This window comes from Aotus nancymaae, unplaced genomic scaffold (genome assembly GCF_030222135.1).
Source record: "Aotus nancymaae isolate 86718 unplaced genomic scaffold, 86718_ANA_hifiasm-v0.15.2.pri h1tg000064l_1, whole genome shotgun sequence".
Classification (NCBI taxonomy): Eukaryota; Metazoa; Chordata; class Mammalia; order Primates; family Aotidae; genus Aotus; species Aotus nancymaae.
In genome coordinates this window covers 8,074,695-8,218,873 of record NW_026988479.1, presented here as the reverse complement: position 1 = coordinate 8,218,873, position 144,179 = coordinate 8,074,695, and the positions used below count along the sequence as shown (strand labels likewise).

The window sequence follows — 144,179 nt, the reverse complement described above, 5'->3', positions numbered from 1 at the left end:
GTTTGAATATACATTGCAATACAGTTTCAACCTCACAAGAGTGACAGTAATTAATAAGTTCAATAACACCCAGTGTTGATGAGCACCTGGAAAAACAGGGTATCTTATACACTTCTAGTGGAGTGCAAACTGACACCACCACTTTGGAGAGCAATTTGGCAAAATCTAATTAAGTTAAAGACATGTAACACCTTGCAATCCAGCAGTTACATTTTTAAGTATATACCCTAGAGAAACTCTAGTACATTTGCACAAAGAAACATTTTTAGAAGGTTCACAATAACACTGTTTGTAACAGTGAAAAACTGGAAACAACCTAAATGATCATCACAAAAAACAGATAAATCATGATATGTTTACAGAAGGAAATACTTAATGAATAAATTAGATTTACATGTATTAATGGATAAATGTCAAGCAAGTTTAAAAATGAAATTAGACTGGGTGTCGTGGCTCACACGTGTAATCCTAATGCTTCAGCAGACTAAAGTAGGAGCATCACTTGAGGTCACGAATTTGAGGTTACAATGAACTATGATCATGCCACTGCACTACAGTCTGGGTGACAGAGCAAGACTCTGTCTAAAAAAAAAAAAACACCAAAGAAAAAAGAAATTATATAAAGATGTACACAATATGCAATGTATATAACGTTTTTAAATATGCAAAATATTACACTATGCATTTCACTACATTTATATGTAATAAAGTATACATGATGACAACCAAAGAATCCATATTAATGGTTACCTCAGGAGTGGAAGTAAAGAGAATAGGAGAAGGAAAGGATGTGAAATGAAATTCAACAGTATAAGACTTATTCTACTATTTTGTAATCTAAATAAAATTAATCTAAATAAATATGGCATTGACATTTGATAGAGCAGAGAGTAGCAGAGAGTAAGTGATGATTACACATCAGTATTTGCTATACACTCCTCTGTACTGTTCTATATAATGTACATAATTTTTAAGTTAAACCTAGGCTACAAACAATTCAAGAATCTTGAGAGAGTTCTTGCAAAAAGGTAGGTAAAAAGTTGAGAAGCCTGATACTGAAGAGAAGAAACATGAAGCCAAGAAGGCTGATGCCGGTGGCAAGGTGAAAAGGGGTAACCTCAAGGCCAAAGCTCCCAAGAAGGGGAAGTCCCACGACAGCTGAAATCCTGTCCTCATCAGAGGAACTGGCAGATATCGCCTATCTGCTATGTATTCCAGTACAAGAGGAACTACTCAGCCACTAAATCCAGGATTGAAAAGAAAAAGGAGAAGGTTCTTGCCACTGTCACAAAACAAAAAAACTGGTGTTGATGAGAATGGCAGTACCCAGGTAGGTAAGCTTTGCAAAATGGCTATAGATATTACCCTACTGAAGATGTGCCTTTAAAGTTGTCAGGTCATGGCCAAAAAAAAAACCCTTCAATCAGCATTCAAGAAAACAGTGAGCCAGCATCACTCCCGGACCACCTGATTATCTTCACTGGGCACTACAGAGGCAAGAGGGCGGCTTTTCTGAAGCAGCTGAGCTACTTGTGACTAGACTTCTAGTCTTCAAGCAAGTTCCTCTTTATAGAACATACCAGAAATTATCATTGCCACCTCCACAAAAATTGATATCAGCAATGTGAAAAATCCCAAATAATCTCACTGATGCTTACTTCAAGAAGCAGCTGAGAAAGCCCAGAAACCAAAAAGGTGAGATCTTTGACACAGATAAAGAGAAATATGGGATTACAAAGCAGTGCAGGGTTGATCACAAAGCTGTGGACTTACAAATTTTATCAAAAATCAAAGCTGTTTCTCATCTCCAGGGCTACTCACAAGTATTTTTTTTTCCTCTATTTGCCCTGAGGAAAGGAGCTTATCCTCACAAATCGGTATACCAAATGTCTTACCAAGAACCTAATTAAGTAACTGATACATTAAAAAAAAAAATCTTGTGAGAATTCAAACTTTTGTTTAGCTTCGTTTTTTGGGGTTTTTTGAGATGGATCCTCACTCTGTTGCCAGGCAGGAGCGCAGTGGCGCGATCTCAGCTCACTGCAACCTCCACCTCCCAGGTTCAAGTGATCCTCCTGCCTCAGCCTCCTGAGTAGCTGGGACTACAGACGTGTGCCACCATGCCCAGCTAATTTTTATATTTGTAGTAGAGGCAGGGTTTCACCATGTTGGCCAGGATGGTCTCGATCTCTTGACCTTGTGATCCTCCCACGTTGACCTCCCAAAGTGCTGGGATTACAGGCGTGAGCCACCACACCTGGCCAAGAATTCAACTTTTACACTTTACCATATTTTGCATTTTTAAACAACTTATTGCTATATTTCTTATGATTTAAAGTACAAATAAATAAGTACCTACCATACATTGTTATAATCTATTCATGCATACAAATGTAACTCGGGATGGTGGATATAATTTTCTAATTTTTTTAAATAAATAAAAATCCTTTTCAGTGGTCGGGCACAGTGGCTCACACATGTAATCTCAGCACTTTGGGAGGCCAGGGCAGGCAGATCACTTGAGGTCAGGAGTTCAAGACTAACCTGGACAATATGGTGAAACCCTGTCTCTACTAAAAGTACCATAATTAGCTTGGCGTGGTGTCAAGCACCTGTAATCCCAGCTACTCAGGAGGCTGAGACAGCAGAATCGCTTGAAGCTAGGAGATGGAGGTTGCAGTGAGCTGAGATTACACCACTGCACCCCAACCTGGGCAACAGAGTGAGACTCTGTCTCAAAAAAAAATTCTTTTCAGCCAGGCACAGTGGCTCACACCTCTAATTCCAGCACTTTGGGAGACCGAGGCAGGTGGACCACCTGAGGTCAGGAGTTCAAGACCAACCTAGCCAATATGGCGAGACCCATCTCTACTAAAAAGTACAAAAAATTAGCTGGGCTTGGTGGTGGGAGACTGTAATCCCAGCTACTTGGGTGGCTGATGCAGGAGAATCACTTGAACCCAGTAGGCAGAGGTTACAGTAAGCTTAGATCGTGTCACTGCACTCCAGCCGGGGCAACAGAGCAAGACTCCATCTGAAATAATAATAATAATAATAATAATAATAATAATATTTTCAGACATCCAAATTGAAAAGAAAGAAGCAAAATTCTCTCCATTCACAGATTATATGGTCTTATGTAGAAACCCCTAAAGATTCTACAAAAAGTTTTAGAACTAATAAATGAGTCAGCAAAGTAGCAGGATATTAAATCAATACACAAAAATCAGTTGCATTTCTATACACTGGCAATGAAATACCTGAACAGGAAATTAGGCAAACAATTCCATTTACAATAGCATGAAAAAGGATAAAAACTTAGGAACTTAACCAAGGAGGTGAAAGACTGAACAACAAAAACTATTATACAAAATGTTGCTGAGAGAAACTAAAGATAACATAAATAAATGGAAACACGTTCCATGTTCACAGATTGGAAGGCTTATATTGTTAAGATGTCAATATTACACAAAGCTACCTACAGATTCAATACAGTCCCTATTAAAATCCCAATGATATTTTTTGCAAAGATAGAAAAACACATCCTAAAATTTATGGAATCTCTAGAGAACTCAAACAGACAAAAGAATCTTGAGAAAGAAGAACAAAGTGGAAGGATTTACACTTCCTGATTTCAAAACATACTATAAAGCTGCAGTAGTCAGAACAGTTTGGTACTAACAGAAAGACAGACATAGAGACCAAAGAAATACAGAGCCCAGAAATAAACTTTCTCATAGTCAAATAAATGATTTTTGAAAGGATGTCAAGATCATTCAATGGGAAAAGAATAGTCTTTTTAAGAAATGGTACTGGGAAAACTGAATATCCACATGCAATAATGAAGTTGAACCCTTACCTAATGCCATAATAAAAATTAATTCAAAATAGATCAAAGACCTAAATGTAAGACTTAAAACCATAAAAGCCTCAGAAAAAAAACACAGGGCAAAAGCTTCACAGCACTGGAGTTAGCAATGATTTCCTGGATATGACACCAAAGACATAGGCAACAGAAGTAAAAACAGACAAGTTGGACTTTAAAATGTTTGTGCACCAGAAGACAATATCAACAAAGTAAAAAGGCAACTCACAAAATGGGAGAAAATATTTGCAAGTCACACATCTGATTAAGGGATTAATATCCAAAATAAAACAAAAAAAATAAAAAAGCTTATTCAAAAAGAAGCAAAGGATTTGAATAGACATTTCTCTAAAGACACACAAATGATCAATTAGCACATGAAAAGATGCTCAGCACCAGTAATCATTAGAGAAATGCAAATGAAAGCTACAATGAGCTATCACCTCATAGTCTTTAGGATGAGTACCATAAAAAAAAATAAAAAACAGAAAATAACCTGTTGGCAAGGATGTGGAGAAACTGGAACCTTGGTCCACTGCTGGTGGGAATGTAAAATGGTACAACCACTGTGGAAAACAGTACAGCACTTCCTTAAAAATTAAAAATAGAATTACCATGTGATCCAGCAATTCTATTTCTGGGGATACACACACACAAAAGAACTGAAAACAGGGTCTCAAAGAGATATGTGTACACCCATGTCGACAGCAGCATTATTCACCGTAGCTAAAATGTGGAAACAACTCAAGTGTTCATCAGTAAATGAATGGAGAAGTAAAACATGGTATACACATACTATTCAGCCATAAAAAGGTAAGAATGCCAGGCAGGGTAGCTCACACCTATAATCCCAGCACTCTAGGAGGCCGAGGCAAGAGGATCACTTGAGCCCATAGCAAGACCCAGTTTCTTCTAAAAAATAAAATTTTAAAATTAGCCAGGTGTAGTAGTCCCAGCTACTCCAGAGGCTGAGCTGAGAGGATTGCTCGAATTTGGGAGGTCGAGGAGTGAACCGTGATGGCACCACTGCACTCCAGCCTGGGTGACAGAGAGGCTCCAGCGAGGCTCTGTGTCAAAAACAACACAACAACAACAAAAAAGGTAAGAAATTCTGATATATGCTACAACTACAATGTGGATAAACCTTTAGGCCATTATGTTAAGTGAAATAAGTCAGTCACAAAAAGACAAATACTGTATGAGTCCACTTATATGAGGTCCTTAGAGTAGTGAAATTCATAGAAACAGAAAGTAGGATGGTGGCATCCAGGTACTGGAAGGAGGGCTAATGGGAAGTGGCTTAGTATCCAATTTCACTTTCACAAGATGAAAAGAATCTGGGAGAAAGATGGTGGTGATGTTTGCACAACATTACTAATGTATCTAATACCACTGAACTGTACATTTTACAATGGTTAAGGTGGCAAATTTTATGTTATGTATATTCCAACATATTCTTTTTAATTGGGAAAAATGTTAACCATGAATCCTGAAAAAAAAATTTCAAAATTTTAAAAAGGAAAGAAAAGAGAAAACACAATGAAGTTGCAGTTTCAAAATGATAAACTAAATCAAGGGTAATCTCTCACTCCTGCAGCAAATCTATTAAAATACTGGATGAAATTTTACCAATTACTATATACTCATGCTCAAAACAAGAAGGATTGCTCTGGCTGACTACAAAATGTGAGGAATCCCTGAAAGTCCAAAATAAAAAGTAGCAAAGGAATGCCATTGCCCAGGATAAGAGGAAAGGAGAGGAGAGGGGAGGGGAGGGGAGGGGAGGAGAAGGGAGGGGAGGGGAGGGGAGGGGAGGAGAGGGGAGGAGAAGGGAGGGGAGGGGAGGGGAGGGGAGGAGAAGGGAGGGGAAGGGAGGGGAGGGGAGGGGAAGGGAGGGGAAGGGGGAGAGGAGGGGGAGGGGAGGGGGAGGGGAAGGGGAGGAGTAGAGGAAGGGGAAGGGGAAGGAAAGGAAAAGGATGGTAAAACAGAAGATGTTTCATGCTCACAGCAGAAACCAAGAGCTAGAGAAGGCTTGGGTCAGAGGTGACTTAATAGGGCAATTATCATAACAGGCAGCACACAGGTGCTAAGGGATTCGCCACTAAAAGTAAGTGTGCAGTGTCAGATCTCCAGTTGAGGACTGTCTACACCACGAGGGAGAGACAAACTGACCAAATGGGAGAGTTCATTCAAAGGAAACAGAATCAATAGCACAACTGGAACAGAATCTTTTACCATAAGAATATTTTATATACTTAGAAAAATATGGGAGGATACCACAACCATTCAATAAAAAGAATAGGCCATGAAAAAAGAACCAGTCTTAATAAAAATTGAATGGTTGATATTAAGAAGATAATAAAAGTGCTGAGCTGCAGAATGAACACATCTAAAGAATGAATCAGAGGCCCAAAGCTCTTCTAGAACTGATCATCAAGGAATAGAAAGATAGAAACTACACAAGAAAATTAGCGAAGGAAAAGGAGAAAAAAGAAAAATAAACATCTCCCACAACAGAAGATAGCTATGTGTCTGCAGAATGAAAGGACCCACTGAGTGCCAAAATAAATAAATGACACACATCCAGCCCTACTAGGTATGAAAACTCATTAGAAGGCCTCCATGGTTAAGGCAGTACAGTACTGTGCATGACTAGACAGACCAATGAAACAGAAGAGAAAATCCAGAAATAAGAACGCTGAGTTTACATTAAGGCAGTATCTAAATCAGTGGGGAAAGATAGGCTTTAAGAATAAAATGGAGTTAGTGCACTAGGATAGTGACAGAGAAGAAAATAAAACTGGGTCCATCCTTTACATCAAACCCCAGGATAAATTCCAAACAGATTAGAGACCTAAAAGTCAAAAAATGAAACTATGCAAGTATTAGAAAAAAATACAGGTGAATATCCAACATGATGATTGTTAGAAAACTTTCCTTAATATAATTTAAAATCTGGAAGCTATTACAGCAAAAAAAGAAAAAAAAAACATAAATTTGACAACTATAATGAAGTCAAACTTCTATATAGCAAAAAATCAGTTGCTCCTATGTATTAGCACTAACCAGTTTTACAGTAGGAAAAGAAAGATATCAGTGCCATAAAGTGCCTTGGCATACACCTAATAAGAAAAGTGCAAGAAATAGTGTAACTGTAAGCTTAACTGAATAATAATTGAAAATGACCTGGAGAAAGAAACCATTTTTGAGAAAAGGAAGATTTTTTATAATAAAATTTTCAGCACCCTTCCAATAATCTAAACATTCAATGCAAACACGATCTCAGTACCAAAACAAGATTTGCAAGGACTTGCAAAAGGTGATTCTAAAATGCACATAAAAATGTAAATATGTGAAAGTAGTAAATAATTGTTTTGGAAAGAAGAAAGGAGAACTTGCCTTATCAAATATCAAAACATATTATGAAACTATAGAAAGTAATACTGTTTGATAGTAGAGTAAGGAGAGATGGATCAAAGAAATGAGAGCTCAGAAATGGGCTCATGTGTAGATTGCATTATTTCAAGTCAGTGAGAGAAAATTGAACCTGTTAATAATGGTATTGAGGCAATTGACTCTCTCTATTTTGGGATAAAATTATGTCCCTATACACTATTCTCAAAAATAAATTCCAGATAGATGAAAGAACCCAAATATTACAAAAAATCAAAGCTTTAGAAGACAATATAAAGTCTGAGAAAATCTTTTTTTTTTTTTTTTTTTTTTGAGACCAAGTCTTGCTCTGTTGCCAGGCTGGAGTGCAGTGATGTGATCTCAGCTCACTGCAACCTCCGCCTCCCAGGTTCAAGCGATTCTCCTGCCTCAGCCTCCCGAGTAGCTGGAGACCACAGGCACACGCCACCATGCCAGGCTAATTTTTTGTATTTTAGTAGAGTTGGGGTTTCACCATGTTGGCCAGGCTGGTCTCAATCTCCTGACCTCATGATCCTCCCTCCTCAGCCTCACAAAGTCCTGGAATCACAGGCATGAGTCATTGCACCCGGCCAAGAAAAAATCTTCTTAAATTACAAACAGCCCAAGTGTAGTGGCTCATATCTGTAATCCCAGTGCTTTGAGAGGCTGTGGCAGAGGATCACTCGAGGTCAGGAGTTCAAAACCAGCCTGGGCAACACAGTGGGACCCCTATCTCTATAGAAAACTTTAAAGATTAGGCTGGGTGCGATGACTCATGCCTGTAATCTCAGCACTTTGGGAGGCTGAGGCAGGTGGATCACTTGAGGTCAGGAGTCTGAGACCAGCCTGACCAACATGGTGAAACCCTGTCTCTACTGAAAATACAAAAATCAGTCAGGTGTGGTGGCACATACCTGTAATCCCTACTTCTCAGGAGGTTGAGAAAGGAAAATCACTCGAACCCAGGAGGCAGAGATTGCAGTGAGCTGAGATAGCACTCCAGCCTGGGTGACAGAGTAAGACTCCATCTCAAAAAAAAAAAATTAGCTAGTTGTGGTGGTGTGTGCCGATGGTCCTACCTCCTTCCGGGACTGAGTGAAAGGATCGCCTGAGACTAGGAGTTCAAGTTAGCCATGATCAGCCCGCTGCATTCCAGCCTGGGCAACAGAATGAGACCCTGTCTCTAGAAATATATATAATAATCACAAACAGATGTATATAAAGAAAAAAAATAAAGTTGACTAAATAAAAATGTAAATTTTTGGCAAAAAAAAACATAAGCAACACAAAAAGTCACGTTACCTCCTGGAAAATATGTATGTATCGTAACACATAACTAGGTATCCAGTCTATATGAAGATCTCCTAGGAAAAAAGACAACCCAATAGGAAAGTGGATAAACAGGTAATTCATTAAAGAGGAAAACCCCATAGACAATAATGTGAAAATATGTTCTATGTTCCTTGCCTCTTCCATCTCCTGGTGGTACTGGCATTCCTTGGCTTGTGACTCCATCATGACAACTTCTGCCTTTGTGGCTACACTGCCTTCTCCTCTTCTATGTGGTACCTCCCTCTGCCTCCCTCTCATGAGGATACTTATGATTACACTGGAGGCACACCCAAATAATTCAGGACAACTTCCCCACCTCAGGGTCCTTAATTTAATCACATATTTTGCCATATAAAGTCCATCCTTTAGTCATGCAAAGTAATACCACAGGTTCTAGGAATAAGGATGTGGTTATCTTTGGGGTGGTGCATTAGTTAACCTAGTACAAACTGGTTCACCCAGTTTTCTAGGTGTAGAGTAGGGTTAATAATAAAAACTATCCAAAAGAGTTATTGTGATCATTGAATTAGTTAATACACTCAGAACAGTGCCTGGCACATAGTAACTGTTCAAGAAATAGTAGCTGCTACTACTGGTAGTAATAGTAATGAATAATTTTTTAAACATGACACAAAAATCTCAAACCATTAAAAAAAATTAATTTTTAAAATTCAACTCCATTAAAACTCAAATTTTCTATACAATAAAGAACACTATTAACAAGGAAGTTAAACTTCAGAATGGAAGAAGATATGTGCAATATGCCAACAAAAGATTGGTGTCTATAATATATGAAGAATTTCTACAAATCAACAAGAAAAAGACAACCCTACAAAAATGGGGAAAAGATCTAAACAGATAATTTGCAGAAAGAAAACCTAAATTGCCAATAAATATGAAGCAATGTTTAACCTAACTAGTAATCAGAAAAGTAAATTTAAAATTGCAGTGAGATACCATTTCACATCTATCATGTTGGCAAATCACAAAAACATTGTAACGATAAACCAACTATTGGCAAGGATGGAAAGCAATGCTGAGAGTATAAATGGTTAAACTGTTCAGAAATCAGTCCAGGCAGAATATTCATTGAAGTTTGTCTCACATTTCATCAAACCTAAAGCAACACTGATTACAAGATGCATCATTATTCTATATACTAAGAATAAAACTTCCAAATACTTGCAAGATATCATAATAATATCAGAGACAATAAAATGAGGGGGAAAACTACTTCTCAGACTATATGAAATAAAGTAATGGTGAAAAAATTAGAACGAACTTAAATGTTCGTTCATCACAGAAATGGCTCAATAAAATGCACTATACATTTGTACAATGAAATTCTTAGAGCAGTTAAAAGAAATTTATCAAGGAAAAGATATTACTAAGTGGAAATAGCAAGATGCAGAACCATATACAGTTAATATTTATGTACACACACACCCAAGAAATCACACCAAACTTTAAATCACCATTTATGATAGATGGATTGCAGTAAAGCCTCCATTTTTCATATTTCCCTGAATCCATACCCTCTTGCAGTGCCTGCCCATACTAACACTGGGCTTAGCTATGTATTTGCTTTGGCCAATGGGCCAATAGAAAACTTGGCATAAGCAGAAGCTTGAATGAACACTTGGCATTGCCTTATAGTTCCTGTCCCTGAAAGCAGAGAACCTAGGAGTATTTTCTGACATGCCCAGAGTAGCAGTGGTTAAGTCTGAAAAAGATAAAGTTCTCAAAAAATTATGGGTGTGGCTTTTGACAAATGGCATTAAGTGCAATGAGAAGTCTAGCAAACCCACAATGCTTCTGAGGATGTTCCATTGTCATAAATGCTCCAGCCTGAGCAGAAATTATTCAAAATGCAAAAAGGTTTGTGGACAGGAAGAAGGCTGAGAAAGACATTGCCTAAAATGCATATTTTCTCCTCAGAAGTGGCCAAGGAGGATAATGGGAAAAGAAGGACATCTCAAAGGGTGAAGCCAAGGGCCTTGGAAAATAGTGGATTAGAAAACTTCATAGAAACTAGAAGCCCTCTTTCAAAAACAAAGAAGAAAGCCACTCTCAGTGAGCAGAATTGGATGTTAATCAAGGGATATTCACCACCCCTGTGGTAAGGGATACCTGGAAGTGAAGTCCTTCCCAATATAGGGGAACCTGGCAATGTTTTCCCAGCTGGATTATAGAATTGCTACCGCAGTGATGCAATGTTCCTCCCACTCTTTTAAAAGGGTGTATCTATTGCAATTTTCCTGTCCCTGTCATTTTATACTGGGAGGGGGAGGTAAATTATCTTTTTAGCTTATAAGTCCCCAGATCAAGAGAAATAGCATCCAAGGAGCTGCAAGCACAGCTGATAATGATAATGAGATCCTAGGCTTCAAACATAATGATGTGATTGGATAACCTTTTGGGGATCCTAGAAAGGGGGTGAGCATATTTTGCATATGGGAGGGATATGGTTAGTTGTGGCCAAAAGCGCACAGTGGTAGACTGATTACATTAGTGGCCCCAAAGTTTCATGCCTCCCTCCATCTGTGCCTTTTAGTAGCACACTAACTCTGTACTTAACCATGTGACTTGCTTTGGCCAATGGGACAAGGCAAAATTGACACAAGAAGGGTCTTCAAAAAGTGTCTGAATGTTTCTTGGACTCACATGATGAGAACATTCCCATAACACTCTAATGGAAGGATATGAAAGACAAACGGAGGATAGCAAAGTCATTCCTATCCAGGCCATCAGACCAGCTACACCACAGGCATCCAGATAGCTGACCAAGGTCATGAGGCATGAGCAAGGTCAGCCCAAATCAGTTGAACCACCCAGCCAACCTGTAGCCTCATGGACAAATGATTGTCATTTTAAGCAACTAAGTGTTGGGGTGATATGTTAAGAGACAGAAGGATATTAAAAGGGGACTTTAACCTTACCAGCAATTTTCTTTTTTTAAAAACATGATTAAGAATAATAAGACAAGCTGGGCACAGTGGCCCACACCTGTAATCCCAGCACTTTGGGAGGCCAAGCAGGTAGATCGCTTGAGCTCAGGAATTCGAGACCACCCTGGACAACATGACAAAACCCTGTTGTTAACAGTCTGTTCTCACACTGCTAATGAAGACATATTTGAGACTGCATAATTTATAAAGGAAAGAGAGTTAACTGACACGCAGTTTTGCATGGCTGGGGAGGCCTCAGGAAACTTACAATCATGGCAGAAAGTGAGAGAGAAGCAAAGCACCTTCTTCACAAAGCAGCAGGAAGGAGAAGTGTTGAGCAAAGTGGGGAAAGCCCCTTATAGAACCATCAGATCTCAAGAGAACTCACTCACTATCATGAGAACCGCATGGGGGTATCTGCCCCCATGATTCAACAACCTCCCACCAGGTCCCTCCCACGACATGTGGAGATTGTGGGAACTATAATTCAAGATGAGATTTAGGTGGGGACACAGCCAAACCGTATCACCCATCTCTACTAAAAAAACAAAAATTAGCTGGGCATGGAGGCACTGGCCTGTAATCCCAGCTACTCAGGAGGCTGAGGTGGGAGAATTCGCTTGAGCCTGGGAGGTGGAGGTTGCAACGAGCCAAGATGGTGCCACTGCACTCCAGCCTGGGCAACAGAGAAAGAGAGAGAGACTCTGTCTCAAAACACCTCAAAAAATAAATAAGACGTAAATTATTTGTGTAATTAAAGATTCATTTTTAAGTGGCAAACGCTACAAATGGATAATTTTTAGAGTAAATACAAATGCCCAAAGCATTATAAAAAGATGCTTATCCCTACTAGTATTCAATCAAATGCAGACTAAAATAGTTGGATCAATTGTGACTCATCAAATTAGGCAAAAATGAGTAAGGTTAATAACATTAAATATTTATGAAGGTATGTGGAAACAGGAACCCCCGAAAGTGCTAGAAGTATAAACTACTATAGTCGCTTTGTCCATGTCTGATTATTCAAAGACCAGAAATTTCAAAGCTTAGTATCCATTCAGCACTAAAAAGCACCAAAAAATATAGTGCTTCTACCACACCTCCCACCAGACTAATATGTAACTCTCAAAATAAAAAACAATAGACATGAGACATTTCACTGAAAAGAATATACAGATGGCAAATAAGCACATGAAAGATGTGTAACATCATTAGCCATTAGGGAAATGCAAATCAAGATGACAATGAGCTATCACTATAGCTGTTAGAGCAGCTAAAATAAACAGTGACAATGCCAACTGCTGACAAGGAGGTGGAGAAACTGTATCTCATTCACATTGCTGGTATAGCCACTCTGGAAAGCCACTTAGCAATTTCTTTAAAAATTAAATATACACTTATCATATGATTGGCAATTGCATCTGACCCAGAAATCAATGAGAAATAACATATCCATATGACACTTGTACATGATTATTCATAACAGCTTTATTTACAATAGCCAAAAGTTAGAAAGAATAAAAAACCTCCCTTAATACAATGAAGGTCAAACATGCATACTATGGAATACCACTCATCAATAAAAAGGAATGAACTATTCATATAGGCAACAACTTGGATGGAGCTCTAGGACATTATGCTAAGTGAAAAAAAGGCCATCTTAAAAGGTCACATACTATATGATTCAATCTACATGACATTCTCAAAATGACAAATTTATAGAGACAGAAAATAGATTAGTGGCTCCAGAGATTAGGAATGGCTGAGGAAGAGGGCTGGGTTTGACTCTAAAGGGGTAGAACCAGGGAGATCTTTACAGGATGGGACTAGTTCTGTATCTTGATTGCACCGATGTCTACAGGAATCCACACAACTGATAAAATGATATTAACCATACAACACATCACGTAAATGTTAGTTTCCTGGTTTTAATATTGTTCTATAATTATGTAAGATGTGGCCGGGCACGGTGGCTCATGCTTGTAATCCCAGGACTTTGGGAGACTGAGGTGGATCACCTGAGGTCAGGAGTTTCAGACCAGCCTGGCCAACATGGTGAAACCCCATCTCTACTGAAAATACAAAAGTTACCCAGGCGTGGTGGTGGGTGCCTATAATCCCAGCTACTTTGGAGGCTGAGGCAGGAGAATCACTTGAACTTGGGAGGCGGAGGTTACAATGAGCTGAGATTATGCCACTGCACTACAGCCTGGGTGACAGAGTGAGACTGCATCTCAAAAAAAAAAATTATGTAAGATGTAACCATTGGGGGAAATTGGATGAAGGGTACACAGGATTTCTATGTACTCTCTTTGTAACTTCTTGTGACTCCATATTTCCAAATAAAAAGTTTTCAAATTTAATAAAAGCAATACTAAATCATAACATAAAACAAATACACTGAAATAAAATCACTTATTTCTAAATTTTCTAATGGCAGAATTGTAGATTGTCATCAAAAATGAATCCTCATTTTTTGGTGTCCTACTGGGCTAAGTGGTGGTCAGATCACACGTTCACTTAGTTTACCACATAAGAGCCTAGCCAAGCAGCTTCTAGAGCAGAACTTTTCAAACTTTTGGTTGAAATCCATTCATAAACTGTGAAATAAAGTTAGTATCTGGCAATCAGCATTCGTTCTGAATAAAATAGAACAGAGTAGCCCAGAAAATAATCAGAATGTAACACAGGTAGTAAGGACCAGTATAGTTTCTTGAAGTTTTGTTTTATATGTGGGTGTGTCCACTGGATCACTACATAAAATGTATTTCTTACTGGAGATTACCAAAGATATTTTTAGAAAACCCTGTCCTAGAATAACACCTCCCCTTGTGCACAAGGAAGTGGGTACACTTCCTATAAAGTATTCCCATGAAGAAAATAAGGAATGTAAACATCCGTCATCAACAGGGGAATAGCTAAATAAACCATGGGAGATCACCCTACAGACCACCACTGTGGCCCTTTTCATTGCTGCCATGACAAATTACCAACTCAAAACAACACAAATTTATTTCTTTTCAGTTCTGGTAGTCAGAAGTCAGTGCATGTCTCCCCAGACTAAAATCAAGATGTCTACAGGCTGTGTTCCTTTCTGGAGGCTTGCAGGGAGAATTCATTTCCTACTGATTGGTTCTTTTTCTTGCTGGCTGCAAGATGAGAGCCATTCCCAGTTTCTAGAGGTTGCTGCACCACTTGGCTCATGGCCCAATACCCCATCCTCCAAACAGCAGGTCCTTCTCCCCTTGCCTTTCTGTGACCCACCCTCTGCCTCCCTCTTCCCCTCTGAATGCCACCATTGATTAGACTGGGCACACCTTCATAATCCAAAACAATCTCTTCCTCTCAAGGTCTTTACCTATAATAATCACATTTACAAAGTTTCTCTGCCATGGAAGGTAACATATTCACAAGTTCCAGGGGACATCTGGTGGGGATAGGTGGTGGGGTGGATTATTCTGCCTACCACAATCCTAAAGCTGTTTTTACAAAACAAGAGACCCTGGCTGGGACGGTGGCTCATGCCTGTAATCCCAGCACTTTGGGAGGCTGAGATGGGTGGATCATGAGGTTAGGAGTTTGAGAGCAGCCTGGCCAACATAGTGAAACCCCTTCTCTACTAAAATACAAAAAATAAAAAATAAAAATAAAAACAAGAGACCTTTAGATACTGATAACATGGCTGGATGGCCAAGAAATTTTGTCAAATGAAAAAAATCAAGTTTGTAGATTGATATCTATTACCTCTATTTTTTTCTTTTTCTTTTTTTCGAGATGGAGTCTTGCTCTGTTGCACAGGCTAGAGTGCAGTGGCGCAATCTCGGCTCACTGCTGCCTCCGCCTCCTGAGTTCAAGCAATTTTCCTGCCTCAGCCTCCCAAGTAGCTGGGATTTCAGGCACCTGCCACCACGCTGGCCTAATTTTTGTATTTTTAGTAGAGACAGGGTTTCACCATCTTGGCCAGGCTGGTCTCAAACTCCTGACCTCACAATCCACCCACCTCAGCCTCTGAAAGTGCTGGGATTACAGGGATGAGCCACTGCACCTGGCCTACCTCTCCTATTTTTAAACACACACGTAAACATACCCATAAATACTATGAATTTTCCAGGAGTACATTTGTATTTATGTAGATACGTAGAATAAATATACCATATACCTATAAATACCATATTTGTACTGTACCTTTTCTATGTTCAGATATGTTTATATACACAAATACTTAGGATTGTTTTACAAGTACCTACCATAATCAGCACAGTAACATGCTGTACAGTTTTGTAGCCTAGGAGCAACAGGCCATATCATATAGCCTGGGCATGCATTAGGCTGTACCATCTAGGTGTGTGCAACTACAATCTGTGATATTTGCACAATGATGAAATCGCCTAATGATGCATTTCTCAGAATGTATCCCCATCTTAAGTGGTGCATGACTGTATATATGTTTGGGAGAGGTGTTTTCTTGTTTTGTTTTTTGAGGTAGAGCCTTGCTCTGTCACCCAGACTGGAATGCAGTGGCATGATCTTGACTCCCTGCAACCTCTGCCTCCTGGGTTCAAGCAATTCTCCTGCCTCAGCCACCCAAGTAGCTGGGATTACAGGCCCATGCCCCCATGCCCAGCTAATTTTTGCATTTTAGTAGAGACAGGGTTTCACCATGTTGGCCAGACTGGTCTCGAACTCCTGACCTCAGGTGCTCCACCCACCTTGGCCTCCCAACGTGCAGGGATTATAGGCATGAATCACCTCGCCCAACCTGGGAGAGGTTTTAAAGGTAGAACTGACACCTACCAGCACCTGTTGGTTTCCTGATGCCTTTACTAGCCATGAGCTCTGTCCAATATATGAGAGCCTCCATCCCCTCCTAGTGTGGCAACTCCCAGGCTCTCATGGTTCCAACTCTCAGGCAGGACAGTCATTGCCTTGGACAACCTTGCCTGCAAAGGGTAAAAAGACCAAGAAAGAGCCCTCCAAAATGGTTCTGACCTGACCAAGTGCAGTCAAGAGTGAATTTCATTCCTCACACACTTCTTTCCGGGCTAAGAAAACTGATCTGCCACACTGTCTAGTGCCTGGGGTGTGAGCACAAAGATGACCCTTCCATCAAGATCCTCCACACAATCTCTTCCAGGCAAAGTTCCAGGGTCTGATCTGGAACTCAACATTTAAGGAACATCTTCTTCCTTGGGCTCCCTCTCCTCATCTTTGGTGAGTATGAAATTTGTGCTTGAGCCAGGCACAGTGGCTCACACCTGTAATCCCAGCACTTTGGGAGGTCAAGGTGAGTGGATCACCTGAGGTCAAGAGTTCCAGACCAGCCTGAACAACATGGTGAAACCCTGTCTCTACTAAAAATACAAAAATTAGCTAGGCATGGCGGTGTGTGCCTGTAATCCCAGCTACTTGGGAGGCTGAGGCAGGAGAATCACCTGAACCCTGGAGGCGGAGGTTGCAGTGAGCTGAAATTGTGCCACTGCACTCCAGCCTGGGCAACAGAGCGAGACTCCTTCTCCAAAAAAAAAGAAAAGGAAAAAAAAAAAATTGTGCATGAAATTCCAGTTCCTTTTGAAGACACTCTTCAGCTCCTGGGCATTTTCTTCACTCCAATTCCATGCTCCGATTGTGACACCTAAATTGATTTCTCTGGAAATTACAGGTATTAGCTGAATCTCTGTTGTACTCCCCTCCATCCGATGGTGCCACACTCCAGGCTGGAGAGACGTCCTGGTTCTGCTGCTCACAGGCCTGGCTACCCAGCCTACATGTGGCACTTTGATGAAATTTGATTATCAAATCTATATCTCCCACCTCAGACATGGGCCCCAAAGGACTTTGTCTTGATTATTTATGCTCCCCTTGTTTTCAGCTTCGGAGCTGTGAGAACATTTTCTTTCTACCCACAATTGTTTTACTGAGCTCCAAGAGAAAATCCCCCTCACTGGACCCAGTCCTCCAATATCCTCCACCTGGGCACCTTCGGTAACCCCTGGAAGGGGCCAGGCACCAGCACACAGGCCCAAGCTTTGTGGTTCACAGTCTGGAAGCAGTGACAGGGCACAGCAGAGATGCACACTGCAGGCAGTTTGTAACACAGCTTCCTCAGGAGGGGCCCTGGCAGCCCACCACAGAAGAGCCGGGTTAGGAACGCCCTTCCCTACAAGCCACCCTGCTCTGGACACTCCGGCCTCTGGTCAGGACTCAGGACCCAGGCCTTGCCACCCACAGACACTAAAGCAGGACAAGGACACCACGGGAAGCTGGGCCTTCCCACCTGGGTCAGTCAGTTTGTTATTATTTCCGTTCTTTTGCATTTGCTGAGGAGTGATTTATTTCCAATTATGTGGTCAATTTTAGAGTAGGTGTGATGTGGTGCTGAGAAGAATGTATATTCTGTAAATGTTATAAATGTTTACTGAAGCTCAGCCCCTTTGCACACAGAGACCTGCCTAAGGCACCAAAGAGCCACCAGAAAACTCCAAGAGAAAAATGTAAGGCTACCACAGCACAGATAGGACTGAGGGTTTTTGAGCCGGAGAAGCTGAGGAGCTGGCAAAGACCAACACAGAGCTAGAGAGGAGACAAGGGAGGGGCACCAAGAAGGAGAGGGACCCAACTGCTGAGGGCATCCTTTTAAGGGAGGCTGGCGAAGGAACTTCCGCGACACACAGCACCACCTCTGGCAATCACATTCCTGTAATCACCTTCTCTTCTCTGGGATTAGGGTTTGCAAGGAACTTGGACCAGCTAAACCCACGTCACTTTTCTTTTTTAATAGAGACAGGGTCCCACTCTGTCTTCCAGGCTAGAGTGCAGTGGTGTGACCATAACTCACTGCAGCCTCGAACTCCTGGGCTCAAGCGATCCTCCCACCTCAGGCTCCCAAGTAGCTGGGATTACAGGCACATGCCACCACACACAGCTTTTTATTATTATTATTTGAGACGAAGTCTCACTCTGCCACCCAGGCTGGAGTACAGTGGCACAATCTCGGCTCACTGCAACCTTCACCTCCTGTGTTCAAGTGATTCTCCTGCCTCAGCCTCCCAAGAGTAGCTAGGATTGCAGGTGTCCGCCACCATGCCCAGCCAATTTTTGTATTTTGAGTAGAGACGGGGTTTTACCATGTGGGCCAGGCTGGTCTCAAACTCCTCACCTCAAGTGATCCTCCTGCCTCGGCCTCCCAAAGTGCTGGGATTACAGGTGTGAGCCACCACACCCACCTGTCCCAGTTATTTTTTTTTAATTTTTGTAGAGATGAGGTCTTGCTATCTTGCTCAGGCTGCTCTTGAACTCCTGGGCTCTAGAAATCTTCCAGCCTCAGCCTCCCAAACTCCTGGGCTTTAATAATCCTCCTGCCCCCTCCCAAAGTATTGGGATTACAGGCATGAACCACCGCACCCACCTTGGCTCTTATAATGCCAGAATTTACTGAATCCCAGGGCCCAGGTCAAGCAACTCATACTTCAGGGCCCCAGGAAACACCTTCACTCCAGTGACTAAGTTCTTCTTTACAAGCCTGGTGAGGACTGCATCACTCTGAAACAAAGTGACAGTGTGACATGGGACAAAGTTCCCAGGCCCAGTATGGCTTTGGAGATTCTCCTCTCCAGTCCCAGGGCCCAGCCCTGCTCTTGGAGGAAGGAGCTGAACCACCAGCGTCCTCCAGCGCCATTGTCATAGCTATATGGATACTCCCTCACGGGGACAGGGGATGTCTTAACACAGAAAGAGCAGAGCTCTACGACGGCAAACACATATGCAAGTTGATGGGGATAGTGTTTCAGGGTAATGGGGTACTTTTTTGATGCCCTTGCAAACCCCACCACAAAGAGCCATGTTCCTCTATAGGCTTGAGTCAAGGTGAAAGAGGAAAGCTAGTGACTGGGTACAACTGCTTTCCAGCCCAACAACACTCTCTGAGTTTTAGCAAAGTGATCTGCTATGAGCCTGCACTCTCTGCCTTACAGGCCCACTCCTCACCCTACAGACCAAGACATGGCTCCTGACACCAGGAAGGGGGTTCTCACACAGGAGAATGGAAAGCTGGATGCAGACAGGTGCCACCAGCCCCTCGAGTCTGGGGCTATGCCTGAGGAAGCCCTCAAACATAGATACGGGCTTTACAGATGAGCAGTCACGCTTCTGTTGTGAGAGTCACTGTGAGGACCACTGCAGGCCCTGATGGATTCCATAACTGGAAATCCATCTGTTAACCAGTCAGGTGTTACACCAAAGAGTATCCCTGTGGCTACCGGGCAATTGAATTCTTGACCTTCAGTTCCACTTTACTAGAGCAAGTCACAGCACATTGATTTAATGTATGAATACATAAGGAAAAATAAGATGAAATATGGAAATATTAGTCAAGATAAATAAGATTTTGCAAAGCTAGACAAACTAGATGATGGTCTTACTTTGCAATATTTTTCCTACTTTGGCTCAATTTAACTTATTTTCTTTTTCTCATTTTTTCTTTTTCTTAAGAAAACTACCTACTAATGCTTTTGAAAAGAAACAACATACCAGACACACAATGGAAAAGACAAAAGAAAAAGACATTCTATGGCTAACTAGCAAACCAGGCTCCTGTGTCCTGAGGAGGAAGCACATTTGTTGGCATGATGGGCATTCCAGCTGCCTTTGCCACCATCCCTCAGACTTCTCCAGAACCCACTAAGAACAAAATACCCGTGAGAGATACCCCAGGAGGCAGAATACGAGGGGAGTCCGACAACCACTGTATCTTGTTTCCATTGGCAGTTACCTAACCCCAGAATCGCCAGGGCTGTGCGGCAGCCCTCTCAAGGGATCTATAGCCCTGGCTGTTTGGAAGATAAATGGAAAGATTTGGGAGCTTAGTATTAGCTAAGGAAATACTAACCATCCAATTGGTTAACAGATGGATTTCCAGTTATGGAATCCACCTTTCATCAAGCGTGGTGAGAACTGAGTGATCACCCATTCTCCTCCATGATACTAGAACTCTGCCTCTGAGGGGAGTAAGGAAATTTTCCATTACCTGTACTATAAGAGGTAGTGACATGGTCACAAGGCCAGGCCAGAGAAGCAAAATGGTCACACAGCAAACAAGCGGCAGAGCCTGACTTCCAGGCTCAACTCTTTCCCTCTGTCTTTCACCAGGGTTTTTGCTTATAAAAACTAACAGGACTGAGATAGAGTGGAGATGGAAGGATACCTTTAGACACTTAAAAAAAAGAAAAAAGAAGAAAAAGAACAACTTCTCCTAGATTTTGGGAGCTCTGAGAGCAACTTGAGACCCCGCAGGGCTGCTGCCCAGCCAATTCTCACACCATTATCTGATAAAATGTGTTCAATCGGTGGCAGATGACTGTCTCCAGGACTCTGGATTATCTGCCCATTAAATCAGATTGCTAATAAAAAGTTTTAATGTAGAGTATGAATCTTCAAGCAGTAACTGCTTCCCCAAGTTCTTGTACTAAATACTCCACAGTGACTCTCTAAGCAAAAGAACATCTGTCACAGCAGCAGCTTTAGTCAACATTAGACAGCTGGGCCAATCCCAGGCCCCCAGCAGGCACAGGGAGGCTTCCGTGGCCACTTACACACACATGCCCATGTGCGCACAGCCCTCCCCTGCTGAGGAGCTCACAACTGACCATATAGGGACACCAAGATGTGCCACAAGAAGTCCTTTGTCACCTGGCCCAGCCACACCAAACATTCCCCCTTCTTGGTTGTATTGCCAAACACCTCAAGCAGGAATAACCTGAGAGAGAAGAGTCTTTCCCCAGCAGGGAGGCACACAGCTGCCTGGAATACCCTCCTGAAGATCTTTCATTAGATCACAGAATAAATTAGTCTCAGGATAGGAATCATGGATGATTCTACTGTGGAAAGGGGAAAGAATACAGAAATCAGAGTCTGTCTGATAGCACATGGGAGACTACAGCCCAAATTCAATGTGTGTTTGCAATTCCACATCGTAATTGAACTAAAACTGTACCTGATACTTAACATTCGTGCTGTGCCAGGCCTACTGGTAGGCACTTGCTTTGTCTCATTTCATTTTCACAACCACTCTAGAAGGCTAGGATTGTCATCTCCAATGTACAGATGAGGAAACTGAGGCCCAAAGAGGTAAGTAACAAGCTATAAGTCACATAACTAATAAGTGATGGAACCTGAACCCATCTCAGCTCTGTCTTAATCATTCACTGCCTTGTAGCAATTACAAATTCATAGACACATGCCTCTATGATGCACCTTTGTGAGAGGACTCAGTAAAGGAAAGAGACGTGAGGGGCTTTGACTTTCCTAAGCTGCATGTCAGTCCTCTGTTCACACTGATGGACAGTGCTGGCCATGCTTCTTCCATGTCAAGACTTCACGATGGAGACTTGAACTCAGACCCTGCAACATCACCAAAGACTTTCCCTGGATGGCTGGCACCCTCTTGGTGCTTTTCATTGAGTTTCTTCTGGAAGATCCAGGCCTGACACATAGTATTTACATAATAATTTTCTCACCCACCACGCAAAACAGATAACAAGGCAGAAATAGGATATGTCTGTTTCATTTCAAACTGAAATAACATCCGTAGGTTTAGGAAAATTAAAATTCACTTTGCTCACAGTCCACCAGCAACCACAACAGGAAGCAAGTAAGACTGTGATGCTCACAACTCACACATGCAGCCAGGAATCCCAGCTGAGGAGCAAACGTTGGAAGACACAGAAACTGAGTCGTGACCTGAACTCACTAAATTTCAACAAATACCCATTTCTACACAACGCAATACATTTCCCTCTCAGGGAGCCGAAGTGCAGTCTTCCGAGCAAGGGTGATTGGCAGCCTCCTCCCCTTTCTGTCACTTCTCCATGGACCCTCCACACACATCTACTCCCACAAGTCCATGTGTTTGGGGGACCCTGTGAGCACAGGAACATGGGAACTCAGGCACATGCCAGTAAAAGCACGCAGAGAAGGGGCCACATACTGTGATTCTCTCCAGGGTACAGAGGCTATGGAGGGGATTCATCCCACTTACCAAATAGCAACTGTGTGCCAGGCATGGTGCCAACGATGGGGACTGCAGCCATGAATGGTATCTGGGACTGCCCGATACAACCCCTGAGCTAGGAGGATGGAGGGACAGGTGAGCAGATGCCGGCAGACCAGTGTGATCAGAGCTGGGGTGCAAGACATACAGAACACCCTGGGAGGATGCTGGACACCACAGCAGGCAGAGGAGGAGCACCCTGCAGAAGCAGCAAAGCTTCCTGGAAGAAATTCTCAGCCAAGACTTGAAGAATTAAGTTAGTTCTGCAAAGCAGAGGCAACAGTGAGGGGCCAGTGTTCTTGAAAGAAGCACCAACATGTCCAAATGCCTGGAAGCCAGCAAGACTGTGGCCCACTCACAAAACTAGAAGCAGCTACTGCAGCTGGTGTGCAACATGGGAGTATTTACCCTCCACATGCTCGCTCCATCCTGAGCCCTGACAGGATGAGGTGCGCAGCCAGTGGCCGGCAGGTGGCCTTCGCAGGGGAAGCAGGCCTACCGCAGCCTGATGGCAGGCGTCCAGCCTTCTCTGAGGATGACCTCCTTGTGATGCTGTTACCAGAAGCGGGTCCTGATCTAGATCCCAAGAGAGGGCTCTTGGATATAGCGCAAGAAAGAATTTGGGGTGAGTCCATAGAGCAAAGTGAAAGCAACTTTATTAGGAAAGTAAGGGAATAAAAGAATGGCTACTCCATAGGCAGAGCAGCCACAAGGGCTGCTGGCTGCCCATTTTTATGGTCATTTCTTGATGATGTGCTAAACAGGGGGTGGATTATTCATGCCTCCCCTTTTTAGACCATATAGGGTAACCTCCTGATGTTGCCATAGCATTTATAACCTGTCACGGTGCTGGTGGGAGTGTCGCAGTGAGGACAACCAGAGGTCACTCTTGTTGCCATCTTGGTTTTGGTAGAGTTTGGCCGACTTCTTTATTGCAACCTGTTTTATCAGCAAGGTCTTATAACCTGTATCTCATGCCGACCTCCTATATTATCCTGTGACTTAGGATGCCTCATGGTCTGGGAATGCAGCCCGGTAGGTCTCAGCCTTATTTTACCCCTTATTTTACCCAGCTCCTATTTAAGATGGAGTTGCTGTAGTTGAAATGCCTCTGACAACGTTCTGGGGGTCCAGAGGTGTTTCCAGCTAACCTGCCCAGCTCTGTATCCCGTGAGGGATCAGCACAGTGAGGACAGCAGACCTCGTCATGAATGAGCAGTTTGGGAGTCAGGGTGAAGTAGAGGTAACATTAGTGTTACCAGATTTGGCCCAGGCAAATTCATGGAGATGGAAAGAATAGCAAAGGCCACCAGCGAGTAGGGAAGGGGGACTGGAAATGTATTGTTTCATATTAATACGTACAGAGTCTGTTTGAAGTGATGAAAAGGACCTGGAAATGGTCGGTGGTGATGTTTGCACAGCACTGTAAATTTGCTTCATGCCACTGAATCTTACACTTCAAAATGATTAAAATGGTAAATTTTATGTCATTTGAGCATGACTTTTTCAATTGGCCAAAGCAAGGGACTGCCAATCCTTTGTGGTCTCAGAGAACAATCAGTGGCCTAAATGCTAATCAGATGTATAAAGGTTCAAGTCCATTTTCTGGCACATAGTAGGTGCCCAACACATGAGCATAATCATTGTTACTGTTACTGAATCCATGCGGCTTTTCTTGTGATCACTTAAGTTATGAATGAGTGTATCTGGTATTAATGTTCCTTAAGTGCTGCTAGAGAGTTTCTATTACAATTAAGTAATAATTAACTTAATGATCATCATAGAATCCCTTATACAATTCCACATCATGAGTTTTCCAATTCAAATTCAGCTTCTCCTTCCATTGCGTACTTTCATCTCCCACAATGAGCTGTTTACCCTTTCAATTATTTTCTTTCCAACCACTGTGATCACTGTACTTAAAATTCAATCAGGCTTCTAATTTTAAGCATCTTTTTTTGTGTATAGCGTCAACAATTGACAAGCGTCCTGAATTTAACATCTGTTCCCAGCAGTAAATGGTTTTAAATTTGAGAACCGAAAACATACATGAGGCAATTATGAGCAGTCCTCGCGCCGTGATTCATGGCTGTGCATCGGCAACAACTTCTGTGACAGCCACAGTTCTGATAGACGGGGCCAGCAGCAGCAGTGCTGGTGTGACAAGAAGGCCAGACGAGCTGCTCAGACATCCCACTTCCAGCAGAACGCCTTCGACGAGCAAAACACACCACCTACTGTGCACCACCAAGCAACCTGCGAAACATTTTTATAGGCTCTCTCCCATTTGATCCTCAAGTAAGATTTCTTCATAAATGTAAGTAAAAATGGGGTCTCTGGGGCAATATCTCATGAGGTCAAACAGCCCTCTCTGGGAGTCCTGTGGATGGCAGGGCCTCATTCCTGCCATAGCTGTCCGTGCCCGGGGCCTGCTGTTCAGAAGGATGGTGGCTGGGGAGAATCCAGCCAGAAGCTGTCTTGCATACTGGTCCTCAGCTGGGCTCGTGGATTCTGGTGTGAGCTTATGGAAAGAGTGGATGTGATTGGAGCAGAAGGTGCTTGTACTCAGATTTGGGACGTGACGTGCCAACTGAGACAACAGTGGAATTATTAAGTGTATAGAAAGAAAGCAGGAATTTGGCTTCAATCAGATGCTAATTATACTTACACTGACAAACTGTGAAGGAAAATAAGTATAACTATGATAAATACATTACGGATGTCTGAAGTGTCCTTTTTTTGAGACAAAGCCTCGCTCTGTCGCCCAGGCTTGAGTGCAGTAGCGTGATCTCAGCTCGCTGCAACCTCTGCCTCCAGGGTTCAAGTGATTCTCCTGCCTCAGCCTCCCAAGTAGGTGGGACTGCAGGCGTGTGCCACCATGCCTAGCTGGTTTGTTGTATTTTTAGTAGAGACAGGATTTCACCATTTGGCCTGGCTGGTCTCAAACTCCTGACCTCAAGTGATCCATCCACCTTGGCCTCCCAAAATGCGGGGATTACTGGCATGAGCCATCACGCCCAGCCTAAGATGTCTGAAATTTTCTATTAGTAAAAGGAAACTACTATTTTACTATTTTTACTATTTGTACCTCTGTAGGACAGGCTCTCTTAACATCCCAGCCTTACACTTGGCCTTCCAGAGCTGCAGCTCCACAACTTAAAAATCCTTCCATCTCACCAGCCTCTATTCAAAACCCTTCCATATCAACAGCCTCTACTCAAAACCCTTCCATATCACCAGCCTCTACTCAAAACCCTTCCATATCACCAGCCTCTACTCAAAACCCTTCCATATCACCAGCCTCTACTCAAAACCCTTCCATCACCAGCCTCTACTCAAAACCCTTCCATATCACCAGCCTCTACTCAAAACCCTTCCATATCACCAGCCTTTTCTCCTTCTCTGCCTTGAATGAAACCTGGCTCTCCACAGTGGATGCTCCTCCCCAGGGCCCCCAGGGATGGAAGTGGAATCCCTGTCCTCTCTGCTCTTACCTCATTAATTCCCCATTGCCAGGACCCTCCTCACTGTGTTTCCCAAGGATGGGCAACTCATCCGAGACTTGGGCACGTGGTGCCCACCTTCCCTCCACCCTCAGTCCTTCCTTCCTCTAGGCGACCAACATCTACATGGATGGCCTAACCTGCACCCTGACCTTCACTTCCTTTACCACCTGTATTAGTACATTTTCACACTGCTGAAAAAAACATACCCAAGGCTGGGCAATTTACAAAAAAAAAAGGTTTCATTGAACTTACAGTTCAACATGGCTGGGGAAGCCTCACAATCATGATGGAAAGCAAGGAGGAGCAATTCTCATCTTACATGGTTGGCAGCAAGCACAGAGAGAATGAGGAAGACGCAAAAGCAGAAACCTCTGATAAAACCATCACATCTCATGAGACTTCTTCACTACCATGAGAAGAGTATGGGGGAAACCACTCCCACGGTTCACTTATCTCTCAGCGGGTCCCTCCATGAAACGTGGGAATTATGGGAGCACAATTCAAGATGAGATTTGGGTGAGGACACAGAGCCCAACCGTATTCCCCCCTCCCTCCAGTGTCCTCGTTCACTCCATCTTGGCCACTCAGCATCCCATTTTGGACCTTGTCATCCACCAATAATACTCCCCCATCAACATCATTAATTCAAACCTCACGCTCTGACCATGCCTTCCCTTTCCAGCTTGTTAGACTACTGCCACACTGGACAATCACTGACCACTCCAGACCCTTCTTTGTCCTTTCTCTTTCTTCTCAGACCATCAGTGCAGGTACATAAGTCAATCAGACATATTTGTCTTTTTCCTCACTTAATTTGAATGCTTTTATTGTTTCATCAGCAAGTATAATACTGGCTTTGGCTTGGGGTATATGTGTAGATGATTTTTTTAACTCACCTTAAGAAATCATATCAGTCTACAGAGAGCTGGTGAGGGAAGGCCTTCGCTGACATGTGAGCAAAAATCTGAAAGGAAGTAAGAGCAGGAGCCACTGGCTTTCTGGAAAGAACTTTCCAGGCAGGAGGAATAGTAAGTTCCTAAGGCCTGGAGGCAGCAGCAGGCCTTCTAAGTCCAAAGGACCCCAAGGAGGCCAGCATAGCAGAAGCGGAGCAAGCAACGGAGAGATGAAGCCAAAGATGTGGAGCAGGACAGCAGGAGGACAGGGGCGTGGAGAGCCTCAAAGCCATGGGAGGGCTGAGCTTTAACTTTGATGGGAGGGGAGCCGTAAGAGAATTTGAGCAGAGAAGTGACATGATGCAGCTTGCATTTTGAAAGGCCCACTGCACCTGCTGGGTTCAGAACAGGCTATAGGGCAGGGCCAGGGCAGAAGCAGGGGTTCCAGGTAGGAGGCTATGATAATAGTCCAGATCAGTGAGAGAAGTGGTAAGATCTATTTTGAAGATCATATTTGGAAGACAGAACTGACTATACAAATAAATAGAAAGAGATAAAACAGAGATGAAAGAAATGTCAATGAGAGCTGGATCAATAGGCAATAGATTGAATAATGTAGGTGCATACATACATCTGAATGAACATCCACAATTTATTGAGTGAAAAAGCACATCAGAAAGCACTATGTATGATTCTACTGACATGTTTTCAATGTATATATATATTGCATAGGAAGATATTTTAAATGATACACACCCAACTGCTGACAGTGATTTCCTCTGAGGAACAGGATTAGCAGGGGCACAGGAGAAGCCATCATCTTTTACTTTATATGCATTTTTGCTTTAAACAATGGGCATATTCTAATCATGCTGTATGGGACATGTCACTGGCAGTGAGCACCACTTCACAAGAAGTGTTTAAGCCTGGGCTAGACGACCTTGTCATGGGTAAGTCACCAAAGGGAGCCAGACCAGGTGTAGTGACTCCCACCTGTAATCCTAGCACCTCGGGAGGGTTACTTGAGCCCAGAGTTGGATACCAATCTGAGTAATAGGCAAAACCCTGTCTCTACAAACAATTTTAAAATTAACTCTGAGTGGTGGCACAGGCTTGTGGTCCCAGCTACTTAGGAGGCTGAGGTGGGAGGATCACTCAAGACCAGGAGGTCAAAGCTGCAGTGAGCTTTGTTCACCACTGCATCCCAGCCTGGGTGACACAACAGACTCTGTCTCAAAAAAAGAACAAAAAGGGAGGGGAGGGGAGGAGTCGAACATCTGAGAGCATATGACATATTGAACCTAAAGATTCCCTCCAGTTGTAGCCTTCCTTCCCAAGCTTGCAGGATTCCTCTCATCTCTCTGAGCTTCCACCTCCTCCTTGGCCGCACGGGGATGACAGTACCTGCTCCAGCGAAGGCTGCCATCATGTGCATGAAGTGTGCAGCAGAGAGCCAGGAGCACATCGACACTCAGTAAGGAACAGCTTCCTTTCCCCTCCCCAACAAGGACTCCAAGGACGTCCAGGAGGAGAGGGGGCTCCAAAAGACTAGAGGTACCCTAGCGTTCCAGGGAGGCAGGAAGGTTGCTGGACTAAAAGTGTTCTAGCACATACCCCAAAAAGAGAATGTGTCTCAGAGGACAGAGCAGAGCTGCCTCCCCAGACCCACTCTAGAAGGCGGCAAAGAGTAATGTAGAATATGCCCACTCTGCCAGGAAGAGCACATATGGCTGGACTCCTGCCTGAAATTCTAAGTCAAGGTCAGAAGTACCTGATGATTTGTAATTTTCCTCTCTTGGCTTGCAAGAAGGCCATGGGGAAATGGAAAGAAGAGCTGAATGCTATTTATCTAAAATCACTAATACTTCTTGAGAAGCTATAAAATGTGCATGCTCTTGCCAAATGGATGTTGAAAGAGCTTTGATCTCCATTTTGGCCAGAAATGATGCGTTCCCTTCCTAAGGCAGATATATGGTTTCTGTGCCTGCACTCTGCCCAGTCAGAAGCACAGCACATTCTTAATTATTTTGAAATGATTTAAAATGGAACTATAAATCTACGCTTTGACATGACATGGTGATTTGACCCCCAGACATATCATAATGGGTTATTAACAATGCTTCCCAAATCTATTGAAACTTTTTTCCAAAGCTATTCACTAATTAATAGCTGTTCACACAATGATCATTTCTGAGTAATTATGGAACAGTGCCACATTATTTTGGAATGAGGACATAATTACGTCCATAAAAATTATTTGTATCATTTTTAACCTTCTGCCGGAAATAAATGAGGCTACTCTGAGGGTAACACAAACTTTGTGACAATACCTAGAGGTTATCTCCTTCATGACACTTACTTTCTAGCCCAGAAAGTCAGAATTCATCCTTCAGCTTTTCCAGAGCACCCAGGAGCAGACAGCACCAATAAAGTACCTGGGAGCACGTGCTCAGAACCTTCCTGCTTTGCAACTCCCACTCGACACCCTCAGGCTGCTCCCCTTGGCCTCTGGTTGCCTCCTGCCTGCCCCTCCTCCCCACCCCACCATCCAGCCCACCATCCTGATTGTGCCCCTCACCCCCAGGTTACATAAGCCCACCAGCCTGCCTAGACTCCTATTTATAGGGCCTGTGCCTCACTTGCTCTGACTGACTGTGGCTTGCTGGAAGGTAAGCACTCTTCACGCTCAGCTCTGTGTCCAGCAGAGCCTGTGAAGCTGGCCAGGAGGAGGGTGTAGGGAGTGTGCTTCATTGAACTTCCGTTTGAGAAGCAAGAGTGGACGAGGGAGGAGGGGTATTGCTCTTTTGCTGCTAAAGACTTCCCTTTTGCTGGGAATATCTCGGGGGGCGGGGAGGGATATGGGGAGGGTAGAGGACGGTGCCTTCCTGCCTTCCCAGTGAGAAGCCCCTCCCAGGTCCCGGGAGTTCTCTGCCTCAGAGCTGGTTAAATCAAGAGGTCCCAAATCGATGGGACAAACTCATACTTAAGAAATATCGCTCATCATTTATGTGAAATTCTTTTTTTTTTTTTTTTTTATTGCATTTTAGGTTTTGGGGTACATGTGAAAAACATGCAAAGTTGTTGCATAGATGCATTCATGGCAGTGTGATTTGCTGCCTCCCTCCCCCTCACCCATATCTGGCATTTCTCCCCATGCTATCCCTCCCCAACTCCCGCCCCCCGCTGTCCCCCCAACTCCCCCGCAACAGACCCCTGTGTATAGTGCTCCCCTCCCTGTGTCCATGTGTTCTCCTTGTTCAACACCCTCCTATGAGTGAGAACATGTGGTGTTTGGTTTTGTGTTCTTGTGTCAGTTTGCTGAGAATGATGGTTTCCAGGTTCATCCATGTCCCTACAAAGGACGCGAACTCCTCATTTTTAATGGCTGCATAATATTCCATGGTGTATAGGTGCCACATTTTTCCTGTCCAGTCTATCATCAATGGGCGTTTGGGTTGGTTCCAGGTCTTTGCTATTGTAAACTGTGCTGCAATGAACATTTGTGTGCATGTGTCCTTATAGTAGAATGATTTATAATCCTTTGGATATATGCCCAGTAATGGGATTGCTGGGTCAAATGGAATTTCTATTTCTAGGTCCTTGAGGAATCGCCACACTGTTTTCCACAGTGGTTGAACTAATTTACACTCCCACCAACAGTGTAAAAGTGTTCCTATTTCTCCACATCCTCTCCAGCATCTGTTTTCTCCAGATTTTTTAATGATCGCCATTCTAACTGGCGTGAGATGGTATCTCAATGTAGTTTTGATTTGCATTTCTCTAATGACCAGTGATGATGAGCATTTTTTCATATGTTTGTTGGCCTCTTGTATGTCTTCTTTTGTAAAGTATCTGTTCATATCCTTCGCCCATTTTTGAATGGGCTTGTTTGTTTTTTTCTTGTAAATCTTTTTTAGCTCGTTGTAAATTCTGGATATCAGCCCTTTGTCAGATGGGTAGGCTGCAAAAATTTTTTCCCATTCTGTTGGTTGCCGATTCACTCTATTGACTGTTTCTTTTGCCGTGCAGAAGCTGTGGAGTTTGATTAGGTCCCATTTGTCTATTTTGGCTTTTGTTGCCAATGCTTTTGGTGTTTTGGTCATAAATATGTGAAATTCTAATTTAACTGGGCATCCTGTATTTTATCTGGCAACTCCAGATGAAGATGAGGTGAAGGCAGGCCCCTCCTGACCAGCCCACAGGGCCTCCCCTATTCCTAAGGCAGAGTCTGATGCAGTCACCCTTATGGTCAGCAGCCACAGGCCAGGTATCCTTGGCTCAAGCTCAGAGCTTTCCAGACCAGAAGTTCAACCTTACCTAAAGTAACTGTCTTCTTACCTCAACCCCTGTCCCAAGACCTCCTCCATCCAGCCCCCTCCCAGTGACTCATCTCCTGCCCCAGCGGTCACCTCCATCCCCGGGAGCCCACCTGTCTCCCTACCGTCATGCTTCTGCCTGCACATCGCTGTGATCAGGAGGCCTCAATTCCCTAAGGACTCAGGCCTGGGAGAAGGGAGCTCCGAGGGGAGGGGACAGTCCTGTGCAGCAGTCACCACCAGCTCCAAGAAAGAATTCTCTTTGAACTGTGTGGCTGGTGGTGGTGGGTGGGTGAGGCATGGAGTGGCAGTAGCAAAAGTTCACCTTTGTAGACAGGAGAAGACCTGTCACTTACTTCCTTCTGCCCTTATGAGGTCTTCCCTGAAAAGGAAGCTTTTGGCAGCTTCTCACCTGTTTCCCCACAGTCATTTTTCCATTTGCCCAGTGAATAAGTATTGCATCCCTACTATGGCCAGGAAGTGTTCTAGATGCTCAGGAAACATCAGAGAGTAAAAGAACAAAGATGCTTGTCCCTTAGTATTTACTCACGGAACAACTCAGAAACACCGAAACTCAGCAGCAAAACAGTCACAGATCAAACTCAGAGCCCAATTCTCACTGCCTGTGAAAAAAAAAAAAAAAAAAAAAAGAAAAGAAAACCTAACACTGATTGGGTTGAAATCATTCGATGACTTCAATAATAACAGAGAGGAGCTAAGTAAATTAATTCAAAAATAGTCATAAAACAAGGGCTGGGCTTGGTGGCTCATGCCTGTAATCCCAGCATTTTGGGAGACTTAGGCAGGTTAATCACTTGAGGCCAGGAGTTAGAGACCAGCCTGGCCAACATGGTGAAATCTGTCTCTACTAAAAATATAAAAATTAGCCGGGCATCATGGTGCACACCTATAATCCTAGCTACTTGGGAGGCTGAGGCAGGAAAATCGCTTGAACCTAGGAGGCAGAGGTTGCAGTGAACTGAGATCACACCACTGCACTGCAGCCTGGGCAACAGAGCAAGACTCTCAAAATAAAATAAAAGTAAATAAATAAAACAAAGGGGAGACTTAAAAATTATGAGACACGTCACTATTATTTGCTAATGAATTTGAAGATCTCAATGACATGAATTTTTGTGAGAAAATATAAATTCTCAAAATTGACCCTGTAAGGCTTTTTAAGACCAACAATCAAGAAAAAAGTTAAAGAAGTTACCAAATATTTACTTCTGCAAAAGACCCTAGGTCCAGATGTTGAATTTGCTTTCAAGAACTGCTCATTTTTGTCATATAAACTGTTCTACCACATTAAAAGAGATGCAATCTAGTTTATGTGATGAAATGATCATAACTGTTACACCACAATCTGACAGGAATAGTAGGCAAAAAAAAAAAAAAAAAAAAAAAATGGATCCTCTTTACTTATGAAAATAGCTATAATAATCCTAAATAAAACACCAGAAGTAGAATTCAACAGACTATTAAAAGAATAATACATAGCAATAAAGTAGGGTTTATCCCAGGATTGCAAAAATGGCTTAGCATTAGGAAATTATTCATATCAGTACATCAGTCTTTCTAATGATAGCCTTATGCTTAGACTCTTGTTAAATTCAACATCCATTTCTCATAAAAATGCTAAAAACTGGTAATAGAATGATACTTGCTGAATATCATAAAGTATATACTGTATAAAGAATTTATCTGGCTGGGTGCAGTGGCTCATGCCTATAATCCCAACACTTTGGGAGGCTGAGGTGGGCAGATCACCTGAGGTCAGGAGTTCAAGACCAGCCTGGCCAACATGGTGAAACCCCATCTCTACTAAAAATACAAAAATTAGCAGGGCATGGTGGCAGGTGCCTTTAATCTAAGCTACTCAGAAGGCTGAGGCAGGAGAATCACTCGAACCCAGGAGGCAGAGGTTCCTGGGCCACACAGCGAGACTCCATCTCAGGAAAAAAAATAAAATCATCATCTGTGAGGATACTGCTTCCATCAAATGAGTATGTATTTAATTATGGAAGGAAAAATATTTATATATAATTTTTCCTTTAGTTATTCTAAGGTACATGTGTTTTACATTTACCATGATTGCAATAAGAGTATCTTCCAATCAATGTGTAAGGCTAATATTAGGTAGCTTCTATCCCCTCCCCACTCCACCCTCCAAAAGCTGTTAAGTTGGTTCATCTTACAAGTAATAGCTTAATTTGAGAAAACAAGACATATCTCAAACGCACAACTCACATCATACCTACCAAAACAACACTGTAGTTTTGACATTAAAATCAGGAACAAGACAAGGATATTCTTCATCACCACTATTATCTAACACTGTTCAGAAAGGCCTGATCAATATAATAAGATAAAAATAATACTTAAAATATATAACCATTAACAATGAGACTAAAATCATTTCCACTTACGCATTCATAGTAAGATTGTATTTCTATAAAATTCAAGATCATTTAATCTAAAAAAAAACTATCAGAACTACTAAGAATGGAGTTCAGTACCATGGCTATAAATAAATATGTGAAACTAGCTGGCAAGGATGTGGTAAAACATACAGACTCAAGCTGTTCATAAGAATTTAAGCTGGTACAGCCATTTTGGAGATAATTTGGCAACATGGATCAAGAGTCTTAAAACGTTCACACACAAAAAAGTTAATACCCCTAGTGGCAGGTACTACTACTTTCCCAAAAGCTGCTCGTTCCTACTAACAGAACCTAACATCTGAGGCCGGGCACAGCGGCTTAGACCTGTAATCCCAACACTTTGGGAGGCCAAGGTGGGAGGGTCACTTCAGCCCAAATGTCAGAGATCAGCCGAGGCAACATAGGGGAAAACTCATCTCTATAAAAATAAAAATTAAAAATAGCCAGACATGATGACATGTGCCCATGTTACCAGCTACTTGGGAGGCTGAGGCAGAAGAATTGATTGAGGAGTTTGAGGTTGCAGTGACCTATGATCACACCACTGCACTCCAGCCTGGGTGGCAATGTTCCCCAGCCTTGATGCAACCAGGGTAGTCCTATCACCTTTGCCAGAGATAGGTCTAGGAGTAGGTATTTGACTTAGACCATTATAGGAAAGTCTGTTTGAGAGTTTTTGTTTGTTTGTTTGTTTTTGAGACAGAGTCTCGCTCTGTCACCCAGGCTGGAGTGCAGTGGCACAATCTCGGCTGCCTGCAACCTCTACCTCCCTGGAGTCAAGCGATTCTCCTGCCTCTACCTCCTGAGTAGCTGGGATTACAGGTCCACGCCACCACATACAGCTAATTTTTGTTTTGTTTTGTTTTGTTTTTTTTGGTAGAGACAGGGTTTCATCATGTTGCTCAGGCTGGTCTCAAATGATCCACTTGCCTCAGCATCCCAAAGTGCTGGGATTACAGGCATGAGCCACCATGCCTGGCCCTGTTGGAAACTTTGATTCCTGGAAAGGGAGAGCTTCTAAGAATAAATCCCCTTTGTTCCTAAAACTTCCTTTCTTCCTTGGGATTCTACAAACAAGAATGTGATACTTGGCACTATGGCAGCCGTTTTGGGCCATGACGGGACACACTGTAAATGCACTGGAAGACAGAAAGCTCCTGAGCTTTTAACAATATCACTGAGCCCTTGCTCCAGCCTATATAGTTTTCCCTCTAAACTTACCTACCTCTGAACACACGGTAGGTATCCACCATTCATAGACAACTGGCATCTTTTTAATAACCCCTTGATATTTCAGCAGTGTGATGAGTCCTACCTTCCTGTACTACAAAGCCAAAGCCCATTTATCAGACATCCTTATTCTACACTGAGGACAGGTGTCCCAGGTTCTGCCAATCAGACCCATCCCTATGGATGGAAGTGGGACATGAACAGACAGCCACGTGCAAGCAGCTCAGGTTTCTGGTAGTACACTGTGGGAGAAAACTGGTCCTTTCAGAGAATCTATGGCAGAGCTTCTGAAGACCAGCCCTGGGGTCATTTGTGCCAGGCAGGCCACAGCAGCAGCGATATTTCACTGGAAAGTCCCATAACGGGCAGAGCGCTGATCCTAGCAATATCATTCCTGGCTGTCATATCCCAACCTTTGCACAACCACTCCATCCCCCAAAGTGGCTAAGTATCTTCTATAAAGACTCCTTTCTCCTTAAACATCTACATCTAGAGAAAGTGGAATCGTTCATTTGCAAATAAAAACCTTAATCTATAATTCCACCTCCAGCAATCTATTTCAAAGAAAATAATCCAAAACCTAGAAAGAGGCCTATACATAAAGATGACTACTGCTGTATTACCTGTAATGGTGGAAACAAAATTAAAACGTGTCCCACAATGAGATACTTATTAAGTAATTTGTAATAAAGCCACTTAAACTCTCTATTATAAAATGTTTGTAATAACATGGAAAACTGCTCAGACAATAGTGCAAAATCCTATGTAGTCTGATTAGCCACATTAACAGCAACGGGAGCCTCATAAGCATTTCCCCCACTTGGGTGACATAGTCCTCATATTTGTCACGTAAGTGCCTCCTGTGGGAAACACCTTAGCGGGATGACTCATCCAGCCCATGGGTCATCCCATCTTCCTGAGAACCGCCTTCCCACACCACAAGTGTGGGTCACAGCAGCCATGTGTGCACCTCAGAAGCACATCTCCCTGGCCAGAGTTGACAGGACCTGTTACCTGGGAAGATTACCTGTCCTAAGGTGGGTCAGTGAGAATCTTCTCCAGGTAGACTCAGTTATTAACTTCCTCGTGTGACTGGAACTGACAGCCAAGTAGAGCTCAAAGAGTGTGGAGTGGCCATCTTCCCCCTCACGGCCAGAGAAGGCTGGTCTACAGAGAACAAAGAAGGGAGGAGAGAGAAGAGAGGAAGGGGAAGAGGGGGAGGGAAACAGAAAAAGAAAGAAAGGGAGGAGAGGGCTGGAGCGAGGGAGAGAGCAAGGAAGGGAGCGAGGAAACTGACAACTTTCCAGGTTCTAGTCTAAGCCCATTCCCGAGTTCCAGCTCTCTTCCTGGTCTTAGGCTCTGAAACCAACTCCTATGTCTTTATAATAACTTTTTGCCATAAACTAGTTTGAGTGGGTTTCTATTACTCAAGGACAATTTTTCTAACACATTTCTAAAGGTGAAATCTCAGGATGCTAGGAGCACTCAGCATCCCTGACTTCTCTCCATCTCAGCCTTCACCTTCCAGAGGCTGCCCCTCATAGCTCAGCCTGCACAGCCAAGCTAGAATTATCCCAGGCACATTTGGTCAAACCAGCTTGGCGGGTTCCCTTCATCAGACCGATCAGAGTGAGAAAACAAAAGAGGAGAACAGGAATGAACCAGAGTCTAAATCAGCTGTATAAGAAAGACTTCCCTTTGCTGGAGGGAAAAGAAAACTTTGGAGCTGGGAGTTATTTAAAAGGTCTTGGCCAGAGCCAGAGAGAAGAAAGCCAGCCCAGAGACTGAGCATTTTGAAAAGAAAGCAGAGAGCTGAGCAGCTGCTAGAAAATCCAGACATCAAGGAGATAAATGGGTAAGAGAGAACATTTAGGAAATTTGCCGAGTAACTCCCCACTGGCAATCCCCCTAAGGAAACCTTCAGCAACACTGTTCATGACTCTCGAAAGGCTTCTGGTGCTGTGTGCATTTCCTTTGGATGCTTAATTGTACTGAGATTGTCTTAATAAAAGGAGGTCTAGTTTTCTTTCGATTATACAGTGGGGAAAGTGATTTGTGTCCTCTTAGAATATTAAGGATGAGACTTGGTGGTTGTAATCCTAAAAATAAGAGGAAAGGGAGCTAGAGAAAGGTTTGGACATCTCCTGAGAAAAATACTGCTGGCAACTACACATTCAGACTACTCCCCAGCATGCAGAACAAGCTGTGGTGTGCAGAAGGGCCCAGCCATCATCCTTCTGCACCATTTGCAGTGGAACCTCTCCAGGAAGCTTGTTTGAAATGTAATTCAATTAATGGTGATGAGTTGACTGCTGATCACAATGATTAAAGCCTTCGCTGATGCAGAAAATTCAGGTGCCCCCTCCCACTGTCCTGGGCAGTGATGCAGCCTGGCGAGCTGACAATGAATGACTGTTCTCCCCTCTGTGCTGTCAGGACCTGTCACTAAAGAGGCTAAGAGCTTCCCATCCAGCACCCACTCCTGCCACCTCCAAAGAAACAACTCAAATCCAGAAATGCCAGGCAGTACTTTCTTCTGAGACTCATTTTCTCCAAAGGAGACTTGCGCTTTCCATGTGGCCTTCTAGGACTGCTGAAAAAGGAGAACAAGCTATCAGAGAAAGGACTTTCTGGAAGGTCATGGTCATGTCTGTACATGTGAAGGCAGTTATTGTACTCCGACAAACGTCAGGAATAGTGTTGTAAAAAGAAACTCTATCTTCTCTCCCTTATTCTATTACTTCAGAATCCTTCAAGTCACTTTTCTCTTCTCTCTTCCTCTCTCACACTCTTGAGTCCTGGATTATTTGGAAAATCCTATGATGTTTGTATGAAACGATGATTGTCATAAAGAATTCCCTGCACAATCTAACAAACACATCATCTGCACACTCATACACATGTCCCAGCCTGCCAGCCTGCTCCCCAACCCCCGAAATGACAGAGGTGACCCACCAGGGAGCTGACAGTTCTAATTACGGGGAGAGACTTGATTAGCACAGCCATAGCAATATGAACTCTCCAGAGAATCCAGTGAAAGCCTGGAGAAGCTCCAGACATGTCTAGGCAAAACACAGTTAGGGAATTGTGCTGCATGCTGAGCAGAAGAGGTAATGTCCTCAGCAAACCTTGACCAATGCTTGTGTTGGGATGAGCCCCTTATTCATTCTTTTTCTGTCCTCCATTAACCCCCCATTCAATTATCTATCTGCCTAATCATCCATCTTCCTTTTCCTCATTCCATCTATTTACCCATCTATCCATCCATTCGTTTTCCTTTCATCTATCCACCCCGAGATTCACCATCCTCTATCTCCATCCACCCTTTCATTCATTTACCTTTTCACACAGCCATCCATCCGTCCATCTCTCTGAGCCTCATCCAGCCACCATTCATCCAGCTGCACTGTCTTTAGTCTCTCTGTTTCATTTGTGTCCTTAAAAAACCATCCTGCCACCTGTCCACCTATCCATCCAGTCAGCCTACTGTATGCAGGATCTGTACCAGGTTTTGTGGCTATAGGAATAAATATGAGCTGCTCCCCATCCAGAGGGACCTCTGTCTAATGAATAGGAGCCTTTATGAATAAAGGCCATGCAGTAACCTCCTCTCTGCAGGCCTGAATACGCTCTCTGTCTGGGATCCTCAACACTTTCTGGCCGTCCCAGCCCCATCACTGCCTGGCCCAGAGACTGTTTCCTAGCAGGTTCAGAAAGCAGGAGAAGGGAACAACCACCCATGTAGGGCTGCCATGAACTGAGTGCCCAGCCTCCCAGAGCAGCTGCCACTCACGTGCCCAGTCTAGGCAGGAGGAAGTCCTCTTTGGAGGTGCAAAGAGCTCTTTATCTACAATGCTTCTTCCCTTCAGCCTCTACACCAGTACTGTCCAATAGAAATATAGTACAAATCACATTTAATTTAAATTTTCTAGTAGCCGTGGTAAAAAGTAAAAAGAAACAGGTGAAATTATAAAACTTTGTGTGTGTGATGGAGTTTCACTCTGTCACCCAGGCTGGAGTGCAATGGTGTGATCTCGGCTCACTGCAATCTCCACCTCCTGGGTGCAAGCAATTCTCCTGCCTCAGATTCCTGAGTAGCTGGGATTATAGGTGCACACCACCATGCCCAGCTAATTTTTGTATTTTTATAGAGATGGGGTTTCACCATGTTGGTCAGGCTGGTCTCAAACTCCTGACCTTGTGATCCACCTGCCTTTGGCCTCCCAAAGTGTTAGGATTACAGGCATGAGCCACCACACCCAGCCTATAATACTGTATATTTCATTTCACTCAAACCAATATATCTAAACTATTATTTCACCATGTACTCAGCTTATATTTTTTGTACAAAGTCATCAAAATCCAGTGTGTATCTTTATGCTTACAGCACATCTTAATTCAGTCCAGGCACACTTCACATGCTCAATAGCCACATGTGGCTAATGCCTGCCACACCAGCCAGTGCAGCTCTAGACCCTACCACCATTATTTTAAGTCCAGACCAAGACATGAGGCCACTCTAACCATTTGGGACATTCTCAAACTGACATTTGCTAACTATTTTCTTGGCAGCTAGCCAGAGGAACAGCCAAGCACCCTGGCAAGGAAAGCAAAGGGTACAGAAGATGACTCACAAGCGCTCCTCCACTGTCCTGAGCAACTGAGGTCTAGCCCCAGATTTGCACACCCCTCTCAGCAAAGCCCAGGCCCCACAACTGCCAGGCTGGCCTCCTCCAAGCATTGTAGCCACGCTCTGTGTGCTGAACTTTGCCCCGCAGAAGGCTATCCTCCTCCCTAGAAGCCCCTCAAGGTCATCTGTCCCAGCCGTATGCAGAAAGAGCTGTTCTGTCACCGCAGCCTTCTCTCTCTTCTTGCACCATCCAAGCGGTGTTAGCGCCTCTCAGTGATGAGGCTCCAGGACGCCACCCAGCCAACCTGCTTCTTCACCAGCTTCACCACTGCTCAGGTGGAGCTCCTCTCTCAGGCGAACTTTTCTTCCCCAGGACCAGCAGAGAAAACACAGAGATACCTATCCCTGGGACAGAGACTGCCCCATTTTCTGTACCTGGGGCTCCTGTGACTTCACTGGGCCCTCCCAGCAGCCTGGGGGCCGGGAAGATTTGGGTTACTGTGGCATTCTAGAGATGAGGAAACTGAGGCTCAAAGGGGCTGAGTAAGTTACCCAAAGCCACGTAGGGTATCAGTAAAAGTGATGCAGTAGATGAGGCCCCAGGTTACCCACTGCCCACTCTGTGCCCCTTTCCTCTCTTTCCCATTGGCACCCCTCTAGATAGGGAATTAGGCTGAAGAGATGGGTCTCAGAGGGGCTCCTCCAAAATCCCAAAACCATTTCACCCCAAAGCCAGCCCACAAGGAGGAGTCCAGTCTGAGATCTCATTCAAGACCCCTCACCATCTGGTCCCACCCTCCTCCCACTCTCTCCGCTTCGAAAAGCACCCTCTGGAAATTGCACCTGCCCACTGCCTTCAACAACAGCAAGACTTCACACCTCTGCGCCCTTGCCATGATGTCCCTTCTCCCTGGACTGCCCTTCCTTCCCTTTTCTTCTCTGTTTGGAATAGTTCTTACAGCGTTCAAGGCTCAGCCAGACCTTAGCTCAACGAAGCATTCCTTGAGAGCCCCAGGCAGAATGGCCGCTGGCCCACATTCTGTCCTGTGAACAACATACTTGATGGTACTCCAGTCTCAGTGCCCCTCCACACTCTGAGCTCTGTAGAGGACAGACGTGTAACCTATTGCCCAGTAGTGTCCAACAAGCACATAGTAGACACTCAGAAAATGTGTATTAAATAGCCATGTGTGGCCAGGCGCGGTGGCTTATACCTGTAATCCCAGCACTTCTGGAGGCCAAGGAGGGCAGATGACCTGAGGTCAGGAGTTTGAGATGAGCCTGGCCAACATGGTGAAACCCCATCTCTACTAATAATAAAAAATTAGCCGGGCTTGGTGGCAGGTACCTGTACTCCCAGATACTTGGGAGGCAGAGGCAGGAGAATCACTTGAACCCAGGAGGCAGAGGTTGCAGTGAGCCAAGATCGCACCAGTGCACTCCAGCCTGGGTGACAGAGCAAGACTCTGTCTCAAAAAAATAAAACAAATAAACAGCCATGTGCTCACTGTGGCATCACATATACTAACGAGTCAGCTGGGAAGCTTGTGATGCACAAATAGCCTACATCGCCAGAGGGCTGGCTGGGCTCCCCGCTCTGAGACTCAGTCTCCTTGCATTTCTCTGGACTCCCAGGTGCCTGTGGATGTAGCCAAATTTGCCTCCCAGGCTTGGTGCAGCAATGCCATTGGGGAACTCCTGCACAGGTTTGCACACGCAGGAACCCCTTTCCAGTGACTCTCCACTGGGACCCAATTTCCATCTTTAATCCTCTGTCTCCTTTGCTGCAGAATTCCCATGAATCTCTAGCATCCTCCACAAACACCCACACGCTCCAAGTAGCATGTGCTTGGTTCCATATGGGAGAGATCAAATGTCACAGGTAATTTAGTTTGCTCAAGAGCATATTGGGAGATTATGTATCTGTGTTCTCTAGAAAATGAGGGCTGTAGTAGATCTCACTGACTATATTACCCCACAGAGAGGCAGAAATAATCCTGAAGGTGGCAAGTTAAATCACTACTTTGTAATTTACTAAAACAAAACTAATACCCAAAGAAATGTTTTCTCTGCCATTTTATAGCAATTTCACCATTAAGCTGTCTTGAATTGCAATTCATAACAATGAATAAAGCAAAGCAAATAGGATCTCTTCGGCCTGCCAAAGAACTTATTCTGAACATTAATGATTTTTCCCATAAGCAAAACACTGGGCGTCATTTCCAGAGTAGCCACAAGCCACCCAAAAGGGTGAGTGGGAGTGAACAGGGTCACACTGCATAAGTAAACCACCTCATCATTCCTGTTCCCCAAAGGATGCCCCAAGTCCTCTTGGCTGAGCCTGAGGCCTGGATGCAGGTGTTCTTTCTCATCCCTACCCACACACCCACCCCACCCTTCTTCCTCAATTAACTCAAGGTCATCTTTCAGGTTCTCAGCCTAAACATGCCTTCCCATGGTGGAAGGCTCCCCTCCTCACAGCATTTGTCAGCTTATACCAATGCTTTCACATGTGTGATTATTAAGTGTCTGTCCCCATGGCACTCCAGGGGCTTTAGCATCTATTTTGCTCATCATTCACTTTTAGTGAAAAATTATTGTATAAATAAATCATGAATAAGGACAAGATCAGGGTCCTAATGTCATAGGCCAAGCAGCCTTTCTCAAAGGAGGCACATGCTCTCCCTAGAAGTCAGCCCCAATGGCCAGAGACTGACCCTTGACACCAACCCCTCATTTATTCCTCCCTTGAGTAAGACTGAATGGCTGTGATGGTTGCTTTTACGTACCTGCTTGACTGATTAAGGGATACTCAGATGGTAAAGCATTATTTCTGGATACGTCTGTGAGGATGTTTCCATAAGAGACTGGCATTTGAATCAATGGACCCAACAAGGAAGATCTGCCCTCACTCAATGTGGGCAGGCACCATCCAAATGGCTGAGGGCCTGGATAGAACAAAAAGGCAGAGGAAAGAGGAGCTCGCCTCTCTCCCCACTGGAGCTGGGACATCCACCCTCTCCTGGCCTTGGACATCAGAACTCCGGTCTCTCTGGTCTCCTGACTGGGCCGTGCACCAGTGGCCTGCCAGTTTCTCAGGCCTTGCACCTCAGGCTTAGAGGTGCACCGTCAGCTCCCCTGGTCTGAGACTTTCAGATTCATACTGAGCCAAGCTACCAGCATTCCAGGGTCTCCAGCTTGCAGACAGCCTGGAGGGGAACTTGTCAGCCTCCATAATCATGCGAGCCAATCCCCCTAAAAATTCCCTCCCATATTTCTTTCTTCTTTCTGTCTCTCTTCATTATCTCCTACTAGTTCTGTCTTTCTGGAGAATCCTAATACAATGGCTCAGGGCCACTTATCCACATCCTCAGGGACATACATCCCAGTACTCTCCCAGGCACACTCTGGAGGCCCCTCTGAGGAACACCAGTGACCCTAGGACAATTAGCATTAGGGATTTCCTTGAAATCTGGGGTCCTATCCAAACGATTATAAATCGTTCTACTATAAGGACACATGCACACGAATGTTCATTGCAGCACTGTTTACAATAGCAAAGACCTGGAACCAACCCAAATGCCCATTGATGATAGACTGGACAGGGAATATGTGGCACATATACACCATGGAATACTATGCAGCCATCAAAAACGATGAGTTTGTGTCCTTTGTAGGGACATGGATGAACCTGGAAACCATCATTCTCAGCAAACTGACACAAGAACAGAAAATCAAACACTGTATGTTCTCACTCATAGGTGGGTGTTGAACAACGAGAACACATGGACACAGGGAGGGGAGCATCACACACTGGGGTCTGTCAGGGGGAAATAGGGGAGGGATGGGGGGTGGGGAGTTGGGGAGAGACAGCATGGGGAGAAATGCCAGATATAGGTGATGGGGAGGAAGGCAGCAAATCACACTGCCATGTGTGTACCTATGCAACAATCTTGCATGTTCTTCACATGTACCCCAAAATCTAAAATGTAATTTAAAAAAAAAGAAATCTGGGGTCCACCAAACCAGAACCACCTACCCACCCGTAGGCAGCACCATCTTCCCTTACCTGTCCCCACCCATACATGCAGCCCTCATCTTCAGGGCCCTCAACATTCTTCAGAGAAAAATATTATCCCTAAATAACCTCCCAAAGCCTAAAGTGTATGGACAGATGCTTCTGGGTGAGCCTGGCTGGGCTCATGAATGGCAGGCTTCACAGCCTGGAATGATGACCCACAGGTATCCACCTGCTGAGACATTGAGGCCTCTCCCAGGAGAGGACTTGTCCTGAGAGAAAAAGGGCCAGGCACGATGAAGCGGACCCAGAGACAAACCCAGCAGTAAAAAAGGAGGCATGGCCAACTCTGTTCCTGGTTATTCAACCCAGGTGCAAGAAAGGACAGAGCTAGCAATTGAAACCTTCAGTGCCAAAGGACCCCCAAAAGCCTGGCTGCAGGACCCCACAGTTGAATCAAATGCAGATAAGGAAGAGGTACCTTCTTCCTTCTGCATGAGCTCAGGGCCACATGGGTGAACCTGAAGTACTCTAGAAAGTAGCTCTAGGGAGAGATGACAGTGACCTTCAGAACCAGAGGGAGGGCCTAGCCAGAGTCAGCAGGGCCCAGGGGACCTGCCAGGACCCAGCGGACAGAACCTGGAGCAAGGGAAAATAACACAACTGAGATACCGCTATGGTCCCCAACTCAGCCTGACCATGAACATACAAGGGAATCACAAAATGTAGGGGGAAATCATGCTGGACACTGGCTCCTGATGCGGCTGAGTATCAGGGAGCAGGTGTGAATATGTTGAGCCAGGAAAGACTTTAGATCCCCGGTTACTTTAAACATTTTGTAAAATCAAAATGACCCCAAGAGACACAGGCCTTCCAAATCTAAGTCCAGGGAGACAGGTTTATGGATCATTATTAAACTGCTGAGAAAAGGTATAAACCAGTAGAATATTAAACATAAATCAAACAAATGAAGCTGCGGTCCCATTAGTAATGAGGAGCCTTGGATGTGAGCCAGCAGCCCCTAAGTCTTACAGACACCGAGTTCGGAATGGGGGAGAAGAGACAGGGAAGGGTGAGGGCCTGAGCTTCCCTCCCCCGTGCTCATAATGCAGATCTCCCCAAACCCTCTGCCACTGGACCTCAAGCTGAAGAAGCAGAAATGGGAGTCTTGTTCACAGCAGGTAGTGAGTACATGTTTGTGGAGTGAACGGAGTGTTCTAGTAGTTGCATGCTCTGACACTCCAGCCAGGCGGGGCGATAGGAAGACAAGGAGAGGACAGAAGGGGAAAGAGGAAGTGGGAGGGGGAGGCCCCTCCCCTGCAATGAACTGTTACTTGGCCAGCTTGATCTCCTGGTGAACAGAGTCAATGATGGTAGATGGGATTTTCCTGATTTGGAATTTGGGCTGAACCCCGAAACTCAGAATACTGAGAGGAAAGTCTCACTCTAAAAAGAGCACCTAGGCCACCTGAGCAGAATGTACTAAGATGTGGCCAGGTGGGCCCTTCGCCCATCCACCCTGTCACCCCTCCTGCCTGTAGAAGAGAGGCTGGAGGAGGCATTCTCCAGCCTTTTAACACTTATGCTATAAAGAGGGAATTCTTTTTTTTAAACCTCTGAACTTTTTATTGGCCTCTGCTCCCCAACCCTGCTTCTGCTGGCTTAACGTCTCAGAACTTTGGTGGTGTTGGTTTCAGACACCACTTTGCCATCTACTATCCAGTGAGTGGTGGTCTTTTGGATGGTTTGCATGGAGTTGCTGCTGTCCAGGGCATCACCAAGATTGAAGTCTTTGCCATCTTCCACAGGCAGTGGTAGGTGGCGATCTCCGCCTCCAGCTTGACCTTGATGTTCAGTAGGCTCTTGTACTCCTGGGACCGTCGCTGTCCCTCCACCCGGGGCTGTCCTAGCTCTGACTCCAGGTACAGCAGGATCCCGTTGTGCTGCTCCGTCTGCAGGGCATTGTGGGCCTCTACCTCCCTCAGGCTATCCTCCAAGCTGGCCTTCAGATTTTTCATGGAGTTCCAGTTGATCTCCAAGGACTGGACTGTACACCTCAGCTCCGTGAGCGTCATCTCAGCAGCTCCAACCTCGGCAGACTGTGGAGAACACCGTGGTGCTCTCCTCAATCTGCTGAGACCTAGTACTTGTCCAGCTCCTCTTGGTTCTTCTAAGCCATCTCTTCATATTGGGTCCAGATGTCTGCCGTGATCTTGGTGAGGTCCTGAGATCTGGGGGATCCACCTCCACAGTCAGTCACCCCAGAGCTGGCAATCTGGGCTTGTAGGCCTTTTACTTCCTTAAAGACGGAATTCTTAGGAAGAAGCAGGGTATTGCGGAGTGTCCCCTCCCAGAAGGGGGACAAGAAAAGGGGTGCAGCTCCCACACCTATGTGGGGGCTTCAGGCGTGCCGCTTGTGACGGGCAGGGGTGCCGCCAGGAGGGGAGACTCCAGCCCACCTAGTTAGATGGTTCCTGAACTGTGGAATCTCAGGTTTTGGTGCTGCTGCAGGCCTGAAAGTATGGCAGATAGAGCGGGGAGGAGATAATAAAACAGAATGTCTGTTTCCACACAAGACTGAGGCTCTCAAAGTTCACATGAACTGCCCAGGATGAGGCAGTCAAAGTGGGCTCAGCCAGCTGTCTCCCTGCTGCCTAGGAGGCAGATGACAGCACCTCTGAGTATTCTCCCCACATGGGCCAGGCACACCCTGAGGGCCACACTACCATCTCCTTCTCCCATTTGCCCCTCAGGAAAACCGGACACGGGCTCATTTTCCAAAGCACCTGCCATCCTTGCCCCAAGGTCCCCTCTCTACTCATCTCCCAGGGCCAGAGCACCAGGCTGGGCTGCAGTGGACACCAGGGGAAAGGCCAGGCCATTGTCCAGACCCCTGTGGGAATCGGAGCAGCAGAGGGCAGGGCAGATGAGTCAACAGTCCCCAGCACTCCCCACCTGCACACCAGGGGCGTCTCTTGCTATGGTAGTTAGCCTTTGTGAAGGGCAAGGGAAGGTCAGGCTGACTTCTGCCCCCTGCCCCATTGCACCTCCACCACCGTGACCAAGACACTTCTGCTGCAGCAGAGCTCGGTGTCAAGCCTGAGTGGGCAGGAGGGACACCGTTTTGTTTTATAAATGGTGTTCCTGAGGGAAAGCATTAAATTGAAGCAGAGGATTTGAGTTAAAACAGTTTGAAATGTTTTGACCTAGGGCTGTCAGTGTGGCATGAACAAAGTTCAGGCCCCAGAATAAGCTTCTCTGCACCTGAGGCCAGGCTCTGCTGGTCACTGTGATCAACTTGGCACCATTGGTTTATTCAGTTAGCATGTATTGAGTGCCCTTGATATCCTGGAGTAGAGCGATGAACAGGTTAGATGTGGTTCCTCCTGGAACTTACAGTCCGGCAGCTGCAATACCAGTAATGAAGTATCGGCTGTGATAATAATAGTTCTTACTTCCTGAACACTGACTCTTCTCAGCATTTTACACGCATTAACTCATTTAGTCCTTTAAGGGAAAGTCCTGTTATTATCTCCACATTACACACAAGGCACAGAGGGAGTGAGTAACCTGTCCAAGGTCACACAGCCAGTGAACCAGGAGAGCAAGAACAGACACCCAGGTGTGTCTAGTGAGACCTTTCTCTCAATCCCCCCACTCTGCGCCTTTTGTGATAAGAACTGTGAAAGAAATGGGGTGATAGAAAAGAGCCACTGGTGAGGCCACTCTTACAGAGGGACATCAAGGAAAGCCTCTCTGGGGAGAAGCAGAGACCTGAAGGAAGTGAGGAAGGGAGGTATGGGAGTGTCTGTGGGGAGCCCTCCAGGCAGTGAAAACTGCTACACAAAGCCCTGACTCAGAACCAAGCACACACACGTTCAAGGAACAAAAGGCAGGCTCCAGGGGAGGAGGAAGGCAGGGGTCGGGTGAGGCCAGACCCAGATCTCCTTGGTGAAGAGGGAGGGTTAGATTCAAAGTGCACAAGTAGCCACTGGGGAGCATGCTCCGATTCACTCGAGTGGAAGGGGAGTTCAGTCACTGTTCCCCACCTACTGCTGGGACCCCAGCCTGTCCCAGGGCCTTTGAGATCATGCAAGACAAAATCTTATTGCTGGTGGGAAACAGAGGCCTGGTGCACTTCCCTGGCTCTAACAGGAAGAAGCTGGCACCTTTCAGGGTAGTCACTCCCAGGGGTGTCCAAAGGCCGAGGGCAGTGCTGTGCTCACCCTGGGGTGACGGGTGGGACACATAGGTTTATGTCTTGGGTGAGACCAGAGCTCCAGCTGCCAGTGAGGATGGCTCTGAATCCAGTTGACAGACAACATGGCACAAGCTCTCTGCCAAGCTGGCCTCTCCTACCACTAATTTCCTATTTGGGGGAAAAATAAAATGTCTTTTCCCTCCTGGACCTGCAAGGACCCGAATGCGAATTACACCAGTTTCTGGCTTGCCTTGAGACTCAAGGCTTCCCTGGGCAGTTTGGAGTTGGGGTGAAAGGATACATTGATACATGCTGATCCCGGGGAAACTGTGGGCAAAGTTTTTGGTATCAGGGGATCCTCAGCTCTTACACCCAACACTGACAGGATTTGCCCCCACCTCCCCACCCCACCCCTCAGCCACATAGCTGAGCACCAGGCCAGGACATGTTGAGGTGGAGAAGCAGGTTCAAAAAACAAGCATGTTCCCCTGAATGTGAATAATACTATTAATAGCAACAAAACTTACATTTACTGAGTAAGATACTGTTTCATTTAATCTTCACAATAACTCTGTGAGCTAGGTCATACTCTTACGCTCACTTTACAGAGGAGGACACAGAGCCCCAGAACCCCAACGTCACACAGATGCAAGAGGCAGGATTTGAACCAAGCCCCACATGACTCAGGAGGCTGTGTTCTTCACTCTTCACCAACAAGCCCAGATTAGGTTTATCTCCCACTGAATGCCAACGCCTCATTTAACCTGATGAACGGGAGCAGCTAACACTGATTTAGTGCTTAGTAGGTGCCAGGTGTGGCACTAAGCATTTGCCACACATTAGCTTGTTTAATCGTCACAGGTGGATTCTATTATTACACCCCAGTTCACAAATGAAGACGCTGAAGTTTAGAGAGGTGAATTAGAGGCTTCAGGGCTGGATCACAGGGGAGTGGGGATTCAGACTCAGGGCTGTCCGAGCTACAGAGCCAGGCTGTGTGTTTGTTGATGGGAGCCCATTACCCTCAGGTGCTCTGGGGCCTCATCACCCCACCCAGGGAGGCCAGTTTGGAGCTTTTGGTCATGAATAGGAAAGCTGAGCCTGTCTCTGCTCCAGGCTGAGAGCAACCATCCTGGGACATGCACCACCCAGAGAAATTGCTCCAGCTTCAGCTCTTCCAGGCAGGTCAGCCAGCCAGCCAGGATGTGCCAAGGCCAATAAACCCAAAAAGAGAGGCCCCAAGCCAGGCAATCCGTCCACCCAAACCCTGAAGCTCAGGCAATCCCTCCACCCAAACCCTGAAGCTCAGGCCTGCAAACCAATTGGTTTCCCATTATCCTCCTGTCCTGTGAGTGCCGCACCATACAAATAAGTAAGCTGGGCCAGACCCCACCTCCAGCCCTCCTTAAGGAGGACCACCCACCCCTGGGAGACCCCTGGGAGTCCCCTGCAGCCAACCGCAGCCAACACCAGGCTTTGCTCAGCACCCCTGAAGGAGTGGAGGCAGGGTGGTGGGGTGGCAGGTGGACCAGGGGTCGGGCCACGGGCTGGGGGTACACCGGGACCACCTAAGGGCTAGAACGAGGACTGCAGAGCTAGCAGGGGCCGGGCAGTGCAGGGACACCACCCAATCTCCCAGCCCTGACATGGAGGTGCAATCAGCAACTTCCCACACCTGGAAGCCACTGGCGCTGTGGGTGAAGCAGCTCTGTCCGCCCCCCAGGACCCCCCCCCACAGTGCTCCTGCAGACAGCCGTCTGCTTCTCCAGCTATTTGGTTCAGCCCTCTGCTTTCACTTCCCGGGTATTCATACCCACTTGCCAGGTCTCTCCATGTGCCCAGACAGTGCTGAGCCCTCACACATGTTCTTGTTCATCTCTATGATCACCTCAGGAAAAAGGAGTATTATTATCTCCATTTTTACAGATATGGAAACTGAGGTACAGAAAACATCATCACCCTGCAAACCTGGTGAAGCCAGGATGAGGCCAGGCCTATCCCATTCCAAAGCCTTCCACCTCTGCCCGCCAGACACCTCTGCACTCAAGTCTCCCGAGACGGGCCCCCAGGGTGGGTCAGGCTGTGGGAACAAACCCTCAGCGCCTCCTTCCCGGGAAGCTGCTCCTTCTAGCTTCTCTCCGTCTCCCTTCTGCCCCGGGGCCTCTTGCAAAGTAGAGGTTCCCTGGGCTAGAAGCTCTTGACTGCCCAGGAAAGCACTGATGCAACTCAGACACCTCAAGCTCCCTGGCTGTGATGCAGCAGCATCCGGCTCCCCAAATGTTGTTTACTAATAAATCCCTGAGAATTTATAATAAAGTTGATGGGGCCTAACTGATGGGCCCAGGACAAAAGGGAGCCAATTACCCAACACTCTCTTCTATGATCTTAAAACAGATGTTTGAGTGTGTAAAATTATGGCTTGAGGTTGGGAACTGCAGATACAATCCCAACCTTCCCTTTTATTGCCGCTCATAAATGTTAAACGCGACAAGATCTACATCTGAAATTCAGTTGTTGCCATCTTGTCCCGCGTTTCTGAAGCCAAGGCTACATTTTAGAGTTGGTGTCCTCGTAAGTTACTCAACTCCTATGATCAACATGCAGAAAAGAACCAAATTCAGTCTCTTGCACGACACACAGCGGAGGACAGACATGCAGCAGAGGTCAGGCCCTCTGGGCTCAGCCCTGACTGTCCCGGTCCTGGGAGGAGAGGTAGAGGGGTCCCCAGACCCTGGCTTTCAGAATGTACACGTCAAGCAATGCAAATCTGGACCGGCAGGCCAGGCCCCTCCCACCCCTCCAGAACCCAGATCACCCTGATTCTGGGCATGTATATACAGGCCAGGTAGGAAGGTGGGCTCCTGCACATTTGGATGTGATTTGCATACAGGTGCTCCAGAACGTTCCCAGGACTCCAGTGGTGGAGACTCCAGGAAGGCAGTCATGCAACCAACTCTGCCCAGTCTCAAGCCTCCTCACACAACTGCCCATCGAGGAAGTCGTGGGGCATGGAGGTAGAGAGAACAGCGAAGAGCCTGGGAAGGCGGAGCTGCCCCGACAACTCTCAACAACAGTTCCTTGGCATCGTCCTCAAGCCCGGAGCCCTTCCTGGCAGGCCAGCTGCTGGCCCTGCTCCAAGGGCGATCCTAGAAACCCTCAGTCAACAGGACCCTGCCTGAGCATGTGTGCCCTGGAAGTCCCCAAGAAACCACAGGCAAAGGGGCCTGTAATGGTTTGTGTCCTTAAAAAAGATATGTTGAAGTGCTCACCTCCAGTACCTCAGAACAGCCCCTTATTTGGAACTAAGGTCTTTAGAGTTAAGTTAAAATGAAGTCATTAGGGTGGGCCCTCATCTGACTGGCGTCCTCATAAAAAGGGGAAGTCTGGACACAGGGACCTGTAGAGGGAAGACTATGTGAAGAGACACGGGAGATGGCTCTCCATCACCAAGGAATACCTGGGACTACTGGAAGCCGATTCTCTCACGGCCTGAGACGGAACCAGCCTGCTGGCCTCTGGATCTTAGACTTCCAGCCTCCAGAATGGTGAGAGAACAAACTCCTCTGTTTAAGCCTCCCAGGCTGGAGTCCTCTGTTACAGCGGCCCTGGGAAACTAGTGCACTCACGATCGCTGGGCCGCTTGCACTGCCCTCTGAGGTCCAGGGCAGAGGCGCATCCATCCTAACGTGCAGCTCCACCTCCAGGGCCCAGGAAGGGCCCTAACAAAGTGTCCACATGATTCCGTGGTTTTGGTGAAGTGTAAACTGGGCCATTTTAACACAAATAGGGCTGAAGAAAAGGGAAGTTTACTCACCACCAGGTCTGCCTATGAAATAATTCTAAAAAGGCCCAAAAAAACAGCATGAAGGGGCCAACCCCACAGCCTCTACAGAAACATTTAACACGCTGCCCAGTCTGTCCCCCAAGGGCCCAGTGTGAAAGGGAGGTAGGGATGTCAACCCACATTCTCATCAGAAGGAGAAAATGACCAATGATAGCACATGTAGGTCCACTAGGAACAGAGAGCATGCTAAGACACACAAGTGACTGGCCTGGAAGAGCAGCATCCATGTGTCCTTCTTTTTTTTTTTTGAGATGGAGTCTCGCTCTGTCGCCCAGGCTGGAGTTCAGTGGCACAATCTCAGCTCACCACAACCTCCACCTCCCAGGTTCAAACAATTCTCATGCCTCAGCCTGTGAGTAACTGGGATACAGGTGCGCACCATGACTCTCAGCTAATTTTTGCACTTTTAGTAGAGATAGGGTTTTACTATACTTGCCAGGCTGGTCTCAGACTCCTGACCTCAAGTGATCCAACCACCTCTGCCTCCCAAAGTACTGGGATTACATGTGTGAGCCACCACCGTCTTACCCACATGTCCTTCCTAAGAACAGCAGCCCTGCGATAGGGCCCTGACCCTGCTGGACTATATCCTCTGCCGTTGGGATGGGTGTATTCTTCTTTCCTACTTGCTTCAGAGAAAAGGTGAGGTCACGCATTGTCTGGGAACTTCCTTGATCACTGCTATTGTAAATGGGGTCAAACGCTTCCCGGGACGGCTCAGCCCCAAAGCTATTTTACAACAGAATGTGAGATATTAGACTGGTTGAACCCCCTAGTCCTGCCCTTACCCCAAACCACCTGCATCCTCACAAAAGCCACTCTTCCTGCAAACCCACCCAGTCCTTCCCCTTCACCCTCAACTCCCTGTCCCTTGAGGGCCAAGCATTGGAGGAGGAGGGCTGTGGAGACATTTCTCAAACTGATTATTCTGCTCATGGCTCCTGGAACCTCCACTCTAAACATAGCCCATGACTTTCTTAAGGTATAAAACCATGTTTTTCCTAAAAAGCAGATCCCACCCGGGCTTGGTCTCTCATGCCTATAATCCCAGCACCTTGGGAGACTGAAGCAGGCAGATCACTTGAGGTCAGGAGTTCAAGACCAGCCTGGTCAACATGGCAAAACCCATCTCTACTACAAATACAAAAATTAGCCAGGCATCATGGCTCACACCTGTAATCCCAGCTACTTGGGAGGCTGAGGCAGGAGAATCCCTTGAACCTGGGAGGTGGAGGTTTCAGTGATCCAAGATCACACCACTGCACTCCAGCCTGGGTGACAGAGCAAGACTGTTTCAAAAAACAAAAAACAAAAAAAGAAACCTGAGATCCCTCTGATTGTACTCATTTAACCACAGAAACCAGGCCACCCTCCTCCTCCACTCACTTACCAGTCAACCACCTCACCCACCATCACTCCCTCCTAAAGCTAAAAGCCCTCTGCTCCAGCCGCACAGTCAACCACCACCCGGCCCAGATCCTCACCAGCCTCCCTGCTGCCAGCCTGGCCACTCTCTCCCTCTGCACAAAACCAGCCAGATCGTTGTACAATGCAAAGCAGACTGCACTACGGTGTCTTAGCTTTAAAACTTGCCATGGATGTCCAGGCGTGGTGGCTCATGCCTGTAGTCCCAATTAGTGAGAAGGCTGAGGCAGGAAGATCACTTGAGCCCAGGAGTTTGAGGCTACACTGAGCTATGATCATGTCACTGTCCTCCAGCATAGGCAAAAGAGTGAGACCCTGCCTCCAAAAACAAACAAAAACTCACCATGCCTTACCAATACCCTCAGGAAAAAATCAAGGCCCTTCGTCTAGATACAAATGAAGCCCTCATTTGTCTCAGTACGAAAGACAGAAGTGTTCTGAGCCCCAGGAATTCCCTCCCCAAATATTTCAGGCCTCCCTGAGATGTTGCTCACTTGGATGACTTGGCTGCTGTGTCTGACAAGGGACACCAGGCATCAGCAAGTTCCACAGCCAGGCCCTGGAGCCACAAGCAGACCCAAGATGTGCTACACCTGCTGAACTCCCTGACCCGCTCTCCTGCCTATTCAAACGGGCCACACTTACGCAGCGGTGCCCCCAGCAAAGGCTCCTGGGCCTAAGGCACTGTGACTCGGGGGCCAGCTCTCTCCATGCACACACCCAGATGCCCTCGAGTTGCAGGGGCTGGGGTAAGGATGCCCTCCTCCCTCCTGTATCATAAGGGCAGATTCCTCCCTGCCAGGGACCCTTCGGCCTTTCCTAGAATCTGACTTTGCTCGTCACCACCCCATCTCTGATGGTGTTTCTCATCTTGAATTTCACAAGGCCCCCTTTCCAAGACCAGCATCCTTCCAACCCTAGATCAAGTAATTACTGCAAAAAAGAAGGTGGGGGAGCCTTTTATGTGGCTTCATATAAAGTGGGGTCCTGGAGTTTCACCCACTGACAGCATCTGCCCTGCGGGCCTTGGCCAGCGTCTTGTCAGCCCTATCTGTCTCCATTCTTCGCCCTGAGCTTTCCACCCCGACTACCGGTCACTTCCTGTCCGTCTGTAGTCCAGCTCTCCCTCCGCCTCCAGCTCCTCACCAGACCCTCTCTCCACTCACTTATGCAGCTGACACACACTCATCCTTTACCCCCACTCTTGGCTACCTCCCCAGGCTGCTCCCTAGCTCCTTGTTCTATCTCTTGTCACTACCTTGCACGCTGACTGTTAATTATCTATTGATTTGTAGGCCCCGCGAGACTGAGCTGGCCGCTCAGAGAACGGTTACGAAAGGGACAAACAAGCCAACAAGCGAAGCCAGGCTCCCCATTCGTTGTAGCCCCCGGGCCCCCTTGGTTGCCATAGCACTTGAGGCCAGAACGTCCTCGGCTCCCACGTGAAGTCCTCCACCGGCCTCCCATTCCTGGGGGGTGGGTGCCATGACAGCCATGCCAGATTGTCAGGAGCTACTTACTTTGTAAACTCAAATTAACAGGAAGCAATTTCATTAACAGATAGTGCTGCTTGATGAGTTAGCTCCAATTTAGGGCTTATTTTTAGTGTCCTTAAAAGCTGTGTGGAGCAAGCGGAAGCGCTGGATCTGATTTAATGGAAATTGCCTGACACGTGTATCTCACCCGGAACATCAGAGACCCCGAGGCCTTTCCCTTGGGCTGTGAGGGCCCCTCCAGGCCACAGAGCCATTCTCCAGTTTGAGGACAGGAGCAGAGGATAGGGGTGTGCACCTGCAACCCAGCTTGTGGGTGCCATTAGAGAAGGAACTTCAACCTGGCAAATGCCTCCCCCACCCTGGGGAAGCTTTCCACCTGGCCAGGAAAAAGACACATGCGGATAAAGAAGTCACACACTTGCCTGCCACCCAGCAAGGCCAGGGAGTCAGGAGCACCACGGAGTCAGGAGCGCCACAGAGACAAGCCAGTCGCCCGGAGAAGAGCCGTTCCGCATCCTAGCACTGGCCACAGTCAAGCTAGGGCCAAGCCCCATAGCCCACAAGACACAACATCCTGTGGTCAGAAACAGTTCCAGAGAAATTCCAAACTTTCCTTGGCATTTCTTCAGAGACGCTGTGCCTCTCCTTCTCCTACTCCTCACCATTGTACTCCGTCTTGCCCTTTCCACCTCCCGCCCACAACCCCCATCACCCGCAGCTGTTTGTGATGTGAATCAGCAGCCCCAGTTGTTCCTCCTTTACCCATCACCATCACTGGGCCTCTGTATCAGCAAAACAAAAACAGCAGGCTCACTTGGGAGCTTGTTAGAAAGGAAGCTCCAGGACCCCGCTGAAGACCTATGGAATCTGAAACTTGGAGGGTGGGCCCAGTAGTTTATGTAACAAGGCCCCCAGGGAATTCAGATGCACACTGGAGCCACTGCTATACCTCAGAGGAGGGCCTGGGGGCTGGTCCACAGTAAAATTCCTCCCACCTTTCTCCTCCACCTCTCCTGTGTTGTCACTTCTGCCCATTCCCCAGATTGGACATTACAGAAATCTGGAAAACAAGCTGGCCAAGACAGAATTTGTAGACAGTGACGAATGCCAAGAGGCAATCCCCTTTGAAGGAATGGGGGAACCCTCATACACCGGGAAATCTTATCTTTTTTTTTTTTTTTTTTAGACAGAATCTCGCTCTTTTGCCCAGGCTGGAGTGCAGTGGTGCAATCACGGCTCACTGCAACCCCCACCTCCTGGGTTCAAGCAATTCTTATGCCTTAGCCTCCCGAGTAGCTGGGATTACAGGTGTGCATCACCATACCTGGCTACTTTATATTTTTGGTAGAGAGGGGGTTTCACTGTGTTGACCAGGCTGGTCTCAAACTCCTGACCTCAGGCAATCTGCTCGCCTCAGCCTCCCAAGGTGCTAGGATAACAGGTGTGAGGCACCACGTCCGGCCTTCTTGTCTCTTTTTTTCTTTCTTTTTTTTTTTTTGAGACGGAGTTTCATTCTTGTTGCCCAGGCTGGAGTGCAGTGGCGCGATCTCGACTCACTGCAACCTCCCCCTCCTGGGTTCAAAGGATTCTCATGCCTTAGCCTCCAGAGAGCTGGGATTACAGGTGCCCACCACCATGCCAGGCTAATTTACTTTTAGTAGAGACGGGTTTCACCATGTTGGCCAGGCCAGTCTTGAACCCCTGACCTCAGGTGATCCACCCGCCTCAGCCTCCCAAAGTGTTGAGATTAAAGGCATGAGCCACCATGCCCAGCCTTGTCTCTTTTATCCCAGGCAGATTTGGCCTCTCCACCACAAGTTAAGGCAAGGAAACACATCTGGGCCTCAGGAGGCTCATACGGAACCCAGGCATTCTGAAGCTCTTCCTCGCTTCTCTGCAGCGGATGCCCAGGATTCAGAGGCCAATCGCTGCTTTCTAGGAGTCTCTATCCACAGCTACAGAACCCCACCTTGAACAAGGGTCACAGTGTGTTGTTTCTGCTCCTTTCTGAAGCTACTAATGGGTTCACACGAGGCTGAGTCCATCGGAGTGGCTCAAGTTAAAAAGAACAGAGGGACTTCTGTTCCTCCATCCAGGGGGACGGATTCATGGGTCACCCCAGGGGCAGGAAGCTGTACTCTCTCCTGGGGCTATGACCACGCCACACGGGAGGGCGGTACATCTCTGGTCCTTAGGTTGACTTTGTACCTTGTTCCTCTGGAGCCTAGGCTCCTGGTGGGGTAAGGACAAGAAAGGAGGCTGGGAGGCTCTGGTAACTCGGACTGTTGACGTCTGGGTCAGCTGCTCTGCACTTTAAAGGGCAAGTTACACACCTGTTGTGAGCAATACTTTTATTCTTTCTTCAATGCCTTCTATGTCCATCATCTCACGTACCAGACAGGTCTGGTGTTACCCCAGTTTTATAGATGAAGGAACTGGGGCTCCTATAGGTTGTCTTTCCCAGTCAAAGCACAGTCCATGATTGGCATCTCCTGGGAACTTGTTAGAAATGGACTCTTCAGCCCCACTCTGACCTGCTGAATCAGAATCTGCATTTTAGCAAGACCTCCAAGTACGCTGAGAAGCACTGGGCTGGGATCTACCCGAGGTCTGAGATCAGTGCAAGATTCTTCTTTTTTAACAGTGATGCCATAGTTTGGGTGGTAAGGACCTAAGAGGTTAGTAGCAAAAGGCCGACTTTCTTGCTTGAGCCCCAGTTTGCTAGCTTGAGGCCTCTGTTAAACCATATTTATTTTGCTTTTAGCTACCCAGAAGGAGAGGAAGTGGCTGGCTGTGTTCTCCAAACTTCTGGGAGTCCTCTCAAGGAGTGAAGTCTGATCTACCCGCGGAGCCAGCCACCACGGCAAAGGAAGAGCGATGGCGCCTCCATGTGGCAACACAAGCACTGCATTTTCACACAAGACCAAATCAGAATTGGCCCAAGGAGAACCTCAGATTCTTGGGGAATGTTATTCCAACCAATGTTATACTCAGGGCGAATTTTTGGAAGGCAAATCCCCATAGTCTAGCCGTACAACTTTCCAGAAAAGTAACACTCTTCAAAACAGCTGGCATCAGAATTCGTGGCTCTGCCATCCACCCATGCTGTGAGACACTCTTTCCTCATCCCCAAAAATGGAAGGTTGGATGACTTCAAGAAAAGTTCTACCATTTTTCCCCTCATTGAAAACAATAGAAAACAAGAAAATACTGCATTTCTGCCTTCAAGTATTCACTGACCACTTTCTCCATTGCGTGCTTCATGCCAGGCTACAGGGAGGCAGCTGTAACCCAGGCAGAGTCCTTCCTTCAGTTGTGGGATGCAGAAGACAAGGACAGGACCAGTCACAGAGGACAGACCTTCACCCATGCTGGAGCCTCCTTTACCTCCTTTACTAACCTCTCAACTTTCCTAACCCTCTCAAAGTTGAGGGGTCCTCTCAACTTTCCTAACCCACACAGCTCACACAGCTCACTGGCTCCTCACAGCAACCTCACGTGGGTCCTACAAACCTCCCCCCTGGTACTACTGAAAGATATCCTATAATTGAGACCATCCTTTCCTGGAATATATACTGGCCCAGCTCATCCTTAGAAACTATTTGCTGGGATTTACTTCCTGGAAGCTGGGCCTCTGAGTGGTCTTCCAAGACCATCTGTTTCCAGCTTTCTCTTCTGCAAGCATTAGCTAAGTCTAATTTAAATAACAGATATTTTAAAATACATTTTAAAGTTTATGTAGGAAAAAAAAAGGTGAGACCTCCAATATATGGTGGTAAGGGTCTGCTTACTTGTGTTAAGAAAAGTACTTGAAGTGCTTTCTCTCCCTCCACTGATCCAGGACTCCAAATCTAATAGTCCACCTGGCCCTTGAAGGATGTAAACCCAGACATGCTAGTGAACAGGCCTGATGAAAATAGTTTTCTGTATTCTTTACTGCGTTGTGTTTGAAGCTGACAAATGCCACTGAGGAAGCGGGAGTAAAGAGTCCCTCTATTCTTCCTGTCCTAATGACGTGTGCTAAAACTGGAAGAGTAAGGTCAGGATTAGCCTGGCACTTGTCCATGGGTATCAAGCAAATCTGGAAAGCAATGTGTATTTTTTTTCACAGCCTCTGAGGTCTTTCCCTCCCTGATCCTGTGTTGCTCCTACCTCAACTTGGCCGTCTTCCCTATTTGCCTCCTAGACTGAAGAAAGCTCAAGAAGTCACCTCCTTAGTTTCTACACTTCTTGCAGTATCTGCTCAAAATAGCAGCATCCATTTCACAAGGACAGTGACATTCCAGGTTACAGGGTCATGGCCCAGGGCTGCCCCAGCCAAAGCCAAGTACATCCAAGGAAGGTACTAGCAATTCCAAGACTCCCAATGGTCTCAACTGAGTAGTGGGAACCATTCCCATTTACACACAGGACTGTGGACACAGGACACTGCCCAACCTCCTTTCTTGCAGATTGATGCCTCCTTTTAGAGAGGCCAAGCTTCTTGACCGAGTACTCAGCACCTGGGGCCTCATCTCAAACCCCTAGAACCCACCCAGCCCCCACCCTCCTGAAGCATCTAACCCTGCTGGCCACTGCCACATCTCACATTAACCCCCTTCCTCCCAACATGCCTTATGCACTATAATTCCCCTCTGGCAGTTCCTTGTTTCTTTCAAGGCTTCCACTTTGTCTTCCTAACACACCTAAACACAAGCCTTCATTCCATCAACCAGGAACGCACCTCCAGCCCCAAAAAATTCCCTCCACACCCACCTGGAGCTTCAATGTCTCACCCTATCCAGGAAAACGTCTCAATCTTATCTGAACGCCCACATCTTGGATGACTCTAAATAAAGACTGGAAGTTCCACGTGTACAATTGTATCTTGTATTCTAGGTTTGAAACCTTGGAGCCAATTCTTCAATTTTCTTAACATTATAAAATTCCTAAATGCTTTTATTAAAGTGACAGGAGAGGGTAGGGGATGTCTCCCCGTGCTGCCCAGGCTGGTCTCGAACTCCTGGGCTCTAGAGATCCTCCCACCTTGGCTGTGATTACAGGCATGAGCCACCATGCGTGGCCCTAAATGCTTACTGTAGAAATCTTTGAAAACACAAGCAGCTGGGCATGGTGGCTTATACCTGTAATCCCAGCACTTTGGGAGGCTGAGGCAGGCGGATCACCTGAGGTTGGGGGTTCGAGACCAGCCTGACCAACATGGAGAAACTCCATCTCTACTAAAATAAAAAATAAAAAAATTAGCCGGGTGTGGTGGCCCATGCCTGTAATCCCAGCTACTCAGGAGGCTGAGGAAGAACCACTTGAGCCTGGGAGGCAGAGGTTGTGGTGAGCCGAGATTGCACCACTGCACTCTAGCTTGGGCAACAAGAGCAAAACTCTGTCTCAAAAAAGAAAAAAAAAAAATTTAAAGCAAAAATATGCAATCACCCACCCACAATCCCACCCTAAAAACACTTCATCTGGGAAAATCCTTCTGGTTTATTGCAAATCCATTCCATGTTCTTTCCAAACATGAAACTATGTAGTTCTATAACCTACATTCTTTGTGTAAAAATACACACCTATTAAAGACACTTAAGTTACTGAAATAGATCAAGTGTACCGATGAATGCACTATCAAACGTCAGATCAAGAAACAACCATCACCAAGCCCCTGAAGCCTGCCTCACATCATCCTGTCACTACTCCAGTAAGACTAACTACTATCCCAACTTCTAAAGCATGGTATTGAGCTGGAACCACGCTTACTTCTTCCCTCTTCCTGCAGGTACCAAAACCAGCCATTGTCCCCTTCATTTGGCTGTCCCCTCAAAGATGGACTAAAGTCCCACTACCTCTAACATCCCTCAATCCCCCTGTACCCCCCAAAACAGCTCCCTCTGCCCTACCATACATAGAACCCTGATCTCTCAGCCCCCCATTTTTTAATGGAGACAGGGTATCAGTTTATCACCCAGGCTGGAGTTGCAGTGGTGCAATCTCAGCTCACTGCAGCTTTGACCCCCTGGGCTCAAGTGATCCTCCCAGCTCAGCCCCCGCAAGTAGCCGGGATCACATGTGCTTATCACCGCACCCAGCTATCTCAGCGCTTTCTACCACATCTAACAATTCCCATACCCCATACAGAAACGACTTAGATGCTCAGGAGGAAATAAAACCTATTAAGAGACATGTTTCTTAGACATGTGGCTACAATAGGCCCTATTGGTAGGCCCTGGAAGGTAAGCTGCTCCTCGTACAGCCAGAGGACTAGGACTGTGTGACATGACACAGGTAATAAAACCTCTGGCCCCTCCTCATCTATACCCATGCCTTGTCCAATTAAGGTCTTTTTCACTGGCTTCATGCCCTTTCAACACCCATCACCACCGCACATATACATCAACACACATTCCACGCAGCCACACCACATATTCAGTGGCGGCACTGTTATAGCACACTCTGGGCCATGCTGTACTTTGGGAAAGTATCAGTCCTAGCACTTACCTTTATGCCATAACCCCCACCTTCTGCTAACAAAACCCTCAAAGTAAGGCCCAGTCACAGGAGCAAGACAAGGATCCTACACATCAAAGGAACTGGGCCAATACTGACTGGAGAGCAAGTACAGAAAAATTAGGCAACTTTTTGTCACCAAGTGGGCAGTGCTTCAGTTGTCATTCTTCAGACTGGAGGTCTTCAACAGATGTTAAGTGAAATTTAGGGTTCCTACTCCTAGACAGTTTTTACTGAAAACACCCCCCCCAACACACACACACACACAACCAGCCTTCATTATGGAATTAAGGAAACCATTCAAGTGTAAGACAGGTTTCTTTTATTAGTTTTTCCTAAAATTGTCTCATTTACTGAATGATTTTCTTAGTGTAAGAACGTGACCTGGAGCTTTAACAAATCAGTTTGGATAATGCAACCTGGATAAATGCTTGTCTGTACACAAGCCGTAAATTACCACTCTCTGGCCTGGCCTCTATGTAAATCCAATTGGTCTTATAGCCTGTCTAAGCAGAGAGCTAGCAGACCACATCATCTTGTTTCAACTTCAAATTCACCCCCATCCCAACACCCACACCCTTCCCCACACACACACCCCAAAAAAAAAAAAATTTTTTTTTTTTTTTTTTTAGAAGAAATGGCCATTAGGATTGGGCCAGTTGTACAAGGGTTGGCTTAATCCTGCAGCCAATACTTTAAAACAGCCATTGGCTTCACAGCAGGCCAGCTTGAACTCTTGAAGCATGACAGGTAGAGAACAGAGGATGCGCTAAGAACAGGGCCTTGTGGTGGTGCCGCGAGGCCTCCGAGCGTGCTTACAAACCAACATAAATATGCTTTTCCCTTCCTCCTCCTAAGCAATTGTTTTCCATAGCACTTTAGAGCCTTTAACACTCTAAAACTTTTCAATGTATCTAGAGATGGACAGAAGCTTAATTCTAACTATACAAGATATCATCTTATTTCTAACAACATAGGCCAAAAGTAACAGAGGCACTCTGTTATACAGAATATCAATTTTTACAAAGATCCAAAACATTACCAACAAGCCTTGTAACAGTTTCTTAAAGCAGGTACCAGCTCTGGCCTGGAACACAGGCTTCCCTTGGAGTTTTCAAAATGCCTCACTCCTATCAACACTGCCCCAAAAAGCAGTCAGAGGAATGCTTTGGTATACCTGACACTGGCCGCACAGTTAAGAATAAAGTGTTGTTATAACATCAGGCACCACACTTCTTGAACACTAATTTCAGACTCGTCCAGTACAATCCAGTGTATCTTGGTTTTGTTGTATCATCTGTCAGCTGCTTAACATGTACAAATTGGCAGGTTCATGACAGATATTAATACTTAACACACAAGTGATTTGTGAATGAGCTAAAAAGAACTTTTAACTCTTGTCCTAGCAGTTCAAGCTATACCTCAAAAATTTATACAGAACATCTCACACCTGAATAAACAGGCCAGGATCCAAATCTTTACACCAAAATTAACAAGGATTTAATTCCTCAGTTAAATTTACCATGGCTATTATATCCAACAGTACATCTACCCAATTCTAATATTTTGAAGATAAAATTATTTAGACCTTGACGCTTGGGGTATTCGTGAACACTTTCAGAAGAGCCTCCAGGTTTAAAACCCTCAGTTAACAACTTGCTCTAAGCAAGGGGGTCTATTTTCCCGAGAGCAGTACATGGCATTTACAATGGGAGCCCTTTTATTGGGAGAGAGGGAAGAGAACACAGGTGAGGGTGGAGGTGAAATAAGAAGCTCAGAACACACCCTTGTTCTTCTGCTGTGTTAATCCATGCCGTGCCATGCTCCAACCCTCACAAAGAGGGAGACCCCATCCCCACACCAGGCAGGGAGACTTTAGAGCAATCTCCACAACAGATTTTTAAAGCATAATTAGAGCTCCTGCCATGTAAGTCATAATGAAAAGTCTGCTGGATAGCTAGAGCTGTAGCTTTTGCTCAACTTTCCAAAACAAACTTATTCTTGTAGACACATGGTTAAACATAAAGGAGTGAAGCATAAGCTCAGTAAGACTAACTGGGCTTCTAAATAGTACCATTATGAAAAAGATACAATGCACTTAATTTCTGTATCTAACTATTTAGAAGTCAAAATGCTCCATACATTACCTATTTCCCCTCCCCCAAAATCCCCTAAAAACTGACTAAGAAATCTTCAGTATTCACTTGCTCTAGTTGATACTTAAAACAAAGCTGACAACTTAAAGCTTTATAATAGTCTGTTTTAATAGAAACATGTGTTGGAATCAATCAATGTCCATTTCAGGAAGCTTCTTGTCTGAATCCGAAGGCACAGCTGTGTCTGTACCCTGCTCAGCAGCCTGGGGGCCCGGGTTGTCTCCTTGTCCATCCACTGGTCCATTCTGCTCTGCATTTTTTTGTTCCTCTTTTGGAGGTTCCACTTTGGGTTTGGGCTTTGAAATTATAGGGCTACAAGTACTTGTCAGCTCCTGGAATGGGTAAGAGAGAAAACTGTGGTTTCTTAAAAAATTAACAAATTTTACAAGACATGCTAAACCCAAATCCATCCTCTCCCTCCACCCAACCCTCAACCTAGAAGCTAAGACACTGTAATAAAGTTCCCTCCTAAATGTCACTTGAGGACTATTAATAATAAAAAGGCTGTCAAGAAGCGACTACTAAATAAAGTCTTAAATTACCCTAATTTTAGCTTCAATCTCTTTTGACTTGACAACTGGATCCATGGTCAAACTCTGCTTGTTCTGCAGATTTAGCTTGTTATTCATCCACTCCATTGCCTCATTTGTGCTTTTTTCTACCTTTATCATGTCAGCAGCATCCAAATGATCATACTGGTCCTCCTGCACCCAGGAGACAGACAGACGAGTATTAAAAGGATGAAGCCCTCCCTCCCCAAATATTGTCTAGTTTCTGCCATTTTTCAAAAACTTATAACCTTTCAAACAATAAAGCATATTTAGCCTCACAATCTGAATAGACATTAAATATTCAAAAGAAACCTAACCCCAGTGTTTTAATATACTCAGGACAGATTTACATTTTAAAGGCCAAGAAAATCCATATGGTGTCAATTAAAAGGCTTCAACAAGATAAATAGCACCTGATTTATACAAAATCTTATGTAGGTAATTTCACAATGCAAAAAATTTACATTAGATATGAGAGTTGAGGATTTGGCATGCTAGTTCAGAACCAAAACTATAATGAATACTATTTTTAAAAGAAAGTCTTTCAGGCTGGGTGTGGTAGCTCACGTTTGTATTAGCATTTTGGGAGGCTGAGGCAGGAGGATCACTTAAGCCCACAACTTTAAGACCTGGGCAACATGATGAGCCCGTCTCTACAAAAAGTGCAAAAACTAGACAGACATGGGGGCCACGTGCCTGTAGTCCCAGCTACTCAGGAGACTGAGAGGCAGGAGGATCACTTGAGCCCAGGAGGTTAAGGATGCAGTGAGCTACAATCATACCACCATACTCCAGGGCAGGCAACAGACTGAGACCCTGTCTCACAACAAGAGGAGGAGGAGAAAAAAAAAAGGTGGGGCCAGATGGCTAATTCCTGTAATCCTAGCACTTTGGGAGGTCAAAGTGGGTGGATCACTTGAGCTCAGGAGTTCAAGACCAGCCTGGGTAACATGGTAAAACCCCCATCTCAAAAAAAAGACAACCCTAGTTGAGTGTAGTGGTGCATGCCTGTAATTCCAGCTACTTGGGAAGGCTGAGGCAGGAGAACTGCTTGAGCCAGAGAGATTGAGGGTGCAGTGAGCCGAGATTTCGCCACTGCACACCAGCCTGGGTAACAAAATGAGAACTTGTCCAAAAAAAACAACAACAAAAAAAGCTCATTTATCACTCAAAGTTTCTTGCAATGAAAATATGTCAAGAACCTGGGGTAAATGGAGGAACTTTATACTCCGAAGTCTGAATTTTAGAGTCAGACTTCTGGCCAAATGACAGTTCTCTCAATTTAGTGACCCTGAATGTAGTTTAAGGGAAGTGAGGCTTAAATAAGTTGGAATTTATCTATAAATGCTGATACCACCACCCACTTTATCAGGGTACTGTGTGGATTCAGTAAGATATTTATGGAGTATCATACAGTGCTCAAAAACAGTTTACCATTGAGATAGATAGTCCTACATCTCCATAACAAGCCAAATTACTGGCCTCAGGTGTTTTTAGAAAGACCAGTATAGAGCATGTTAAGTCAGATATTAATTGAAAAGGAAACTAAAAAACACTGCACAATTACAGATGCCACCTGTTAAAGAGATGTAGCAAATCCAATGGTTATTAAGATGCTATAAAACATTACACATTATATTAACATGCAAAATAAAAAGTACTATTAAACAAGTTAATGAAAACAAGAGAAAAAAAATGCTATGTAAATGCCTCAAAAGTTAACTTTATAGCCGGGTGCAGTGGCTCATGCCTGTGATACCAGCCAGCACTTTAGGAGTCCGAGGCTAGCAGATCACTTGAGTTCGAGACCAGCCTGGCCAACATGGAGAAACCCCATTTCTACTAAAAATACAAAAATAAGCTGGGAGTGATGGCACACGCCTGTAATCCCAGCTACTCGGAAGACTGAGGCAGGAGAATCGCTTGAACCTGGGAGGTGGAAGTTTGCAGTGAGCTGAGATTGCACCACTGCACTCCAGCCTACGCAACACAGTGAGACTCTGTCTCAGGAAAAAAAGTTAATTTTATTAAAGTAAGAGTAGGAAAAAGAAAAAAAGCTACCTTGTTTTTGAAAGCACTGATTATCTTCATATACTGCTGGATCTGTTTCCCTAGTTCTTCAAATAATTTTGGTCGTTCTTCAGATTCTTGGAATCGCATCTTAATAGGTTGACCTAGATTCTTAACAGAAGAACACACAAATTCTTCATATGGCAGTTCAACTATCCAGAGTTGTACTATTTCCACTAAGATTGGTGATAAAGTATACTTAATCTCCATGTGCTGTATATAAGAAGTCAGATATATTCCTCCAGCCCACTGGAAATAAGAAGCTACTTGAGGAGGGGTATGAGACTATATCTTCATTAACACTGTTCCATGCGGAGTCACTTCAATTTGTCACCTGAGCCCTCATTCTCAAAACATAGCAGGGAGACCACCAAAAATTAGGTGCCACCTAAGAGATACACAGCACTAAATATAAAGTATACTTGCCAAAAATAAAAAATGCTTTTAATTTAAAATCTAAAAAAAAAAAAAAAAAAAAAAAAAACCTGAATCTGATGGAGCCTCTAGATGTAACTATCAACTTTTTGTTAATTACTACCATGGAGGTGAAAATCAGCAAAATCCTAGTAGGGGAAAATTCTGCAGGACCAATACTCCAATTTCCTCATCAAATGAATAAGGAAAAGGTGACGGGGACACGGAAATAAGAGACGTCAATAAAATTTATGACCCTTACATGGATACTGATTTGAACAGAAAAAAATCATCTATAAAATAACTGGAACTTGAAAACTTAATACAACAGTGATATTAAGAAATATTTGGGCCAGGTGCAGTGGCTCACACCTGTAATCCCAGGACTTTAGGAGGCTGAGGCAGATTATTACCTGAGGTTGGGAGTTCAAGACCAGTCTGACCAACATGGAAAAACCCGTCTCTACTGAAAATACAAAAAACTAGCCGAGCGTGGTGGCCGGCGCCTGTAATCCCAGCTACTCGGGAGGCTGAGGCAGGAGATTTGCTTGAACCCAGAAGGCGGAGGTTGTAGTGAGCCAAGATCGCACCATTGCACTCCAGCCTGGGCAACAAGAACAAAACTCCATCTCAAAAATAAAAAAAGAAAAAAGAAATGTTTGGTCAGGTACAGTGGCTCACATCTGTAATCCCAGCACTTTGGAAGACCAAGGTAGAACTTCTTGATACAGGAGTTCCAACACCAGCCTGGACAACACAGGGAGACTCTTTCCCTACAAAAAAAATTAAAACAGCCAGGCACGATGGCACACAACTGTAGTCCCAGCTACTTGGGGGACTGAGGCAGAAGGACCCCCTGAGCCTGGCAGGTCAAGGCTGTAGTGAGCCGTGATCACACCACTGCACTCCAGCCTGGGTGACAGAGTGAGACTCGAAATGGCCCAGTTCCACAAGAAACCAAGTAATCCTGAGCTAAAATTAAAGGGAAATGTGAAAAGTTCATTCTTATGCATCTGCATCCTTTTCCAAACAAAAGGCCTCAATTTTATATAATTCTTTGCATTTTTAATCCTAATGTTAAAATATCAGATTTGGGGCATAAATAAATAAGATCAGATTCTTTAAATTCAGATGCTATGGCCAGGCATGGTGACTCACACCTATAATCCCAGCACTTTGGGAGGCCGGGGCATGCAGATCACTCTTGATGAGTTCGAGACAAACCTGGCCAACATGGTGAAACCCTGTCTCTACTAAAAATACAAAAATTAGCTGGGCGTGGTGGCGTGTGCCTGTAATCCCAGCTACTCTGCAGGGTGAAGCATGAGAATCACTTGAACCCAGAAGGCAGGGGCTGCAGTGAGCCAAGACTACGCCACTGCACTCCCCAGCCTGGGTGACAGAGCAAGATTCTGTCTCAAAAAAAAAAAAACCAGATCCTTTGCTTTTATTGAGAATAGAATCCAAACTCAAATAGAAACAGCCTTGCCCCAACTGCACTGCCCATGCCTTTAGGGCAGGTACTAAGTCTTGCTAGGCTTTGTATCTCGACACCAAGAATGCACTAAACGTCCAATTCAGTGAAGCATTACAAACCTAACTCAATTTTCAGAAAAATCATTGTTATTACAAGATTCTAAAAGTGAGAATGATAATGAGCCTAAGTCATAAAGGGTTTAGTTTATCAAACATTATTTTCAGTCTGTCTTCTTTACTTGAAAATTCCTCCCAACTTTGAGTACCTCAGAGAAAGCTTCAACAAGGGTTCTGGATACCTCTGCTCTCAAGAGTCACTTACTTTTAATTCAGCCAGCTTATCAACATAAACTTGCTTTGGCTGGTCTTCTCCATCCTCATACAACCAATTTTCAGTATCTTCTAGTTTTAAAGTAAAATTGTTACGATCCTAATGAAAAAGAAAATATTATAATAAGGTCAATCAAAAATCAGTTACATCCCCAATGCAGTCACAGGCACAGAATACAATGATGTGTATCTGGGATTTGCTTTAAAATACAGAGGGCAGTCAGGCACGGTGGCTCATGCCTATAATCCCAGCACTTTGGGAGGCCGAGGCAGGTGGATCACCTGAGGTCAGGAGTTGGAGAACAGCCTGGCCAACATGGTGAAACCCCATCTCCACTAAAAATACAAAAAAAAAAATTAGCCAGGCATGGTGGCAGACACCTGTAACCTCAGCTACTAGGAAGGCTGAGACAGGAGAATCACTTGAACCTGGGAGTGGAGGCTGCAGTGACCCAAGATGGAGCCACTGCAGTCCAGCCTGGGTGACAGAGCAAGACTCCGTTTCAAAAAAAAATAAAGTAAGATAAAATACAAGGGGAGTAGGGAGATTGGAGATACAGAAAACAAGGCTGGAAAACGTTGTTCCACTTGATAGGTATGGGGGGTTTTATTATATTATTCTCCCTGCCGTGGAGGACTTTGAGTATGTTCAAAAATTTCAGAATTAAAAACAGCATTTAAAAGCAAGTGCAGGCCAGGCACGGTGGCTCAAGCCTGTAATCTCAGCACTTTGGAAAGCCGAGGTGGGCAGATCACCTGATGTCAAGAGTTTGTTCGAGACCAGCCTAACCAACATGGAAAAACACTGTCTCTACTAAAAATACAAAATTAGCCAGGCATGGGGGTACATGCCTGCAATCCCAGCTACTCGGGAGGCTGAGGCAGGAGAACCCCTTGAACCTGGGAGGCGGAGGTTGCAGTGAGCCAAGATCGTGCCACTGCACTCCAGCCTGGACAATAAGAGCAAAACTCCCTCTCAAAAAAAAAAAAAAAAAAAAAAGTGTGCACTTGGTCACCGTAGCTCACACATGTAATCCCAGCACTTGGGGAGGTTGAGGTGGGTGGATCACCTGAGATCAGGAGTTCAAGACTAGCCTGGCCAATACAGTGAAAGCCCATCTATCTAAATACACAAAAATTAGCCGGGTGTGGTGAAGCAGGCCTGTAGTCCCAGCTACTAAGGAAGCGAGGCAGGAGAATCACTTGAATCAGCGAGGCAGAGGCTGCAGTGAGTCGAGATCATGCCACTGCACTCCAGCCTGGGTAACAAGAGCAAAACTCCATCTCCAAAAAATAAATAAATACAGGTGAGTTAAGTACCCATCAACCAATGAGTAGATAAAGAAAACATGGTATATACACACTATGGAACACTACTGAGACATAAAAAAGAACAAAATAATGTCTTTTGCAGCAACTGCAGGGAGCTGGAGGCCACTATTCTAAGTGAAGTAACTTGGAACTAGAAAACCAAATACTGTATGTTCTCAGTTATAAGCAGAAGCTAAGCTATGGGTACGCAGGGGCATACACAGTAATATAATGGACTTTGGATCCAGACTCAGAAGCAGGAGGACAGAAGAGGCGTGTGGGATAAAAAACTGTATCTTGGCCAGGCGAGGTGACTCATGCCTATAATCCCAGCACTTTGGGAGGCTAAGGCAGGCAGATCACGAGGTCAGGAGATTGAGACCATCCTGGCCAACATGGTGAAACCCCATCTCTACTAAAAATACAAAAATTAGCTAAGCATGGCGGTACGCGCCTGAAGTCCCAGCTTCTCGGGAAGCTGAGGCAGGAGAATCACTTGAACCGGGGAAGCGGAGGTTGCAGCGAGTTGAGATCTCGCCACTGCACTCCAGCCTGGTGACAGAATAAGACTCCACCTCAAAAAAAAAAAAAAAAAGGTCTTGGGTACGACATACAGGACATAGGTGACAGGTGCACCAAAATCTCAGAATTCACCACTATATAATTCATCCATCTAACCAAAAACCACTTGTACCCAAGAGCTACTTAAATTTTTTTTTTTTAAATCAAAAATTGTGAGTTAAAATGAACAGGAAAAAGTGAGCTTTTATAATTTAAAGAAAAATACAAGGTAAGTAACAGCATTCAAATGTGTCAAAAGTGATTTGTGAACATGATACACAAAGACTAAACTGTGCAAAACACTGTACTGAGAGAGAAATATATAAAATTGTGACCCCAACCAAAAAATACCCATTTTTAATAATTCTACTATACACATATAGATGCAGACTTCCCTTCTAACCCACTTAAAGATGTTTCCAGAAGACACACAGTAGTTAGGCATATTGCAGCAGACACTTACATCTTCACTCACAAACTTCTCATATTCACCACTAAGCTTGTCTCTCATTTCATACACATATTCCTCGACAGCATTCTTAGCATCATTCCGCTCCTTCTCCAGTTTATCTTGCATGATCATCTTACCCTGAGAATAAACATTATGTACAAATTAATTAGCCATTAGGACAACTGAGATCATTTCCTCTTAATACTAATATAATTATAAAAGTAGAGACTCTTTCTTCCCCAAATCCTTTTAGTTCTGCAAGTCACAAAACAAAGGCAAGTGGGGAGACTAATCTCAACAAACTTTGAATATCAAAAAGTTTTGTGGGTGGGATTTAAAAAAACAATAGAAATATCAAGGTGTAGATACTCAAAAGCAAAATTAAATAATTAAAGACAAGAGAACTTTAAAAAAACTATTGGTTCAATGTCACTGATATCCTCTGCTGAATTATTATGAGATATGAAGAAAAATCAAATTCACTCATGCACTATAAATGCTGAAGTTTCTGTAAGACAAAACTATTCTAAGATCCAGTGGAAACCTGGTAAGAAACCTCACGGACAAAAATTAATTCAATATATGTGCTCACAGATCCCAAATCATGCTTCACTCAGTAAGAGTTACTGTATCTACATACTGACTGGCAACGGAAAAGGAATAAGCAAAATACTACTACCATTAATGCTGTATTTCTCCTGCTGATCAACTTCCAGGACCACCACCTCAAATATCCCAATCTCTAGTGAACAAATATACCTACATATTCAAAAATTAACAATACCTCCCCTACACCAAAGACATTATATGTCAAATATTTCATAACAGAGCTTCTAGCAATACATATTAGTACCAATGTAAAAGTACCAATGTAAAATGCCATGGGATCTATTGCTTCAACTTGCCCTTACAATACCACACAAAAGTCTAAATTATTTTCCCCAAGTCCAAACAATCAAAAATGCATAGTTACTAGACACAGAGTCTGAACACCATGGTAACATTAATTTGTTAGCTCACTGTTCCAAAAGACTTTAAGTAACAACCTCATTTTCAATGTACAAGTTGAGCATCTCTCTGTCTATCTGCCATAATAGCTGATTCTCAATTGGCAGGTCCACAGTACTAGTCTTCACTTTTGCCTTCTTGGCTTGGGGTGGTTGGTCCATCTTTTTGTCCTTTGATCCAGCTTGAGAGGTCTAAAACAACAGAAATCATTAAAAACAAACATATATACAGACTACCTTAAACTTCAAAATGGGTCATGTTTGAAAAGCTGCTTTTACTTTTTTACTTTGTTCTTTGATGATGACCTAAGTAACTCTGGACTACCGTAACATCTAAGAAAATAAAAAATAAGTAAATAATGTTATGAGGTACCAAATTCATAAAAATGGAAGCAGAATGGTGACTGTCAGGGGTTGGGGAGGGGAATAATGGAAAGTTATTTATTGGGTATGGAGTTTCAGTTCTGCAAGATGAAGTTCTGAAGATTAGTTACACCACAATGTCTATACACTTAAAAACGGTTAAGATGGTAAATTTTATAAAATACTAACAATCTCCCATAATCCCTTATCAACATATAATCACTATTAAAAATTTTTCTCCTACTTTTATTTAAACATATAGACATGCAAATGAAGTTAGTGGGGAGGAGGGTATGAAATTTTTACTGATCAGCCAGATGCCTATAATCCCAGAACTTTGGGAGGCTGAGGCAGGTGGATCACCTGAGGTCAGGAGTTTGAGACCAGTCTGGCCAATATGGTGAGACCCTGTCTCTACTAAAAACACCAAAAATCAGCCGGGTTTAGTGGTGGGCACCTGTAATCTCAGCTACTCAGGAGGCTGAGACAGAAGAATTGCTTGAACCCAGGAAGTAGAAGCTGCAGTGAGCCGAGATCACACCACTGCACTCCAACCTGGGCAACAACAGCAAAACTCCGTCTCCCAAAAAAAAAAAGGAAATTTTTATGGATCAGTAACATATTGGTAATGTGATTTCAATAATATCTACAACTATTTACATTCTCACAAGGAGAAACCTCATTCTACTGCACCCAATCCACAAATGAGAATTCATTTAATGTCATCTCACTGTTACTTCAGTATGAGTTTCTTTTAACCTTTTTCAGACACTTACAAACCATACTTAACTACTTTCTCAAACTGCCTAATAATATTTTATCCACTGTTTTCTTAGGATTGCAGTGATTTTTCCACTCAAACAACTGACTCTAGTTTTTTTCTGACTGTATTGTTTGTCTATATATAAGTTTTTACTGTCAAATGTATCCATCTTTTGAGATTACTTATTTGTTTTCATACTTTGAAAGCCCTTCCTCAACCACAGATTAAAAAAATATTCACTTCAACCTTTTTCCTTTTCAACTTTCAACTTTGGAATTCATCTGGAATTCAATTTGTTCTATGATGAAGTAAAACTTTAATGTCATTTCTCCACCTCCTATCAAACTAACTTAAGTCAGCTGCTGAAATTTATCTATCATTTCTATTTCATTTGCCTTAGAAGCAATACTATGAAAAAGGCACTTTAGTTTTGAGCCATCCCAAGGAAGCCTAGATAACTAATACCTCTAGAACTTCCCACAGCTCAAGGGCATTGGGGAGGGGCTGTCACTTCTCCCTTCTCTCCACCCATGTTCCACAAACACATAAGAGAACAAGTACTTGTCTCTGCCACTGCTAGCCCCATCCCACCCAACAACATAAAGGGTTTTCCATCTTGAAAAAGGCCTGACCCAACTAAAGAATCTGTAAGCACAATTTCCTGTCCATTTTCTTAATATTACTTGCACAGCTAAAGGAAAGCAATTTATTTTTGTTAATTGACATAAAAATATAACAGACTTAAGCCACTTTAAGGTTCTTTCAAACTTTTTCTTTTTGAGACGGAGTCTTGCTATCTGTAGCCCAGGCTGGAGTGCAGTGGTGTGATCTCAGCTCATTGCAACCTCTGCTTCCCAGTTCCTGGTTAAAGCAATTCTCCTGCCTCAGCCTCCCAGGTAGCTGGGATCACAGCCGCACACCACCATGCCCAGCTTATTTTTGTATTTTTAGTAGAGACTGAGTTTCACCATGTTGGCCAGGCTGGTCTTGAACTCCTGATCTCGTGATCCACCCTCCTTGGCCTCCCAAAGTGCTGGGATTACAGATGTGAGCCACTGTGCCCAGCCTCTGTCAAACTTTTTTAAATGCCACTTTTAAATTAGAAAATTTTTTAAATCAGAAAATTTTTAAAATTAGAAACTTTTTTAAATTAGAAACTCCTAAGATGTGAGATTATACACTGCAATTTTATAACTTAAGTATTTTCAATGCTAAAAAAAATTTAAACATCATAACTCAAAATTAAAGAATTAGGTTGTAGGCCGGGCGCGGTGGCTCAAGCCTGTAATCCCAGCACTTTGGGAGGCCGAGGCGGGTGGATCACGAGGTCAAGAGATCGAGACCATCCCGGTCAACATGGTGAAACCCCGTCTCTACTAATACAAAAAATTAGCTGGGCATGGTGGCGCGTGCCTGTAATCCCAGCTACTCAGGAGGCTGAGGCAGGAGAATTGCCTAAACCCAGGAGGCGGAGGTTGCGGTGAGCCGAGATCGTACCATTGCACTCCAGCCTGGGTAATAAGAGTGAAACTCCGTCTCAAAAAAAAAAAAAAAAAAAAAAAAAGAATTAGGTTGTAAAGAATTCAAAAATGTTACTACTTATTTTGAAATAAATACGTTATTTACATTACTCACAAAATATATTTAAATCCATTATTCCAATATTTGAAATAACTTTTTTTTTAAGATGGAGTTTCGCTCTGTCACTCAGACTGGAGTGCAGTAGCACAATCTCAGCTCACATAACCTCTGCCTCCCAGGTTCAAGATACTCTCATGTCTCAGTCTCCCGGGTAGCTGGGACTGTAGGAGCGAACCACCCCACCCGGATAATTTTTGTTATTTTTAGTAGATAATGGGTTTCATTCATTGTACTGGCCAGGCTGGTCTCAAACTCCTGACCCCCAAGTGATCCACCCACCTCGGCCCGCCAAATTTCTGGGATTACAGGTGTGAGCCACCGTGCCAGGCCCATGTCTTTTTATTAAAAATATGTTATTTTGGATGGGTTTGGTGGCTTACACCTATAATCCCAGCACGTCGGGAGGCCGAGGCAGGTAGATTCACTTGGGGTCAGGAATTCAAGACCAGCCTTGCCAACATGATAAAACCTTGTCTCTACTAAAAATACAAAAATTATTCAGGCCTGGTGGTATACGCCTGTAGTCCCAGCTACCTGGGAGGCTGAGGCATGAGAATCACTTGAACCCAGGAGGCAGGCAGGGGCTGCAGTGAGTCAAGATCATGCCACTGTACTCTAGCCTGGGCAACAGAGTCAGAGTCCATCTCAAAAAAAATAAATGAATAAAAAATAGGCCGGGCACGGTGGCTCAAGCCTGTAATCCCAGCACTGGGAGGCTGAGGCGGGCGGATCACAAGGTCAAGAGATTCTAGAGACCATCCCGGCAAACATGGTGAAACCCCATCTCCACTAAAAATACAAAAATTAGCTAGATGTGGTGGCACATGCCTGTAGTCCCAGCTACTAGGGGACTGAAGCAGGAGAACTGCTCGAATCCGGGAGGCAGAGGTTGCAATGAGCCAAGATAGCGCTACTGCACTCCAGCCTGGTGACAGACCAAGATTCCATCTCAAAAAAATAAAAATAAAAATAAAAATATAAAGGCATGGATCAGAACACTGAAAATTTTGGAAAAAAATTCAGTTCCATTATTGTTTATCAGTAATGAATAAACTACGGGTAGAATGACTCAGTATAAGCCGTTCGAAAACTAGCATAAATAAATCACTAGCCTAGTAAAACTAGGATTCCTGAGTGCTTTCTTCCCATGCATCAACCAGAAGAGAGTTTAAAGGCCATCTTGCAAATGGCACACTACAAACCACTACAAAATTTTGCTAAAAAAAAAAAAACAGTTCAAATAAATTAAGCACTTCTAGTGTAACTATCTTTCAAGACACTGCCCTTCAGCCAAAACTACATACTTTAAAAAGACTGCAATGCATACTCTAAAACACAAACTCAGCTGGGTGTGGTGGCTAATCCCAGCACTTTGGGAGGCCTAAGCAGGTGGATCACCTGTGGTCAGGAGTTCAAGACTAGACTGACCAACATAGTGAAACCCCACCTGTACTAAAAAATACAAAAAAATTAGCTGGACGTGGTGGCAGGCACCTGTAATCCGGCAGAGGCAGGAGAATCACTTGAACCCAGGAGGCAGAGGTTGCAATGAGCCGAGATCACACCACTGCACTCCAGCCTGGGCAACAGAGCAAAACTCTGTCTCAAAAAGAAAAAAAAAAAAAAAACCATACACACACACCCCCCCCATACCTCCATTTCTTCAGACTCTGCCTTATTTTCTGCTGGTGTCTGCTGCTGTTGCTCTTCAATATGTGGTTCCTCCTGGTCCACTTGCATCTTCTGAAAAACAGGGCAAATTAAATCCTGCAATTAGGAAAGCCTACGCAACCTTCATTACACACTGACAAAGTCACATGGTACGAAATTCCTGCTGAATTACAAGGAATCAGAAGGCCTACACTTAAACTCCAGGTAGGCCACATTACCTAGAATACAGAAGTTTTCCTCTCTGGATCTCAGTTATCTGTAAAATGAGGGTAACACTTGCCCTCCCTACCCTTACATAAACAAAAATGACTGTGGAATTGCTTTGCGTACCATTAAGTACTCATAATTCACAATGTGGCATCATTTAATCATCAGAATACAACCTGAAGAGAGCATAAGCTTCTCCAAGGTTCCTCATAGGTATTTTCTCACAAAGGTTCCCACTTTTTCAAACAGTTCCTAAGTCAGCCTCTCTTTATCCTCAAAATCATGACCACTCCATTTGCTCTGGGAGGTGAACATGTTAAAATTACAAAGCCTAAGAATAATGAAGAAAGAAGAGGTTTGTGGAGAGCCTGAACCAGTGGTTCTCAATGCCTGCAACATATTAGAATGACCTGAGAAGCTTTTAAAACTACTGCTACCTGGGCCTCACCAGATCAACTCCAATAAAATCTATGGGGATGAAACCGAAGCATTTGTATTTTTTCTTTTTTATTTCCTCGACATAGGGTCACACTGTGTCACCTAGGCTAGAGTGCAGTGGCACAAACAGAACTCACTGCAGCCTCAACCTCCTAGGCTCAAGCAATCCTCCTGCCTCAGCCTCCCATATAGGTGGGACCACAGGTGCATGCCAATACACTCAGCTAATTTTTGACTTTTTGTAGAGATGGAGGTCTTACTATGTTGCCCAGACCAGCCTCAAACTTCTGGGCTCAAGTGATCTTCCCACCTCAGCCTCCCAAAATGCTGGGATCACAAGTAATTTGTAGTTTTATAAAGCTTTGATTCTGATGCACAAAGACAAGACCCAGTGCAGAATTCCAACAAATGAGTGTACAATCTATCCTACTTTTGAAAATAATTAACTGAGATGCAGAGCATTCTTCAATAACCAGAATCAAGAATAAGTTGAGAAGTGCATGAAAGGAGAAATCAACTGTGTTCCATTTCTATACACATTCTGCATAAAAATCTGTTGCCGGTTCACTTATATTGGAAGAAGAGGAAACATACAAATCCACTCTCACTCTGTCCCAATGTTCCTCCCTTGACACAAAGTCTACTTGCTATAATTTCTAGACAAGTCACCTCTGGGCCATCACAAATAGTATACAATGTCTACATTACCTCTTCCTCCTTTGTATTCTGATCTGTTTCCATTGGCTCCTCATTTTCCTCAGACTTGTGTACCTCCACTAAGGATGCACTGGACACACTAAAAATGCCATGGACATTGACTCGAACTTTAACTTTCACTTTTGAACTGGAGCCATCAGACTGAGGAGTGACTTTCTGAACTGAAAACTGAGCTAGGGACATACGAGAGACAAAAGAACACATAACCAAAGAGGATGAATTCAAGCAGGAATATATGCCTACATTGCTAGATTATGTCTACTTTTCAATGATGGGTCAGTAACATGATGCTTTAAATAAGCAAAATAGGTCCTCCTAAAATCTTATTAAAATCAGATTTCGCTTTCCTCTTTCACATATCTAACTCTTCATTATCTTGCCCCAATTAAGAACTCAAATATCTCCCAATTCTTTCATTTATTTCTATTTATCTTTATATGCTACTTTCAGATAAATTCCTAAAACAGATTTTTCACATTCTCCTCTATTGAAAACAAAACAAAACAAAAAATAATACATTTTCTTTATTTCCAGAACTCTGACAAGTATAAGTTATCAGTTATTCCTGGTTTTATAGATGGGGAAAACAGAACAGGTTAACTTTCCACAGCTTCTAAATGACATTCGGGATACTCCTAATACTTTACCCATATATTCTAGGTCTTTATAGTATAACTAGTTTCTCTCTCTTCTCAACTAGTATTATTTCCACATAAGAGTGTCCCAGAGTCTATAAAAACTAGATAACATGGTTCTAAAACTTAGGATGTTTTGAAACTGTATCACTGCACTTGTTCTTTTTACTATGCCAGCTCTCTGAGTAGGTAAGTTTTTTTTTTGTTTTGTTTTGTTTTTTAAATGGAGACAGGGTCTCACTGTGCTTCCTAGGCTGGTCTCAAACTCCTGGGCTCAAGTGATCCTCCCACATTAGCCTTCCAAAGTGTTGGGATTACAGGTGTGACCCACTGTGCCTGGTTTGTTGTTGTTGTTGTTGTTGTTGTTTTGCTTTTTTATTTTTTAATTTCCAATTCTTTACTTACCTATAGCAGGATCTGGATAGGGCAAATCTTGAGGAGAGCTGTAATAGGCCTCAAGAGTGAACGGTTCCTTTCTATAAAATGTAAGGACTTTAGAGAAAGGAGCAGCATGATTTTTGGAAAAGACTTCACAGTCACTGAATGGAGGAAAAAAACAAAAACACAACTTCAGGATATTCCTAATACTTTACCCATATATTCTAGGTTTGTAATTACTGTATAGTGATAGTTTCTCTCCCTTCTCAGTTGGCATTATTTCCAGATTATAAGAGTTCCCAAGAATCTTTATATATAAAATCAGTAAAAAAGGAATATACATCAATCAGCATATAAAAGGCACCGATGGTTTCAGCCTAATAGTGAATTAACTTTAGGTATATAAATGAGTAATAAACATGATACCTTGACCCTTCTTCAGCTGGAGAATTCCATCTCAGAGATATTGGATATGGCACTACATCTGTGATAGAAAATTCTCTGACTTTGAAAGCAGGCGATAAAATGGCACACTAAAAAATAATTTTCAAAAATTCCATTTAACAAATACAGACATTATAAACTGGTATCACTAAACCTACAAATGACTTCAGAAAATCAACGGTCTTTTTAAAATATTTACATTAATTAACAGTGTCTCAACAGTTTTACAAACTTCTATCATGTCAATTACCTAAATAATCTAGCTATTCCTTATTCTTCCATTAACCCCAACCCTTATTTAATTGATGTACACTATTTCATATAGATGTAGGCAAAAGCCCAAACTCTAGTCATACTTCAGGCTCAGACTTACCTGTTTCCAGTCAATTAATTCATCTTATGTGCCACAGAGGGCAATTACTTTTAAGAACATCACCTCTATCTATTTTAAAACAAAGGTTTTGGCATCTCAACACCTTGAGATCACCCTGAACTATAGATACATAAACCACTGCCATCTTGTTATAATTATTTATAAATGGTTACCTATAAAAGAAAGAAAATTCACCTGCAATGCACAACCTCGAGTGACAGCTTCATCAGCATTTAATGTTGTACTAAGTTCTTTACCAAAAAATTTGCTGATCTTCTCTTTTACCGCAGGGATTCGTGTAGCACCACCAACTATCTCCACTGCATAAATATCTTCTTTCTTTAACTCTATTTTTAAAGAATTAACATTTTTTTAATGAAATAAAAGAACAATAACATCTTATAATGATGAAATTACTCAGATGTGTAACAAAACTCCACTCCCTCACCCACCTCCACAATGCACATACACTCATGCCCACACTCACAGAGGCATGTGGCATCTGGAAACAAGTAGGCGCTTTGATTCTCAAAATAATGAGGGAAGTGTAGCATAACAGTGGGATTTAGGAGGTGAGGGCCAGGAATACTCAATGTCCTGCAGTGTACAGGTCCTGAATCTCTCATACAATCTCACACAAAGAAGTGTTAAAACATTAACAGACCAAACATTCAAGTATGCTAGCCATTATGAAAATAAGAGGGCCTCAAAACACTGAGTTATTCTGACCTGGCGTTAAAGAAAAAAAAAAAGGTACTGAGAATCATATCCAGCCACTCCAGTGTTCTAATCCAGAGCATAAATATACTCCACAATAATTAAAACACAGGTGGAGGCCGGGCACAGGGGCTCACACCTGTAATCCCAGTACTTTGGCAGGCTGGGGTGGGTAGATCATCGGAGGTCAGGAGTTAGAAAACAGCCTGGCCAACATGGTAAAACCCTGTCTCTACTAAAAATACAAAAATTAGCCAGACATGGTGGCACATGCCTGTAATCCCAGCTACTGAGGAGGCTCCAGTAGGAGAAATCGCTTGAACCCAGGAGGTGGAGGTTACAGTGAGCTGAGATCATGCCACTGCACTCCAGCCTGGGTGACAGAGCAAGATGCCATCTCAAAAAATAAAATTAAAACAAAATATAAAATAAAACACAGGTAAAGTTTCTTGAGGTCAGAAAGAAAGAAGGTGTGTATCAAAGATCTGCTGTTGTTCATAAAATACTTCTGAATATCACCTCATTTCCTGGTGACATTTTATCTAACAACCATTGATAATATCTTGAGAAGGGCTATTTAAAGAAATGGGCTTTTCCAGTGTGGAAATAAGCCCATTTGCCATCATCACTAATTAAAGAGGAAAGCCTGTGCCAAGCTGACAGCGTATCTCAAAAATCTGAAATAACAATCAACACAACAGTGAAGTCCAGGTAAACGCACTGTCAAACAAAGTTTTTAGGAAAATTAGTATATATTCCTGAATCAAACAGCCTTTTTAGCCTGAGACAAAATTAAAGCATCTTGTTAAATAAGTATGTGGTTATCATACCTTCCCTTTGCTGCAGCTCTCATCCAGCCAAGGAAGAAATTCACTGACAGAAAAGCTTACAAGACTACAGTATCGGCATAGCTAAAGACAATTTTTATTACCATGAAATAACTGTAAGGCTTACAACTTTCCATCTGAATTCAGTTTATTGATGAAACTTTTATTAGATTTCCCTAGACATTTCAAAAGATTACTTTGGGCAGGGGGAAGATGCAGATAAAAAGAAGCTTAATATATCACCACTGAATTACTTACTATAATAAAAATTTGTATCACTGTTTGCAAAAATAAGATAATAAATAACAATTTCCAAAGAGTCTGAGGTACAAAAATACTTACTGGCTTGTTCCAAAACACCTCGAAGTGGTGGCTCCACTCTAGCTAAGAGATCACTGCACATCTCCAGAAATTTGCCTCTATTAAAAAAAAAAAAAAAAAAATTAAATCACATTCCACTGTTATGTGGACTGCATGGCTGCAATAAAAAAACAGGTAACAACAAGTGCTGGCAAGATGTGGAGGCACTGGATCCCTCATACATTCCTAGGTAATAGAAAATTAAAATGGTGCAGCCACTTAAAGTGTTTGGCAGTTCTTCAAGATGTTAAACAGGGTTAGCATATGATTCAACAATTCCAATCTAGGTATATAGCCAAAAGAACAGAAAATACATGTTTACACACAAAACTGGTCTATCGATGTTCACAAGCAGCCATTGTGCTCCTAATAGCCAAAAATCAGAAACAACCCAGATGCCTATCAACTGTATGCAGCAATAAAAATAAATGAATATAATAAGAGGAACTGATACACATCACAACATATGAAAACACTATATGCTGGGTTAAAGAAGCCAGCCAAACAAGAAGACATATTTATGTAAAATATTCAGAATAGGTAAATCCAGAGAAAGGAGACTAGTGGCTACCAATGACTAAATGGAGGCAGAAGAGATAGGAAGGACAGCTAATGAGTACAGGGTCTCTCTCTCTCTCTCTGGAATGCAATGGCACGAGCTCAGCTCACTCTCACTGCAACCTCAGTGAGCTCCCAGGCTCAGGTGATTTTCCCACCTTAGCCTCCTAAGTAGCTGGGTCTAAGGCATGCACAACCATGTCTCTTTCTTTATATTAATATACATTTTCAGATCTTTCAGGTTTACAGAGAAAGGTTTAGTTTTTTTTGATAACGAGAATCCCCATATATCCCTTCCTCACCCCCAGCCCAGTTTCCCTATTAACATCTTACATTAGTATGGTACATTTGTTACAATTAATGAGTCAATGCTGATAGATATGATAGTTTCTATTACTGTTCTGAGTTTTGACAATGCCTAAGTATTCACCACTTCAGTAACATACAGAATAGTTTCACTGCCCAAAACTCCTCCTGTGCTCCAACTATTCATCCCTCCCTGCTCCAAACTCCGGGTAATTGACTGTTATATATTGTCTGCATAGTTTTTGTTACTGTTGCTGTTGTTATTGTTGTTTAAGACATGTAGCAGAGGAGGTCTTCTGGGGCTACTTGTCCCTAACAAGATGGAGTTTCCCTCTTGTTGCCAAGGCTGGAGTGCAATGGCACAATCCCAGCTCACTGCAACCTCCACTTCCCAGGTTCAAGTGATTCTCCTGCCTCAGACTCCCAAGTAGCTGGGATTACAGGTGTGCACCACCACACCTGGCTAATTTTGTATTTTTTTTAGTAGAGATAGGGTTTCATCATGTTGGTCAGGCTGGTCTACAACTCCTGACCTCAAGTAATCCACCTGCCTTGGCCTCCCAAAGTTCTGGGATTACAGGTGAGAGCCATCATGCCCAGCTGTCTGCAGTTTTGCCTTTTCCAAAATGTCACAGAGTTGGAATCCTATGGTATGCAGATTTTTCAAATTGGCTTCCTTCACTTGGCAATATACATTTAAGGTTCCTCCTTGTCTTCACAGCCTGATTGCTCATTCGTTTAGTGTTTCTTTAAGAAGTAGTGAAAATGTTCTAAATTTTAGTTGTGATGATGGCTGCCAAGTTCTACAAATATACTTTAAAAAAAAGTTTTAAATCATTGAATGATACATGTTAAAAGGGTGACTTCTGGATGGGTGCAGTGGCTCACGCCTGTAGTCCCAACACATCAGGAGACTGAGGCTTGAGCCCAGGAGTTCAAGACCAGACTGGACAACACAGCAAAACCCCATCTCTACAAAAAATATAAAAAATTAGCCAGTGGTAGCTTAGTAGGTCATATCTGTAGTCTCAGCTACCCAGGAAGCTGAAAAGCAGGAGGATCACCTGGGCCTGGGATGTCGAAGCTATAGTAAGCCATGATCAAGCCATTTCACTCCAGCTTGGGCAACAGAGATACTGTCCCAAAAAACAAGGGAAAGGAGGTTGACTTTATTAAATTACATCTCAATAAAAAGAATAGTAGGCCGAGCACAGTGAGCCACTGCGCCCGGCTGGCAGAAGTTCTTTGATAGTTTCTTTTTAAAAAGTTCTATTGCAATATGATTTACATGCCATAGAATTCACCCATTTAAAGTATATAATTCCAGTCCAGGTGAAGTGGCTCTCGCTTGTAATCCTAACACTTTGGGAAGCCGAGGAGGGTGGTTGAGCTCAGGAACTTGAGACCAGCCTGGGCAATATCGCAAAATCCTGTCTCTACAAAAAATACAAAAATTAGCCAGGCATGTCACTGCACACCTATAGTCCCAGCTACTTGGGGGACGGAGGTGGGAGGATCTTCTGAACCTGAGAGATTGAGGCTGCAGTGAGCCAAGATCGTACCACTGCACTCCAGACTGGATGATAAAGTGAGACCTTGCCTCAAAAAGAATTTTAAAAATTAAAAAGATAAAAATAAAGTATGTAATTCTTGACTTTTGGGCATGAGGTTTGGTACAAAAATATTTTTAAAGTATACAATTCAGTGACTTAATATGTTCAGAGTTGTGCAAGAATTGCCACAATCAATTTTAAAACATTTTCAGTCTAAAAAAGAACATTTTCATCACCCTTAACTGTTACTTTCCTCAATCCCCACAGCCCTAGGCAATCACTAAATCTACTTTCTGTCTCTATATAGATTTGCTGATTCTGGGCATTTCATATAAATGGAATCATACAAAATGTGGCCTTTTGTGACTGACTTCTTTCATTAGTATGAACTTTTCAAGGTTCACCCATGTTTTAGTATGTATTTGTATAAAATTTTTTTCAAGTGCCAAATAATATCCCATTGTATGGACTTAGCATGTTTTATTTACCCACTTACTTCTTCAATAAGTTCATGAACATTTGGGCTGTTTCCACTTTTTGGCCACTATGAGCAGTGTGATGAACATTCACATGAGTTTTTCTGCGGACATGTGTTTCCATTTCTCTTGAATATGTATCTAGAAATACAACTGCTGAGTAATGTGATAATTCTATGCAGATTTTTTTGGTTTCGTTTTTGAGAGGGTTTCCCTCTGTCACCCAGGCTGGAGCACAGTTGTACGATCATGGTACACTGCAACCTCCATCTCCTGGGCTTAAACAATCCTAAAACAAAACTAGGTAACAAAATATGCCCACAAACCTCAGAATACATATAGGCAGAGACAAACCACCCACAACTACAATTCCTGCTTAGTATCAGCTCTGTGCAAAATAAACAGAAAGAAACAAAAGGGTATATAATTGACCTGAAAACTCCAGAATAACCTAACTCAGAGGGCCAAACTGAAAACAGCAGCTGAAATCAGCAGGGCTTGGCATGCTACAAAACAAGAGTAAAAGGCCCTCAATAAGGTATTTTCAGGGACCATAGCAAACTGGGACCAACCTAAAGTTACCTTCAAAGGTACCTGACAAAAAAATCCAAACGAAGCAAGATAACACAGTAAACACAAAAGAAGGGCCGGGCGCGGTGGCTCAAGCCTGTAATCCCAGCACTTTGGGAGGCCGAGGCGGGTGGATCACGAGGTCGAGAGATCGAGACCATCCTGGTCAACATTGTGAAACCCCGTCTCTATTAATACAAAAAAAAATTAGCTGGGCACGGTGGCGCGTGCCTGTAATCCCAGCTACTCAGGAGGCTGAGGCAGGAGAATTGCCTGAACCCAGGAGGCGGAGGTTGCGGTGAGCCGAGATCGCGCCATTGCACTCCAGCCTGGGTAACAAGAGCGAGACTCCGTCTCAAAAAAAAAAAAAAAAAAAAAAAAAAAGAAGGTAAGAGGGAGGGAAAACATCTCAGAAAGCTAAGCCACATTTTAAAACTATTTCACAAAAAAAACAAAAGAAAGGCTCACACCTATAAACCCGGCACTTTGGGAGGCCAAGGCGGGTGGATCACTTGAGGTCAGGAGGTCAAGACCAGCCTGGCCAACATGGCAAAACCCCATCTCTACTAAAAATAAAAAAATTAGCTGGCCGTGGTAGCATGCGCCTGTAATTCCAGCTACTCAGGAGGTTCAGGCATTAGACTCATTTAAACCTGGGAGGTGGAGGTTGTAGCAAGCTGAGATCATGCCACTGCACTCCAACCTGTATGATCTACTGAGATTCTGCCTCAAAAACAACAACAAGCAAATCTATGGAGACAGAAAACATATTGGTAATTGCCTAGGGTATAAAGGGAAATGGAGAGTAAATGCTAATAGGTACGAGGTTTCTTTTTGGGGTGATAAAAACATTCTAGAATTAAATAGTGGTCACAGTTGCACAACCTTGGAATTATACACTTTAAAATAGTAACGTTTTATGGTATGTGATTATATCTCAATAAAAACTATACAGAAAATGAAAGAACAAATCAGAATTAGAAAAACCTAGAAAAGAATCAGAAATAAAAGAATAAATGTCAGGCCAGGCACAGTGGCTCACGCCTGTAATCCCAGCACTTTAGGAGGCCGAGGTGGGTGGATCATGAGGTCAGGAGATCGAGACCATCCTGGCTAACACAGTGAAACCCCGTCTCTACTAAAAATACAAAAAATAAGTTGGACGCGGTGGCACACACCTGTAATCCGGGCTACTCGGAAAGCTGAGGCAGGAGAATCACTTGAACCCAGGAGGCAGAGGTTGCAGTGATCATGTCACTGCACTCCAGCCTGGGTGACAGATCAAGACTCTGTCTCAAAAAAAAAGTAGCTATTTTTATTCCAAAAAGAAAAAAAGAAAAAAAAAGAATCAATGTCAGAAATGAAAACTAAACAGTACACAAGAGCAATGCCATGAAGGATTGGACCAAGAATGGCAAATATAGAAAATAGACAAACTAAAAAAAAAAAAAAAAAAAAAATAGAAAATAGGCAAGAGAGATCCAACATAATTATGTAAGAATTCCCCCCACCCAAAAAAAAAAAAACAGCACTAGAACAGAATACTAGACAATATAATTCAAGAAAACTTAAGAAAATTTAATTAAACTTAAATTTGTAATGTCAAACTATATAATGAAAAGCCACATTGCATACCTGGAATAAAACTGATGCAAAATATCCAACATCAAAACATATTGTAGTAAAATTATTGAGCTTTCTTTTTTTTTTTTCTGAGACAGGGTCACACACTCATCACCCTGCCTAAAGTGCAATGTGGTGTGATCATGGTTCGCTGCAGCCTCTACTTCCTGAGTCCAGGTGATCCTCCCAACCCCAACTCCCAAGTAGATGGGACTACAAGTGAATGCCACCACACCAGGCTATTTTTTTTTTTTTTGTATTTTTAGCAGAGACAAGGTTTTCCCATGGTCCGCAGGCTGGTCTCTAACTCCTGAGCTCAAGCCATTCGCTCGCCTCGAAGACCCAAAGTACTAGGATTTCAAGTGTGAGCCATCACACCCAGGTGGATTTCCAAGAAAAAAAAATATCAAAAACATTTGGGCATCTGAGCAAAAAGAACAAGTGACAAATATCTAAAAACTATGCTGTCACACTTTGACAGCAATGTTATACACCAAAAGAAAACAGAGGGTTACTGCATTTCAGATACTGAAGGAAAGAAAACATGAGCTAAGAATGTTCTATCCAGCTAAAGTGACTTTTAAGTATAAACATGGGATTCTCTCTTGTCACCGCCATGGAAGGAATGCTTTTCACCCTCTGCCATGATTCTGAGGCCTCCCCAGCCAAGTGGAACCACACGTGCATTGCCATTGCGATTTCTTGTCTCATGATACTGATATGTGCTATGGCTACTTATGGAGTATACAAGCAACACGCAGCCTGGATTATCCCATTCTTCTGTTACCAGATCTTTGATTTTGCCCTGAACACCGTGGTTGCAATCACTGTGCTTGTTTATCCAAACTCCATTCAGGAATACATACGACAACTGCCTCCTAATTTTCCCTACAGAGATGATGTCATGTCAGTGAATCCTACCTGTTTGGTCCTTATTATTCTTCTGTTTATTAGCATTATCTTGACTTTTAAGGGTTACTTGGTTAGCTGTGTTTGGAACTGCTACTGATACATCAATGGCAGGAACTCCTCCAATGTCCTGTTTACGTTACCAGCAATGACAATACAGTGCTGCTACCCCCGTATGATGATGCCACTGTGAATGGTGCTGTCAAGGAGCCACCGCCACCTTACATGTCTGCCTAAGCGGAGCTGAGGGCAGCAGCTTGACTTTTTTGACATCTGAGCAATGGTTCCGTTATTTCACTTTTGCGATGAGCTCTCTGCGCTTGTTTGTTGCTGAAATGCTACTTTTAAAAATTTAGATGTTAGGTTGAAACCTGTACTTTTCAGCATATGCTTTACCAGAACACTGTGACAGTTGAGCTGTAGAATTCTTTCTATAGGATTCGGGGTGTAATGGGCTTCACTAACCTTCCCTAGGCACTGAAACTTCCCCCAAATCTGATGGACCCAGAGTCAGAGAAGTTTGCTTTTGTACCTGCTGGGCTCCAAAGTTAGGCAGCAAAAGTTACACTTTTTCTCTCTACTCCCTCTATTTTGAAAGTGTAAAATAAAACCAAAAGTAGACAACTTTTTCTTAAACCATTCCAGTGTAGAGAACAAAATCTTATGAAAACAGGAATGCCAATTGTGTAATCATTGTTCTAATCAGGTAAATAGAAGTCCTTATATATGTATTACAAGAATTTGCCCCATAGCATCCCTTACGACAAACTGTTCAATGACAGTTTGCACTTGGTGATAAAGGATTTTTCTCGATGGCCTAAATCAAGACCATTAGAAAGCGCTAGGCCGTGGAGCAGTAACCATCTGATGACTGTTCTCATGCATCTGGGTCCAGGGACATGAGGCGACATGCCTCGTCTGTGTTAGAGGGTGGGACAAGTGTGTTTGGCGCTGCATGGGATCTGGTGCTCCTCTCCTGGATTTACATCCTGACCCAGGGCCCACTTTTACTAAGTGTTCTGCCCTAGCCTGGTTCAAGGAGGTCATCCAGCTGACTTTATCAAGCTGAATTGGGATATATTTGACATACATTTGCCTGACAACTTGGAAAAGGGTTTTCCTCCTCCTTTCCCTGCAAGGTACATTCTACTGCTTAGAACTTCCAAGTATACCTAGTGACCTTTTAAAATGTAAAACTTTTCAGAAAAATGAAGGTTGCTTTCCTTGTATGTGCTTATTATCTTGACTACCTGAACTGCAAGGGATTTTTATATATTCATATGTTCCAAACTCAGCAACTCTCCTGTTAGTTCATTACTGAATGTGCTATAAATCAAGTCTTCTGTAATTAAAAAGAGATTTGCTCACATCCAAAAAAAAAAGTATAAACATGGCAAACTGTCATCAACATGCAAGAACTTAAAGAAGACTATTCACATGTGCTATCCCTTAGGAATCTGCAGGAGAATGCCCTTCCAACAATTAAAATAATAAATTAACATAAAACTACTAGTAATCTACTAAAATAATCTAAAAAATTGAAAATCAATGCTGATAAAGATGTGGAGAACCTGAAACCCAGTACAGTGCTGGTGGAGTAATCGCTGGAGATTCCTCAAAAAGTTAAACATAGAACTGCTGTATGTGCCAGCAATTCCACTCCTAAGTATATATGTAAAAGACCTAAAAACAAGTATTTGTTCACAAATGTCCACAGCACTATTCACAATAGCTAAAAAGTAGAAACCCAAATATGTCCATCAGCAAATGAATGGATGAATAAAATGTGGTATATCATGCAAGAAAATAGTATCTGCCCCAAAAAAAGAAGCAATTAAGTACTGACAGATGACCAAAAAAACAATTAAGTACTGATACAGACTACGATGTGGATGAACCTCAAAAACATTACACTGGGAAGTCAGACACAAAATAAGCCAGACACATATTACATGATTCCATTTATATGATACACCCACAGAAACAGAAAACAGGCTGTTGATCACCAGGAGCCAGAGATAAGAGGAAACAGGAAATAATCACCTCCTGGGTATGAAGGTTTATTCTGGGGTGATAAAAATGTTTTTCCATTACATAGAGGTGGCCATTGCACAACCCTGTGAAAGTTTTAAATGTCAATGAACTGTTTACTTTAAAATGATTAATTTTATGGTATGTGAATGTCACCTCAAATTTTTTTTTTCTTTAACGAAGAAACCATTAATTAAAAGAAACATAATGTCAAATAATCTGGTTTCGGGCCAGATGCAGTGGCTCACACCTGTAATCCTAGCACTTTGGGAGACTGAGGCAGGCGGATCACCTGAGGTCAGGAGTTCGAGACCAGCCTAACCAACATAGAGAAACCCTATCTCTACTAAAAATACAGAATTAGCCAGGCATGATGTCGCATGCCTGTAATCCCAGCTACTCGGGAGAATGAGGCAGGAGAACTGCTTGAACCCAGGGGGCAGAGGTTGCGGTGAGCCGAGATCACGCCATTGCAATCCAGCCTGGGCAACAAGAGTGAAACTCCATCTCAAAAAAAAAAAAAAAAAAAATCTGGTTTCATTGATTTAAACAAAGGTGAGTGTTAAAGACTAAACGAAGGAGACCAGGCACGGTATCTCACACCTGTAATCCCAGCACTTTGGGAGGCTGAGGCAGGCAGATTACTTGAGTCCAGAAGTTCGAGACCAGCCTGGGCGACATGGAGAAACCCAGTCTCTACAAAAAATACAAAAATTAGCCAAGCATCGTGGCACATGCCTGTAGTCCCAGCTACTCCAGAGGCTGAGGTAGAAGGATCACCTGAGCCTGAGAAACAGAGTGCAGCAAGCCAAGATCACAGCACTGCACTCCAGTCTGGGTGACAGAATAAGACCCTATTTCAAAAATCCAACAACAACAAAAACACATACTAAATGAAGGCTATAATATAGAACACCTAAGAGCTATATATTCTAACGATACAGATACAGTATAACTTTTTCCTTTTTGTTGGATACAGAGTCTCACTTTGTTACCCAAGCTAGAGTACAGTGGCTCGATCTCAGCTCACTGCAACCTCCATCTCCCAAGTTCAAGCAATTCTCCTGCCTCAGCCTCCAGAGTAGCTGGGATTACAGGCGCCTGCCATCACACCCAGCTAGTTTTTGTATTTTTAGTAGAGACAGGGTTTCACCATGTTGGCTAGGCTGGTCTCAAACTCCTGACCTCAAGTGATCCGCGTGCCTCAGCCTCCCAAAGTGCTGGGATTACAGGAGTGAGCCACCACACCCTGCCACAGTATAACTATTTTTAAAAAAACACCACAGAGGCAAAGTCAGTTTTTAAAAAATTTAAACTACTTAACAAGTATCTACTTAGCTCTTACAAACACATAACATTTTACCAACAATTTCTGAAACATACTTGCTTACCTCCGGACTTCATGTAACACACATACACACACACACAACTGCTGCTTAATAAAAATGAAAGCTATCATTTGCAAGTAGGGAGAAAGATGACTAAAAATTTGGATCCAAGGCAAAAACAAACATCATTTCAATTTTTTTAAAGATAGCTCAGGTACATTTCTCCAAAGACACCATCAGTCTTGCCTGAATTCTACCAGTGGAGTTCACAACCAAAAGAACATCTTACTCCCATCATCCAAGCAAATGAACCAGGTAACAATAACACTCTGGATGTTTCTGAAGATCGCTCTGAAATGTCAATTACCCAGAATTCTTGCAGCACTATACAAAAAGAGCTGTCACCCCCAACTGAATTTGAATCTTTCAAAAATAACAACTTCAGGCTGGGCACAGTGGCTCACACCTGTAATCCTAGCACTTTGGGAGGCCAAGGCGGGTGGATCACCTGAGGTCAGGTATTCAAAACCAGCCTGGCAAACATGGCAAAACCCCATCCCTACTAAAAATAAAAAAATAATTAGCTAGGCATGGTGCCAGGCACTTATAATCCCAGCTACTCAGGAGGCTGAGGCAGGAGAATCGCTTGGAACAGAGTGGGGTTGGGGGGCAGGCAGAGGTTGCAGTGAACTGAGATCACGCCACCTTACTCCAGCCTGGTTGAAAGAGCAAAAAACTCCATCTCAAAAAAAAGAACAATTTCTCAATCACTGAGTAAATTAAATTCAATTTAATTCTGCATTACAGCACTTTGCCCTGATTTTACAGAAATCTCGTATATAACAAATGCATACGTAAAGAACTACCAATACGTTGGAATATTCACTTAATCAGAACAAAAACACTGGTCTACATTATTAGAATAACCAGACCCAACTTTACATAAAAAGCAGGGTCCTGAATGGCTTCCAACTTTTAAAATAGAACCGAAATTATCATATAACCCCCATGATGATTTTAACAATTAGCTAAAGGTTAATAAATGCGAAGAAAAATCACTATTCACTTTAACATTGAAATTGTAATACACTTACCTATTCATAGTTCCAGATACATCAACATCATTCATAAAACATTCAATGCTCAAGGGGAGATCTGAAGCATTTGCACTCATCAATTTCTTGAGTTTCTCACACTCCTGAGAGAGTCGTAATAATGCCCGGATTTTGGACTTTATGTCTAGCTTGTATTTCTTCCCAAATTCTTCACAGAAGTGATTTACTAACACTTCATCAAATTTTCTGCCTCCCAATGTTGTGTCAAATGCAGTGGCCAGAACCTTAGGGAAAAAATGAGAATTAATCTAACAATTAACCAATCAATTTTGAAATGGATGAGATACATTGACCTGGTAAGTTATTAAAAAAAAAAAAAAGAGGGAGGGTTACATTAAGGTTAAAACAAGGCAATGTATACATCATTTAATCCTTATTACAGCTACATTGTAAAAAGAGGCACTATAATCCCCAATTTACAGATAATGCTACAGACCTAGACAGATGAGATAAACCACTATTCACAAAGCTACTAAGTGGTAGAAGTGGGACTCAAAGCCAAACAAATCTCCTTAAATCCAAAGTCCATGCCCTCCCCACTACACCAATCTGACCCCCAATAGCAGTTACATGTCCAAGGTAAAATATACTAACATGTCATGTACACACTTCTAGTCTACTCACTAACACAGAACTGAGTAATACTAAAGGCTCAACTCTCTGCAGATTACTACCAACGGATTTGTTAAAGCCTTAGCTCACAGCAATGTGTTTTCATTTAACCTGGAAGTCTAATTAGCTTGGGTTATCCGTTCTCAAATCTCTAACAGATTAGAAGCGAACTAGATGTAATTAGATTCAGTAACAGAAGTTAGGCTAAATTAGTGATGACATCCTTATGAAGGAGTAAAACCAGTTTAAAAAAAAAAAAAAAAAAACTCTTCAAAGAATGTAAAACGTCATGGGGGAAATTTTCTTAGTATGTTAACTGAAAAAAAGAAAACAGGACACAGAGCTAAATATAGTGACTCCAATTCTGTTTTCTTAGAAAACCAGAATGAAATACACCAAACTGTAGAGAATGGTAAGATTATAAGTAACTTTTCTTTCTTTCTTTCTTTCTTTTTTTTTTTTTTTTGAGATACAGTCTCACTGTGTTGCCCAGTCTGGGGTGCAGTGGCATGATCTCAGCTCACTATAGCCTTGACCATCCAGGCTCAAGCAATCCTCCCACCTCAGCATCCCAAGTAGCTGGAACTACAGGCACACATCACCACATTCAGTTAATTTTTGTATTTTTTTGTAGTGAAGGGGTTTCACCATGTTACTCAGGCTGTTCTCAAACTCCGGGCTCAAGCAATCCCCCCACTTCAGCACTACACGCAGCTAACTTTTGTAGAGACAGGGTTTTGCCATGTTGCCCAGACTTTTCTTTACACATAAGTGTTTTCCAAATTTGGGGACGTTTTTATAATGAATATTTTTATCATTTAAAAGTAATCAAAAGGATTGGAAAAGTGAGAGGTGACAGCTGACAGTGAAGGACAATTTAGAAAAACAGAAGCAGATGGTCACTAATAGATATCACTCTGCTCCAAAGCCAGGCTAAATTATGACCAGAATCTTCTGTTTATAAAAAGATGAAAGCATAGCATAGATCTTATAAATAATTCTATTAGGATTAAAGTTTAAACACTGAAAATTACAATGGCCCACCATTTTTAGTTGTAAAAAAGCAAAATCACAAATCTTATTTCCCAATTATCTAAAAAATTTGCTTTGCTTTTCTTTTTTTTTGGAGACAGAGTTTTGCTCTTATTGCCCAGGCTGGAAATGGCACAATCTCGGCTCACCACAATCTCCACTTCCTGGGTTCAAGAGATTCTCCTGCCTCAGCCTCCCAAGCAGCTGGGATTACAGGCATGTGCCACCATGCTTGGCTAATTTTGCATTTTTAGTTGAGACAGGATTTCTCCATGTTGGTCAGGCTGGTCTCAAACTCCCGACCTCAGGTGATCTGCCCGCCTCGACCTTCCAAAGTGCTGGGGTTTACAGGTGAAAGCCACTGCACCTGGCTGCTTTTTTTTTTTTTTTTAACTACCTAGAAACAACATAAACCAGAAAATAAAATAGAGAAGTCTATTTTTCAAACAAACAGGACCATAACAAACAGAAGTCTCAAAATGCCTCCAAAATTACCAAATATTTAGTTTGGGGTAATCACTCTCCACCAATCTCCAATTAGCACAAGGTCAATTTAGACCTTGGCACCAAGAATTTTAATATACAATTCAAATAATTAAAGCAAACACCTGAAAAATCCTTGGTTCTTCACCAAATTGTAGATAAAATCATCTAGACAGAGAATTTTATATCCTACTGTGGAACTAGCATAAACTAGCAAACTCAAGTGTGACAGAGATCACCCTCTAGCCCCTCCTTGCCTTCTACACTTCTGTGTGTACAAAACTGCTTAAACTTAAGGCTTTCCAGGAATCTGTAACTCGGAGTCCAGTTGCTTTTGGAATCCAAAAGAAACCCCTTTTCCAGAACACTGAAAACCTCAAGAGCAAGAGGACAGAGCACCTGTACCCCCCTCTTAATCCCCAGTGTAAAATTCACTAAGGAATTACATGTTTAAAAAAATCCTCCTAGGGCCGGGCACGGTGGTTCACGCCTGTAATCCCAGCACTTTGGGAGGCCGAGGCGGGTGGATCACGAGGTCAAGAGATCGAGACCATCCTGGTCAACATGGTGAAACCCCGTCTCTACTAAAAATACAAAAAAAATTAGCTGGGCATGGTGGCACATGCCTGTAATCCCAGCTACTCAGGAGGCTGAGGCAGGAGAATTGCCCGAATCCAGGAGGCAGAGGTTGTGGTGAGCCGAGATCGCGCCATTGCACTCCAGCCTGGGCAACAAGAGCGAAACTCTGTCTCAAAAAAAAAAAAAAAAAAATCCTCCTAGGCCAGGTGAGGTGGCTCACGCCCCCAGCACTTTGGGAGGCCAAAGCAGGTAGATCACAAGGTCAAGAGATCAAGGCCATCCTGGCCAACATAGTGAAACCTGTATCTACTAAAAATACAAAAATTAAGTGGGCTTGGTGGTGCATGCCTATAATCCTAGCTACTCAGGAAGCTGAGGCAGGAGAATCACTTGAACCTGGGAGGCGGAGGTTGCAGTGAGCTGAGATTGCGCCACTATATTCCAGCCTGGCGACAGAGCAAGACTCGGTTTAAAAAAAAAAAATACAAAATTAGCTGGGCATGGTGGTGCATGCCTGTAGTCCAGGCTATGTAGGAGAATCAGTTGAACCAGGGAGGCAGAGGTTGCAGCAAGCCAAGACTGCGCCACTGCATTCCAGCCCTGGTGACAGAGGAAGACTCCATCTCAGAAAACAATAAAAAATAAAAAGTCCTAATAACCCTCTAAGTTATGCATTATTTTTCCCATATTATAGATGAGGAAAAAAATCATCATCTTTCAAAAATTGATAATTACCATACTAGTAACACAATCTTCTGGGGAAAAAAACCATATACTTACTTTCAGTTTTCCTCTATTAAATGCACATAGAGAAACTTGATAAGCAGAATGGCCCATGTCTACAAAAACTACATTTCTTGGTTTCTCTTCTAAGGCAGGAAGATCTTGCTTATAGATTCCATATGCAAGAGCAACTACAGAAGAAAAAAAGCAAAAATTAAACATAGTAGTATCATCTAAGTAGTAAATAAAATTCATTTAAGCAGGAAAAAAGTTTTATATATAATGAATGCAACTACATGTGTTATGTTTTAGAAACCAAATTCTTTATAAGTACTGTATAATTTATTCAAGAACAATATTATCTTCCAAGAGTTAAATACTGACATTCACTTAGACTTCCTTACAGTTACCAATGGAGGCCGGGCGTGGTGGCTCACGCCTATAATACCAGCATTTTGGGAGACTGAAGTGGGTGGATCACAAGATCAGGAGTTGGAGACCAGCCTGGCCAACATGGTGAAACCCTGTCTCTACTAAAAATATAAATATTAGCCAGAGTCCCATCTACTCGGGAGGCTGAGGCAGAATTCCTTGAACCCAGGAGGCAGAGGTTGCAGTGAGCCAAGGTGGCACTACTGCACTCCAGCCTGGGCGACAGCGACAGTCTGTCTCAAAGAAAAAAGAAAAAGGACTTCCTTACAGTTGCCAATGGACTTTGGCAATTTTCGCCAAACCATTTCCCCTTCTATCCAAATATATTTTCCTGGATTTCTTCTATGTCTATGCTATGTTAACATCCCCACATGTTCTGTCCATGAGATGCTGCTTAATGTCCCATTCCTCTGACTCTACCAGTCCACGTCTAAGAGAAGGTCAATCTTTAAACCAAAGCACTGCTCCACACACTAAGCGTGCTCCTTCCCCAACAAGCATGTCATTAAATACCAAAATGCATGCTATAAGGGTACACAAAAAGTACTAGTCAGATTAATTCTTCACAAGTAACACAGTATCCAAAAACACCATGACACGGGTGGTAAGCAAGGGTGGCAGCACTGAAAGCAAAATAAAGATCAAGAAGCCCAAGGGTTTTGAAATTTCACAACCTTCAAGATTAGTCCAAAAAGTAATAATCAGTCATTCTTACCCGCAGTAGTTTCATTCATTAATCGCAAGCAATTAAGACCAGCAATCTGTGTTGCATCCATCACCGATCGTCTTTCTGCATCAGTATAGAAACAAGGAACCTACAAAAAAAAAAAAAAAAAATGAATGTTTACTGTATTATAGATTCTAATTTTAGTTAGTAAAATCCAGGAACGCCATCAAATCCCTACAGAATTTATTCTGTATATGATCAAGAAAATATTTCAAACTAGTAGGAAAAATTTAGAATATTTAGAATATTTAGTAAGCACTGTTAGGATAACCGAACAGCCATACCATTACCTTACATACACACATTACATGGCAGACCAAAATACCAACAGCTAAAGTAGTGACCACAGAAAAGAGTTAATATGGAGGCCAAAAACTGCTATCCTTAGAAAATGCCTGCTTGTATGTCGGCCCTTGCCTAGCATCTAGGATCTTGATTCATAAACAGTTCACTAAATCAACAGAAAAAGTTTCCCTAAATGATTAAGAGTGACTCACTGTACCTAAACTGTTTACATAAAAATGTAGCTTGTGCTGACTGCCGGCCTTCCTTCTGGGAGTCTGGAATTTTGGTTCATGCTCGGTGTAGGATACCAATGTGACTGATCCCCCAATAAAAACCCTGGATTAGCCAGGCACGGTGGCTCGCGCCTATAATCTCAGCACTTTGGGAGGCCAGGGCAGGTGGATCACCTGATGTAGGAGTTTGAGACCAGCCTGGCCAACGATGTGAAATCCCACCTCTACAAAAAAATACAAAACAAACAAACAAACAAACAAACAAAAAAACCTAGCTGGGTCCGTGGTGGCACATGCCCCTAATCCCAGCTACTCCCGAGGCTGAGGCAGAAGAACTGCTTGAACCTGGGAGAGGTAGAGGCTCCAGTGAGCTGAGATCATGCCATTGTACTCCAGCCTGAGAAACAAGAGCGAAGTACCATCTCAAAAAAAAAAAGGAAAAACAACCTGGATCCACAGGCTCAGGCAGACAGGCAGAACTCCTGTGGAAGAGGATACTTCACACATGTTGTTATAACCTGTTGCTGGAGTTAAGCACATGCTGACTCTGGGAAGCTTGTGCCTGGTTTCCTCCAGACTCTGCCTCGTGTGCCTTTTCCCTTTGTTGATTATCTTTTGTATCCTTTCACTGTAATAAATCTTAGCATGAGAACAGCTATATGCTAGGGCCTGTGAACACTCCTAAGCAAATCACCAAAACTCAGTGTGATCCTGAGGCCCCACCCAAACATGCCTCAACACTAATCACCTATTAACTTGATCCTCAAAGCTGGAAAAGACACTTAGACATTCCAGTATTTTATATAAATTTTACTCCCACACAAAACATAATGCAGGATCAAAGCTAGGGGCAATAGACGAAGGAATGGAAACAAATCTGGGAGACCAATGGAGAGCTGAAGAAAGATAGGAAACATCTAAGAAATACAGTCTGCTGTATCAGCCACTGGGGAATCAAGGCCACTGAATCTGAGCTTTTTAAAGGAACATAGCATTTTTATTCTTCTATAAAGAATAAAGCCCATCCCCAGAATGGGGTACACAACTGTAATCCAATTCTTTCTGACAAATATCAATTCTACTTTACTATTTAACCAAGGACCAAGGAATCCACCAGGCAACAAACTCTGGGGTGAAAAAGCCACCTAACAGTCCTTGCTTTGCCAATCAATGCACCAACATTAAGACAAAAGAGGCCACAAAACTAAAGTATCAGGTTAACAACTGCAGAATGACGAGATTCAGTGGCAAAGTCAATGTTAACCACACACAGTTCAACAGTACCTAAGGATTCCACCATACTACAAGCACAAAGCTACAGGTAGCCAGGTTTCTATCTTAACAGGGGTATGCAAAATATAAGATAAACTGCTGTCATGTATTTATGTTTTTTTTGTAGAATTTTTTTGAGACAGGGTCTCACTCTGTTGTCTAGGCTGGAATGCAGTCGTGTGATCAAAGCTCACTGCAGCCTCAAACTCCTGGGCTCAAATGAGCTTCCCAAGTAGCTAGGACTAGAGGTGTGCACCACCATGCCCAGCTAATCTTTTTTCTTCTCTTTTTTTTTTGGCAGAGATGGGGGTCTCACTGTGTTGCACAGGCTGGTCTCAAACTCCCGGCCTCAAACAATCCTCCTGCCCTGGCCTCCCAAAGTGCTGGGATTAAACCACCATGCCCAGCCTTTGCCTTTGTGTTTAATGCTAGATACCAACAGCAAATACAAATAGAGAAGAAGTGCCACTTACAGTTGGGGTATTCAACTAATTCAACAAATGAGTGACTACCCTGTGCCAGGCACTATGCTAGGGGATGAAAAAAAATCCAGGAACAAATGGGCAGGCTGAGATAAATGCACCTTGAAGAACAGAATTTAAATAGGCAGAATATCAACGGAGGCCTGAGCAAAAGCTAAGCAGCAGAAAAGTGTATTTAAGATGAGGCCAGGGCGGTGGCTCACGCCTGTAATCCCAGCACTTTGGCAGCTGAGGCAGGTGGATCATGAGGTCAGGAGTTCAAGACCAGCCTGGCCAAGACGGTGAAACCCCGTCTCTACTAAAAATACAAAAAAAAAAAAAATTAGCCCGGCATGGTGGCGGGCACCTGTAATCCCAGCTACTAAGGAGGCTGAGGCAGGGAATTCCTTGAACCTGGGAGGTGGAGGTTGCAGTGACCCAAGATCATGTCACTGCACTCCAGCCTGGGTGACAGAGCAAGACTACATCTCAAAAAAAGATAAAGACTAGTTTCATAAATTTTTTAAATAACCATTACAACCTGAGGCAAAAACCAATTTTACTTGCAATCAGCAGCTTTCTTCTCTCTGCTTCTTCATGCAAACTCCCAATAATGTGTAGGGTATCAAACTCACCGAAACAACACAGTCAACTACAGGCTTCTTAAGAACACTTTCTGCTGTCTCCTTTAGTTTGGACAAAAGCATAGCAGTCACTTGCTCAGTGGTAAAATTTCGCTCTTCCTCCATATATGTCACCTGCAAGAAAACAACAAAAGGGCCTAGACTTATATTTCTTTCTTCATAAGCTAAAATGAACAATATCTCCCACTATTAATGGAACATTACTCAAGAGGGGTTTGGTTAAAAAAAAAAAAAAAAAAAGCTAGTTTTGGAAGTAATACCTTGAAGGTCATTACTTACAGCTTTTTTTTTTTGGAGGTAGGGTCTCTCTGTCACCCAAGCTGAAGTGCAGTGCTATGATCACAGCTCAATGGAGACCTAAATTCTTGGGCTTAAGCGATCCTCCTGCCTCAGCCACCCAAGTAGCAGGGAGCAAAAGCGTATGTCACCGCACCTAGCTAATTTTTTATTTTTTAAATATGTTGTAGAGATGGAGTTCTTGCTTTGTTGCCAATGCTGGTCTCAAAACTCTTGACTTCAAGCAATCCTCTTTCCCCAGTCTCCCAAAGTGCTAGGATTATAGGCATGAGCCACCAAACCTAGCCTATTTTAGCTTTCAACAGACTTTCCAAACACTATACTTGGAGACGAAGCACCACAATGCGAAATGACAAATCTTGAGAAAAGTTTCTTTGCAAAGGCAAATCAGCGTAGCTCACCATGACCCACACTGTCCCTCCATAAAGAGGCTGCTGGTAGAAACTATTTTACTATCTGACATACTATGTGTATTTTAATGTATTTACTGTTTATTATCCATCTCCCCAATTAGGATTTCAATCTAATCAGAGGACATGGATGTCTGATTGTTCACTGCCATACTCCCAGCACCTAGGACAGGACATGGCACAATAAATACTGGTTGAATTAAATAATAAAAGATGGAGGGACATGGATGAACCTGGAAACCATCATTCTCAGCAAAATGACACAAGAATAGAAAATCAAACACCGCACGTTCTCACTCATGGGTGGGTGTTGAACAATGAGAACATGTGGACACAGGGAAGGGAGCATCACACACTGGGGTCTGTTGGTGGGGGGAAATAGGGGAGGGACAACGAGGAGTGGGGAGTTGGGGAGAGATAGCATGGGGAGAAATGCCAGATATAGGTGATGGGGAGGAAGGCAGCAAATCACACTGCCATGTGTGTACGTATGCAACAATCTTGCATGTTCTTCACATGTACCCCAAAACCTAAAATGCAATTAAAAATAATAATAATAATAATAATAATAATAAAAGATGGGCTGGGTACAGTGGCTCACACCTATAATCCCAGCACTTTGGGAGGCCAAGGCAGACAAATCACTTGAGGTCAGGAGTTAAAGACCACCCTGGCCAACATGGTAAAACCCCATCTCTACTAAAAACACAAAAAATTAGCTGGGCCTGGTGGTCCATGCCTTGTAATCCTAGCTACTTGAGAGACTGAAGCACAAGAATTACTTGAACCCAGGAGGCAGAGGTTGCAGTGAGCAGAGATCACACCACTGCTCTAGCCTGGGCAACAACAGCAAAACTTTGTCTCCAAAAAAAAAAGATTGCCGGGCGCAGTGGCTTACACCTGTAATCCCAGTACTTTGGGAGGCTGAGGCAGGTGGATCACAAAGTTAGGAGTTCGAGATCAGCCTGGCCAATATGATGAAACCCCGTCTCTACTAAAAACACAAAAAAAATTAGCCAGGTGTGGTGGTGTCTGTCTGTAATCCCAACTACTCGGGAGGCTGAAGTAGGAGAAGTGCTTGAACCTGGGAGGCAGAAGTTGCAGTGAGCCAAGATCACGCCACTGCACTCCAGCCTGGCGACTCTCAAAAAAAAAAAGATTGCCTAAAATAATCCCATCCCATCTCACATGCCCATATTCCCCAATTACAATCCAGAATAGAACACTTTTCTTTTAGTTAGGGCAGTTAGCTGCTGCCCTAACTCAGCTTGTGTGCCACCTTCTCACTCCCCAGCCCAACCACAATTTATTATGGTTTAGAATTGAACAGTTCTTACCTTATTGCATGCTAAAGATGGGGCAGTACCCCTCCTAGTGCCCTTTCTAAATTATCCCTTTCTTCCCTGCTATTTGCCTAATTCTGATGTCAATCCCTCCACTTTCAGACTTGGATCTACTCGTTCCCCAGGTCTTCTTCCTAATCTTTTTCTACTTTGGTTCTTGCAATGCTTATAACTAAATCTGCCGATACTTATCCTATTTCTATTATAACTAATAAGTACTACCCATTGAGTCACCTTCCTTTTTAATCCCTTTCTCTCTCCTGTGCTTTAGCTTCATCTTTTACCATGTCATTCAAACTGTCCTTAGATAATTACCACAGATATTTTAGGTAAGCCCAGTCATCTCTTTAGTTATCAGAATTTTTCACTTCTAAATACAACTACATTCTGGGCTACAGTGGAATAGCAGACTGTCTTTTATCACAGTTCTCACCATCTCTTGGCCTTCCAGCCTGTTCTCCATGATTCTTGGTCTCCAAAACCAAATCTGTCCACAAATTCACCTGCCTGGAAAGCCAACCCTGTCCCCACCCAGCCTTGTGAATTCCAATTACCTCTGAGTGCAAGAAAGGCAGATGTGTCCACCGTAACTATCTCCCAGCCTCTTACCTCTTTTCTGCGATCAGTTCACTGCACACTTCACAGAGTCTCCTCTAGATGTACCAGAGATAAAGACTAAACTCACCTTACCCCAAAAGAACATCTCTTTCCAAATTAAGTCCTATTGCCAAGAGTATGTCCACTTATCTGCTAGTGACTTAAAACTGTGATTCCTGCCGGGCATGGTAGCTCACGTCTGTAATCCCAACACTTTGGGAGGTCAAGACAGGTTGATCACGAGGTCAGGGGTTCAAGACCAATCTGGCCAACATGGCCATGTATCTACTAAAGATACTAAACGTATCTACTAAAGATAGAAAAAATTAGCCGGGCGTGATGGCACGTGCCTGTAATCCCAGCTACTCGGGAGGCTAAGGCAGGAGAATCACTCGAACCCAGGAGACGGAGGTTGCAGTGAGCCGAAATCATGCCATTGCACTCCAGCCAGGGCAACAGGGCGAGATGCCATCTCAAAAAAAAAAAAAAAAAAAAAAATACACACACACACACACAAAAACTGTGATTCCTTTACCTCCTCTTCCAGAAATCACTCCCTAAAATCATGCTAAAAAGGTCATTTGCATCAGTGAGCCAAACAAGCAGCAATGGCAGTGTTAACTTCAAACCATCACTACCCAGGCTTCCACCAACCCATATTAAGAGTACCACCCACAGCTTCCAACCAAAGTCCAGATCATTCAAAAATGTCAAAAATCTTTACCAGCAAAAAGCTTCTCCTAAGCATTTGTAAGCATTTTCATTACAATCTGACATCAGAAAAGTAAAGATATATATTGAACAGATAAAGAAAATAATACTGCATTTTAATCATAAGGCATTAACTTGACAACCTTACCTTTATACCTGTTAATCCTGTGGGCAACTGCTCAATATCATATGCAAGGTTAGATTTTTCTGCCTCCACAAATGGATCAGAGAATGCTCGGCCATGGAATCTTTTAAATCCTTGGACTGTGTTCTTTGCATTAGAAATGACCTAAGAGAAAGAATATCAAAGAGTGGAAAGACTACTAATAATTTTTTTTTTTTAACTTCAACAGCCTCAGATAAAATTAGCATCATTTTAAATTTATAGAGTTTCCTTCTTGGTTTCAGTTTCTATAGACACTAAACTTTTCTTATTTTTTTTTTCTTTTTTTGAGATAGAGTCTCACTCTGTGGCCAGACTGGAGTGCAGTGGCACAATCTCGGCTCCCTGCAACCTCCGCCTCTCGGGTTCAAGTGATTCTCCTGTCTCAGTCTCCCAAATAGCTGGGATTACAGGCATCTGCCACCATCCCCGGCTAATTTCTGCATTTTTAGTAGACACGAGGTTTCACCATGTTGGCCAGGATGGTATCAATTTCCCGACCTCAGGTGATCTGTCCACCTAGGCCTCCCAAAGTGCTGGGATTACAGGCATGAGCCACCACACCCAGCCCAGACACTAAACTTTTCTAAATGGTGCTTACTAGGATTCAAAGTGAGGGGATAAGGGGCTTGCACAGGTCTCACAGTGGGAGGGCTAAAAATAGAGCCCTGCTCTTCCTATATCCCATGAAGTTAGGTCATCGTAGAAGTATTTTCTGTTCTTAAACTTCTAATAAACATTTACATAAAGTAACTTTTAGCCTTTAAAAACTGTCCATAGTTTATGGTTTAACACTTCCAGGAACCAATTCAGCTATACATAAATTGATTCAGAAATTCTAGTTAAAGCCAGATGTGGCAGCTCACTCCTGTAATCCCAGCAATTTGAGAGGCCAAGGCCTCATCTGAGGTCAGGAGTTCAAGACCAGCCTGACCAACATGGTAAAATGCTGTCTCTAATAAAAATACAAAAAATTAGCCAGGCGTGGTGGCACACACCTGTAATCCCAGCTACTCAGGGGGCTGAGGCACGAGAATCACTTGAACCTGGGAGGTGAAGGTTGCATTGAGCTGAGATAGGGCCACTGCTGGAGTGCACTCCAGCCTCGGCTACAAAGCAAGACTCTGTCTCTCAAAAAAAAAAGAAAATTCCAGTTAAATAAAAATCAAACTAAGTGCACAAAAATGAACACAAAAGGATATTGAGAGAGTGTTATTTGTAATAGCAGACACCTAAAAACAGCCTAAATGGTTAATAACAGGAAAATGCTTAAATAAACTATGGTAAATCCAGACAATGAAATACCATACAATAGGTAAAAGTTTTTAAAAGTGGTAAGACAAATGTCTATATGATTTTTGGATAAAGCCTGAACAAATGACTTTCAAATTCCTTACACTTTTATATCTATGTTACCTAATTCCTCTAGAATAAACTATCACAACTTATGAGGGGAAAATGCTGTCAAAAAGATTCAAAAAATTCCAGAATGACCTTCTGCTTAGGATTTATAGCCTCCTCTTCCCAGTGCAGGAGATGTAATAAGCTCCTGTATCAACTAGATGAAAAGGCACACACCGAAGTCCTTTTGTAAAACAGATGAAGGCTCCCAAATCAGGCCCTCCTTGAGTAAGCTGCCAAACAGAAACTCTGTAACACAGTAACTGTATCAACCTAGAACTGGGCAGCCAGTTTAGTACAGTAACTCTCAATCATGAAAAGCAGCTTTAAAAAACTGGAGCAATTCGCTCAAATTTTAGAAGGAAAAATATTTCAAAATGGCCCTATATTTTCTACCTTCTATCTCCTACGAGATCTTGAACACTGTGAAAATGAACTATAAAACACCCAACTTAATGAAAAACCAATTAGCCAAGCACCACTTTAGACTATAAATTTTAGACCCTGCTCCATTCAAAAACAGTTTTACCCTATAGGGTTGCTCTAGACTGAACCATAAGAAGGTCAAACTTTTTTTTTTACTTGATTTTACAGATATCTCAGACACTTAGAATAACAGAACTTTTGGGGTTCTGCTGCTCTGGTTATTCAGAAATCAGCAATTACGTCAGGTTCCTGGTTTACAGAGTAAACTAACAGCAAGTCCTTTAATGTACTTCTAGATGTATGCTTTCCTTCCTTGAGAATCTTGACTAATAAGATCAACGCTTACCTTATATATGAATAAGATGAAAGGCCCAACAAGACAGACTTTAAGGAGCATGTAAAATATCAAGGAACAAGCAAGCCTTGCTTAACATGATCTAGGCAAAACAAACCCTGGCAGTTTGCATTAAACAGATTATACTGCTAATGCTATTTTATTTTATTTATTTACTTTTTTTTTTTTTTTTTGAGAGGGAGTTTCGCTCTTGTTGCCCAGGCTGGAGTGCAATGGCGCGATCTCGGCTCACCACAACCTCTGCCTCCCGGGTTCAAGAGATTCCCCTGCCTCAGCTTCCGGAGTAGCTGGGATTACAGGCATGCGCCACCACATGCAGCTAATTTGGAATTTTTTAAGCAGAGACGGGGTTTCTCCACGTTGGTCAGGCTGGTCTCAAACTCCCTCCCTCAGATGATCTGCGAACCTCCGCCTCCCAAAGTACTGGGATTACAGGCATGAGCCACCACACCCAGCCAGCTAATGCTATTTTAAGGCTATTTGCTTCTCACTGAAGTAGTGGTCTTTGGGTATCTGCAGAGGATTGATTCCAGGACACCCCCTGAATTAGACCAAAATCCAGGGATGCTCAAGTCCCTTGTACAAAATGATGTAGTATTGGCCTATAACCTACGCACATTCTCCTGTATACTTAAAGTCACCTCTAGATTATTTATAATACCTAATACAATCTAAATGCTATGTAAGTAGTTGTTACACTGGATTGTTTTTATTTGTATTTTTTTTTATTGTTGCACTGTTGTTTTTCTCAAAACTCTTTTTGATCCACCGTTGTTTAAATCTACAGATGCAGAACCCATGGAATTGTGAGGTTGACTGTATGTGAGAAGAGTGAACAGGTTGTATCTGTCAGCTGTATACCCGGGGCCTACCAGTGCTAGGCACATAATGGGCATTAAACTACTTGCTGAAAACATGGATGAACCAAAGAAATAAGTCATTTTAGGGAAAAAAAAAATAAAACTATACCTGGCTTTTAGCTGCTGCTCCAATTGAACGATTCTTAGGACCAAAAGAAATGCATGCCCTAGAAGATAAAACAAACCACTTAAGAATTAAATCTTATTGCAATAATAAATCCAAAACCACAGCAGGCAAGATGTGTCAGCTAAAATGCCATATATTTTAATGGTACACACCTATGATGTTGATCTTTCTATTGAGTAAATCTGTACATGAAATGGGTTGCGTCTTACAATGGAGTCCTGTCATTTACATGCTGGAGCACAAGTCTGATGTGATAACTACCTGTCTAGAATACTACAGAGAGGTGAACTAGACAGTCTCTACCATCCGCTAATTATTTTTCAAGTCTCCTGTTCAGAATCCCAGGATAAAATAACGTATCCTTACATCAGTATATTAATTTTTGTTTGTTTGTTTTTGAGACAGAGTTTTGCTCTGTCGCCAGGCTGGAGTGCAGTGGCTCAATCTCAGCTCACTGCAACCTCCGCCTCCCGGGTTCAAGCAATTCTCCTGCCTCAGCCTCCCGGGTAGCTGGGACTACAGGCGCACACCACCACACCCAGCTAATTTTTTTTGTATTTTTAGTAGAGACGGGGTTTCACCATGTTGGTCAGGATGGTCTCGATCTCTTGACTTCGTGATCCGCCCACCTCAGCCTCCCAAAGTGCTGGGACTACAGCCTTGAGCCACCATGCCTGGCCAATATTTTTAAGACAACTCATAACTTCACCAAGAATATAGTCTACGAACCCTGAAAACAACTCTTGCCCTATTATAGAAGTAAAAAGGTAATTTTTTTAGAACTAGTTTCCAGGGACTCAATTTTTTTTTTTTTTTTTTTTTTTTTTTTGGAGACAGAGTCTCACCCTGTCATCTGGGCTGGACTGCAGTGGCCCTATCTCAGCTCACTGCAACCTCTACCTCCTAGGTTCCAGTGATTCTCATGCCTCAGCCTTCTGAGTAGCTGGGATTACAGGCGTGCGCCACCACGCCCAGCTAATTTTTGTATTTTCAGTAAAGACATGGCTTCACCATGTTAATCAGGCTGGTCTTGAACTCCTGACCGCAGATGATTCACCCACCTTGGCCTCCCAAAATGCTGGGATTATAGGTGTGAGCCACCATACCTGGCCAGGATTTAGAATTTCTGACTAGGAACTTTATTCCCGCTTCTGTATGTTCTTCTAAATCACCAATTCACACACTATCTCCTGATTTAATCTATTTACTGCCTCTTTTAGAAAGGCAAAATTGAAACCTGCTTGAAGGTTAAAAAAAAAACCAATGCTGTGCCTACGCTTAAAAAGCGAGGTGGCTCACGCCTGTAATCCCAGCACTTTGGGAGGCCAAGACAAGCAGATCACCTGAGGTCAGGAAATCAAGACCATCCTGGTCAACACAGTGAAACCCCGTCTCTACCAAAAATGCAAAAATAAGCTGGGCATGGTAGTGCATGCCTGTAATCCCAGCTACTCGGGAGGCTAACGCAAGGGGATTAGCTTGAACCAGGGAGTCAGAGGTTGCAGCAAGCTAAGACTGCACTACTGCCCTCCACCCTGATGACAGAGCGAGACTCCATCTGGAAAAAAAAAAAGGGTTGAGTAAATTTTGGCCAGACTCGGTGGCTCACAGCTGTAAATCCCAGCACTTTGGGAGGCCAAGGTGGGCAGATCACGAGGTCAGGAGTTTGAGACCAGCCTGGCCAACCTGGTGAAACCCCATCTCTACTAAAAATACAAAAGAATTAGCTGGGCGTGGTGGCAGGTGCCTGTAATCCCAGCTCTTGGGAGGCTGAGGCAGGAGAATTGCTTGAATCTGAGAGGCTGAGGTTGCAGTGAGCCAGGATCGTGCCATTGCACTCCAGCCTGGGCAACAATAGCGAAACTCCATCTCAAAAAAAAAAAAAAAGCTCTAGAACCATATTGCCTTGGTCCAAATATGACTAAATTAGATGACCTATTAATTTGATAAAACATAAACTTAAGAGCCCTGTGAAAACTGGCAGAATGCTGGGCCTCCCTGGGCTTCAGTGGTCCTTTCTAACCAATGGATAAGAATCCCTGTGAGCCAATCTCCCAGGGCAGCTGCAGGTAGCCAGGCCCTCTACTGACTAACAGGAAGAACAAACATGGGATACCCTTGGATCTCATTAGAATTCCTCCAAATTCTAAGCTTTTGGGTCTAGAAAGTGCAGGAAGTAGTCCCTCAAAAGCAAAGGTGTCAAGCTCAGCCTTTCTGTAACTATGCCACCAATCACTAAACAAATAAAATCTCTGTTGTAGGCACTAGGTGCAAATAAATAAAATATCCCTCAGTATCATGTAAATGTGTCTCCTCTCAAAGCCCATATTCCTCTTTAGGAAATTGCCCAAGGCAATCTTACCCACTTCCTCCACCTCAAAAAGGCTGCCTAGCATTAGCCTAATAATTGGCAAATCTCCATCTTTCTAAATACCACCAGATCTGAATTTCTAAGGTATATCCCTCCATGACCCCAATCACAACATAACTAAAAAGCAATTTTAGTCGTCTTCCATTCTTTCCTGCAGCTTTTTCAAACCCTTACCTCCTCAAAGCAATTACAATTCCCAGCTTTCATGCAAATCCTGCTAAGTGTTAACTTCCTCTTCTACCTCAGCAACTCTGAAGCTGCCTTGCTTCTAATTACCTTCCAAACAAAACCAACTACCAGAAATCAAACCTATCTTCCTTAATATGGAACCTAAGGCCTCTCTCAACCTAATCCCACTTTCCAGCTGTATTTCATGCACACGATTAACACAATTTGAATAAAGTATCCTCATCTTCCAGCTTTGCTTATGTCACTTTTGACACCTGAAATGCCCAGTTCCCTCACATGTTCTCTAGAAATAGTACCTATTTTGTCTGTAAAGCCTTCTCAACCCACTCTGACACCGAAATAAAAAGTAATCGCTTTTACCTCTTAAAACTTAGTGGACTGCCGGGCGCAGTGGCTCACACCTGTAATCCCAGCACCTTGGGAGGCTGAGACAGGTGGATTGCTTGAGCTCAGGAGTTTGAGACCAGCCTGGGCAACACAGTGAAACCCCATCTCTACTAAAATACAAAAAATTAGCTGGGCGTGACAGCATGCACCTGTAGTCCCAGCTACTCAGGAGGCTGAGGCAGAAGAATTGCTTGAACTTGCCGGGGAGGAGGGAGCTGTGGAGGTTGCAGTGAGCAGAAATCGAGGCACTGCACTCCAGCGTGGGTGACAGAGCTCATGCCTGTAATCCCAGCACTTTGGGAGGCCAAGGATCACAAAGTTAGGAGTTCAATATCAGCCTGGCCAACATAGTGAAACTCCATCTCTACTAAAAACACAAAAATTAGCCGGGCATGGTGGCAGGTGCCTGTAGTCCCCATTATTCTGGAGGCTGGGGCAGGAAAATCACTTGAACCCAGGAAGCAGAGGTTGCAGTGAGTCGAAATCGCACCACTGCACTTCAGCTTGGGCCAAAGAGTGAGGCTTCATCTCAAACAAACAATAACAAAAAAAAAAAAAATTAAAACTTAAAACTCATTTCTTGCAGTCAAGGTTACAGAGAGCTTATGCCACTGCACTCCAGCCTGAGTGACAGAGTAACCCTGTCTCAAAAAAAAATAAAGTCCTGTTTCACATTCTGAAAAATCCAGTTGGCTACCTTTAAAATTACATATTGATGTGGGATAACTTAAAAAAAAAAAAAAGGTTCCTACACTTCCATTAAAAAAGGACAACTGAAAAATAAGAGTATGATCCATTTGCTGAATTCGGTCAATATGTAAAACAGCAGCCAAGCGCGCTGGCTCATGCATGTAATCCCAGCACTTTGATCTGCCAAGCCAGGCAGATCACCTGAAAGGAGGAGTTCGAGACCAGCCTGGGCAATGTGGTGAAATCCCGTCTCTACTAAAAATACAAAAATTAGCCAGTCGTTGCGGCATGTGCCTGTAATCCCAGCTACTCAGGAGGCTGAGGCAGAACAATCACTTGAACCTGGGAAGTGGAGGCTGCAGTGAGCCAAGACTGTACCACTGCATTCCAGCCTGGGCAACAGAGCAAACTCCATCTCAAAAAAAAAAAAAGTAGACCAGGTGCGGTGGCTCACACCCTATAATCCCAGCACTCTTGGGGGCCGAGGCAGGCGGATCACCTGAGGTCAGGAATTCCAGACCAGCCTGGCCAACATGGTGAAACCTCATCTCTACTAAAAATACAAAAATTAGCCAGGCGCCGTGGCAGGTACTTGTAATCCCAGCTACTCGGGAGGCTGAGGAAGGAGAATCGCTTGAACCCCAGAGGTGGAGGTTGCAGTGAGCCAAGACTGTGCCACTGCACTCCCACCTGAGAGTGAGACTCTGTCTCAAAAAAAAAAAAAAGTAAAAATACAAACTGAAGGATTTTGAAAAATAAAAGCTTACACAAAGAAATCTAGTATTTAAATGAGATGAATGCTCAAAAAGATTAAGTTGAATATTAGCACTAGCACCTAGTTCTTGCTTTTTGATACAAGTTTATTGTAGAAAATTAGAAAACAGAAAAGTATGAAGAAAAAAATAAAGATTATATATACTTCCACAACCCTCCCCCCACCACAGAAGGTCACTATTAACAGTTAGGTAAATACTTCTATGTAATCCTAACAAATCTAGTAAGTTCAAAAAAAACAAAAGGAAGCAATACTGATGTACCACAATCAGTTTGCTTCTCCTCAATAAATGAGCTGAAAGTCTTCAGTGGCTGAATAATCCCTTGAGAATTCTGACATGAAAAAAGCATGACAAGAATATTTACAGGAAATATATCTACTACTTTCCATTCAACAAGAACTTGCAAATTTTGCATGGTCTACATCCCTGATCCCTATCCATGGCAGGAATCCTCTCTCATCCAAGCAGGTAAAGCTCCCGCGTTTCACAGTTCTCGTTACAGAGCCTTCTGTGCCAGGTGGTGTACTAAGCATCCTACACTTGATAATCCTAAATTCTCTGAGAAACGGGATTAGTATAGAGGAAGATCTGATTCAAGTCAAGTCAATGTGCCCAGAAACTTAAGTGTTAGAGTCTATGATTCAAAATTAGGGCTGTTAGACTCGAAACACCATGTATACACACATTCTGGAGTTGTTTTTCTGGTTTTGAGACAGGGTCTCACTCTGCCACCCAGGCTGGAGTGCAGTGGCTCGATATCTGCTTCCCGCAACCTCTGCCTCCCAGGCTCAAAAGATCCTCCCACCTCAGACTCCCGAGCAGCTGGTACTATAGGTGTGCACCTCCATCTCAAAATAAATAATCATTAAAAAGTACTAAAATTACATAATTACATAAGTAATAAGTAAAATTACATAAGCAATTTTAGTACTTTTTTAAGATTATTATTATTTTGAGATGGACTCTTGCTCTGTCACCCAGGCTGGAGTGCAGTGGCAGGATCTCAGCTCACTGCAAGCTCCACCTCCAGGTTCAAGCAATTCTCCTGCCTCAGCCTACCAAGGAGCTGGACTACAGGCGTGTGCCACCACACCTGACTAATTTTTGTATTTTTAGTAAAGATAGGGTTTTGCCATGTTGGCCAGGCTGGTCTCAAACTCTGACCTCCGGTGATACACCCACCTTAGCCTCTTTCAAAGTGCTGACTTCAGGTGACCCGCCCACCTCAGCCTCCCAAAGTACTGAGATTACAGGTGAGCCACCAAGCCCCTATTTTGTTTCTTAAGAGATGGTTCTCTGTCACCCAGGCTTGGAGTGTAGTACTCAATCATGGATCACTGCAGCCTTGATCACTGAGCTTAAGTGATCCTCCCACCTCAGCCTCCCGAATAGTTGTCATGCCACCACACCCTGCTAATTTTTAAAATTTTTTGTAGAGACAGGGTCTCACTATATTGCCCAAGCTTGTCTCGAACTCCTAGCCTCAAGCAATCCTCCTGCCTCAGTCTCCCAAAGCGCTGGGATAACAGGTATGAGCCACCAAGAGCAGCCTTAATTCATTCCTTCTTCTATCCTTCATTCAAACTATCTGAATCCTTTATTCCATGTATTATCTAATTCTATTTGTTCAAGTCTCACTCCAATCTTTCCTCACCACTTTAGCCTCCACTGATTACCTCTCCTTTGAACACAATATTTTAAGTCTGTTTTACACAGCCTTGTCCATAATTGGACTCATTCTGTTTACTGTTGCTTATGTTATTCGTATTTTAACTACATTGATTACACCTATAGACAGCAGGAATCTCTATCTTACACTTCCTCTGTACTACACACAATGACAATTCAATGCTGCTTAACCCATAAACACATTTCCTGCTTTACTGACATTACTATTCCTCCATTTCAAATTACAGGAAGCTAATTACAAATCAAGGTTAAGATTCCTCTGTTCTCATCTTTAAGTCCTAGAAATTACATCCTTTTTCAGCCAGAGAATATCACTATTCTCCCCTTCTTAAGAAATACTATTGACCAAATATTTATACACATTCTGAAAGCATATTACGAACAGCTGCAATTGGCACAGATCCTTAAAAAGGATAGTTTCATTTTTGTAAGTGTATGCATAGCCAGGTGCAGTGGCATGCATCTGTAGTTGCAGCTATTCAGGAGGCTTAGTCACCAGAACTGCTTGAGCCTGGGAAGTGGAGGTTGTAGTGAGCCAAGATTGCACCACTACACTCCAGCCTGGGTGACAGAGTGGGACAGTGTCTCAAAAAAAGTGTAAGCAGAACTACTCTCAGGATATTACAATAGCCATTGCTCTAATTCACTTTCTTCAACAATAGGAGAAAATGAAGAAGCCACCACAATAATTAGACTATTAAATATAACCAGTGGCCAAAAATGGCATGGAAATAGAGACATTATTCAGAGTATTCTCTGGTCACTGCATTAGCCATGGACTAGAAAGTACCAAAAAGAGGTGATACCAAACAGACCAAATAACTCACACTTTTGAGATTTGCAGTTCCTAAAAACACATCAAATTCCTCAGTAATTAAGCCTTGCACTTTAAAAGTACACAACAGTAGAACCCAAAAGGTAAACTTTATCTTACTGTCCTAATCTCAAAAAAGATTAATAAAAAATACAAAATGTTGTAATAACATTAGCAAATTCTTTGGCAGTATTTACTAAATGCCAAGTATTATTCTGAGTACTACGACAAGAAAAATTTATGAGTTATAGTTTTAACTCATAATTCTCATAATCTCCAATGAAGTAGAGAAATCACATCTGTTCCTGGTGCAAATTAATCCCTTACTTTTGTGTAAAGAATTCTGGCAATATTACTGAAACTTTAAGCATATACAGTATATCCTTTGCCCTAGCAACTTCATCTATAGAAATCGATCCAACAAAATTAAAAGCACTAACATTGGCCGGGCGCAGTGGCTCACGCCTATAATCCCAGCACTTTGGGAGGCCGGGGCGGGTGGATCCTGAGGTCAAGAGATCGAGACCATCCTGGTCAACATGGTGAAACCCCATCTCTACTAAAAATACAAAAAAATTAGCTGGGCATGGTGGCGCACGCCTGGAGTCCCAGCTACTCAGGAGGCTGAGGCAGGAGAATTGCTTGAACCCAGGAGGTGGAGGTTGCAGTGAGCCGGGATCATGTCATTGCACTCCAGCCTGGGTAACAAGAGCAAAACTCCGTGTCAAAAAAAAAAAAACACTAACATTATAAAATAAATACGTAAGACTACTTATTGAAGAACTATTTGTAATAGCAAAAAATTAGAAATAACCTGTTTGAAGAAAAGGTGTTACAGCCATAATATAGAATTTACATATTTAAGAAGATAAATTCATAGTTACTAACTTTGAAAATTGTCTAAAAAAATATGTGAAAGAAAGTTACAAAATACAGTATGATTTTGTTTAAACACACACACAACTTAGGTGTATATTTGTAGAGGTCAAGAAAAAGGTATGGAAGGATACACAACAAGAGCAAGTAATCAGAGACAGAGGAAACTTAATTTTACTTTAGTACTTTAGTGTTCTTAGTGTTACAGCAAAGTATTCTGTTAAGTGAGAAAAAAATTATTTAGGAAACCCAGTTTGGAACCTAATTACATAAAGTTCCTGTAGATAATGTTTACCAATTTTGTATACAAGATATTTTAGTTCTTAAATGATTCTAAGAAACTTTTGGCCAGGCACAGTGGCTGACACCTGTAATCCCAGCACTTTGCAAGGCTGAGGCGGCCAGATCACAAGGTCAAGAGATCCAGACCATCCTGGACAACATGGTGAAACTCCGTCTCTACTAAAAATACAAAAATTGGTCCGGGCGCGGTGTCTCACACTGTAATCCTGGCGCTTTGGGAGGCCAAGGCGGGTGGATCACAAGGTCAGGAGTTCGAGACCAGCCTGGCCAACATGGTAAAACCCTGCCTCTACTAAGATTACAAAAAATTAGCTGGGTATGGTGGCAGGCACCTGTAATCCCAGCTACTCTGGAGTCTGAGGCAGAATTGCTTAAACCTAGGAGGTAGAGGTTGCAGTGAGCTGAGACTGCACCACAGCACTCTACCCTGGGCAACAGAGCAAGACTCCATCTCAAAAGAAAAAAAAAACTTTCATGACTTCTGCAATTAAGATATATGAGAAGTGGTATTAAGCAGTCTGAAGCTTTAGTTAACAAATCAACTTTTCTTTTAATACAAAAGATCCAAGTCATCCCTGCTGCTTTACTGTATTAAAGACATTAACTTCAAGGAGGAGTAAGTTTCTAACACAAATAAGGAATCAAATGTTAATCTCCCAGTTAACCAGAAACTACACTTTGTAGCTTCTGCTGTCTCAAAGGCAGTTATTAACAGACCATTTCATCTCTTCGAATTCCTAATGCGTTGTTTAATTTCACATCCACAAAAATGTTAATATAAGCAATGCAACCACAGAATTATTTTCATAAGTAACTTATTTCTGGCTTATAAATTGTTCATTTTGTGACGTACAGCCCAGTTAGCTTCCACGATGTTTGGCAGCCCAGTGACATTTTTATTCCAAAGAAGCTTTCAAGTTGCACTATTTCTACTGTTAATAATCCAACTAAGTACAAAAATAGATTTGCCATTTTATTCCAAAGCCTATGGTCCAAAAAATGTCAAGACAAACAACCATAATTAAAAATCCAAAATTTATCTCACAGCCACTATTTCTCTACCATGTTTCCAGGCTAGGGGAAACCAAAACTCCCACAGGGAACAAACACTGCAATAACCTCCTATAATCCTACTTCTCTCTCTTGCCCTTCTCAAACAAATCCAAAACATGATTGGCACACAAAAGTCAATCACTTTTTTTTTTTTTGAGAGGGAGTCTTGCTCTGTTGCCCAGGCTATAGTGCAATGGCGCGATCTCGGCTCACAGCAACCTCCGCCTCCTGGGTTCAAGCAATTCTCCTGCCTCAGCCTCCAGAGTAGCTGGGACTACCAGCGTCTGCCACCACACCTGGCTAATTTTTGTCTTTTTCGTAGAGACACGGTTCCACCATGTTAGCCAGGCTGGTTGCAAACTTCTGACCTCAAGCGATCCTCCTACCTCGGCCTCTTAGAGTGCCGGGATTACAGTCGTGAGCTATCTCGCCAGGTCCTTCCAAACGGTTTAAATTAGACCTGTTTATTCTATGCTCTCATTGTATTCTGTACTTTTCCAGTTAGTAATTAATATATATTTTTGTTTCATATTTGGTTTAATCCACCAGCCATGTCCATGATGGCATCACCTTTATTATTTGTTCACCACAGTACCTCCAGTGCTTAGAACAACGGCTATCACATCAGAGGCACTCAACATCTGATAAAATTAAGGAAGCCTAAATTGGGTGGAAAGGCAAGGTTCTCTTCTGGATGAGATTCCACTGGCTTCTTAAAAACCAAATCCAGATTGTTAGATCCACAATCTGAAATGAGGTACTTCCACCATAGCAAATCCTCTAAGACTTGCATCTCATTTCCACTCTCATATTAAAACAAACCTACAACATGCAGTCTATTAGTATGTATGAGCTCCAAATCCATTCCTCCATAAGTGCTACCAAAAAAAAAAAAAAAAAAAAATCAACCTTTCTGCTACCATTTTCTGTTTAACCCAAGACTCCAACAGAGTAATCAAAGTGAATCAAAATCATATAGTTCAGAATTACTTGAAATGTATGGCATACCTGTAAGTTAATGAAAACTATAAAGGAAAATATAAAGAAAACATATAAGGGAAAGTAAAGTATTCAAATGGAATTTTCTTATCACACTTCCATGGTATATGGGGTAACATATCACAGTGTCTTTGAAGCAATTTTTTTATGTGAAACAACTCAGTTTCAAATGGAATTCATAGTACAATTGTTGTAGCTACTATCTTTCTAAAAGAAAAACAAAAAACAGGAGCATATGATAATATAAAAGAAGGATAGGAACACTGTTCTTTCCAATACTTGGGATTATCTTCCTTTGCCCCCTTTGGAGCTAAAGTGGGTTCAATCACAGGGCAGGAAGAGACCAAGCCACTACATACATTAGCTCAGCGCTTTAGCCTTTTTAGTTCCTTGGGAGTATTTTAAAGACCAAGAAAACCTGGATCCAAAGATATTCTCAAAGACTGAAATACTTAAAAAAAAAAGCTTTAATGCTTTAAAAAAGAAAAAAGAAAACTTCAGGGCACAATACACTTCCTTGGAGATGCAAATTAGACTACCCATTGTTAAAAAGTACAAATTGGGAAAACAGAGTTTGACTGCTAACAGGCACAGGGCTTTGATTACGGTAGTGGTTGCACTGTTTTGTGACATTAAAAACCATTGCTTCAACTGGGTGAATTGTATGGTGTACGAATTAAACCTTAATAAAGCTGGGATGGGTGCGATGGCTAACGCCTGTAATCCCAGCATTTTGGAAGGCTGGGGCAGGAGGATCACTTGAGGTCAGGAGTTCAAGACCACCCTGGCCAACATGGTGAAACCCTGTCTATGCTAAAAAACAAAAATTGGCCGGGTGCAGTGCCTCACGCCTGTAATCCCAACACTTTAGGAGGCCGAGGTGGACAGATCACCTAAGGTCGGTAGTTCGAGACCAGCATGACCAACATGGAGAAATCTCCATGCTACTAAAAATACCAAAAAAAAAAAAAAAAAAAAAAAAAAGCTGGGCGTGGTAGCGCATGTCTGTAATACCAGCTACTCGGGAGGCTGAGCAGAATTGCTTGGACCCGGGAAGCGGAGGTTGCCATGAGCCGAGATGGCGCCACTGCACTGCAGCCTGGGCAACAAGAGGGAAACTCCACCTTAAAACATAATAATAATAAATCAGCAGGGAGTGGTGGTGCTCCCCTGTAATCCCAGCTACTCAGGAGACTGAGGCAGGAGAATCGCTTGAACTCAGGAGGTGGAGGTTGCAGTGAGCCGAGATTACACCACTTAACTCCAGGCTTAGGGGACAGAGCAAGACTCGTTTAAAAAAAAACACACACACCTTAATAAAGCTGTTAACAAGACTAAACTCAGCAAAGAGACACCAAACTAGTTTTGGCTTCTGGGATGAGTTTTCAGGGGAAGCATCTGTGTAAATTTGACAAGCGGAAGGGAAATGTGAAACTCCTGACCAATCTAGTTTGGCTGAAACCTGCTGAAGAAGTGTGACAAAAATTCAGGATGAAAATAATGAACCGGGCCGGCTTTAGCTCAGCGGTTACTTCGACAGTGCTTTCTATGGTGGAAAACCACCACTGTGCGTGGTTCGAGACCCGTGGGCGCTCTCCGGCCTTTTTAAATTATAAAAATAAAAAAAAAGTTTAAAATAAATAAATTAATTAAAAGAAAATAATGAACCTTAGAATCGAGCCCCGGGGCCGGGGAACAGTGGCTTATGCCATAATCCTAGCACTTTGGGAGACCCAGGCGGGAGGATCAACTGACGTCAAGAGTTCTAGACCAGTCTGGGCAACTCGGGAACCCCCGTCTCTACTAAAAATACCAAATTTAGCCAGGCGTGGTGGAATGCGCCTGTAATCCCAGCTCTTCAGGAGGCTGAGTCAGGAGAATCCCATGAACCCTGGAAGCCGAGGCTGCAGTGAGCAGATATCTTGTCACAGCACTCTAGCCTGGGCAACAAAGTGAGATCCCTCTCAATCAATCCGTAACAATTGAGCCCCTGGGCAGGGCACGGTGGTTCACGCCTGTAATCTCAGGACTCCGGAAGGCCGGGGCAGGTGGATTGCTTGAGTCCAGGAGTTCGAGACCAACCTGAGTGATATAGTGAAACGCAAAAATTAGCCAAGCATGGTGGCGCACACCTGTAATGCCGGCTACTCAGGAGGCTGAGGTGGGAGAATCACCTGAGCCAGGGAGGTTGAGGCTGCAGTGAGCCAAGATCGCGACACTGCACTCCAACCTGGGCAAGAGTGAGACCCTGTCTCAAAAAAAAAAAAAAAAAATCGAGATTCTGAATGGCAACAATACAGAGCTTCTTACAAGATTGTGTCTAAGAACATGACAATGGATTAAAATGTATCTACATGTACTCAAAAGGCAGACTCTTTTACTCTAACCAGTGAAAGACCTGAGTGACTCACCATTTTTTAAAGCTGTGTCTATGCTGGTCCCAAAACTTACTATAGGTTCTAGAAGTCAAGGCAGGCCCTTGAGCCACTAACAATGTGGCCAACACATTGGTTAGAATGCATTTGAAAGTGCAACCCTACCAAGGGGTTAACGCGCACCCAACAGAGGATGATCCAATATGTAGTACAATATCCCGAAATAATGTGAGAACAAAAGTGACTGCAAAGGAATCAAAAGAGCACCAATTTTATTAAATTCCTATCGGTTGCCACCCCCAATCTCAAGATCCCGAGTCCATCCGGAACTCGAGCCTGAGGCTGCTGTACCTCGCTCTCTTCCGGGCGCTGCCCCGCTGCCACTCACGTGGGAAGCTGACCCCTCCACGGTCTCGAGGCTGGCAAGCCCCAGAACCTGTTCAATTCAACTTTTATTAAGTGCCTGCTGTGTGCAAAGTTCTAAGCACTATGTTGGACTCAAAAGACTTGAGTACGACCTGGGCCTGGTCTCTGCCCTCCAGAAAAGGACCGCGACCCACTTACGTCCTAGGCCTGCAGTCCCTCCAGTTCCTACCCGTGCCCTCAACTGGTCAGAGTACAGCCAGAAGCCTTCGTTCGGCCCATGTGCTAAGCGCACACCCACGCTCACGGCGGGTCGCGGCCCCTAGTGTCCCGGCACCCACTAGGGGTCCCTGACCCACCCGAACCTCGGCTCGGAACGGAGGCGACCCCTCGGCCCGCGTTCCCCAAGCAGCGAGGGTCCCAGACTGAAACAAGCACTAGCTCCTCACCCCCGTGCACGCGGCCGGCCAGGCCCACACTTACGGCGTGCAGCGGTCGCTATATTCATTAGCGATAGTCTCGATGCCGCCAGCGCGGGCCACAGCGACGTAGCAGCTCTGGAAGCCCAGGTCTATGCCCACTACCGACATGGCGCCGGCTACTGCTCGGGGTCGGGCCCGGGTCCGGCCGCCGAGACAGGACACGGACCTCGGCGGGGCTAGCGCGTGGAAAGCAGGCCTCTTGGGCCGAGGCTACCGAGGGGCGTGCGGCGTCCACGCGAGCGCCTAGGTCCTTAGAGTGGGTACTGCAACCAAGTGCTGCTCAGGCCGGCTCCGGCTCAGTGGCCGCAGAGGAGGCGCCGGTAGCGGGGGCGGAGAAGATCTCGAAAGATCTCGTTGCGACGAGAGCTTAGCCGAAGCACGAGAACTGCAAAATAATGGAATGTTCTCGCGATAGCCCTGCTCAGACGCTTTTCCCCTTCAAGCCCCGCCCAAGCTACGTAAGAGTACGTCACGTCCTGGCCCGTTAACCTGGGAAGGGACTGTGTGGCTGAAAAAAGGCTGAGAAGCGCAACTGCCCTATCGAGCCTGCAATTGGAACCCCGGAGCTGCACAGCGTCATAGAGATGTGGAGCACCTCCCCTTCCCGAGGAAAGTAGGCGAGCCGGCTTGAATCAATATACTGAGGAAGCGCTGCAGCCTACTTCCGCCGTTTTTCTTAATCTCAAACTTCCGGTGATAGGATGTCTTGCTTTGCACCTTCTGTTGGGCCCCCAAAATGAGAGGCGAGCTGATCTTCAGATCCCACAGTGTGCTTTCTGCTTTTCTCGGGGCAGGTTGGCCAGTAGGGTAGAAGGCCGCCGTTGGAACGCGGCCCTCTGCAAGGCCTTATGTCGGGCTTTGTCATAGTCTAAGATTGCATCCTCACCAGCGGAGGGAAGAAGCCCACTCACAACCACACCGCCTTGTTTTCTTTCGCTCAGCCTTGTCGCACCGTTCTCTAAGCCACTCGTGTCCTTAGATCATATTGAGGGGCCTGCAAGACTTAAGCCTTTAATCCCCAGCACATTCCAAGCACCTACCCAATGGTAGGCTCTAATCTGGGTGCAAGGAATACAGAGGCAGATGACATTATGCCTGGCCTGGAAGGTCCACTCAGACCTTTACAAGAAGCTAATAAATCTTAAGCTTAAAGGCCCCTCACTTGCATGGCCTCCTGGGAGAGCAGTTGCTGAGAGTTACGAAGAGAGGAAGCCAGCCTGAGATTAGGAAGCAAACCTATGTAAGCATTTCTAATAAACTACCTAGAGATCTAAGGAGAATCTGAATCTCCAAGTCCCTAGTAATGTGTTGTGATTTGTCGTTTTAATTACTTGTTTTGTGTATTTTTAAGGCCCCCAAACGGTATATAAGTTTCACCTCTACAGAACCTGGATCATCCCCATCAGGAGAGTGGCTAAACAAGTAAAGGTGACCCCAGTACAGAATGGTGGAGCCTAGGAGAACTGCCCAAAAAAGGAAAAGGCTGTGTTCAAGTTTGAAAAACTAGCAATAGAGACCATAGTTTGAGGAATAAAAGAAATCTTCTGTTGTTGGAGGGCCCACAGTGAGTTGAAGATCTCAAGGCTAGAGTAGTTGCCCTTCAGCCATTTTAAAAGTAAATGAGCAAAGAAGAAATTGCATTGTCTTGGTATCCCCTTCCCTTTAAATTCAGGCATTTCCTGCCACCTCAGAAGGTACTTCAGTCTACAGGAGCTACACCAAAGCCAGGTTGTTTACCGTTAAAACTTGCTAATGGCCACACAGGTCTCACACTTTGCCTAATTAAAAGCTATTTTTTCTTCAAAGACAAGTACCAGGTGCTACCTATAAAAGGGTACTGGGAATAAAAAGTGGAGGCAGCAAGGAACAACCTTGGAAAAAACGAGAGCAGGGACATATTTGTACATTATACACCCATGTTCATAGTAGCTTATTCACAATAGCTAAAAGGAAACAACCCACATGTCCATTGACGAATGAGTTTTCCAAATTTAGTGTACACACACATCAGTACATTATATAGCCTTGAAAAGGCAAAGGAAGGCCAGATGTGGTGGCTCACACCTGTAATCCCAGCACTTGGAAGGCCAAGGTGGGCAGATCATGAGGTCGACAGTTCAAGACCAGCCTGGCCAGCATGGTGACACCCCATCTCTACTAAAAATACAAAAATTATGTCATCACCTTCGACCATGAGCTTTTAGAAAAAAATACAAAAATTAGCCAGGCATGGTGGTGTATGCCTGTAATCCCAGCTACTCAGGAGGCTGAGACAGGAGAATCGCTTGAACTAGGAAGGCAGAGGTTGCAGTGGGCCGAGATCTCATCATTGCACTCCAGCCTGGTGACAGAGCGAGACTCTGTGTCAGGAAAAAAAAAAAAAAAAAAGCTATGTGAAAAGCCAAATACAAATCAAAAAATTTATATTTTTAAAAAATATTTTAAAATTTAATATGGGCCGGGCACGGTGGCTCACACCTGTAATCTTAGCACTTTGGGAGGCTGAGGTGGGCAGATCACAAGGTCAAGAAATCAAGACCATCCTGGCCAACATAGTGAAACCCAGTCTCTACTAAAAATACAAAAATTAACTGGGCATGGTGGTGCACTTGTAGTCCCAGCTACTCAGTGTAAGGCTGACTGACAGTGCCATGGATGCCATGTTAACCTCTGTGACCTGCATGGACACTCCAGATGAGTTCCTGGAAAATCTGAAGTAACTGGAAAACCATGAAAAGAGAAAGAAATGATCAACCCCTGCTGTGCCTACTTAACTTTGAGACATTCTCTAATGTTCCTTATTCCTAATTCCTAATTGATAAGGCCACTGGACTTTGTAACCTACCTTTGTCAGCCTCGTGACTCCACACCCTACGACTCCCTCCCAACTTGCAAAAGACTGCCCTAAACTATGTCTTTCCACTGCCCACCCCAAACCTATAAAACCAACTCCTATCACACTGCCTTTTGCTGACACCCTTTACAGCCTCAGCCCACCTGCACCCAGGTAAATAAACTTGCTCACACAAAGCCTATTTGGGGAGTCTCTTCATTCAGCACTCGAGTTTTAACACTTAGGCTGAGGCAGGAGAATCACTTGAACCCAGGAGGTGGAGTTTGCAGTAAGCAGAGATCGCGCCACTGCACTACAGCCTGGCAATAGAGCAAGACTCCATCTCAAAAAAAAAAAAAAGAAAATGTATTATGGTTCCACTTGTATCAGGCACCTAGAATAGACAACTAAAGATAGAAAAGCGTTTCACAAATAGAGTAAAATGGAGAGTTTAAGGGATAGAGTTTCAGTTTGGGAAGATAAAGTTCGAGAGATAGATGCTGGTGATAGTTGTGTAACAATGTGCATAACTCAGTGACACTGATTTATACATTTAAAATAATTAAAATGATAAATTTTATGTCTATTTTAATGACAATTTTTTAAAGTTTTGGTTTTTTTTTTTAAGTTAGGTTGACCTTGACCTTCCTTCCTCTGTCTTTCTCCTACCTAGGGGGATATCAGTAATACTGAGCATACTATTGACCTTAATTATGACAGAGTCCTAGCTCCATCTGTTTATCTCAGTTATTAATCACTGAGCAAACAGCCCACGCTGCCTAGGCTAAAGTGTCCAGTGGACCTAAAAGATCGCTATGTCTGTGTTACTGCCTGTTTCTGCCTTCCTTCTATTGGAAGACCTCCCTAACTCTTAGCTAAGTTGACAAAAAGTACACCCATATCTTACTATGTTCCAACTTCATACCTCAACTGCCTTGTTTGCCTTGGTACTGCTTTCAGTTTAAAATACCACCAGCCCTATCAATCTTTTTAATGATTTGTCCTTCTCAAAATAAAACATAACTAACATCAGTCACAGAGAGTACTCATCCTGCTATAAATAGTTTCCTGGATCATCAAACTTATAGCTCAAGAGACTATTCTGGGATATTTAAATAAATGAAGTCAGGAAAAGGTTATTTGAGAATCCTGAAGAATCTAAAGTGGCAAGTTCCCAAGAATCACAATTGTGAACCAACAAAGTGTCCAGAATATTTAATGTTGGAGACACTGTGATCAGAGGACAAATTCTTTTCATTCGGCAGAGCATCTTAAGTATTTTAGAAGCAGGAAGTTGTTAAATGCCACTCTGGGATACAATGATTAAATTTAGTCCTAAGCAATCACAGGTGTTTTTTGGTTTGGGTTCTTTTTTGTTTGAGACAGAGTCTCCCTCTGTTGCCCAGGCTGGAGTGTAGTGGAGCGATATCAGTTCACTGCAACCTCCACCTTCTGGGTTCAAGCAATTCTCCTGCCTCAGCTTCCAGAAGAGCTGGGACTACAGGCGCACACCACCATGCCCAGCTAATTTTTGTATTTTTAGTAGAGACTGGGGTTTCACTGTATTGGCCAGGCTGGTTTCGAACTCATGACCTTGTGATCCACCCACCTCACCTTCCCAAAGTGCTGGGATTATAGGTGTGAGCCACTGTGCCCAGTCAGGGGGTGTTTGTTTTTAAATATACAGTGTTCATAGGCTACCCACCAAGAGACAAAAGTTTCTCCATCAGCTGGGGACTCATATTTTTCCCTAACAAGTATCCAGTGGACTCCTGCCCTACTCTTTGGAGCACCTTCTGCAATTTTTTGCTTCACAGGGAAACTACATGCTCAGGTTAAGGAACTTGTTCAAGTTTACACAAATTTCTCACAACTACCTCACAACTACACTGCTGCTCTTTTTCTTTCTTTTTCTTTTAGATGATCTTGTTCTGTCACCCAGACGAGTTCAGTGGCACGGTCATAGCTCACTGCAGCCTAGGCCCAAGCGGTCCTCCCACCTAGCCTCCTGAGTAGCTAAGACTATAGTCATGGGTCACATGCAGCTTTTTTCTTTTTTTTTTTTTTTTTTTTTTTGTATTTTAGCTTTTCTTTTTTCTTTGTAGAAACGAGGATCTTGTTGCCGGGCGTGGTGGTTCATGCCTATAATTCCAGCACTTTGAGAGGCCAAGGTGGGTGGATCACCTGAAGTCAGGAGTTTGAGACCAGCCTGGCCAACGTGGTGAAACCCCATCTCTACTAAAAATACAAAAATTGGCTGGACATGCTGTCAAGTGTCTGTAATCCCAGCTACTCAGGAGGCTGGGGCAGGAGAATCCCTTGAACCCAGGAGGCAGAGGTTGCAGTGAGCCAAGATGGCACCACTGCTTTTTAACCTGGGCGACAGAGCAAGATTCCATCTCAAAAAAAAAAAAAAAAAGAATGGGGGTCTCACTATGTTGCTCAGGCAGGTCTTGAATTCCTGGCGTCAAGCAATTCTCCCACCTCAGCCTCCCAAACTGTGTTTCACAGGACAGCGTTTGTTCTAGGAGATATCAGTGGATTAATATTACCATTTCAAAGGCTCTGAGAAGTCCTGCAGAAAAACCTCTTTAACTTTGTGTAAACATAAATACAAACAGAAATATAAGGAATAATGGAGGCCGGGCATGGTGGCTCACAGCTGTAATCCCAGTGCTTTGGGAGGCTGAGGCGGGCGGATCATGAGGTCAGGAATTCAAGACCAACCTGACCAACATGGTGAAACCCCGTCTCCACTAAAAATACAAAAATTAGCCGGGCGTGGTGACGCGTACCTGTAATCCCAGCTACTCGGGAGGCTGAGGCAGAAGAATCGCTTGAACCCAGGAGGCAGAGGTTGCAGTGAGCCGAGATCATGCCACTGCACTCCAGCCTGGGTGACGGAGCAAGACTCCATTTCAGGGCCGGGCGCGGTGGCTCAAGCCTGTAATCCCAGCACTTTGGGAGGCCGAGGCGGGTGGATCACGAGGTCAAGAGATCGAGACCATCCTGGTCAACATGGTGAAACCCCGTCTCTACTAATACAAAAAAAAAATTAGCTGGGCACAGTGGCGCGTGCCTGTAATCCCAGCTACTCAGGAGGCTGAGGCAGGAGAATTGCCTGAACCCAGGAAGCGGAGATTGCGGTGAGCCGAGATCGCGCCATTGCGCTCCAGCCTGGGTATCAAGAGCGAAACTCCGTCTCAAAAAAAAAAAAAAAAAAAAAAAAAAAAGACTCCATTTCAAAAAAAAGAAAGAAATACTGGGTTAAAAAGTAGAAGAACATAGTTTAGTCTTCTGCTTTTTTCACTCCAGCATTTTTCTTTTGCTTTTTTTTTTGAGATGAAGTCTTGCTCTGTCACCCAGGCTGGAGTACAGTGGCATGATCTTGGCTCACTGCAAGCTTCGTCTCCCAGGTTCAAGCAATTCTCCTGCCTCAGCCTCCCAAGTAGCTGGGATTACAGGTGCCCACCACCATGCCTGGCTAATTTTTGTATTTTTTTTTTTTTTCGCTTCCCCAGAGTCTAGCCCCCTCCCACTAGGGCCTCCACCATGGTTGAAATCCCCCTCATTCATGGTGCTTCAGGCACATCTTCTCTGTTCCTTGAACATGGGCTGACCTATTTCTGTCTAAAGGCCTTTACACTTGCTATTTTTTCCTGCCTGTATTTTTTTATCCCCGGTTACATGGCTTGCTCATTTTTATCATTTAGGTCTCAACTAAAATGTCATCTCCTTACAGAAGACTTCCATAATCACATTGGTTAAAGTAGCTTTTTTTTTTTTTTTTTTGAGAGAAAGAAAGAAAGAGAAAGAAAAAGGGGGAGAGAACAGGATTCTTGCTCTATTGCCCGGGCTGGAATGCAATCTAAAAATATATATTAAAAACCTCTTTTAGGGCCGGGCGCAGTGGCTCACGCCTATAATCCCAGCACTTTGGGAGGCCGAGGCGGGTGGATCACGAGGTCAAGAGATCGAGACCATCCTGGACAACATGGTGAAACCCCGTCTCTACTAAAAATACAAAAAAAAAATTAGCTGGGCATGGTGGCGCATGCCTGTAGTCCCAGCTACTCAGGAGGCTAAGTCAGGAGAATTGCTTGAACCCAGGAGGCGGAGGTTGCGGTGAGCCGAGATCGCGCCATTGCACTCCAGCCTGGGTAACAAGAGCGAAACTCCGTCTCAAAAAAAGAAAATAAAAAGAAAGAAAAAAAAAAACCTCTTTTATGCCGATAATTGTGCTTAACAACGGAGACAGGAAGGAATAAGGGAAGAAAATAACAAACAGCCAACCAATATTTCATTTAAGTCTGTGAAATGCTATGCAAATGCTGAAGAGTGATTTACTTCCAATTTTCCAATTATGTGGTCACTTTCAAAATAGGTGTAATGTGATATTGAGAAAAATGTATGTTCTGTGGACCTGGAGTGGAGAATTCTATAAATATTTACTAAGTTTACTTATTCCAGGTCTAAGTTCAAATCATAGATGTCCCTATTAATTTTCTATGTCGTTGATCCGTCGAATATTAACAACGTGGTGTCAAAATCTCCCGCTATTATTGTGCGAGAGTCCAGGTCTCTTTATAAGTCATTAAGAACTTGTCTTATGTATCTGGGTGCTCCTGTATTGGGTGCATATATATTTATAATCATTAACTCCTGTTGTTGCATTGATCCTTTTACCATTATATAATGTCCTTCTTTGTTTCTTTTAGTCTTTGTTACTATTAAAGTCTATTTTGTGAGAGACGAAAGTTACAACTCCTGTTTTTTTTCTTTTTTTTTTTTTTTTTGCTCTCCATTTAATTGGTGAATCTTCCTCCATCCCTTTGTTTTGAGTCTTTATTTGTCGTTGCTTGTGAAATAGATCTGGATACAGCGTACCGATGGGTTTTGACTTTTTATTCAATTTACCTGTGTCTTTGATTGGGGCATTTAATCCATTTAAATTTAGAATTAATATTAGTATTTGTGAGTTCAATATTGTCATTTAATGCTAGCTGGCTATTTTGCCCATTAGTTGATGTAGATTCTTCATTATAGAGATACTCTTTACGTTTTGGTAAGTTTTGGGGATGACTGATACTGGTTGTTCCTTTCTGTTTGTAGTGCTTCTTTCAGAAGCTTTTGTAAATCAGGCCTGGTAGTAATGAAATCGCTGAGTGCTTGCTTGTTCGCGAAAATTTTCTTTTTCCTTTGTTTATAAAGCTTAGTTTAGCGGGATATGAGATTCTGGGTTGAAAATTCTTTTCTTTGAGGATACTGAATATTGACCCCCACTCTCTTCTAGTTTGTAGGGTTTCTGGTGAGAGATCTGCTGTGAGTCTGATAGGCTTCCCTTTATGGGTAGTGTGACCTTTCTCTCTAGCTGCCCTTAGAATTTTCTCCTTTATTTCAACCCTAGTGAATCTAGCAATAATGTGTCTTGGAGTTGTTCTACTTGAGAAATATCTTTTTTTTTTTTTTTTTTTTTTTTTTGAGACGGAGTTTCGCTCTCGTTACCCAGGCTGGAGTGCAATGGCGCGATCTCGGCTCACCGCAACCTCCGCCTCCTGGGTTCAGGCAATTCTCCTGCCTCAGCTTCCTGAGTAGCTGGGATTACAGGCACGCGCCACCATGCCCAGCTAATTTTTTTTTTTTTTTGTATTAGTAGAGACAGGGTTTCACAATGTTGACCAGGATGGTCTCGATCTCTTGACCTCGTGATCCACCCGCCTCGGCCTCCCAAAGTGCTGGGATTACAGGCTTGAGCCACCGCGCCCGGCCGAGAAATATCTTTTAGGTGTTCTCTGGATTAGCTGGAGTTGAGTATTGTCCTGCCTTACTAGATTAGGAAAGTTTTCCTGAATAATATCCTGAAGAATATTTTCCAACTTGGATTCATTCTCTTCATGACATTCAGGTATACCTATCAATCGTAAATTAGGTCTTTTCACATAGTCCCATATTTCTTGGAGACTTTGGTCATTCCTTTTTACTCTTTCTTCTCTAATCTTGTCTTCTCGTTTCATTTCATTAAGTTGGTCTTCAACCTCTGATATCCTTTCTTCTACTTGATCAATTCGACTGTTAAAACCTGTGCATACTTCGCGGTGTTCTCATATTGTATTCTTCAGTTCCATTAATTCACTTATGTTCCTCTCTAAATTGTCTATTCTCATTAGGATTTCTTCAAACCTTTTTTCAAGGTTCTTAGTTTCTTTACATTGGGCTAGAAAATGTTCTTTTAAGTCACTAAAGTTCCTTATTATCCACTTTCTGAAGCCTAAGTCTGTTAATGGAATGCACTCAGTCTCAATCAGGTCTTGTTCTCTTGTTGATGAGGAACTATGATCACCTGTAGAAGGAGAGGCATTCTGATCTCGGGTATTCTCAGCCTTTTTACACTGGTTTCTTCCCTTCATTGTGAGTTCATCCACCTGTTGTCTTTATAATTGCCTACTTTCAAATTAGGTCTCTGAGTGAACGTCCAACTTGTTGATTCCCAGCACCGAAATCTGAGCAACCCACTGCGCTGGCCAAAACAGCAGCATCAAGATTCGTGGTGCTTTTCTGCCCGGGAATCTCCAGTCTGGCTTCCCTCTTGAGTCCCTTCTTCAATCAGGTAAATGGGCGACTGCCTTCCCGGAGCTCCAAACATCGATCAGTCCCGTTTACTCTGCACCAAGAACCCCCGCACAGGGGCATGGGCAAAACCGCGACGCCAGCCACAAGAGTCGCCCTGGCGACCCATGGGGCTCCTCCGCTGGGAATCTTCCAGTCCGTGAGTAACAAAAATTTGTCTGAAAGTGTGGTGTCCTCTCATTCTGTGCGCTTTCTCTGGGAGCTACAATCCTGAGCTGCTAGTGATCAGCCATCTTGGATCTCTCTCCTAATTTTTGTATTTTTAGTAAAGACAGGGTTTCACAATTTGGCCAGCTGGTCTCGAACTCCTGACCTCAAGTGATCCACCCCACTCAGCTTCCCAAAGCGCTGAGATAACAGGTGTGAGCCACTGTGCCTGGCCACTCAAGCATTTTTGTAAGCATAACGCTTTTTTTTTTTTTGACACAGGGTCTCATTCTGTTGCCCAGGCTAGAGTGCAATGGCGTGATCATTGCTCTCTGCAGCTTCAACCTCCCAGGCTCAGGCCATCCTCCTGCCTCAACCCTAGGAGTAGTTCAGACCACGAGTGCATGCCACCACACCTACCTAATTTTTTAATTCTTTGTATGTATGGGGGTCTATGTTGCCCAGACTGAACTGCAACTCCTGTGCTCAAGTGATCTTCCCACCTTGGCCTCCTAAAGTACTGGGATTACAGGCATGAGCCACCATGCCTGGCCCATAATGCTCTTTTGATATAAAAACTACCATTGCAGTTCATTTCTAACTCCAAATTGGCTGAAATCCCAGGGTCTTTACTCCACTCTATCAAACTGTCTCCTTACATAACAGCACTATGATCTAACCTAGAGGTCTTTTCTCTTAAGCCCTATTTTTTTGTCCTTATATAAGCTGGTTCACTTAATGTGTATGGCTTGCAGTGTCATTAGCAGTCCCAACTCTCCTTCTTTGTAACTTTTAAATGCTGGGGGAGCACTCCACATATTACTCTGGGCCATATAAGCTGACATTATTCTGAAATTTTAACCCTTTCCTCTAGGTCCCTTGATCACCAGTGATTTTCCTAGCATGACTCACATTTTCACTGCCTCCAACTCTCCTCAACTAGCCCCAGACTAGGTTTTTTTCCACCTCTAGCAGCTAACATTCCAACTCCACCCCCAAGTCCTGCCTGTTGGCCTAGTCTGCTGATGTCAAGCATGACTCCCTGCTCAGCCCAGCTCTGCTCTGGCCTGACCTAGCCTGTCCCTGTCTTGTCCCTGAGTATAGAAGCCCCCACAGGGAACTATATGGCAGTAACAGCAGCTGCCATCTCATTCCTGCAACTTACAAAACTTTTTTTTTTTTTTTAAGATGGAGTCTTGCTCTGTCACCCAAGCTAGAGTGCAGTGGTGCAATCTCTGCTCACTGCAACCTCCATCTCCCAGGTTCAAGCGATTCCCCTGCCTCAGCCTCCTGAGTAGCTGGGACTACAGGCCTGCACCACCACACCTAGCTACTTTTTTATATTTTTAGTAGAGACAGAGTTTCTCCACATTAACCAGGCTGGTCTTGAACTCCTGACCTCATGGTCCACCTGCCTTGACCTCCCAAAGTGTTGGGATTGCAGGAGTGAGCCACTGCGCCCGGCCACAAAACTTTCTTGACCATTTTTCTTTTTTTTTTTTTTTTTTTCAGACAAAGTCTCGATCTGTTGCCAGGCTGGAGTGCAGTGGCGCAATCTTGGCTCACTGCAACCTCTGCCTCCCGGGTTCAAGCAATTCTTCTGCTACACAGCCTCCCGAGTAGCTGGGACTACAGGTGTGCACCACCACGCCCAGCTAATTTTTGTATTTTTAGTAGAGATGGGGTTTCACCATGTTGGCCAGGATGGTCATGATCTCTTGACCTCGTGATCCGCCTGCCTCAGCCTCCCAGAGTGCTGGGATTACAGGCCTGAGCCACCGTGCCCAGCCCAACCATTTTTCATTTTAACCATCACATTCATCAAGACTCAGCGTATGCTATGCTGGTTTCCCTTCATCTGAAGGGCAGCTCATCTCTCTCAGGGCACAGTGTGCTTTGCTTCTTGCTCTAAGACTCAAAGACAATGATTTTAAAGGCCCTGTGGCCACTGATAATTTACTTTTCCTCATTAAAGAGGAATCAGAGTGTGAATATTTGGTTTTGTTTTTTGTGGGTTTTTTTGTTTGTTTTTGAGACAATTTCACTCTTGTTGCCCAGGCTGGAGTGCAATGGCAAGATCTCGGCTCACTGCAACCTCTGCCTCCCAGGTTCAAGCAATTTTCCTGCCTCGGCCTCCCAAGTAGCTGGGACTACAGGAGTACGCCACCATACCTGGCTAATTTTTTGTGTGTGTGTTTTTAGTAGAGACAGGGTTTCACCATGTTGGTCAGGCTGGTCTGGAACCCCTGACCTCAGGTGATCCACACACCTCTGCCTCCCGAAGTGCTGGGATTACATGCCTGAGTTACGGCACCCGGCCCCAAGTGTGAATATTTGTAATTTGATAAAGGATCAGTGTGATGGTTAATACTGAGTGTCAACTTGATTGGATTGAAAGGTGCAGTATTGATCATGGGTGTGTCTGTGAGGGTATTGCCAAAGGAGATTAACACTTGAGTTAGTGGGCTAGGAAATTAGATGGTGGGCAGGCTGGAAATTAGATGGTAGGCACCATCTAATCAGCTGCCAGTGAATATAAAGCAGACAGAAAAACATGAAGCAATGAAATGGGCCTAGCCTTCCAGCCTACATCTTTCTGCCATCCTGGATGCTGCCTACATTGAACATCGGACTCCAAGTTCTTCAATTTTGGGTCTGAGACTGGCTCTCCTTGCTCCTCAGCTTGCAGACAGTCTATTTATTGTGAGACCCTGTGATTGTTTAATAATTTTTTTTTGTTTTTTTGAGACGGAGTTTTGCTCTCAGGCTGGAGGGCAATGGTGGGATCTCAGCTCACTGCAACCTCTGCTTCCCAGGTTCAGTCGATTCTCCTGTCTCAGCCTCCTGAGTAGCTGAGATTACAGGCACATGCCACCATACCCAGCTAATCAGCTAATTTTTCTATTTTTAGTAGAGATGGGGTTTGTGTGTGTGTATGTGTGTATACATATATATGTGTGTGTTCACACACACATATATATGTATATACACAGAGAAAGAAAGAGAGAGACTACAAGCGCTCACCACCACACACAGCTAATTTTTTTGTATTTTTAGTAGAGACGGGTTTCACTGTGTTGGTCAGGCTGGTCTGGAACCCCTGACCTCAGGTATCAACCCACTTTTGCCTCCCAAAGTGCTGGGATTACATGCATAAGCCATGTATATATATATACACACATATATATATATACGTATATATATATATATGTGTGTGTATATAGAGAGAGAGACAGAAAGAGAGAGATACATATTACAGTCATGAGCCACCACTCCCGGTGGGTCCTATTTATACTAGAGAGATCACTTTCACTTTCGGCTGGGCTCGGTGGCTCATGCCTATAATCCCAGCACCTTGGGAAGCTGAAATGGGAGGAATGCTTGAGCCCAGTAGGTGGAGGCTGCAGTGAACCCTATTCATGCCACCGCACTCCAGCCTGAGAGATGAAATGAGACCACCTAAAAATAACAAAACAAACAAAAACCCACACACACTGTGAGAAGATAAGATAGAATCAAAAAACAGGACTCTGAATACCATAGCCTAACTATAGAATACAGGATTCCTGGTCCAACCAACCTTTCCTCTAGATGCATCATTACTCTTCATTTGTTTAGATCTGATTTGGTCAAATCTTTTTTTTTTTTTTTTTTTGAGACGGAGTTTCGCTCGTTACCCAGGCTGGAGTGCAATGGCGCGATCTCGGCTCACCGCGACCTCTGCCTCCTGGGTTCAGGCAGTTCTCCTGCCTCAGCCTCCTGAGTAGCTGGGATTACAAGGATGCGCCACCATGCCCAGCTAATTTTTTGTATTTTTAGTAGAGACGGGGTTTCACCATGTTGACCAGGATGGTCTCAATCTCTTGACCTCATGATCCACCTGCCTCGGCCTCCCAAAGTGCTGGGATTACAGGCATGAGCCACTGCGCCCGGCCTTGATTTAGTCAAATCTTAACTCAGTATTGAGGGGTACATGGAGTAGCTTCAAAGGGACTTAGAATATGAAGTTGCAAGCCGGATGGCAAAGGGACTATGAATTTAAAGTTACAAGCCCAATTGTGGATGTGTGGGTATGCAGGCACATGTAACATAGGGAGAGACAATGCCTGTGTGCCTGACCTAGGGTGGAGGGGATAAATGATGACTGGAGAAGGAAGGGACAGATCAGAAAACAAAGAATGAAGACCTGTGCTACCTGGCTGGTTTGGGAAGGCTGCTATTAATGCTTCTGTCTGGCAGTTAAAATCCTGTAGACTCATACCTTGAACTTCTGGGAGATCATTCCCAGAAACAGGCCATTCTTTTCCTAGTGTAGGCAGGCCTCTGCAATCAGCATGCCTGTTCCTGAGACCTCACTGCATGAGCAGGATGAAGAGGAGGAGGTGCATCCTCAGCTCAAGGAATATGGCCTAAGAAGGGCAAAAGTGAAAAATGGCAAGATGAAAGGGAAACGTACAGAAAAGAACCAGCGGTCCTCTTTTGAGAACCACTGAAGTCAAAGATTTGAGTACACAAGTTTGTTGATTCTATCTCTCCCTCCCCCCAATACACACCCCTTTGCTTTCAAGTTCCTTAAGTTAGTATCTTTCTCTAGGACTTTCAGTGGAATTTCTTAAAGCATGCAATGCATTTTTACTGCAGCATTTAAGAGTTGCTGCTACTTGTGAAGCAGAGCTGATGACTTGCCTCTCCTCTGTGTGTATTACCTCTTTTGACTAAAGGTGTCATTGCTGGCAGCAGAGCCATCCCATCAGAACTACAAGAGAGGACACAATGTAATGAAACAGTGATAATTAGAACAGGCAACAGAAAAGACAAACGCTAATCCAGTGGACCAGAAATAAGAGTCAAGAAAAAAATTCAAGTATGAGAATTTAGTCTATGATACATGGCATTTCACTTAAATGCAGGAGGGGGATGATGTTGAAACATTAGCTAACACCTTGGGAAAAACGTTAGTGCCCCACCTCAAGCCATATCTAAGAAAATATTTCTGATAAATCAAATATTTAATGGTTTACAAATTAAATTTCAAAAATAAAACCATATAATAAAAAAAGGTGAATACATATACATATGCATATATATTTACATAAACACACACATATAGTGAACTTTGGTAAGCATAACACCACTAGACAAAAACAATTAAAGAAAAGATAGAAAAAAATGAATACAAGACCGGGCATGGTGGCTCACGCCTGTAATCCCAGCACTCTGGGAGGCCGAGGCGGGTGGATTACCTGAGGTCAGGAGATCAAGCCCATCATGGCCAACATGGTGAAAGCCTTTCCCTACTAAAAATACAAAAATTAGCTGGGTGTGGTGGTGAGCGCCTGTAGTCCCAGCTACTCGTGAGGCTGAGGCAGGAGAATCGCTTGAACCCAGGGGATGGAGGTTGCAGTGAGACGAGATCATGCCACTGCACTCCAACTCCAGCCTGGTGACAGAGTGAGAATCCGTCTCAAAAAAAAAAAAAAAAAAATTAGCTGGGCATGGAAGTGGACGCCTGTAATTCCAGCTACTTGGGAGGATGAGGCAGGAGAATCTCTTGAACCCAGGAGGCAGAGGCTGCAGTAAGCCAAGAGTGCACCATTGCACTCCAGCCTGGGTAACAAGAGCAAAACTCTGTCTCAAAAAAAAAAGAAAGAAAGAAAAAGAAAATTGAATACAAAAAAAGACTATAAACAAACAGCAATAAATACAAAAAAAATCAGCAAATCACACTGCCACATATGCACCTATGCAACAATCTTTCATGTTCTTTACATGTACCCCAAAACCTAAAATGCAATAAAAAAAATTTTTTTTAATTACCCAAAATTTGGAGATGTGGCAAAGTTATTGCTTGCCCTTTCTTATTTTTGTTTAATTATATATTTTTTATTTTTTTTTATTTTTTTTTTTTATTTTTATTTATTTTTTTTTTTTTTTGAGGCGGAGTTTCGCTCTTGATACCCAGGCTGGAGTGCAATGGCGCGATCTCGGCTCACCGCAACCTCCGCCTCCTGGGTTCAGGCAATTCTCCTGCCTCAGCCTCCTGAGTAGCTGGGATTACAGGCACGCGCCACCGTGCCCAGCTAATTTTTTGTATTAGTAGAGACGGGGTTTCACCATGTTGACCAGGATGGTCTCGATCTCTTGACCTCGTGATCCACCCGCCTCGGCCTCCCAAAGTGCTGGGATTACAGGCTTGAGCCACCGCGCCCGGCCTATTTTTTATTTTTTTAAGAGATGGGGTATCGCTATGTTGCCCAGGCTGGAGTGCAGTGGCTATTCACAGGCGCGATCCCACTACTGATCAGCACAGGGGTTTTGACCTGCTCTGTTTTTGACCTGGGCCGGTTCACCCCTCCTTAGGCAACCTGGTGGTCCTCCGCTCCCTGGAGGTCACCATATTGATGCCGAACTTAGTTCGGACACCCCATCGGCGTAGCGCACTGCAGCCCAAAACTCCTGGGCTCAAGCTATCCTCCCACCTCAACCTCCCGAGTAGCTGGGACTACAGGCACGCGCCACCACGCCCGGCTTGCCCTTTCGATATCATACTAAAACATTGTCTAATGAGTCCGTTTAACAGTCATATGATTCTCAAAGAAAATGTAACTAACTTGGCTTCTCCCGTGATCGCAGCCTCTGGGACCAGGGTGGCTCCATCCATGCTCCGCCTCGCCATGACCTCCTACAGCTATCTCCAGTCGTCGTCCAGGCCTGGGCGGCGGCTCTGTGCATTTTGGGCCAGGGGTCGCCTTTTGCGCGCCAGCATGCACGGGGGCTCCAGCAGCCGCGGCATGTGAGTGTCCTCCGCCCACTTCGTGTCCTCGTCCTCCTCCGGGGGGCTACGGCGGCGTCCTGGCCGCGGCCGATGTGCTGCTGGCGGGCAACGAGAAGCTCACCATGCAGAACCTCAACGACCGCCTGGCCTCCTACCTGGACAAGGTGCGTGCCCTGGAGGCGGCCAATGGCGAGCTGGAGGTGAAGATCCGCGACTGGTACCAGAAGCAGGGGACCGGGCCCTCCCGCTACTACAGCCAACACTACAAGACCATCCAGGACCTGCGGGACAAGATTCTTGGTGCCACCATTGAGAACTCCAGGATTGTCTTGCAGATCGACAACGCCCGTCTAGCTGCAGATGACTTCCGAACCAAGTTTGAGACGGAGCAGGCTTTGCGCATGAGCGTGAAGGCCAACATCAAAGGCCTGCGCAGGGGGCTGGATGAGCTGACCCTGGCCAGGAGCGACCTGGAGATGCACAGATCGAAGCGCTGAAGGAAGAGCTGGCCTACCTGAAGAAGAACCATGATGAGGAAATCAGTGTGCTGAGGGGCCAAGTGGGAGGCCAGGTCAGTGTGGGAGGTGGATTTGGCTCCGGGTGCCGATCTCGTCAAGATCCTGAGTGACATGCGAAGCCAATGTGAGGTCCTGGTCAAGGAGAACCTGAAGGATGCTGAAGCCTGATTCACCAGCCAGACTGAAGAACTGAACCTGGAGGTCGCTGGCCACACGGAGCAGCTCCAGATGAGCAAGATCGAGGTCACTGACCTGTGGCGCACCCTCCAGGGTCTTGAGATCGAGCTTCAGTCACTGCTGAGCACGAAAGCCGGCTTGGAAGGCACACTGGCAGAAACGGAGGCGCACTTTGGAGTCCAGCTGGCGGAGATTCAGGCGCGGATCAGCAGTACTGAAGCCCTGCTGGGCTATGTGCGGGCTGATAGTGAGCAGCAGAATGAGTACCAGCGGCTCATGGACGTCAAGTCGCGACTGGAGCAGGAGATCGCCACCTACCGCAGCCTGCTCGAGAGTCAGGAAGATCGCTACAACAACCTGTCTGCCTCCAAGGTCCTCCGAGGAGGCAGCAGGCCCGGGGCTTCTGCTGTCCTTCAGAGGGTGTCTCCTGGGTGGGGAGATGGGAAGGAAGGGACCCTTACCCCTGCGCTTCCCATGACCTGCCAATAAAATTTTATGGTTCAAGGGGAAAAAAATGTAAATAACTTGCCATTTTCTATTAAGGCTAGACTAAAATTAGATGTTAACTTATAGATTGATAAGTTGCAAAAAATTTTTGTATGGTAGAAATGTTCATTTTTTTTTTCTTTTTTGCCTTGACCTCTCAACCAATCCACCTGCCTCAGCTTCCAGAGTAACTGGGACTGCAGGCTCATTCCACTACGCTTGGTTAATTTTTTTTTTTTTTTTTTTTTTTTTTGTGTAGAGACAGGATTTCTCTTTCTTACCCAGGCTGATCTTGAATTCCTGAGCTCAAGCAATCTGCCTGCTGCTTCCTCCCAAAGGGCTGTGATTACAAGGGTAACTCACCTGCCATGCTCAGCTGAGATGTAAATTACTTGTGTCTGGTAGAAAAAATATTCCCCACTGGGAGCAGTGGCTCACGCCTGTAATCCCAGCACTTTGGGAGGCTGAGGCAGGAGGATCACTTGAGGTCATGAGTTCAAGACCAGCCTGGCCAACATGTTGAAACCCCATCTCTATTAATAAAATACAAAAATTAACTGGGTGTGGTGGCAAGCACCTGTTATCCCAGCTACTCAGGAGGCTGAGGCGGGGAATCACTTGAACTCAGAAGGCAGAAGTTGCAGTGAGCCAAGATCGAGCCACTGCACTCCAGCCTCAGTGACAGAGTGAGACTCTGTCTCAAAAAAAAAAAAGAAAAGAAAAGAAAAAGAAAAACTGTTTCCCAAAATTATGCTTTTATGCTCTGTAGAATAACGAGTTTTGTATCTACTTTAGAAATCTAACTTCAGCATTCTTTCTTTCACGAGTCTCTTGAATTCTCTATTGAATCAGCTTTGTTCTCCTGCTGGCTCTCCCCTGAATAAGTTAAATAAATCACCGATGCCTTTCGGCCGGAACCGCCATCTTCCAGTAATTTGCCAAAATGACGAACACAAAGGAAAAGAGGAGAGGCACTCAATACATGTTCTCTAGGCCTTTTAGAAAACATGGAGTTGTTCCTTTGGCCACGTATATGCGAATCTATAAGAAAGGTGATATTGTAGACATCAAGGGAATGGGTACTGCTCAAAAAGGAATGCCTCACAAATGTTATCATGGCAAAACTGGAAGAGTCTACAATGTTACCCAGCATGCTGTTGGCATTGTTGTAAACAAACAAGTTAAGGGCAAGATTCTTGCCAAAAGAATTAACGTGCTTATTGAGCACATCAAGCACTCTAAGAGCTGAGATAGCTTCCTAAAACGTGTGAAGGAAAATGATCAGAAAAAGAAAGAAGCCAAAGAGAAAGTTACCTGGGTCCAACTGAAGCGCCAGCCTGCTCCACCCAGAGCAGCACACTTTGTGAGAACCAATGGGAAAAAGCCTGAGCTGCTGGAACCTATTCCCTATGAATTCAGGGCATAATAGTTGTTAAAAAAATAAAATAAAATAAAAGACTTCTGGACTGTAAAAAAAATAAATAAATAAAATAAAATAAAATAAATAAATCACTGACATACCCTCACTATATATTTGCATGTTCTTACCTTTTTAAAGCATACTTTTATGACTGAGATACTTCCTTAATAAAATAAAACAAAAATAAAAAAATAAAAATTATACTTTGTCCTAAAAGAGTCAGGCATAGTATTAGCTATGAGCCAGCAGCAGTTCCACTCACAGATGCCTGTATACCCAAAGAAACTGAAAGCAAAGCTCAGATACTTGTGCATCAATGTTTATAGCAGCATTATTCACAAGAGCCAAAAGATGGAAGCAACCTGTGTCCCTCAACAGATGAATAAGCAAAATGTGCTATATACATAGACTTTTTTTTTTTCAGTTTTGCTCTCATTGCCCAGTCTGGAGTGCAATGGCACGATCTTGGCTTACCCCAACCTCTGCTTCCTGGGTTCAAGTGATTCTCCTGCCTCAGCCTCTCAAGTAGCTGGGATTACAGGCATGTGTCACTACCACCAGCTAATTTTGTATTTTTACTAGAGACGGGGTTTCTCCATGTTGGTCAGGCTGGTCTTGAACTCCTGACATCAGGTGATCTGCCTGCCTCGGCCTCCCAAAGTGCTGGGATTACAAGCGTGAGCCATCGCGCCCGACCTTTTTTTGTTTGTTTGTTTGCTGGAGACAGAGTTCTGTTTTGTTGCCCAGGCTAAAGTGCAAGGGCATGATCTCTGCTCACTCCCAGGTTCAAGCGATTCTCCTACCTCAGCCTCCTGAGTAGCTGGGATTACAGGCACCCACCACCATGCCTGGCTAATTTTGTATTTTTAGTAAAGATGGGGTTTCATCATGTTGTCTAAGCTGGTCTCAAACTCCTGACCTTGTGATCTGCCTGCCTCGGCCTCCCAAAGTGCTGGGATTGCAGGCATGAACCACCGCACCAGGCCATACATAGACCATTATTCAGCCATAAAAAGGAATAAAATTCAAATAAATGCTAGAATATGAATAAACCTTGAAAATATTGTTTTGCTTTTGTTTTTGTTTTTGTTTTGAGATAGGGTCTCACTGTCTGTCACCCAGGCTGGAATGCAGTGGCACAATCTCGGCTCGCTGAAACCTCTGCCTCCGAGGCTTAAGTGATCCTACCATCTCAGCCTCCTGAGTAGCTGGGACTACAGGCTCATGCCACCACACCCTGCTAATTTTTGCATTTTTTGTAGAGATGAGGTTTTTTCATGTTGCCTAGGCTGGTCTCAAACTCCTGGGTTCAAGTAGTCCACCTGCCTCGGCCTTCCAAAATGCTGGGATTACAGGAGTGAACAACCACACCCCAGCTGAACTTAGAAATTATTATGCTAAGTGAAATAAACCAGACTCAAAAGGACAAATATGATATGAATACACTTATAATAAGATACCTAGAATAAGCAAACTGATAGAGACAGAATGTAAAATAGAGGTTACCAGAGGCTAAGAAGAATGGATGGGGAATTATTTTTAAGTGAATGCAGAGTTTCTATTTGGGAAGATGAAAAAGTTCTGGAAACAGGTAGTAGTGATGGTTGCCGAGCATGATGGCTCACTCCAGTAATCCCAGCACTTTGGAAGGTCAGGGCAGGCAGATCACTTAAGCCCAGGAGTATGAGACCAGCCTGGGCAATATAGTGAGACCCTGTCTCTACAAAAAACATTTATTTATTTATTTATTTATTTATTTATTTATTTATTTATTTATTATTTTGAGACAGAGTCTCACTCTGTTACCCAGGCTAGAATAAGGTGGCACCATTTTGGCTCACTGCAATCTCTTCCTCCTGGGTTCAAAGGGTCCTCCCACCTGAGGCTCCTTAGTAGCTGGGACTATAGGCATGTGCCACCATACTCAGCTAATTTTTTTATATTTTTTGCTTTTATTTTGTTTTTGATATGGTGTCTCACTCTGTCACCCAGGCTGGAGTACAGTGGAAGGATCTCAGCTCACTGCAACCTCCGCCTGCCAGGTTCGAGCAGTTCTCCTGCCTCGGCCTCCCGAGTAGCTGGGATTACAGGCACAGGCCACCATGCCTGGATAATTTTTTGTATTTTTAGTAGAGATGAGATTTTACTATGCTTGCCAGGCTGGTCTCGAACTTCTGACCTCAGGTGATCTGCCTGCCTCAGCTTCCCAAAGTGCTGGGATTACAGGCATGAGCCACTGCACCTGGCCCTGTATTTTTTTTTTTTCCCCCGAGACAGAGTTTTGCTCTTGCTGTCCCGAAGTACTGGGATTATAGCCATTAGCCATCACGCCTGGCCCTGGCCCTGTATTTTTAATAGAGATAGGGTTTCATCATTTTGGCCAGGCTGGTCTTCAACTCCTGGCCTCAAGTGATCCACCTGCCTCAGCCTTCTTTCTCTGTAGAGCAGATGTCTCTCTCTCTCCAGACACTGGCTGCCCCTCAGCTCTGAATATACGTGCTTCAGGACCAGCCCTACGCAGAAATGAAAAGTAAAAACCATCAGTTCTTTTTTTTTTTTTTTTTTTTTTTTTTTGAGACGGAGTTTCGCTCTTGATACCCAGGCTGGAGCGCAATGGCGCGATCTCGGCTCACCGCAATCTCCGCCTCCTGGGTTCAGGCAATTCTCCTACCTCAGCCTCCTGAGTAGCTGGGATTACAGGCTCGCACCACCGTGCCCAGCTAATTTTTTGTATTAGTAGAGACGGGGTTTCACCATGTTGACCAGGATGGTCTCGATCCCTTGACCTCGTGATCCACCCGCCTCGGCCTCCCAAAGTGCTGGGATTACAGGCTTGAGCCACCGCGCCCGGCCGTAAAACCATCAGTTCTAACATAAAATTCTAGGGTAAGTAACCTTGATTGACCCAGTTTGGATCGGTCAAACTAGTTCAGTCAAGTGTGCCTAGCAGTACAGGGTCACAATGTCCAGATGTGACCTGGAGCAGGAACAGAGGCAGTGAAGCCTATGTGAAATTAAACCACTAAAAATACAGTCATCTTTCAACTACCCTAGACCCTAGATATTGGAGCCAAGATTACCCAGTTCTCCAAGTTCAGCAAAGCCCCTAGGTGACATCTGAGTTACAATTTTAAGGGTTAAAAAAAGGAAACCATGTAGATTTCACCAATAGCAGCCTGATTAAATAACCTGTGATTACATTAAGCACAATTAACTACTGGTTGGAAATCCAATTATTCACAAAAAGAGAGTTCTGAGATCTTTTTCCCTGTTTGCATTTTCGCTGGTTGGAATGGAAAAGTGAGGATTTAAAAACTCTTCTGGCCTGAACCCAGGAGGTGGAGGTTGCAGTGAGCCGAGATCACGCCATTGCACTCCAGCCTGGGTAACAAGAGCGAAACTCCATCTCAAAAAAAAAAAAAAAATTCTTCTGTGTTCCTTAAACTCTAAGACTTCCAGTCTATATTTGCTTCTTTCGGCCCAAGGAATCCAATTTCCCTGGAACCTTATTGCAATATGCTGTTTTCTCACCTTACTGATTTAGATATTTTGAGGCTTTAAAGCTCTTAGATGGTGGGAACAGGGATTTCTGTGACCTCTAGCCCACATTGAGCCAAATCGGGCCTTGAGGTAGCATGGAAAATTAGGAAGCACCACCAAAAGAATTGTCAAAAACAGAGTAACTTGAAATATTACCAACACTTCTTAACATTTGCGGTCTCAATTTTATAGAATTAAGATTGGAGGCTGGGCAAGGTGGCTCACGCCTGTAATCCCAGCACTTTGAGAGGCCAAGATGGGTGGATCATGCTGTCAGGAGTTTGAGACCAGCCTGACCACCTCTACAAAAAATACAAACATTAGCCAGGCACTAAAAATACAAAAATTAGCCAGTCGGGGTGGCGCATGCCTGCAACCCCATCTACTCCTGAGGCCGAGGCAGGAGAATCACTTGAACCCGAGAGCCAGAGGTTGCAGTGAGCTGAGATCAAGCCATTGTACCCCAGCCTGGGCGACAGAACAAGACTCTGTCTCAAAAAAAAAAAAAAAACAAGAAAAAAAGATTGGAAAGAGCGGGGGCAATTTTTCTAAGGAAGGAAACATGGGATGTCACATGAGACTCCTCAGACTGTCTAAAGGTCTAGAAAAAGATTCATGGCAACTTATAAGCATCATTGTTCTGATGTTAAATTTGATCGTGCCACTATCTAATTTTCTCTGATTTTGAAGAAAAGTTTGATTCTTTTTCTGCTATAGGGAAAACTTTTCAAGTTTAGTTCCATTGGAATTAAATTGTGACAGTTTGTCCACTGTGGTGGTGATTTTTCTTGATCTGACCAGTACCCTTCTCTTTACCACGCCACAATACCAGTGGGCATAATCCAAGCTGAATTATTCACAGCAACTGCTCTCACTGGGCCACATTGATTGAATCAGAGATAAGCAGATAAGCATGTGATCAAGCACATGGAACTCTCTTCAGAGATGTGTCTCTTTCAGCTGGTGGAATAGTCTTTCTCCTATTTTCACAATGTTGAACTTTATGTAAGTCCTACACTTCTGGAAAACTGAGATGATTAAGAACTACCCCCCGTCTCCCAACACACACACCCTTTGTCCCAGCTTACTGCAAGGAATCACTCTTCCAGAAAGGACTTAGATAAAACCAGTGATGATACCCCCTATTTACCTATAGCAAGACCAGGCACAGACTCTCCAAATTTGCATTCTTTGTCTTATAGGGGGAACTGTTTGTCCCCTGAAACTAGCTAGCCATAGAGATATTTCCTGTTCAGCTGATTGAGATTCACCTTGATCATAAAAACAATTTTAACTGTAAAATAGCCCACCTATGAATTATCAACTCCTTCCTAGAAGTGTCAGGCAAAAATACCCTGTCAAGAGTCTGACCTTCAGATCTAAGATGCTTTCCCTATCACAACAGGCTGAATAAAATCAATTTTCTTATTTGCTTGGGTTTTGTCTTTGACAGACTGTAGAATCATAAGAATGTGTTCCGAAGGTTTCAGTGGCCATATTTTTGGCCAGAGAGGTCTGAAGGAAAGAGACCACTACTTGCAGGAAAGCAGTCGCTAGTTTGTCTTGCCAAAAGGCATCACATCCTTGGTTCTAGGCCGAGGTGCTTAGTTCTCCTACTCTGCAATCTCTCAGTATCTTCCATTCATTCATTCATTCATTCATTCATTCACTTAGAGACAGAGTATCACTCTGTTGCCAGGCTGGAGTGCAATGGCAAGATCTCGGCTCACGGCAACCTCCACGTCCTGTGTTCAAGCAATTCTCCTGCCTCAGTCTCCCAAGTACCTGGGACTACAGGCTCATGCCACCACACCTGGCTAGTTTTCTGTATTTTAGTAGAGACAGGGTTTCACCGTGTTAGCCAGAATGGTCTTGATTTCCTGACCTCATGATCCACCTGCCTCAGCCTCCCAAAGTGCTGGGATTACAGGTGTGAGCCACCTTACCCGGCCTTCCCATCCTTTAAATACACTTTTTTTTTTTTTTGCAAGGATTAATTTTAGTTCTGTCACTTGCAATTTGAGGAGCCCTGACTAATGAATCAGTCTACCAAATATAAAATTCATGATGCAGGTGCAGTAGATATTTTCACATAAAAATGCCAGGGATTCGGCCGGGTGCGGTGGCTCATGCCTGTAATCCCAGCACTTTGGGAGGCTGAGGCAGGTAGATTGCTTGAGGTCAGGAGTTCGAGAACAGCCTGGCCAACATGATGAAACCTCGTCTCTATTAAAAAAAAAATTAAAAAGAAAAAAAAATGTCAGGGATTAAAGTATACTTTGAAGATTCATTAATGATGAAAAGCCCTTTCGCTGGATCTGGTGGCCAGCACTTATAGTCCTAGCTACTCAGGAGGCTGAAGCAGGAGGATCACTTGAGTCCAGGTGTTCGAGACTAGCCTGTATGGTCTTGAACCTGCAAGGCCCTGTCTCTACACCCCCCCAAAAATTTTTTTTTTAATTAGCCAAGCATGGTGGCACAAGCCTGTAATCCCAGCTACTCAGGAGGCTGAGGACAGAGAATGGCTTGAGCTCAAGAGGTCAAGGCTGCAGTGAGCCATGGTTTGTTTTTTTGAGACGGAGTTTTGCTTTCGTTGCCCAGGCTGGAGTGCAATGGCGCGATCTCTGCTCACCACAACCTCCGCCTCCCTGGTTCAAGCAATTCTCTTGCCTCAACCTTCCT

General features: G+C 43.8%; 1 protein-coding gene and 4 pseudogenes across 2 annotated transcripts; 3 read left to right on the top strand and 2 right to left on the bottom strand.

Moving 5' to 3' along the window:
- Positions 1–45,302: 45,302 nt before the first annotated feature.
- LOC135270596 (keratin, type I cytoskeletal 18-like) lies at positions 45,303–54,171 on the bottom strand (annotated as a pseudogene).
- A 7,232-nt stretch (positions 54,172–61,403) lies between these two features.
- On the bottom strand, positions 61,404–119,097 carry HSPA4 (heat shock protein family A (Hsp70) member 4). Of its 2 annotated transcripts, none has more exons than XM_021677474.2 (19): positions 118,976–119,097; positions 105,590–105,647; positions 102,424–102,564; positions 98,909–99,031; positions 96,011–96,110; positions 94,921–95,054; positions 91,414–91,658; positions 80,948–81,024; positions 79,257–79,408; positions 78,671–78,777; positions 78,272–78,405; positions 77,223–77,404; positions 75,852–75,941; positions 71,471–71,623; positions 70,437–70,562; positions 68,094–68,201; positions 65,873–65,992; positions 63,803–63,964; positions 61,404–63,592 (listed from the first exon to the last, which is right to left on the bottom strand). In XM_021677474.2, exons 1-19 carry the CDS (start codon positions 119,080–119,082, stop codon positions 63,389–63,391), a joined length of 2,523 nt encoding a protein of 840 aa, XP_021533149.2. In that variant the 5' UTR covers positions 119,083–119,097; the 3' UTR covers positions 61,404–63,388. The 2 variants fall into 2 exon arrangements, with proteins under 2 accessions (XP_021533149.2, XP_021533150.2); XM_021677475.2 differs by having other exon boundaries at positions 75,852–75,938.
- LOC105710103 (lysosomal-associated transmembrane protein 4B-like) lies at positions 86,668–87,220 on the top strand (annotated as a pseudogene).
- Positions 119,098–135,255: 16,158 nt separating the features above from the next.
- Positions 135,256–136,540, top strand: LOC135270595 (keratin, type I cytoskeletal 19-like; annotated as a pseudogene).
- Positions 136,541–137,477: 937 nt separating this feature from the next.
- Positions 137,478–137,963, top strand: LOC105715727 (large ribosomal subunit protein eL21-like; annotated as a pseudogene).
- Positions 137,964–144,179: the final 6,216 nt, after the last annotated feature.

What these genes read in the sequence shown, in the direction of transcription:
- HSPA4 (XM_021677474.2), bottom strand. Translation starts at nt 119,082, where the DNA reads ATGTCGGTAGTGGGCATAGACCTGGGCTTCCAGAGCTGCTACGTCGCT. An exon ending in GAGCAGCAGCTAAAAGCCAG is followed by an intron (nt 102,565 to 105,589) that starts GTATAGTTTTAT and finishes TCTTTCTCTTAG; the next exon opens with GTCATTTCTAATGCAAAGAA. An exon ending in TAGTTGACTGTGTTGTTTCG is followed by an intron (nt 96,111 to 98,908) that starts GTGAGTTTGATA and finishes TTTTTTTTGTAG; the next exon opens with GTTCCTTGTTTCTATACTGA.